Here is a 134,043-nt window from a genome sequence, read left to right on the forward strand (position 1 = left end):
CATTGTATCATTTTTAGGGAGAGTGGACACTCTGTTGTCCACAAATGTCCCACCTATCATGGTGACAATGTGTGCTAAAATGAGACAGGCATGTGAGCAGAGGCAGAGTCCAGTGAAGCTGTGAGTGTGGCACCCTGCTCACCACTACACAAACCCCAGCACCCTATATTTACATGAATCAAATCCAGCTCAGTTAGGGGAACGCTGTCCCGTAAACATGGGGTTCCTTCATCATTGGCATTATTATTACACCGTTACTACAGTTAAGGAAACAACAAGTTCAGTGATACAGAGATACATGTAAATGGTCTATCAGTCATTAAAAGTTTGGTAGTGGCTCTTATTTGACCTTAGGGCGACTATATCATCACTCCCTGCACTTTATTGAGACAAGCCCCTCAAACTTTACACACACACACACACACACACACACGCACGCACACACACACACACACACACACACACGCTTGTATCTGCAGGTTAAGAGAATGATAGATATCTTCATGGGTGTGAAAGGGGGGTTCATTTGCAAGGGAAATGAGGAAAATGTAGCCTTTATTAGTTAATGTCTGCCTCTTCGCCACAGGAGGCCTCCTAATTGCTGCCTGAGACATACAGCAATTTCCACCCAGTTTATTCCTGGCAGGCATGGTGTAGGGTATTCTTGCTGCATGCCCACAGCCCCAGATATTACACTTAGCCGATTGGGCTGTCACTATACAATGTACATTCCCATTAAACCTTGTTGATTGGCGTCAGGAACGGAGACATAGGAGCCACAACGGATCCCACTTTCTTAATTATGAATGAAAAAAAAAAATGAAAACACTTTAATGCTCCACTGCCCTGACAGGCAACTTATGTGTCAACTTTGGCTGTGTTTGGCCCTCTGTGTGTTGTGTGTGTGTGTGTGTGTGTGTGTGTGTGTGTGCGTGTGGTTGGGGGGGGTAGGACCAAGCAGAGAGAGAGAGAAACCCAGACACATTCAGAGAAACATGGAGACAGAGTGATGGAGATAGCAGGTCAGAGAGAGTTTAAAATGAGGCGTTTCTAGTATGTAGCTGTCCTCTCTGTCTCCAAGGTGACAACACATTTATTGTACTGTAGTCATGGACACCACATCTATCACCTTGCGCGTTACATTCACTGACTTGCAAATCAAAGAGGCACTGCCTGCGACGATGGCAGACAAACTCAACTATGTCTTTCACAAAACACAGCACTGTAATACATCTCAACAACTCTAACATAAAAAGAGAGTGTGTAGGATCCTGCTCTATCAGTCTGATGTCCCTAGGAGGCCACTGGGTGTGCAGAGTGGCGTGAGGTGAATGACAAGCATGTCCCTTGGCGTGATGGTATGATATCCCCAGCCAGGCCATCACAGTCACTCCTCGTCCTATAGCAGCTGACTTTGTGTTATTGAGCTGGGGCCCTCCGGCTGTTTAGACTGCCACATCTCAAGTAATTGAGTCGTGGGATGCAAGAGTGAAGCGAGGAGTGTGTGCGTGTGCGTGCGCACATGTATGTGTGTGTGAGTGGTTTGCATATATGTGTGTGTGTGGGTGTGTGCACGTGTGCGTGTGAGTGAGGGAGCATGCGCGTGTGTGTATAATAGATGTTTTGACTGACATTGAGTCGTAGCTGAGAGAGAGTGAACTTGCCCAGCTGTCAGTCTCATATAAGCTGAATCCATCACAATGCAGCATGCCCTATAACCCACTGAGAGACAAATGTGTGTGTGTGTGTGTGTGTGTGTGTGTGTGTCTGTGTGTGTGTGCGTGCACACCTTGCATTCACGTCGATAAATATTGTAACTCCTTCCACCCAGGGCCACTGCATTCTGTGTTTCCTCCCATCCGAAGCCACAATCAGAATCTTTTCATTCTTGTTGATTATATTTCTTTCCCGGCAATGAGTGCTCTCTACAGTAGAGTTTGAATAATGAATGGCACTTGAAAATTGGAGATAATCTTAAATTCAGCTTGTTCACAGTACTGCAACAATATACCTCTTCATGCAAGTCTGGATTATTTAGTTCAATGACATCTTTCTCATCCCTTCAGAGATGGTTTGCCAGGTGAATTCTTACATAAAACATGGAGTGCAGTGGCATGTTTTACCCACATAAATGAAAAACGACTGACCTGAAAACTCTCTATGCACATGAGTCACGCCGCTATGTCTTGTTCCTTGTTATGATACAAACAACAGTGCAATGAGGTCCCTGGGCTGGGCCAGGTTATCAGCTGTCACCCCAGAATGACAAGGGCTCAGGGGTTTGGGCTCAATGTCAGCAATGTCAAAATTCAACTAAACACCGACAGGCATGCCTACACATCAAATCCAGTTTTGACTGGTAGATTGTCTGTAAGGCTTTCAGGCAGTAGTGTGATCATAGTATACAGATTATACCCACATCTTTCTCTGGGGATAACAGAGTTTACCCACCTATATGGTAATTAGCATATGCATATATTGGATGGCGGGGTCACATTGTAACCACCTCCTTCAAACTCCCCCTCACCAAGCACCATGCCACTGCTTTCTGTCTCAGTGACAATTATACACATTAACCTAACTGTATTTGAATCTTTTACTTTTACGTACGTTTTACTCACGCCTCCTTACAGTAACTGAATTCTTTTACTGCACACAGCTCATGTTACAACAGAAGAGAACACCATGCCCCATTTAAAGGTTTTGATGCTGACTTCAACACCACAGAATCAAATCAACCAAGCTCAAGGACAGAGCTGAGTGGCCAACAGCTGTGCTGGTCTGCACATAATCTGTCTGTCTCCTCCAAGGTCACACTGAGTGGGAGCAAGATGTTAAATACAGCAATGCCACAAAGGCTACCTGGGAAGAGGGGAAAACCTCAACACACGATTAGCTACATATTTAAATGTGTATTATTAATCATATGTCTTTAGCGATCTATTCTTCCTGTCATGTTTTTCTCTGATTGCTTCGGTATATTTTAAGTAGATCATCATTTGAATGCTAATACATTCATCGTCACGGTTGGTAAGTACAATCAAATCAACCAGGTCAAATTCTCTGTTGTTTTGCTTCAGTTCCCTTTTTGTTGAGGTAACCATGTAAAAGCAATCGTCAGAGTCTAGGTCGAGTTATTCTTCTAAATAAACAGGAAGAGGGGTGAGTGTTGTGTGCACTGTGCAGATCGACTTGCTTCCTTCCCCGCCTGTTCTTTCATTGCCAAGGTCACAGGGTCATTTCTGTTGGTACACTGCATGTCAACAGCACAGAGCGTTGTGGCTCTTACATCCACAATATGACCCAGTTTTGTAGCTTCTGAGACACGTCAATTCTGACTGCAGCAAACACACAGGACTACTGACAGAACACGCTGATGTGCTCATCTGTGTGCTCATGATCTGCTTGCTGTATGTTTCTCCCTCCATAAATCACAGGCATGTCTGTCTGTGTGTGTGTGTGTGTGTGTGTACTTGTGACAAACTGTTTGAGTTCTGGGCAGGAGACTTTTGGGGGAAGTTTTGCTGCTGTCCATGTTGGAAAGCCACTGAGGTTAGAGATTAGGTTAGGATTACAATGAGGGTTTGATTATTGTTAGGGTATGGGTTAAGGTTAAGCACATAGTATCAATAACATCCTGTCAGGTTAGGATCAGGGGTTAGGGAATGAATGAATGAATGAATGTGTTTGCAATAGTCTTTACTTCTGATTTGAGCAATGTTACTTCTCAGGGACTTGTTTCGGTCGTTTTGTACTATTACTACAACACTAAGCACATAAAAAACTCTTCCTATGTACATACAGTACATGTATGTACAAGTATGTTATGACTTCATATCACCATGCAGCATAACATGATAGTAGGTGCATTAAGAATCCCATGGGAGTCTTATATTGTCTTTATATCAGTAACTTTTATTATGGATTTTACTTACCCTGTAAAATTAACGTCCAGGTGGTGAGTCTTGTGGATTAATGTTCATTCTGAGAGCAGCACCTGGTGGGCAATAATAGAAAAGCACATGCAGTTGTCAGTGGTGTTCATGTGCTGGACAGTAGATTAGACCGCTGTATTTATGAACGCCATGGATACTACGAATTACATAACATTATAAATATAAGGGATGTGGGGCGTTAGTGGTGCTGCCAGTTACCATGTCAGTGTGCTGCAACAGAATTGGAATGAATCTGTACGGAAAGTTATGTCCGGAACGTTGTTTTCTGTACCGAGCTCAAGACGGAACTTCTCACGGATACACCAACAATGCTAGCCAGCGAAGCAGCTAGCTTCGCCGGTTCTCGCTGACAGTCATACACCTTTCAGCTTGCATGCTCACCACTTAGCTAATTCTCTCTGTAATTCAGGTAATCGTTACAGAGCTGAATGACAGCGACGGAGTCATCTGTGTCACTGTTTTCTTTCTTTGCATGCAGCTGAAGCGCTAAAATGAGAGAAGGGTAAGTCTGTGGCTAGCTTGCTACCTATTGATGAGATAGCTGGCTTTAACGTTATGTCAGGGCGTATAGTACTAGCAGGCTAGTAGCAAAGGCTAGTTTGATAGCTAGCGTAGCTAGCCGCCTGTTTCTGAGCTGACCCACAACTAACGTCAAATATAAGTGGGTTTAGTTCGGTTTTATTGGTAACAATTGCTTCTTTGGCAGCAAGATAGCTTAGCCATAACTGTTTCGACAGCTTGTTTTGACTGTATACGTCGATTGCTGGTTCTTACGCAAGGTAAAGCATCCCTAGCCCACTGTGCTTTGCTTTAGGCTAGCAAATACTAACGTTAGTTGGCACTATCATTTCCTTGTGGGTGGGGTCAAGACATGTTTCTATCCAGTGTTACTTATGAAGTCTTCCTTATTTCGTGCACAGCAATAGGCTACTTAGACTTGGGCATGGCTTGCTACCTTGCACACTGGACACGCTTCTTGCTAGCCAGTTTGGCATTACAAAGTCACACAGTGATACTCGATTGTGCAATTTGTACCCTTCACGTACTCAGAGACAGTATTGTGTAGTGTTTCGTCCTAATCTGTTTAATGGACGGATAGATTAAGGCCCAAGTCTGGCATAACACAGGATGGAAATGGAAGCGCCTTTTTCTAGTAGCTGAACGGCTTGAGGGCTAGAACTAAGACTAGTACCAGTAAAGGCCTGTTCGGTTAGACTGCAAACGCAGAGTAATAACTAACTTTGAGTAGCGTTTGGTTCAAGCCTGAATGAGGATGTTTAAAGATTTATGGCTGTCAAGGGTCAAGAGTTGCAAGTTTTTAAAGGCCATTATGTAAGGGCTGCCGCTCTAAAGGGATAATTTATGTTTTTCATAAATCTGTTTTGCATAATTGTAGTTGGCAGCCACGTTTATTGCGTGCTTTTTTTTTTTGTGTGTGTTTTTAAGCCCCGTGTGCACACCAAATTTCCCTTGTGGTACAATTAAATTGGCACTGAGTTGAAATTGTAAGTAGTACTATCTTTTTATTGTTCGACTTGTATCACATTCGATAATATATGGTCCTGGATAGAGGTGCAGATGCCCCATTTTTTATTTTATTTTTTATTTTACTTTTATTTTACTAGGCAGGTCACTTGAGAACAAAGTCTTATTTATATGATAGCCTGGCAAGAGATTAGCCTCTCGGGGGGAAAGGGGAGGGGATAAAAAGCCATTGTGTGAACTAAATGTAACTCATACTCTGTTTGGTGGTGGGTGAGCTCACATTCACCATTCATTAACAAACTTCTTCAAGTGATGCAAGTACTATCTGCCAAAGTCGACCAAATTTCATGACATTTAGCCCTGAGATATAGACAAAAATGTGTTGGTATTCCCCGCAGTCTTTTCGTTTATTTAAAAAGGTCTAATTTCAGTGTCTCCTCTCCACCAACATGTTGTTAAACCAGGGTTATTAAAACCACTGAAACTGGTTGGTGCAGAAAATTATTTTGAAGAAATGGGATTCAATGTTTTATTTCAACAAATAACTTATTCTCTTGGTGTTATGAATGTTTTCAGTTATGCAGCATAATGGTCAAATGTTCTGTCTGCCATGGATACAATTTTTGTTGCTAAAACTGCATTGACGTCCATTCTCCACCACCCTTCTCTTTTCTTCCTTGTACTCTGTATATTTCCTGTCCTTCCTACAGAGTGTGTGTGGTGTGATTCAGCTCTCGGTGTGTATCCATGGAGAAACCCTGGAGGCTGTGGGGGGCAGTGGAGCGCTGCACCCTGGCTCTGGCCTCCTGGTCCTGGGGTGCCTGTCGCATCTCCCTCCTGGCCCTCATCCTCACCTTCCATCTCTATGGAGGATTCTTTCTCCTGGCTCTCATCCTGGCCTCCGTGGCGGGCATCCTCTACAAGTTCCAGGATGTGCTCCTCTACTTCCCAGACCAACCCTCCTCCTCTCGCCTCTATGTTCCCATGCCAACAGGAATCCCACATGAGAATGTGTACATTCGCACCAAGGATGGTGTGAAACTCAACCTCATCTTGCTTCGCTACACAGGAGGGGACAACCCTCCTGGAGTCACCCCCGGCAATCAAACCAGCCCCACCTCCTCTGCTCCACCCACTATTCTTTATTTCCATGGTAATGCAGGTAATATTGGGCACAGGGTGCCCAACGCCCTGCTGATGCTAGTCAACCTGAAAGCCAACGTGGTGCTGGTGGACTACCGTGGCTATGGGAAGAGTGAGGGTGAGCCTAGTGAGGATGGGCTGTACCTGGATGCGGAGGCCACACTGGACTATGTTATGACCCGTCCTGATCTGGACAAGACCAAGGTGGTGCTATTTGGCCGCTCACTAGGTGGAGCTGTGGCAGTGCGGTTGGCATCAGCCAACCCTCACCGCGTAGCGGCCATTATCGTAGAAAACACCTTCCTCAGCATCCCTCACATGGCATCCACGCTCTTCTCCTTCCTGCCCATGCGCCTGCTGCCCTTGTGGTGCTACAGGAACCAGTTCCTGTCCTACCGGCAGGTGGCGCTGTGCCGCATGCCCTCTCTGTTTGTGTCTGGTCTGTCAGACCAGCTCATCCCACCAGTAATGATGAAACAACTGTATGAGCTATCTCCTGCACGGACTAAACGCCTGGCCATCTTCCCAGAGGGCACACACAACGACACCTGGCAGTGTCAGGGCTACTTCGCTGCCCTGGAGCAGTTTATTAAAGACCTGCTGAAGAGCCACGCCCGCGAGGAGAGTGTCCAGTCCTCTGCCAGCGTCACCATTATCTAAGAAAGAGTCAGGGAAATAATTCTCTTGACTAGGTTATGGGCTGGAAAGAGTGAAGGCTGTCAGTGACATTAATTGGATGGACTTAATTGAGTTTGGACAGAATGTAAATTTTTTAAGCTTTTGTCTGGGTTTGTATTTTATTTCACTGTTTTTACCTTTCTGTAAATTTATCATATTGAACAAAAAGGACAGATTTAATGGAGTATTTATGAGGTTTTGAGAGAGGGTATTGAGAGGGTATGGAGAGGGTAACATTGCCTTCATTGGTTTTTTGTGTTGCAGCTATGAATGCATGTATCTATGGCCTTTTATGAATGATGCAGGAGCATACAGTACACGCTCACACTGTAAGAGACACCACAACCACAAAAGAATCTGCTGTAGAAGGTTTACTGAAAGTAATTAAAATCATTAAAACATTTGCTCATGTAATGTGGACCTGCAGTATTTCAATGAAAGCAGTACTTGTCCGATAAAAAGATGAAAATCAAAGACTGATGTCTGATAACTGATATTTTTTTTTATGCATTGCACTATATTGTGTTCAGGTTCACTTAAGTGTTGAGTCATGTAGGCTAAGATATTTGAGCTATGCTTAGAAGAGCATCAGATGTTTCAGGTTTTTTTCAGGGGGGGGCAGTGATATTGAGTACCTGCAACAGCTTGGCATGTCTTGACAATGTAGTGATTTCTATTTATACCCTAGCAAATTTTATTTGTTCTAGACCGTTTGAAATTGGGTTATGACAAATCATATAAAGTTTTGTCTTGAGTTCTTCTTATCCTATCAGCCTTTTATTCTCTATACTATTGGAATGAACTACAGAGTTACTCTCCCAAGTACCATCTTCTGACAAAACACAGTTAGCCAACCAGCTGGTCTTAACTCTTGCCATGGGCTGGAGTTGCTTTTGAGCAGATTCACCTCCCCCAATGAATTTGGCATGGAGCACTTGCACTGTGTGTGGTTTGTAGTTAAGGATTTATATGTGAGCTGTTTTTTCGAAATGCTAGGATTATTTGTTAACTATTATCATCAGCATCATAATTGTTAAGTCAATGATGCTAGGTTCTCGTCTCACCCCATGCTTATGTGGCAAAATGGCTTTACTCACTTGGAGGGCTTTTAACGAGCTAATTAACCTTTCCTGCATGTCTTCCAGGGGGTGGAGCAGAGCTAGAGGAACAAAACACTGTTATCTGCTCTCGCTCTCCAAATGCAGCACACTGCACTGCAGTGGTCTCAAAGCCATTCAAACACACTCAACAGAGATTTGCTTAGCATCAGCAGCCATATTTGATACTGTATGCTAAACAAAATACAACAAACACTTAAAGACCAAATTCAGTTTTGTCAATGTGATAGCAACTTAAACTACAGTCTAAAGGCTACTACATGAATGTACAGTGTGGGTATAAATTAACCAGTGTGCTTTATGAGAAATTATGTATAGATTGTCTTTTTTCCCTTTCTCCTGTGACTTTTTATTCACTGGTGGCACAGTTTTTCAGTCTATAGTCTGAGCCAACAGCAACTTGAGCAGTTTCAGGCTTTTATGTATGATATCAAATGCATTAGCAGAGTAGATCATACATTACATTTTCTTGGTTTTCCACCCTCCCATACGTTGGTAGTGCCCATTGTACAGTCTGAAACTGACCATGTGAGTGTATGCGGCTTTCAAACTTTTGCACGTTTTGTTTTACACACTCTTATCTTCTGACATTAGCTTGCATTGCACCATCTCTCTGTTACTGAAAGGATGGAGGGACTAGACATCATTCACTTGATGCATTGTTTGGGTGGCCGACCTAAAAACAAAATTGATAATACTTTCCTGATAGAATACTGGATTTTTGTCATAGCCATATGCATTGTTAATCTTCTAGGCCCTGTTGTAGAAAAAATGGGGCCGAACTGAATGTGTCTTGCTTGTTCTATTTTTCATAAAGAAAATCATTTTGCTAGTTATGGTGCAAATGAACCATGGCACATATATTTATTTGTTCACGTTTGTGAATGGAGTGGAATGAATGCTGTTAAGAACTAGGGGCTGGAGTGTGATGACATGATTTGCATTTTGTAAGTTGCATTTGCAAGGTGGCATGTAATCATGTTGGGAGTCACATTACTATAATGATCCCCTACAGTGTTGACATAATGCGTGTACATCTACAGTGACTTGTCAGTCCATTTTGAAACACTGTCCAGAGCTTGATAGCAATATGTCATGACGAATCAGATAATGGGATGAGAACTCGCACTCCACACTGAAGACTTACTGGAAATGTAGATGGGATTTCTAACATCTGAATGGTCAATCGTTATCTTCTTCAGTATGAAGCAATCAGTTTAAGTAATTTTCCATATGTCAGAGTTGATGTGTTTCTTTTCTATTTCAAAACAATGTCAACAACTTCTTTTCTAAGCACACATTTTCACTTTCTATTTTCTGTACAGTAACATGCAATAAATTAATACATTAAATTCAGCTATCTTGTTTGTTGTTTTATTTATTTATTTTTTTACAAAAAAGCTTATTTTATGTACCATTTGTCTAGTTCCAAAAATTTGAGTCATGTAGTGCTAAATTTGATCATTACCACCACTTCACTTTTTATATTCTGGTAATTTTCTGTTTGTTTTGCTTTGTTATGTCGCTCTTGACATTTGGTAATTTTTGCACTTCCTTTTTTTCAGTATGCCTTGGCTTCTCTAGCTGTCTAATTCAAATGCAGCGGTTTCATTAATATTGTCTATTTCTCCTTCAGTGTGAAATCTCGCCCCGTACTTCTCTTTGAGAATGCCACTTTCATATCGTTGGTTGGTGTTATTGTGTAGCCTCTGTCTCTACTGTACCCACTGTGACTTTGGTTTAACTATTGCATGGTTTTTGAAGGAGCAAGATTAGAAGGAGAGAGAGGCTTGTCTGGGCCGCCGGTCAAGCAGGAAACTGTGTGTGCGGTTAGCTGAGCGGAACATTAGAGGGGAAGCTGCTTTGCCCTTTTATGTACTGTATTCTGTGTGCGCAGTCATTTTGACTAAACTGTGGAACAGGGCACAGAAAGACAAAAACGAAAGTTAAGGAAATTAGTGGAGGTTAAAGACAGGAATTAAGGTAAAACTGGAGGATCTACGAAAAAGTAGGCTCGGTCATGCTGTCAGTGTGAGTTCTCGGGAGATTGCATGGGCCCTGCGATGGCAATGTTGGCAGGTGTGGAGCCTGGGACTGGACAAAAGCCAGGTGAAGGGAGGCTGTCGTGGCTAGTGTTGCTGCTGACCCTGGCTGCTGTCACCTCCTCCTCCCTTTCAGCCCTGTCCCTGTACCAACTGCTGGCTCTCAGGGCTGAGGTGGAGGGGCTCAAATCAGACGTCTGTCGCAGGAGAGAGGAGCGACAAGAGGCCAGGCACGAAGGCCAGGTGAGGCACAACTAGCCCCTGGGGACATAACAACAAACACCACACCTGCATTTACTAGCACAGGACTTACAATACATTTTATAACACATGCACCAGCAGGTAGTGTTTTATTTATTTATTTTTTTCTGAGGACTGTGTTCTGCTTGTCCAGACTTTGGAGCAGATGAGAAGCAGGAGAAGCAGCCCAGATCCCCCGGACCGACCGGAGTCTCAGACTGCCATTCCTCTGATGAGGAAGAGGAGAGTGGTATCTGGAACAGAGAGGTTAGGTAAGAAACAGTGCAGCAGTTATTAGCTTGCTATAGTCTGCCTGGAGTAAGATTGGTTGCACTCTTAGGGCAATACGATTGTTTCCATTGCGACAAGACTGAATAATCCCAACAAAATGATTGATTCCATTTTAAACAGTGTGACTAAGGTCTCATAACCCATTTCCTCTTGCTATTATGTTTCTCATACCACTGTACCCAGCTGTAACGAAGAACCAAGAATGAAAGTTTCTTCAGCTGCGGTGATAACTAAATCATTATGTCAGAGGCTATGTTTAATTTGTCTGGGTTTATTTGCCGACGGCTGTTTGACGTGTTCAGATGGTGTGGTAAGATAATACTACAGTACAGTGCATGAGTGCTCCATGTTAACGCTGCTGTTTTTAGCTGGATCTGATGGTGTGAAGATGCACACCATCAGAACAACAACAGTCATCTTAGCAATGCTTGGGGTGTTCAGGGACCAATATTCATATTCCTGCTGACAGCTTCCATGTAATCATACAGAAAGGGAAAGTCGGAGGAGAAGGAGTCAGAAGAAGCCATGGAATGAACAAAAGTCACATTGTAAAGAACCTTGGAGAACTGCTGGCCGATCTTTCAACACCTCTAAACTTTTCTGTTATTTTGTCCCAGTATCTCAGCCTTGCCTGCAGATGTTGGCAAACAGCAGCGGGAAAACCTTCAACAAAGGTACAGTATCCATCACCATAATTGTTAAGTGATTTGCATTTCCATGTACATTTTACTTTGGTTTCAGACTATTTCAAATTAGTTTTCAGATGGATTTCATCACCCTTCATCAAAAATCCTCCATTCCTGCCCTTTTTCTGCTCCTAGAAAATCAGAATATATCCCACAGTCCCACATTAAGAACTTCTATTAACATGTGGCCAGAAACCCCAAGCAGCAACAAAGTGATTAGTTTAAAAAAAAAAAAAAATTAAAATAAAAAAACAGGCCAACTCTTGGGGCAGATGGTTGACTTTGGGTGCTTTAACTTGTTAGCTAATATAATGTAATGTCTTTGATTAGAACTTGACTCGCAGGAGTACACAGGCATCCCCTGGCAGGCAGGGCTGATGAGAGGCTCTGCACTGGAGGCAGAGGGAGACAGCATGCTAGTCAGAGAGGAGGGCTTCTACTTTGTCTACAGTCAGGTGGGTTCCTCTGCTGTCATTTCATGGTCTTTACACAGGGGGGAGCTGCTGGCTTGTGTGCCAATCACCAGACTTTTTACATAGGAGAGGAACATGTCTAAATACAGTGCAGTGCAGGGTGTGCTCTATCTATGCTTGCAGCCCGCTGACAGACCTTCAAATGATGTCAGATAAATAAAAGGTAAAATAGAGGTGATTCATGCATACGTATTGAATGAATATCACCCAACTGAACTGTATTTGATGCTAAACATGGTGTCCAGAGTATGTTAAAAGCCACGTCAGGGTCAGACCTCGATCATAGATGTTTCTGATGGCTGGGTCCCGTCTGTGCTCAGGTGTACTACACGGACAGCACCTTTGCCATGGGCCACGTGGTGATCTGGAGGAAGAGGAACGTGGTGGGGGGCGACCCTCCGAATGTTGTCCTGTTCCGCTGCATCCAGAGCATGAACCCTGTCTACCCTTTCAACACCTGCTACACAGGGGGTGAGCCCGTGTTATTGTGCATCTCCAACAATGTTCGCCCTTTTTACGACAGCTGCTACAGAAGGTCAATCTGCGTGTTTTCCCCTTTAGTCACACTCTAAAGTGTGTATGCCTGCCTGTGGTATAGTTGTATATGTCTGTGATGGGGTTTGTAAATGTCTTTCTCTAATGTATGACAGTAAAAAAATGCCAGTTCAAGGTCTCAAGTGTTGTTGCATCCCCCCCTGCAGGTATTGTAAAGCTGGAGGTCGGGGACCGCCTGGAGCTGCTGATCCCCCGCTCCACAGCCAACGTGTTCCTAGGAGGAGACGCCACCTTCCTGGGGGCTGTCAAGCTGGCTTGAACTGTGTCACCTCACCTTGGACCCCGGGGGAGCTGGGCCGCTACTGTGGGGACGCTGTCGGGGTGGGAGAGAGGTGGCATTATGGGAAGGGTGCGAGGAAATAACAAGGCACAGTGCTGGTGATTCTGTCTGAATTTGCTTGCTGTTACAAGAATACAAGAAGCAGCCGTTTTAGCACTGGCTGCAAGATAGACTGTGTGACTATCGAACGTATTGGCGATGGTGGTTATTTAGGGGCCTTGGCTTGATCAGCATGGGGTGATATGTAGGGGAGTATGAGGGGATGGCATCGGCCTTGTTCATAGAAAATGCATACTTCTTGTTAGCTACAGCTTTTTATGTTCACTTCTACCACATATAACACAAAATATTGCTAAGCAGCTGCAAAGTCAAGTACTTTTGGTTTGAATAATCAAAGAAAAACCGTTCATATCGGAAGGCCTGCCTTGTAAGAGATGTGTGACTCGTGTGAAATCATTGTTGTACTCTTTTAAATGAACTTATCAATAATCAGTGGATATAGTGATGATTTCTTATTTCCTCCTGCATGTAGCAGCAGCATCAGTGTGTCATAGAATTATAAGGTCTATCCATTTCATATGCTTTATTTTATTTTGCTATTGGAACACAAATACGAGTGGCCTGGACTTATATTATCATCTGAATGCTAGTGTGATTTCAGTTTACCTGTATATTTCCTGCTGATATAAAAATTCAGATGCAATAAAGTGACAAATCCTGCACAAGAGATGACATCATCTCCAATCTAGGTGGAGGTCGTTGTTCCACTTGCAGCCGCTAGAGGGAGAGAGTTTGACAGAGCAGAAACCTCTCAGCCAGCAAGAGGGATTCAAGTTGTGTAAAGATGAGCAGGAACAGAGAGAAGCAGGTAAAAGCCACGGTTTTAGCATCGAGCCAGGATTAAGATTTATACACAGTATACGGTATCGTTGTCTGCAAAATAAAGGGAATAGTAGACTGAATGCGTAATGCTTGAGGACGTTTGGGGAAACAGAAATATCCTCGCTGGATAATTCTTCTTAGATTATATTCAGTGTTAGAGGCGGTTAAGCTAGGCTACACCTGGGGATTCTGTTTACAGACACACCGTGGCAGCACCTTTCTCAAACATCCTTCCTTCCCAAACATCCTCCAAGCCCGTTAAGCTTTAGAATTCATATTTTTCTTTTGCCTAAGAGAACAACATGCTCCAGGCCTGTAGCCACAAACAGTATTTGTACAAATGTGTCGAGCAAACACCAGCTTGCAGTTGAGACACTTCTCAAAAAATTGGCTACCGAGTAAAACGCAGCAAATTGTATGTTGAGCATGATATATTGATCATTCCCTTTTAATGTCTCTCTCAACTTTGTATTGATTTTGTGTGGCTACTTTTTTGCAGTGGAGTCTGAAGACACTGCTGAGCAAGACCTTGTAAAGTTTTACTTAGCCCTTTTACTCCTTAACTATATATCTTGTGACATTCATATTCATCTAAAACTGCCTTGGCCAAGCCAAGTGACCCAATTATTCCAATAAAATTGGGAATTAAGATGGAATAATTCAGTCTGATTGGCAGTGGTTGTAGGGTTGGCCACAGTGGCCCCAGTTGAAGGAGAGGGTTATTAGCAGTTGCTTCAACAGTAATTATGGTCACAAATTAGCATCCTGCTGACTTAACTTGATCTGTTCTCATGGCGGATTATAGAGAATATTGATTCATACAGGAACTGTTGCACTGGGTCAAGAGTGAAGAATGGACAGGTAGTCTCTGGATGTAACTAACAGCTGAGTCAGAGTAGCTCAAATACATGGGAAATCTTTGTAAATATACATCAAGATCCAGTCAAAAACAGTGGTAAAAACTGTCCAATGCACTCCGTCTCATTGCAAAACTTTCACATGGCAAGAATAGATTAAAATGCACCAATGTGTTGTGGTCTGGTCTTCATCAGGACTCAAGGATCTCTTGACATTTCTGCAGACACTAGAGAGGAGGGGGGCAGTGAGTGGAGCGACTTCCATTGTGTTTTGCTGATTTTCCTCAGATTTCTTGATTTGATTTGTAGTGGTGGGGGTGGGGGGGGTGGGGGGGGGGGGGATGACACTAAGTTTTTCTTTGGAACAGTACGGCCAGATCTGTAACAACTTGTTCAATTTGAAGGACTTCAAGGATATTCAAATATTTTGCACTGTGTAGAGCATGCAGTAGGTATGTATGAGGACAACTCCTTTTGTTTTCCCCTACCCGTCATACTCCAGACATGTTTGATCAGTTGGTCTGTCTGTCTGTCTGTCTGTCTCTCTCTCTCTCTCCAACTCACACTGAAACACGCACACAAACACACACATGCCTTCTGTTCGTTAGGGCACAGAGTGAGACAAAGCACAGTGGGTGGTCACTTCTTTGCTGGGCATTTTGCCCTTGGAGTCATGGCTCCATTTGACAGGGAGACAGGGAGAGAGAGGGGGGGAGGGAGCAAAAAGTCTTGGAGAAATAGAAGACTGAGGAAGAAAGATTTCAAATGGCCTAAATGGACGGCAGTAGCCATTAGTGGGAAGAGAGAGCGGATGAGAGCGAGGGAGAGAGAGGCCGTGAAGCTAAAACAGATTTAGAGAGCAGGCCAGGGCCGGGGAGCTACAACCATGGGAGTCGGGCAAGCTCTTTGATGATCTGGTAAACAGAGCAGGCGGCTGTACAAACACCAATCGAGAAAGAGAAGAAGGAGGAGGAGGAGGAGGAGGAGAAGGGTGGGAGAGGAGAGGCGAGCAGGGGACCGATCCCTCCTATAATGGGCGAATGTGTCAAGCATGATGCTCCCCCTCCCTCTGGGTCAGAAATGTCTTTGTGTGGTGCCATGGCGACGGCTGCTGTGTTGGCGGAAGCTGATGTCATTGTGGGCTCGGCTCTCAAAGAGAAACCAGCGTCTGACCGGGGGAAATCAGGAAATGAGACCTGCTGTGTACACATGCTGGCACTGTGTGTAGTTCACACACACACACACACACGCATGTTATGAGCGCACACACTCATATTGATGTAAAAACATACAAAAATGCATACACACATACATTACACACGGGTGACACACTAGCCTGGGAATCATCCCAGTCGCTCTGTGTCTCTCATGCTTTTCAAGTCGCATCACTACTTGTTTTGTTTTTTTCATGTGGACCCTTCCTTCTCTATGTCCCCATCTGTCTCTTTGCCCCCCCCCCCCCCCCCTGTTTGTTAGGACAGGTCTGACTGATGACGGGGGCTAAAGGTGATTCCTGAATCCTGATTATAAAACCCAGCATGCTCTGCCTCTGCCTCTGCAGCACACAATCACACACCAACACACTCACACATGCACACTATGGCTTTTGCAAACAGACATAGACTCTCTTGCACACACACACACACACATACAGTATATATAAATGCACACACATGCACCTTCACTGCCCTCCCCCAAACACTAACAAAATGCGCAGCACCCACGCCGTCTCACTATGTTGCAGTGTACTACACGGTTGTTCCATGTACTTCTCCAGTATTTGGGGATTACTTTGATCTGCTGCAGTCAGCCCAAAGTAATCAGGCTGATCCAGAGCCCTCCAGCTGAACTGGCAAGGGCACCGCATGGATTTCTCATTTAAGTGGGGATTTGGGCTCCAACAAACTGGCTTGCACCACGCGTTACTCTAAACACGTTTTCTGCTCGCCGTCCGGTAGATTTTGAATCGATTCATCTCGATAACTCGCTAATTGTCGTTGATGATCAGAAAAACGTGATGTGTGCAGTGGGATGCCAGGTTTATTTGTGAGCTGTTTTGTAGCATTACGTTACGTTTGATGGGGTTTAGTTTTTCTCCCCTGACAACAAACTACATGGGATCTGCTGGTGTATAAGCTGATCTATTATTCATATGGTTCTGCCTCTGCCGGGGATCAAACCATGGTGAAGCGACAGGCGTACAAGTTGCATGTGTGTCTGCGTGTGTGTGTGTGTGTGTATGTGTGTGTCAGAAAAGTAGGAGCAGATTTGAAAGTGGTCTCTGTCCCAGCTCATCTTGATAAATAATGCTTTTCTCTGGCCTTTTCCTCAAGGCATTTAGCCTATTACAGAGGAGAGGGAAAAAAAAAATCAAATGGATGAGAGGAGAGAAGGATTTTGGTTTGCCACAACTCTGCCCCCCCTCCCCTCCCCTTCCCTTCCCTCCCCATCTCCTGACTCCCACTCTCTGCTCTGCTTTATGGCTCCAAGATGGAGCATTGGCAGACACACACACAGAGAGCCAGCAACATTTGTTTAGCTCTGTTTCTGTGTTGTGCTAAAATGCTTCCCCCGTTCTGGCGAGGTGCGGCGGGACTGAGTGTGGTGTTTGTATATATACTGTAAATATGAACTGTAAAGAAATGTATCTGTATGCTTATCCACTTGTTTGGCCATAGTTTACCCTTCTGTTTCAGTTCAGCCCAATTCAAAACGTTCTGTATTGGCATGGTGAAGTGCAATTAGACTGCCAACGCGTGAGGAAGACAACACACATATAAACATATTTAACCTATCACCGAAAAGCCAGATGAACAGATGTGATTCCTCTCTCGCTCTCTCTGTCTGTATGCCTCTCTCTCTCTCTCTCTCTCTCTCTCTCTCTCTCTCTCTCTCTCTCCTCTCCCTCCACACACCAGGACGAGCAGCCAGCCTTTGTTATGCTGATGAGGAGCAGAGGAGAACAGCACCAACTGAGAGGAGGAGAAACACACACGGCTCTTAAAAAAGGGGAGTGGGGAGGATGAAAGAAGGAGTTTGGGGAGACAGCAGGAAGGAGGAGAGAACGCTCGGCGATAGGAGAGTTCCTCTGGCTCTGCGCCTCCACTCCGCACCGCTTTTTTTTGTCCTCCCTTTTTGACTGGGTTTCACTTTCAGTCGGTTGTTTGAGCTTGCCTCTGTTCGGTTCTTCCAGTGTGTCAAGACGGCAGATCAGAGACACCATATTAATGACAGCCCCTCAGCAACCCCAACACACACACACACACACACACACACGCACGCACACACAACTCTAGCACAACGTTCGCATGTGCATGCACAGCAACACATGCACAACACAGCGTAGTATGTTTGGAAGTCCTGTGTCACTCATTCCCACCAGCTGCTTATGGGCTTGTGTTAAGCAGTTGTAATTAGAGATTTAGACTCCCTCATCTCTCTCTCTCTCTCTCTCTCTCTCTCTCTCTCTCTCTCTCTCTCTCTCTCTCTCTCTCTCACCAACACAACACACTCCCTCCCACTTTTAAATCTCTCTCTTGCTCTCTCTCTCTCTCACTGACTCACTCACACTCTCTCTCCCCTGCGACTTACCCCCCCCTTTATTCACCCAAACCCGCACTTCCCTCTCTCTATCTCTCTCTCTCTCTCTCTCTCTCTCTCTCTCCCTCTCTCTCTCTCTCTCTCTCTAGAGCGAGGGACTCTGATGGGTTGTTAGTGGAGGATCTTAGCCTATGGGTGTAGATGTAGAGATAGCTGTTACTGAGGGAGTTGCTTTCTCTCTCTCTCTCTTTATCGTTCTCTCCCTTACCCTCTCTCTCTCTCTCTCTCTCTCTCTCTCTGAGAAGAGCGTTTCAGATCTTTGCAGCTGAGACCAGATTGTCTCTGGATTTTATTTCCCACCTGGAAAGAAAGCATCAAGAAGTACAGGCATATGTTACCATGAGGTATGGTACCACTTATCTCCTATGTGTGTGTGTTCTCTGTCTGTCTGTGTGTGTGTTTCTCTGTTTGTGTGTACCAATCAAGCAAGGCCTGAAGGCAGAGTGTTAGGCCACTGGCCATTCAATTCCACTGTGAGTTTGAATGCTTTAGCCTCTGCATGACTGTGTTTCCATAACTGAACATAAATCTCACATAGAGTCAAATATCTGCCGCTGTCACTGAGCTGGTTTGCTTTAGACTGCACTGAATCGATTTGTTCTAATTTTCCCAGAATAGACAATTTCGTCCTCTTAAATGGCCATTGTCTTTGTCTAGCGTAGGCCGGGCTTTTCTTTTTTTTTTTCGTTTTTGTTCTCGTGTGCTCATGTTTGCTCTGAGATGTTGCCCGTGTGCCGGCTGGCAGAGCAGAAAAAGGGAAACAGGTTTGTTGGCATGCACGTTGCACACACAAACACACACGCCTCCAAAAGCCTTTGGGGTGCTGGATGGCAGTTGGGAATCGTCCCAGTTTCAGAGGACCTTGGGCGGCTTTCACCCAGATGCTGTGTGGCTGTGTGATGTGATTTGTGTGTGTGTGCGCGTGTGTGTGTGAGAGAGAGAGAAAGACAGGAGAGCGATAAAGAGAGCGAGAGAAAGAGTGAGGGAGGGAGACAGAGAGGCAGCGACAGAGAAAGAGATAGGCAGAAACATAGTGGTAGGCAGACAGAAAAGAGGAGTGAGGAGACGGAGAGGAGGACACACTGTACTGTCTGTAGAGCTTTATCTGCTGTGTGTGACAGAATGTAGCGGAGTAACAGAGTCGACCATAACTCTGGCTGTGTCACCCCACAAAACTCTGCCTTTGTTTCACAGGAGCTCACAGATGGGCTCTTTCAGATGGTCGAGGGCCTACACACCCTGGTTTGTTTGTGTGTGTGTGTGTGTGTTGGGGTTGTTGGTGGTAAACCCCATGGTAATGGAGGATATGATGCGGGGTTGTGACTGTTAAAGACTGTGTAACAAATCAATCATGGTAACCTGATTTAGGAGGAGGACCAGCCATTTCAGTCACAGCCCCTTTTCAACAGGGTGTGTTTTTGTATGTGTGTGTGTGTGTGAGACGGAGAGACTGTGTGTGTGGGTGTGTGTCTGTGTGTGTGTGTGCTACACCCATCTGTCCACTTGCTCAGCCCAGACTGTGGGCCTCCGTGTCTGGCAGCCCAGCATGGAGGCATCACCCTCTTTCTCTCTCTCTTTCCCTCTCTCTGTCTCTCTCTCTCTCTCTCTCTCTCTCTCTCTCTCTCTCTCTGCTGTGTGTCCCTCTTCATCTTACAAGGTTGTCTGACAGATTCCATACCTCCACCATATTTTCCCTAAATGCCGTGTTCTAGTACACGCATCCCGGTTTCTCTCCTCCTTCTGCCATGCTGTCATTGATCATGGCCGGTGTGTTGCGCTGGTCTGTGGGTGTAGCCGGCATGAAGCTAATGGCTGAAAGCCGCAGTCTGTCGGTCTGAGTCAGGACGCAGCCCAGTCCCCTGTGCTGCGGTCAGCTGTTGAGCCACATGTTCTCAGGACTTAGTCACAACCCTCCATGATAATTATGGATAGAGGATAGGACGAGGAGGAGCAGGAGGAGTGAGATCAGGATGGTTGCTTGATGAGTTTCCCCCCCCTGAGAAAGGTCCTTGATGGATCTGCTGCTGTCAGAGCTCCGGAGGTTTTCAAGGAAAGTCGTCTCCCCCCCCCTGTAGAGACACTCATGTAAAGTAGCCCCCCCCCCCCCCCGCTGTGTCGGGATGCTGACGTCCCGTGGTTAACGCTGGATTTAAATGAGACCTTTTATGCATGATTAAAGAGGTGAGCATTTGTTCTTCACAGAGGTCTAGGGTCTGTTAGGAAGTGTGGTGTTTATGACTGTCATGGCTGCGTAAGACTGAGAGAGGAAGAACTAGCAAAGACAATCTTCATCATCTGGTCGCTGGAGTATTTCTGTCCGCTGTCTGTCAGTCAAGTCCAGATGGAGAAATTCCTGTCGGCTCACGCCTCTGATTGTAGGCCTCTTGTCGGTCAAAAGCCTTTGTCTACCTTTTTGAAGTCTAACCTTTGGTCTGTCTACCAGCGGGTCTATTCTTAGACTGGACTGGCCGGGTTACCACGCTTACTGGATTTCCTGTTCAACTCCTCTGAGGGACAGCACCCCCCACCCCCCACCCCCTCCTCTTCAGAAAAATGCACATGCACACACACACACGCACGCACGGACACGAAGAGATGGATCCATTACATGTGCCTGACGTCAGAAGGCAGACAGCTGACAGGGCAGACAGAAGAGGGAGTTGGTGTGGGGGGATAAAGAGGGGTACTGTTCATCTGGGGATGCCATAGATTTATAGAACTGTCTCCCAAACAAATTTGATGACCGCAAGTCGGAATCCACAGCAGTACATGTTATTTATAATTGTTGAACTAGGTGTGGGCTCTGTGCCAGTATCCTACTGTGCATCATCTGTAAAAGGTGTGATGGGTGTCATGGGTGTAGAACTGAGCCAACTGTAATTTGTACAGCACATGCTGCATTTCAAAATAAAAAGAGAGATTTTGATAGTTGCAGTTAAAGGAATAGTTCACCCAAAGATGAAAATTCTGTCAATATCTACTCACCCTCATCCAGCTGAAACACAGGTGAAGTTTGTTTCTCCATATAACACACAGGAAGGTTGCCAGCACAACTCTGTAGCAGCCTTCTCCAAAACAACTGAAGTCAGTGGGGACTAGTTCTTTAGAGTTCCAAAAAGAGCAAAAAATGACCATAAAAATACCCCATACAGCTCGTGCAGCATAATCCAACTCTTCTGAAGCCAAATGATTGCACTGTGAGTGGAAAAGACCTATATTTACTCCATTATTTAGTTTTAATTTTCACTACAGCTTTCGTGCATCAACATTCGTGCTTGCGTGCACTCAGACCTCGCGCATTCACATGAATCATCCCCACTTCCGTGTTTACCCTCCTACGCATAGGTCTAATTGACCAAGTCCAGTGCAGGAAACCAAAACATGTGCTTCCTGAAGCTGTTGTAATTTATAAATCAGAGGCACGTCCACAGCTTTTCTCGGCTTTGCTCTTTTTCTTTAATTCATGTGTATGTACAAGTTGAAAAACGATTTAAAGTTGAAAGTGGATGAAATACAAGATCATTCTCGGAAGTGCAGCCCCTGGGACTGGGTAGTTGGCCTATTCCAACAGAAGCTAAAGCTATTGACAGGTGGTGGGGAGCACGGCTGGCAGCAGCAGCAACATGTTATTTGGGAGTGGAACACTTCCAGGAGGCCAAGATTAAATCCAAGCCTTTGGTCTAAGGCTTTTTTCCCTCTGTTGAGTACAATATCATCAAAGCAGAGCGGTCTGGGTCCAATACTAAACAGGTACACCCACTGACATAAAAGCTGACCAAGCCCTACATGACAGTGGTCTTTGTTCCCTATGTAACCTCAGTGATCTATAGAAGACTTCCTCGTTTTTGATGTTGGCATTCTGCCGCTGGCATGTGACTGGTGGCCTTGCAGTCTGTTTCCTTTCCTGGGCTGTTATTGGATACTATGTCAATTGGGGGCATCAGTGTCAGGGTCAATGTCTGGGCTAGCCAGGACTTGCTCCTGCTGCATTTGTGTGTTTGTGTGTGTGTGTGTGTGTGTGTGTGTGTGTGTGCTTGCATGTCTTTCTGCTCACCTGTTTATACTCCCAGGACCACTGGAATTTGAACTGGAATGGGAGAGGTGGGCTGAGCTCCATTTTATGCCTGTGTGGAGAGGTGAGAATTAAGCCTAAGATATTGTAGAACAGGCAGCGCTGGATTTTGTGTGTGTGTGTGTGTGTGTGGAGTGAATGAGAGGACTCGCGAAATACTCGAATGTTGTGAAAGTGGTTTAGCGTTTGGGAGGGGGTGTTGAAACGACTAGACTGTGTGACATGGCGGGGATGGTGATAGGGGTGCCAGGAGTGTTTGTTGTGGAGAAGAGAGAGAGAGAGAGAGTGTGAGAGAGAGAGATGGTGCTCATGAAGCAGCTGGTTCTCTCCCTATTCTGGAATGTGTGTGAGGGCAGGTGCACCAAATGTACCCGCTTCACTGCTCCCATCGCAAGCAAGACTGTTGCACACACACACACTCACACACACAACACACATGCCCTCCCTGTCCCTTACACACAAACACTTGTCCACCCACCAGGTTCTTAATATTGGCTCTGGCCTGCATCTAAACAGTGTATATTAGAGTGCTGAGTACGAGCCCGGCTGCAGAGCCATGTTAATGATTTGAACAGGAGCGGTTAAGCATTCCCTTTAAAAGTGCTGCTTTGATCTATCCGAGGAGCCGTGGGGGGAGTTTATGCTGAGATGAAAGATAACGTCTGGCTGTGATGTTTTTGCGCATGATTTCAAACATGTCATCTCTCACATTCGACCCTAATCAAATTAGGTCAGTGCTTAATGGGGCATGATCCCCCCCTCCGACAATGCTATGATACCCTCCCACGTACTGTCATGATAAACTCCCATAGTTCCCTGTTAAACTGTTGTCTACAACAGAGAGAATAAGAGAGATGGAGGGTGACTGGAAGAGGAAAAGAGTGGGAGGCAGCAAAAGAGAGGGTGTTGAGAGAGAGTTGGTCGATGAGGATTTTTTTTTTTTAAGAGAGGACTTTAATGGAAAGGATAGACGGAGTGATGATGGAACATTGTAGCAGCGAGGGAGGAAGGGAGGGATGGAAAAGGGGGGAAGCGTGAGAGGAAAAGAGGGTGTGGATGAAAGGGCGATAAAGGGCTGTCTATCCTCTCAAGGTATTCTCTGCTTATTTCTGGAAGTGCAGATAAGAGTTCTGAGGAGAGAGATAATCTCTAGGTGAAGCAACACCTCAGACCGCGCTCTGGAGGGAATTGCTTCTGTTAGCGTTGGATTAGAGGTCCCCTGCTCTCTATGTTTGTGTGTGTGTGTGTGTGTGTTTACTACTATGTATGTGTGTGTGTGTGTGTGTCTGTGTACGATTTGAACCACGTCCAGTAATTTCATGCCTCTGATGGACCTCCATTCCAAGGTTAAATATCCACTCAGCCCTGAACCTCCCTCACCTCTCTCTCCTCTCTCCTCTACTCTCTTTGTCTCCTCCTCCCAACTCCATCCCTCCCTCTTACCTTTGCCAGTTGGCTTCCTACCGCTGCAGGGTGAGTTAGCATCAACTTCTACACCACATGCTTATAACTCATTGTAACACAGGGCTGATATATCTTGAGAGCAGATAAGTGTGATAAGTCTAAGATTAGTTTGTCTGTGCTCTTGGCATCACTGAAGTCTTAGTGAGTCTTCATGCGAAAGCGCTGCCGGGGTTAAAGGAAGCTGTAAGCCCAACTGCGATACATCAGGAGTAAGCGATCACACATAATCTGTCACAGACAGATTGATTAATGGTGGTTGGGGAAGATGGAAAAGCTAGACGAGAGAAAACACAAAGAGTAAGAGAGAGAGAGACATCGAGAGAGAGAGAGAGATGTGGGGGAGTGTAGAGATTGGTACAGACAGATGGAGGGATTTTCGAGATGGAAGCAAAGCAAGAGAAGCTAATTAAAAAAAAGACAAAGTGCGATGAGACGTGACAGACTGAGAGGAGATCCCTCTCTTTTTCAGAGATCCCCCCTCTCTCTCTTCCTCCAGTGCTTCTTTATTTAGCTGGTGGTGTCTTCCTTACCTCTCCCTACTCCCACCCTCTCTTTCTCTCCGTCTCCTTGTCCTTTGTCCCACTCCAGGCTGTAGCCTCCTCAATAATTGTCTGACAAGTGGATGTTTTGTTTCCACCCTCCTATCTGTGTCTCTCTGCCCCTTTTTTCTATCTCTGCTCCTCTTCCTCCGTTTGATTGAATACCCTTCATTGGAACTGCTCAGGCCTACAAGCGAAAGTGAGAGGAGGAAGGAGGGGAGATGAGGAAAGGGGGAAGCAAAGGCAGAGAAGAGGTGGCCTGCGATTTAAAATATGAAGACAGCAGGGCGGCGTGTGGTAGGTGTGTGTGAGGTGAGGTGGGTGGGGTGTGTAGATGGAAGGTAACGCTGAACATCATAGAGGAGTGGAGGGTGGGGACTGGGAGAGGGCTGGGGAAGGAAGGGGGGAAGGGGGAAGAGCGCGGCTCCTAATTGAATAAAGGGGGAGGCTTCAGACAGGGCGGCGGTGTGTGTAAGTATTTGTCTGCGAGTGTGTATGTGTGTGTGTCTTTGTTTGATTTGTCTCTCAATAACCGGGTTTCCCTCCCCTTTCCCAAGGTCAACATGGGGATTATTAACAGGGAAGCAGAGTAGTAATGATGGCGGTGGTCATTAACTATTCATTACTTGGACTGGACTGACCTGCCGTTCTAATCACACTACGCTGCAGGGCCTCTATTTATGTGTGGGTGGGTGTGTTTGCAGGTTTGGGTGTCTTGCTGGGTATGCTTGCACACTTTCAAGTGTTTGTGCTTGTGTGTGTATGTGTATGTGTGTGTGTGTGTTGGGGGGGGGGGGGGGGGGGTTGTGTTACATACAAACATTGCGGTGCGTCTGTGTGCAGATGAGACAGCTGGCTCCCATCTAAACAAGGGATTTCCAGACATACAGTACCTATTCAGTCTCTGTTGTGTCTGCCTTGTCTGCCTGTTCTCTTTGTCTGCCCTACTGTCTTTATGAACCAGCATAATAAAAGTATGCCGATTTGACCTCAAACTCTTCTGGGTGTGCACGCTACATGAGGTGAAGCGAGGCGCCTCCCCTTTCTCTGTTCCCTATCCTTTTTTTTTTTATTTATTTATTTTTTTAAACGCCTTCTCCGGGACAGGACAGAAGTGTCAAGAAGAGGGGGTCGGATGCCTCTGGGGCTGGGGGGATGTAACTGTACCCCTCAGATGGAGTAAGTGGGCTGGGATATCTGGGGTCAGGAGAGGGGGAGGGACGTAGAAAGAGACGGAGAGAGAGAGAGATGCAAAAGAATGAAGCGCTCCAAGCGGCGGAGTTGCCATGGCTACGGGGAAACGAATGAATGAATGACATCACAGTGGCGGGGAGGTGAGAGAGTGTGAAATTGATTTGGTGGAGGAGCACGGGGAGGCGGCGCTCGTTGGGGTTTCGTCGGGCAGACACGTTTCTCTCCCCGCTCCGTCCCCTGTTCCCCCCCGTGGACGGGCTCTCACCGGTAAGGCTCTGCGTTTTCTCTCTTCCTCGTTTCTTTTTCTTTTTTTTTTTTTAAGGTAAAGGTTTTGCGGCTTGGATCAGGCATGGTGACTGGTGTAGGTGTGATTTTCTCTCTCTCTCTCTCTCTCCCGAGTCTTCCCAGGTCTTTGACAACATGCGAGGCGAGCGAGACCGCGTAGGAGAGAGGACATGTGTGTTAGTGTGTTAATGTGCATGGAAGTCATGTAGCGCTCCCGGCCAGCCACAGGGAATGAAAGGAAAAGGCAGATGTGCTGTGCAGTTGTCAAGAGTCTAAATATACCATGAAATGCTTAGTGTGGGATGCATGTGTCTCTGCGCGCACATGTGTGTGTGTGTGTGTGTGTGTGCATAGCAGGGAATGTCCAACTGATTGTGTAAGAATGATTTCAGTACAATGAATGTGGAAAGAATACTGCTTTTACCCTCCTTGTAACATGAATTATGAGAGTTCAGGTCGTCACACTTAACATGAATACGTTGTGATTGTGTGTGTGTGAGGGAGACACGGAGACTGGCTGTCTAGTTGGCGTGTTGTCTAACAGCAACTCGGTCTCCTGCTGCTTTCAATAATAATGTAATACTTTATTGATCCCCGCAGGGAAAAAAGCACATGAAAACACATGGTGTCAGCTATTGAACAGCACTCTTGGAGAGCTGGTAGGGGTTCAGTGTCTTGCTCAAGGACACTTCAGTGGAGCTTGAACCTGGGTCCTCCGACTGCATGGTGGTCTCCCTGCTGTGAGTTCACTGGCAGAGACGCTGCCATTCATCTGGGCTGATTAATGATAGAATTGACCTGCATTGACCCCTTAGGGACAGACAGTCAGAGTTGGAGGCTAGGGGCTAGAGGTCATGGCAAAGCCAATCAAAATCCTCAGCTCAGTCTCTTCCCTTTAGCCAGCGTCCTGAATGGGGAAACAGATTACGCTAGGGATCAAAGGATCAACATTTAGGCTAGATATGGAAAGCATTATCCAATACTATGATTGCCCATTGGTTTAAAGATCTGTTTTGTCTGTCATGTTTCACAGTGCGGTTGGAATTTTGCATTGTGGCTGGTATCACATCTCGCTCGGTGGCCACCATCACCGCCAAAGTGGCCTTGAGCAAGGCACTGAGGTCCTAACTGCTTCAAAGGCACTGCACTGCAGGCAGCGCTGTGTTCTGGCCTTCAAAGACAGGCATATGTGAAGAATGCTGTGTGTTTGTGTCTAGGGAAGATATGCAAAGAGACACATTTACATTTACATTTGCATTTAACCATTTAGCTGACGTTCTTCATTCGGAGTGACTTACAAAGCATTTCATAGTATTATAAGCTTAAATGCCCAGATCACAGACATTATAAGCAACCAATTAACGAGTGCAATGCCCTGACATATAACACATATTCCTGTACTAGAGGAGGAAGATATGCGAAAGGGGAGATATAAATTCAATTACTTTGTGTAAAATGATCAGGTAGGTACACTTAATATCCCTCAGTGCTGTGCTTTAGACTTCTTTATTCCCCAAGGTCGGGCTGTGTTGTTATTGTGAGGCGGAGTCTAGAGGAGCAGCCTTGGTGCGGTGAAGGTGTCTTTGGGACGGAGTGAGATGACAGAGGCCAATCTGTCCGGCCTCAGCCTGGTCCCAAGGCTCAGGGCATCAATTATAAATAGGGAATGGATGAATATACATGAGGCCATTTCAGACAGTTTAATTTGAAGCTGAAGGAGAATGTCCCTGCCAATGATAGGTAGGTGTGTGTGTGTTTCTGTGTTGTATGTCTATGTGTACACACACACACACACACACACACAAACAAACCTGTTTGCATGCTGCATGCAAATCAGGGTGGAGGTTAAATGGATCCAGTACAGACGATGTAGAGCCGGGCTCATGTGTCTTTAAGTCAGTAAAAAAAGCTTGACGGAGTGAGTAAGTGTAAGTCTGTCAGCTTATTGGATGGCATGGTTGGGGGCACAAATGGGTCAGTAGTGTAGTGGTATGCCAGGTCCAATCTCTCTCTCTCTCTCTCTCTCTCTCTCTCTCTCTCTCTCTGTGCAGCCTGTCTCAGCTCTGTTCACTGAGAGCAGAACCGCTCTGTAGCTCGACGCGCAACTCTGCACAGTGGATTTTCAGCGGAGCCGCAAAGTTGTAAGTAAATGATTTGAATCCAAGCCATTTCACTCTGGGCCTCTCTTCTCCTTTTAGCTTTTTACTATTTTTACGCCTGTTTTCATTAGTACATTCTTGCTTATTTGCGCCGCAACATAATTAGGCTTTTTTTTTTCTTTCTCTCTCTTTCTCTCTTCACTCTCTCCCTCTCTTGTCCTCTCTCCAAGTCTACTGGAAAGAAGGAGGCGTTTCAAGGAGGTTGCTTAGCGACCTGATGAGTTGTGTTTACACCATGCTGAAGTCAGCTGGAAGGGCTTTTGTGTGTGTGTGTGTGTGTGTGTGTGTGTGTGTGTGCAGTCTGTCCTCCCTCCTGGTGGAGTCAGCTGGTTGGCAAGGCTGTGGTCAGATGGGTCAGCTGGACTTCGCCTGCACACAGACACTCACACACATTTATACACACATGCCCACACACACACACACACACACTGTAGGTCTACCTTATGGGATATGTGAAGTGGTATTGTATGGTCATGGGAGAAAATAAGTTAGGTTTTATCAATCAATGGCACTTCTACTGTGGTTTACTGTATGTACTTTTAGTGTGGCTTTACATGTGTGTGTGTGTGTGTGTGTGTGTGAGGGAGGTGTGTGGACACTAAGTGTTAAGCAGAGTAAAGCTGCAGGTTGTTATGCTGTGGAATAACATGGTAGCTGTGGCTCGACTACTTGGCCACACTGTGAATTATTAGATCAGCGGCCTGGACAATCCTCTACTGATCTACAGGATCAGCAGACTATCTCTCTCACTCTGTCTCTCTCTCTCTCTGTTTCATCTCTTAATCTCTTTCGCGCACCTTTTCTCTGTTTATCTCTCTTAGAGTCTCTCTCACCATCGCTCTTCTCTTCTAACTCTCTTACTCTCGTCTCGTGGCACTTTCTCTCTCTTAACCTCTCAATTTTTCTCTCGGTCTTTCTCTCTGGGTCCATCTCTTTTTCACTCTCTTGTCTAATCATATGTAACGATTTTAGTTCCACAGTCAGTAATCGTTGAATATTGGCATACCGTCTCAATATTTAATTTAATGTAGAATGCCCACTGTAGTTGAAAATAGTTACCATGTTATGTACGCTAGAAGTGGTGCAGAAAAATTGTTTTTTTCCTTTAAATCATTCAAACGTTTTAATCATTTAATTATCATTACAGCCATATTCATGCAGTCCAGTCGTTCTCTTCCTCTCTCTGTCCTGGTTGCTCTTCCTCCTCCTCTCTTTCACTTCTCTCTCTCTTCACATCCCTCACTCAATCTGCCGTTTTGCACCACTCCCTATCTGTGCTGCGGTGAGTTCAGTTTTCCAGGCCTTGCCCAGGGCAGAACAGCTGAGGGTGTGTGTATCTATATGTTCATGAGTGTGTGTGTGTGTGTGTGTGTGTGTGTATGTATGTGTGTGTGCTTCACATACACTGGGGTCAGGAGGTAGCTTAGGGAATTCAGGGACAGCTGTCAGTGTGGCCTGATAACATAAGCAGCATGGTCTGCCTGCTTGTCTGTGTGTCTAAGTATGAGACTTTAGGGATGTGGGTTAGTAGTTAGCTCCAACTGTGCTTCAGTCTTTTAGCTTGTTGTGAGTCACCGAGTGTGTGTGTGTGCGTTTTTGTGTGTTTGTGCATATGTCAGGCAGCAGTCATGGTTTTCAGTCCTAGTCAGTCGGGAACAGAACAAGGTAAGAGGAGGACGCTGCCTCTGTATTGAGTGCTGCTCCACCGAGGGGCTACGCTGGGGCTTGTTGGACTGCGCTGTTCTTTTGTGTGTCTGGTTATTGATTGTCTCGGGCTGAAGCTTCCAGGCGTCCTTTATTTCCATTGTGCCAGCTGCTTGGAGCTGGAAGCTGGGAGAGAGAGAGTGGTAAAGGGTAGACAAAGGCAGAGAGAGATAGACTTGTTGATGGTTTGGGGATAGTGGAGAAGAGAGGAGAACGAAAGGGGAGAGAGAGATTTTAGCGGGAGAAGAAAAACGATAATTGTAGGGAGAAGGCAGACAGAGGAGGAACGCGTGAGAGGAGAGAAACTGACTGGCTCATAAGTTATTAATTGTTATAGCACTCCTCCTCTCCGCCTTTGTCACATACTAATTTTCTCCATTTGTCTTTAAAATTCTCCTGACTCCGACTGAATATTCACTTTACTCCCCCTCTCTCATCACTCCTCTCTCTCCCATCTCTCTCCCCCAACCTGTCTGTTTCTTCCTCCCCCTGGCCAACAGTCATAATGAGCTGAATCAGTCGCCCACCCTGCCATTTGCTGCAATCTCCCCACTGGAAGACGCTACAGATGGTCTATCTCTCTCCTCCTTCCTAGCATAGACTGTTATAAGGGCGACTCTGAAATTACAGGAATTAGACTTTGACAGGTGCCGCTGTATGCCACAATCTGGGAGAGATACTGCACTGTACCTCGGGCTTATTGTCAGTGGATGCTTCACAGTTATTTCTAGAGACGTACCACAGCCAGTAAATAATTTACACACATACTGTAGATATCTGACTTGAATCAGGCTGCCAATTAATGACTGACTCCCAGTTAGGATCATATCCCCTCCCCACTTCCTCTGTCCTCCTTACTAAACTTCCACTCAGCGCTGCCATCTCTAGTTGATCACTGCTCTTCTGTTTCTTCTGGTCCTTCCATCTCTTTGCTAATAGTGAGGCTTTATCAAACATTCAGTGGCAGTCCAGCCTGTCTGTCTCCATTGGCCCCCTTAGGCCCTGTCTTCCCTGACATGCAGATCACATCTAATTGGTTCCTGTGATGTTCCATTGAGGCGTGGGCAATCAGGAGAGAGGTACACTGAAACCCTCTGGAGCTCTGAGTGTGTGTGCGTGTGTGTGTGTGTGTGTGTTTGCCGAGCAGCTGACTGATTTGCCTTGTGCTTGTGCTTGCTAGTGCTTGTTGCTGTGAGCACACGCATGTGCGGCATAGCTGTAGTTGAATGTCAAACTGAAAGGGGATTTGTGAGGGGGAACTGCTTCACTCTGTAGCCTTTTCCATCAGCGCCTGTGTGCCGTTCAAAGTGCCACTTGGCTTTTTAACCACTGTGGTTTAAGTATGTGATTGAGCTACTGTGGTAAGAGTACGGTATCTCCTCTGTATTGAAGGACAGTGTCACTGCTTTAACAGAATAATGCTTAAACAGAATAAAACAAGAATAAAATAATAGAATAAAACAAGAAAAATTGTGTCGCACACTCTAGCTCCATAGAAAATACTATATACTTCATTAGATGACGTTTCGGCCTGGCCTTGTATGCCATTCTTGCCTTGATCATTGTTGTTCGTCATCTTTTTGCAGTAGTGTGATATTTGACACGGATTCAACACTGCAACAGTCTTCTGTGTATATCTGAAATTGTACTTTAATGTCCTTAAAACCCATGCAAATGACATTAGATGAATACTTCATGCTAACCTCTGAGATGTCAATGAGGGCGGCATTAGACTAGAGGTTAGTGAAGAGGGCTTTGTGACCGGGTGGCCACTGATTTGGACCCTGGACTGGCTCCCTCAGCAACTACTGTACCATCAAGAAGCCCTTGAGCACGGCACTGGGAGCTTACTGTGCAGCTCCCAGATGTGAATGTGTACGAATGTGAAGGGCACTGATAAAAAAAGAACATGCATGCTCAATTAACATTCAGTGGATAAATAATGGTTAGAGAAACCTTGGACCAAAGAAAACCTTCAAATTAGATAGCAGTTGTCATAAAAGTTTCTTGCCACTGCAGCATCATGCAGAGAAACGTTTAATTCCTCCCATTGCTGGCAAAGATCCATCTTGGAAATGCACCAGTATTCCAACACCATTACTAGGCTATTAACTAGTATTATGGATATTATATATTAATGCCTGCTGTTCAGTGTAACCCTGTGCTGAGCTGGTGTTTTGGAGGAGAAGATGGTAGGATTACAGTATAATCCAGCCTACAGGGTGATACTCTGATTAAAGCAGGTTTCATACGTACAAATGGAGATCTGTGGATTTAAAGGAAAACACTGGTGTAATAGTGTTTTGCATTTATCTCTATATAATTTCCCCACTTCCTAGACCCACCTTGACTGTTGCTCAGTACATCAGAACAGTCACATAGCCTTCCACTGCTCATAGGATTGCATTCAGCTTAAAATTTAATAAAAAATCTCTCTGACAAACATCCTGGTGAATTCAAAGCCATAGTCCATCATTGCAAATTCATTGATGCTGTATGCAGTCTTTGCAGGGAAAGAGCCAAGAATTTATTTTAGAATTTAATTTATATTTCCTGAACCCGGTCAGAAAAATATAATTTGCTTTCATCTGACGGCTCTAAACATTTTCCGCTCATACTGAAGGATGCGTGTGTTTTCATATGTGATGCTTATTTCTGTCGTGCTCCTGCTCACCTCTATTAAAGGGGACCTGTTCCAATTCATAACAACAAAGCCATGCAGTGGGAAATAGCCTATGGGTATGGTAAAAATAGGTGCGCCATGATGGAAATGAGCCAAAAAGTTTAAATCATCAGTGCATCCCTTTAAAGTTTGTGTGTGTGTGCATGCCTGTGCCTGTGTGTACGTGTGTTTGTACTGGTACATGAAAGCTTGTGTTTGTACATGTTGCCTTCGATTAGGCTGAATCCTTCCCTAGTCAATAGTGTTGCTAGTTTGTGCTCTGCTAGATTGCTTTCTGAGAGCAGAGCAAATGGAGGAAGCTGCTGTGTTTTTTTTTAAATTAATTTATTTATTTTTTTGCTGTGCTCTGGAGCGTTGTACACTTTGATATAAAAACTCACTCTCCCTCATCTGAGCCTAGGAGAAAATATCAATCCTTTAGCAGAGCTCCCATCCTCATACCCCAAGCAAAACACATAGAAAGGAGTGTACTAAACAGTGCACCGATATTCCAACACACACATACGCATGTACAAACACGCACACACACACACACATGCACAAACACACACTCATACACACACAAGTGCTTGTATAATGCTATCTAGGAAGAGGGAGGGAAGCAACACTCAATTAGCCTTCTAATCCTGTGTAACAAACAGGCGTGGAACAGCAGGGTCCCAGTGGCGGATGACATCAGCGCGTCACTCCCATAACCTCAGCAGCATGTTGTCCAGAAAACCATCATGACATCAGCACCATGCAGCGGTCAGAGGGCCAGCCTGGCTGTGTTTAACACACGGACACGGCTAAATAAAATACACGGTACACTTGGGCAGATTGGGGCACGCGTCACCATTGAGGCATGTTGAGCCGGGATGCCGCAAAATCTAACAGCCGTTGAGCAGTTTAACTGGACACAGCTTTAGATAAACCACCTTCTACATCTTGTGTTCCCAGGTTGTTGCCGTTTGTGTTGCTGAAGGATATTTGTTGTCGTTTTACCGTTTCAGTTGCATTTGGTCATTTCATACACACACACTCCATCCACCAGAGTATTAGTCATGAAGTGTAGGCTGTCTGCATCTCAAAGCCCTTATTATTAGATGACTGCTCACACAATCAAACCTAGTAATTTAGTTTTCCTAACATCTGCTTTAACTAACTCCTCCAAGAATGACTCATGTCAAGTACATTGAAAGTGCAGTTAAACAAATGACATAGTCTCCATATTTAGATGTAAAGAGCCTTTTTGTGTGAGTTTGTGTGTGTGTGTGTGAGTGATGCTATGCTACCTGGAGGCACAGGCCACAGTGTCAGTGACAGTGCTTGTAAAGCTGAAAATACTGACAGCATGAGATTACAGATCAGTGGACAAATCGATGCCTCTGGAAAATAACTATAAGAAGTTCAAATGACCTTCACCATGCAGGTGTAGAGAAAGAGGGGGAGGCACAGAGAGACACAGAGAGGCTTGGAAGATAACGTGTAATCCACTGAATAAAAAGGCACTGGATTAACGTGGATGGTGTGTGTGTGTGTGTGCTTAGAGTTTCTCATTAACAAGAGATTGTAATCAGACAGTCCAGTGGCCCGTTGGGACATGTGTGGGATTCTAGTTTCTGGTTTGTGTGGCCTATGTTCGCTTGCCTAGGAAGCTTGCGTGTGTGTGTGTGTGCATACTTGTGTGCATGTGTGTGTGCATGTGTCCAATGCACGAAGCAATGCAGGGCAGACAGACCGTTCCACCATAATTTCCTCCCAAGCAAACTGTGAAGAAACAACTCTATGGGCTGAATAACATCGGAGGATCTCAAAGCCAGCTAGTCTTCAGGGTCTTTATTTGCTCGTCAACATTAAGTCATACATAATATATGCTAATATTATGCAAAATTTAAAATTTGGCTAGTAAAATAAATAAATATTTATTAGTGTAAATATATCACATAAGATGAATAATTAATCCATAGAGATCTCGTCTCATATTTAATGCATCGCCCCCAAACTTTCCTAGGGCCTTTGGCTTTGCAGTAATTGGGAACATTTCCTGCATCAGACATCCTGCTGTATTCAGCGTTAGTTAAACAGATCACACCCGAGCACACACATACGCACACTCAATAGTAGTAACGCTGTCGCAGAATCGATTGACACCTGAGGGTGTCAATGGCAGATTGACAATTGTGTCAAATAGAATAACATTTGTCATATCCTGTGGGACTTAAGCTGTTACTATGTCAGTTCGTCACTGCTGTGTAGAAGCAGGGAAGCACACACTCCAAACACTCAAATATGTGCTCTGAGCAGTAATGCATTACATCTCTTCTAATACTGTATGCAAACATGCACAGACATACTGTTGCACACATCCAGACTTTGGAGCAAACACATTGAGAAATGCGTGTGGAATTTTAACAAACTGGAATATGTTTCAGTGGCATTTCAAATCCTATATTTCCTTGTGATATCATGGAAAAAAAATGTCTTTCCCAGTGCTTTATTAATACACTTATTTTACCGGTAATGACTACATCTCTTTCTCAGTTCAGTTCAAAGATGCTTTACTGACATTTACTAACAATCTTGTTAAAACCGATTAAAATACATTGCAAGAGATCCTATCGAAGCATGGGAGAGAAATGATTAGACTAATTGTAGTATAACCGACAACGGTTGATAATGATTAGAATTCTAAGAGTATTTTATATGAGCTGAGAATAATTCAGTCATGTTACTGTTCCTGTCCCCCCGGCTATGGCACGCTGACACATACTAAGCGGCTAGGCCTGCAGTGTTTCCTTGCCCGAGGAGAATTTGGATTTTCTCCCTCTCTCTTAACGGGGAGAAATCGGGGATTTTTTTGGTCATGTATATTTAAACATGTATATCTGTGGTATATCATAAAGCCTATCTCTCTTGTGTATCTCTGTTTCCTTCACTCTATCATTATCTCTCTGTGTACCTCGCTGTTTCAGTGCTTGACCTAATTGCAGCTGCAGAGAGCTCGACATTATTAGAACGTGACTCAAAGTCGTTATCTCGTAGCTGTGTCTGCGCAGCGCCAGAGATGAGTTGACTTGCCTTCTAGCGAGGTGCTTTAAATTGAGACCTTGTGTCACCATTTGTCCCGTGTTCCACTGTGTCACCGTTCGTTCCCTGAAATGGCATGTTACATGGCTATCGCTGCTGGGCAGAGGAGGCAAGATGCTGCATGAGCCAGTAATGCCTCACGACGTTCAGATGGAAAAGCAAGACATTTTCTTGTCAGATCTACCGCTGTGAGGTCTGTATGTGACTGGTAAAGTGCTAATGTGGGAGTCAGTGTGTTAGCCTTGACCTAAAAACACTACCCTACCCAGCAGTGTGAGGACAGCAGAGGTGTGTGTGTGTGTGTGTGTGTGTGTGTGTGTGTATGTGTGTTTTGTGCGTGTGTGCACATGTGACAACTTTCACAAGTTTAAGCATTCACACACAGGCAAGTCATGGCTGGTATTAAGCTATGTGACTTAGTAGGTATTGATTGTAACACCTTTGCAAGCACTCACACAGACACACACACCTACACACACACACACACACACACACACACACACACGCATAGACACACACCAAATGACCTCTCCAGCACAGTGTTGATAGGAAAAAGGAAAGAACATCTTAAGGAGTCTTGACACAATTATTTTCTGGCAAACACGCACATTTGCACACACACATGCACACACACACACACTGAGCTGATGTGTTATATTATCCAGGTGGATGTTGGAAGAGGCATTTCTGGCTGCGTGTTGCAGCAGAGGCAGAGAGTTGTTTTTGTGACCTGATTTCCTATGACAGGATTTACTCGAGCATCCATCTCCCGGTTTCTGTCTTCCTCTCGCTCTCCCTTTCAAGCTCTCTCTCTCTCCTGCTCTTCTCCTTTCAGTGTCGTCACTAAGTCATCCTCACCTGCCTCTCACGTTCTTTTACCCCCCCCCCCCTTCCCTCCAATCCCCATGCTCATCCTCTAGTGCTGTAGATATGGGTGAGAAGTGAATCCACTGACAGCAAAGATAGATATAATAGCACAAAATCTCCCATAGGAAATGCAGCTTGCTATGATTTTAACCTGCAGATGTGCGAGCACCGTGGCACAGATTTGAAATGTGTGTCAAAACCCTGCTTTAGTCACACTCTGCACACCCTGTTAAGCTGTTTCACACTCATCCACGTTGTGTGTGTGTGTGTGTGTGCTAGTCTTTTTTGTTCTCTCTCACTCTCTCTCTGTATCTTTCTGTCTCTTTCTCTTTAGCCTGCTGTTTCTCTCTTCTTTTGCCTCTCCCTCTCTCTTTCTCTCTCTGTAATTTTCCCTCTCATTCACTCACACACACACAATGTCACCATCCTTCTGCAAATCCTCTTTTTAATGCCAGGCTTAGGTATTCATATATGCAAATCAGCCTTAAAGCACAAAGTCAGCAGCGAGTGCCCTACAGACACACTGAGGCTACAAGCACATACACACTAGGTGTCACTCATCTATGTGTGTGTGTGTTTGTGTTTGTGTGTGTGTGTGTGTGTTTTTGTGTGTGCACATGTGTGCATGTGTGTTGGTCTTATGTTCTACCATTCCAGTGAACCAGTCTTATCTGCAGTTAATTTGTGGCCAGTTTAAGACTCGGTGAGCACTTAACCTGTCACCGCACCAAGAGCCGCACTGCAGCAGCTTAACTCTCTCTCTCTCTCTCTCTCTCTCTCTCTCTCTCTCTCTCTCTCTCTCTCTCTCTCTCTCTCTCTCTCTCTCTCTCTCCTCTCTCCCTCTCTCTCTCTCTCTCTCTCTCTCTCTCTCCCTCTCTCTCTCTCTCTCTCTCTCTTTGGCTGCCCTCTTCCTATCCAATTTAATGCTCCCCCCTCCCTCTCTCTACTCATCTCTTGCTTATTTTTCCTTCTCTTGCTCCCCCTGCTGTAGCTATCTGTGTTTCCTTCCATTTTTCCATTCCTATCTCTCTCCAGTGACCCCCCCCCTTCTCTCTCTCTCTCTCTCTCTCTCTCTCTCTCTCTCTTTCTCTCCCTCTGTCTCTCTCTCTCCCTCTCCCTCTCACCGGCACATCTCCGGCATGAGGAGGCACAATTAATTCCACCCCCTTTTTCTTCTTTCAGCTCAGGAGGAAGAGGGTAGTAGAAAGAAGTGTGAATCTGTGTGAGTCAGTGTATCTGTGTGTGTGTGTGTGTGTGTGTGTGTGTGTGTGTATGTATGTGATGGAGAGAAGGAGAGAGGCAGGGAGGAAGGGGGTGTGTAAGGAGGTGAGGAGCATTGCGTCAGCGGGGGTGTGTTGCGCGGGGGGGCGGGCTGAGCCGGCTGTCAGTCAGTGACGTGAGCGGAGCACGTGCGTCGGTCATGGCTGGGAAGACGTTGTGTGGCGCTTATCTGGCTGTGGGCGAGGAGAGCTAGGAGCAGCCGCAGCTCTTTCTCGCCGTCGGCGTGTGTGTGACTGACCGAGGGAGTGTGTGTGCGCGCGTGTGTCTGGGTCTGTGTGCGTGTGTGTGTGTGTAGGTGCTGCATGGGCTGCAACCGGAGCTGCCGCTGCCGCTGCTGCTGCTGGTGCCGGTGCTGGTGAATAATGCAGACGGGGGAGCGGAGCGTGGATAGCGTGTGGGGAGCCAGATGAATAATGCATCCTGCCGGGTTACTAGCTCTAGCGCCGCGTTAGTTAGTTTAGCTGGAACCTGTAGCTGCCTCCTGTCTGCCTGCCTGACTTACTGACTCCCTCCCTGCCTGCCTGCTTGCCTGCCAGCCTGATTGACTGGCTGACTGGCTGATTAACTCACACAGCCAGAAAATGTCTCACTACCATTTCATCAAATGCTGTAAGTAGCCAATCAGCATCTCTTTATTTGTCTTTCTATGATGGCAGGTGTGTGTGCGTATGTGCATCATGTGTATTTGTGCATGCCTCAGCCATGGGTGTGTGCCCATTGTATTACCTCATGCATCTGCAGGGTGTCATATACTGTATGAGTTTTACATGCTCTCTCAGTGTGTTTCACTGGATTCTGGTCTGCTGCTCCGGACCGTCAATTACATGCACAGGAATAATAAACTTGTTCCTGACTGCAATCTGAACTCATCTTCATGGTAGCCAGTTTGTGTATAGGTATGTGTGTATGCTTGCACGTATATGTGTGTGTGTGTGTGTGTGTGTGTGTGTAAGTGCAGTGAGTGGGTGTGTGCGCTTGCTGCAGAGAGCTGCTGCAGATGTGTGAAGTTGACCGGTGAATGCGGCAGGTAGCGGCAGAGAGAAGAACGGGAGAAAGATGCGGCTCTCATGAGAGTCTGTCATATTCAGAACACACTGACAGACTGAGTCTTAAGTAATTCAGAGAGAGAGAAGGACAGCGGGAGAGAGAAACTGAGGGTGATTTAGAGGAGGGATGGAAAGAGAGAAGGAACAGTAGGATTGGTAAACGGGAAGGAGGAGAGGATGGGATGAGTGACATATGAAGAGAGAGAGACCGAGTGGAGCGGAGAGTGATGGACAAACCCAGGGAGGAATGAGTGAGAGTGACGGACGCTGCATGTTGAAGAGGTTAGGAAGGGGGAGGAGGGAGCTACCACCCTCCTAAAAGATAGAGGGCGAATGGGTGATAACTACGATAGAGGTGCTAAAGGCTGTCATAGAGTCGGAGAGGATGTCTCTCTCTCCCTGCCTCTCTCTCTTTCTCTCTGTCTCGCTCTCCCTCCTTGTCTTTCGCTTATTCCCTGTCTCTCTCTCTCTCTCTCCCTGTCTCTCATTGGGTCTGTAACTCACCATCTCAGTGTCTCTCTCTTTCTCTCACTCTCAAGCAGTTACCACAAGCATATATCTATATCATATGAATATATATGCAGTTTGCAGCAAGTGTGTGTGCGTGTGTGTGTGTTTGTCTGTGTGTGTACGTGTGTGTCTGTTTGCTATCTTCTAATTTATAAGCTGCTGCAGTGCCGTCAGTGTTATTAGCTGGAGCCTACATGGGATATTCCACATTCAATCAATACCTGACAGCCTGGAGATGGGAAGGCAGGACAAGACAGCTACCTCTCCCCATCCTGTCTTTCTCTTTCTCTCTCTTTCTGTCTCTCTCTCTCTTTCTCTCTCTCTCTCTCTCTCTCTCTCTCTCTCTCTGCTCCCTCCATCTCTCCTCAGACTCATTCAGCCCTGTTGCCCTTCATTCTCAATCCCACCATGCTTTCTCTCTCTTATTCACTTCCCATCTATCCATTCACAGCAAGTCATCACCCTCCTCTAGCATCCTCTGGTTTACACGGTCTAATTTATTTTTATGGCTGTTTAAGAGCCCAGAGCAGATGTTGCGCTATTAGGTACGTTTGCATCCAACTGTCAAGCAAATTGTATGTAAACTTTTAAATTGTCGCAAACAAATGCAATAGGAATTAGGTTTTCCTCAGCTGGGTTGAAGCGAATTCACACATCCATGTGAAAAATGGAAAGTCTGTCAAGAATTGATTAGTATTAGGTAAATTGCGGTTGTTTTTTTACTGCATGCCGAGCCTACGTCATTGTTTTTAATTTAAATACATATCCATCACTATTTATAGTGTAATTTCTTTATGAACAAAAATAAATTCTGCTTAAAGTGAGCATAAGAAACTTTTTTGTGACAGTGAGGAAATTTTTATTGAATTTTGCCATTTCCATTCAGCTCTTCTAATTTGACACATAATTCGTAAAGAAAAAAAACACCTTCGATTGAAACCCGGCTACTGTCATAGACTCCTTAACCCTCAGTCTGTCTTGTGGGTGACACGTGTCGGCACCAACATGCCATGTTGTGTGACGTCTGTCGTGTGCTGTAATACTCTGAGAGTTGATGGGTAGGAAGATGTGTCAGTGGCCCTGACTGCATGTTTAATATCTGATTCACAAGGCTCACAGAGAGAGTGTGAGAGAGGGTGTGTGTGTTGGGGGGTGGGGGGTGGGCGGGCAGATGAATGAGAAATCTGTTTTGTGTATCTCCCACATAAATCCAGTTATGAGCACTTCCCCTGTTCTTTATGATGCAGCTATAACAACTGGTAACATGCTGAGGAGAGGAGAGGAGAGGATGCATGGAGAATATATATCTATATCTATATCTATCATATAAAATAGAAGACTGAATGTTGAGTGAATGAGGAGACACAAATGGAAAAAGATGACCAAACCAAGAAAGAGATGAAGAAAGGCAGCTTGACATGGGTTTGTAGTCAAAGACTCAAGGATCAAAGGTATACATAGAGGGATGAATACAGAGTGAAAGGATAGAGAGAGTTTATTTTTTAGTTCATAGTTCATTGTCCTTAGATGCTATATATCTCTTATTCATGCCAATAAAGCATGTTGAATTGAAATTAGAGAGAGAGAGAGACAGAGAGAGAGAGGCAGAGAGAGAGACAGAGAGAGAGAGGCAGAGAGAGAGAGAGAGAGAGAGAGAGAGAGAGAGAGAGAGAGAGAGAGAGAGATCTGGGTGCAGTGTGAGTTCACCACTGGTTCATACATCCTCATTCTGTGTGATGTACAGTCACTCAAACACACACACTGTATTCACTGAGCGTATGATACTTCTTATTCCGTCACCTACTGTTGCTTTCTTGTGTCTATTCTCTGAACATTGTCATTGTCTCTGCCTGAAACAAATTCCTATACACACACACACACACACACACACACACTCTCACACACACTTGCCTGGAGGTGAAACTGACAGTGCTCGTATGCTTTATCATCTGAGCTTTGTACTACCAGCGACGAATCAAACGGCATTTGAATAAAAACTATGGTCTGCAGTGATTTCACTTGTTCGCCCAAATCTGTCTCTCTTCCCCGCTCTTACAAGTGCACTCTTACAATTTGCCATCATTTTTATGCCATCATATTTGCTTCCATTGAAGCAAAACCAGAAGTATGTGACAGTGCCCCATCCCTCTGCAGTCACTCTTGCCGGTGCCAGTGTGAGCTGGTTCCCTGCAGTGAGGACTCTTTGTTGTTCCTTAGCTGTATCCCTGGCCCGCTCTCTGTGTAAGGCACTTCGACACACTTACCCAGCCTGCTGCTCACGATACATCCATCTCTGGCCAACAGGCCGACATTCTGGGCATTGTGTGTGTGTGTGTGTGTGTGTCTGTCTGTTCTTGTACTATCATTGTGAGAACCTTTTTGAGTTTTAGGACATTTGAGGACATTTTTGTCAAGTGAGGTCATTTTGGCTCTTCTTCAAGAGGCTAGTTTAGCGTTAGGACTTGGGTTTAGGTTAGGATTAGGTTTAGGTTTATGTTAGGGTAAGAGTTACAGTGAGGCATGTGATGGTGAGTTAATGTTAGGGTTAGTGAGGAAATGAATGTAATTATTGGAAGGTCCTCATAAGGATAGAAGTACAAGCAATATGCAGTATGATGTGTGTGTGTGTGTGTGTGTGTGTGTGCCTGTCTACGCACAGAAAAATAAAGGTGTGAACTGGAACCGAAAATGGTTCTTCGGAGTGATGCCATGTTTTTGTTTTTCTGCCCTTGTATAGCCTCATTTGCAATTGCACAATATATATTATGGAGGGGTTTAGTTATGGTTATATGGTTCTTTGGGATATTAAAAGGTTCTTGAAAGGTTCTTTGTGGAACCAGAAATGGTTCTTCTACGGCATCTCTCCAAAAAACCATTTTCAGTTCTAGTATGCACCTTTATTTTCATGTAATGCTCCAGGAGTGGTTAGGAGATCTGCTTCTTGATGGAATGTATTATGGCCCTGCAGTGAGCAGTATTCGGTGTGTGTGCTCTCCCCCGCAGGCTGTGGGTCGGTACATACTCGGATCAGAGTGGGCTGCCGCACAGTTACGCCTCAGACTGACAGGCTTCTTTGACTGGAGAGCAGAGCAGCTTAGTTCACTGCACCCACTCTAAAAGGTGTCTAATCTGGACTCAGACTTAGCACACATCTCAGCCACTGAGTCACACGGCAGAGAGGCTGAGCGGAGGAGAGGATGAGGAGGACAAATCTGCAACAGGAGAAGGAGAATGGTGGCGAGAACAGGGAACTGAAAGGGCGAGGAAAGCTGCAGTATGGAGAGATGGAGTAACAAAAGATTGGACAAGGCAGTAGGTTGAGGGTGTTTGTGTGTGTGTGTGTGTGTGTGTGTGTGTGTGTGTGTGTGTTTGTTCAGCCCTGAAGCCAAGTTCCCAAACTGAAATACAGTTGAAGCAGACACCTGGCGTGAACAGGATAATAATGACCTCTCTTGTCTGGAACCTGAACACAAAAGAACCTTTTTTACATGTGCAAGCCAAGCAGATGGCACTGGTGTATTGTGCAGGGGGTGGAGGGGTGGGGGTGGAGGAGGGGCAGGTGTTTGAATGAATGTGTAGATGCCTATCGAACGCAAAAAGCACGTAGAGACACAGCAGCTTCATTCATCAGCCCGCAGCACGGCTTTGTTTCTACCCGATAAGGATCTAGTCAAAACACACATTGGCCCCTGCAGATGGGAAACGGCTATATTTAAAGTGGACACGATACATCAACAGCAACAGCACAGCCATGTCTGTTGGAGGACTGTTGAAAAGCACGTGTGTGTGTGCTTTTATGGTGTTTTTTCTTTTTTGTTTGTTTTTCACTGTGGGGTTGTGAGCGCTGTTCAAAGAGTTTTGCGTTTCGTTCTCTGGGTATGCAAAGAGATTAAAGGGCGACACAGGCGCACAAGCGCTCTCATCTCCATGTCTGCACGACAAACAGAGCGCAAGTTACTTCTTCTTGAGAAAGTATTACAGGGAGAGAGAGAAAGAGAGGGGTGAGGGTGATGGGGGAAGAAGCTGTGGGACTTCAAAGGCGTCCCACTGACTAGCAGACTGATATAGCGCTGTGCTGAGTCACCCGCAACACACAGAGGGAGAGGAGATAGGAGGCAGACATAGAGAGCCACTGAGAGAGAGAGAGAGAGACCGAGAAAGATGGAGAGCATCCTTTCAGGCAGATCAAGGGAGAGACGGGAATGCTGAGGGGAGAGGAGAAATAAAAGACAGAATGGTCAAAAGAGGACAAGACGAGGTGGAAACAAGGGAACGACAGAGTTGAGTTTGATAAAAGAGTACATGTGAGAAGGAGACAGGAGGGCCGAGGAGGGGGAGGAGCGGGTGAGTCAGAAAGAGAAGCAAAAAAAAGACACTGTGTCTTATTTATCTGCAAAGGCATCCTCTCCAGCCCTCCTTTTCCCTCTCCTGTGGGCTAGCTGTGACCTGAATTAGTCAAATAATCGCTGTCGTCTTGCACTGCACACTCATTGCAGAACACGCACACATACACACAAACTGCCTCGAAGCTCTGGCTCTGATTAAAAACCTTTTTTTCCAAAACGTACCTTGTGTAATACGTTGTTTTTTCCTAATGTGGGTGTGGATTTTTTTTTTTTACCTGAGCACACTCAATGAGTCTCAGCCTGGGCCCACGACTGCAGAAGGAGTCGCTAACCACCCCAGCAGACCGTAATAAGGTTGGCTGCTGCTTAGCAATGAGATCTGTTTGGCTGAGTTCCACTGAGAGGCAGAGCTATTATGCAGAGTCAGGAGAATCACTGCGCACTGTTGGGACGGGGGAGACAACACACAAAACACACCGACGCTTTCCTCAACTCGCCCCGGGGTTAAACAGACACAGCAAATATACTTCACTGTAAATATGCCAAATGCTAAATGCTTACACATACACACACACACACACACAGTTGGGCAAACATGCACCCACACACGGCCACACAAACACACATGCACGGCACTTACACAAAAGGAAGCCCATGTATACACACACACACACACACACACACACACACAGAGTCCTGCCTGGAGGTGAAGCTGACAGCGCTAGTGTGCTTTATCATCTGAGCCTCGTTTTGCCAGCTGAGTATCAAACAGTATTAGAATAAGCACTATGGTCCGCAGTGGCTTCTCTTGTATAAGCGAATCTGTTTCTCTCTCTCACTCTTACCAACACATGGACAATTTGCCACCAGACCTTCAATAGGAACAGATATGGCAACAAAACAAAACAAAAAACAAAATTATACGATGTGTATAATAATATGTGAGCAGACTAAATATCAATTCCATATCTTTAACCCTTAAATCCTCCTCTCTCCCTGTGCCTCCAGGTTGTTTCCAGCTATGTAACGTCTTTCGTCAGAACATGGAGATAGACCAGTGTCTGCTGGAGTCTCTCCCCATTGGCCAGCGCCAGCGGCTGGTCAGGAGGATGCGCTGCGACCAAATAAGAGCGTACTACGAGAGAGAGAAGAGCCTCCAGCGCCAGCAGGGTGGAGTCAAGGCCCGAGCGCTGCCCAGCCACCGCAAGAAGCACCGCATCCGCTTCAGCCTCGCTAATGTCATACAGGACGCCATCATTCGCCATGACGACAAAGAAGGTGTGCGTGTGTGTGGGTGTATGGGTATGTGCATATCTGATAAACAGATGTCAAAGGAGAAATTGATCTGGTGAGGTTCAGGACTGACAATTTGGTTTGCAGTATCATTCTTCACACTGATTATAGGTCAGTCAGGATGAGCATGCTCACATACGCAATCACACACACACACATACACACACACACACACACATACAGAAGTCAAAAGCTGGTATTCAGAGAGAGATTGAACAGTTAAGAGACAGAAGTAATGCAATGAAAAAGAGACATGAAGGGCCGTCTATTTCTGCCTTTGTGACGGTTGAGTTATTGCAACTGTTCTCAGGAGAGATGGTGAGCATGGAGAAAATTGTGTGTGTGTCTGTGTCTGTGTCTGTGTCCATATCTATGTCTGAGAATGTCTCTGTGTCTGTCAGTGTATGTGTGTGCATGTTTGTACTCTTGTCCATTGTCAGATTCCATTCCAAAGAGTGACTCTTCATTAGGGATTCAGTGGTGGCTCTTCCAGAAGGACTGAGAGAGCTTTTCTCAGGCAGACAGTGAATCATATCTGCCCTCGGGCCGGGATCTGAGCAGGGCCACAGCCTGGCTCCCGATAAAGACACCCTCAAACTGTTTTTTCATGAGATCAGATAGTCAATGAGCTCACAGGACATAGAGGACTTCAAGTTCTACTCTGAAGGGCCATTGATCTTCCCCCAAGTCCACCGTCTCTCGTCTCACCTATGCACTTGCCAGTCGTTTACCCAGCTGTCCAAGTGTATCTGTGTCACCCTACCAGCAGACATTGCAGGTCACTTTGCTAATCTCTGCTCCCTAGCTGCCAATGAGGTTCAGCTGGGGGTTTTGGGAGCAGCTGGTGTGCCATTGCAACTGCCAGACTGAAACCAGGGTTCCTTGGCTGGGCATGAATCAGCTCTGCTACCCCTCCGCCTAATGCCCAATTACCACCCAGGCTCCACCATGGCACCGGACTGGCACCACACTGGCACCAGGCTACCATTGGCTTTTGCAATGGGAAAGCCTACTGACCATTCAGCGGTGCGCAACGCAAAACCTGGAGCTAGACCAAACAAAATAGCAGACTCAGACACAGTAGACTGCTACGAAGGATGAATTCCCTGCTGACAGTCTCACTGTGTCAAGGTACTGTTGGAAAGCTTTATGATCTATTAACCTCGTGTTGGCTTGTCTTTTTCGTCTGACTGCCTCGTAGAGTGTATCCCTCACCGAGGGCACGTGGGTCCATCTTCGCCACTTTGAAGTAATGCTAGGTTGGATAGATCAGCATGTGCTACTTCCTGACAGCGGTTGTTTGAGCATCCCTTAGTGTTACTGCGGTGCTGTGAAATTACAGTGCACAGTTTCTCACACCATGTTGCTGTCTTGAGCCCGCTCCCCTCTCCATTTGTACGGAGTGAAAATGTTTGCCTCAGGCTTGTACCCTCCCGAGAGTAATGTGGGAACATTTCTGGATTTTTTTTTTTACCCCACCACAGAATCATTATAAGCGCAGAGGAAATGTGTAAACGTGCTCGTTGCAGTGAAGGCCTAGGGGTTAATCTGGTGGAGAGGGGTAATGGAGTAATTGGGGGAGAGGGATTTGGATTTGTGGTTGCCTCGTTGGCTTTGCCAAGCTAACCAAATCTCTTGCCTGGAAAACTGGCCTCAACGGAAATCCTGAAAACAGAGGAGGATGTTTGAGTGCTCATTCCTCTCCCCAGGGATCCCTGCTGTGTTATAAATGATGCAATCAGCTTCTCTATATCAGATATGATCAGCAGAAAAACTCTGCTTGATGAATTGTTGATTATTTTCTGCTCTCATTTGTCTCATTAAGCCTATAGCTCGTGGATCTCCCTTGAAGTGTGAAACCATGAAATGGGAGTGATAGACTGTGTCCAAACAGCGTATGGGGCCAACAAAGATGAACGCCTCTTAGCTGATGGACACTGATAGGTTTAAAATTGCTGTTATCTCAAATTAACTGCATGCATTCTTCTCATCTTGATCTTCAATTAATTAGTTTTCTTTTCAATTTTCAGCATCATGGCCCTCAGATGGTAATGATTACTGAAAAAATAGATTGAAAAGACATTTTATCTTGGTAACTCATTATTGTTTTTAAGAACAGCGTGCTTGTATGTATATATATATATATATATATATATATATATATATATATACAGAGAGAGAGAGAGAAAGAGAGAGCACAGAGGCAGAGAGAAAGAGACAGATGGCAGGAGAGAAAGAAAGAGACAGCAAGAGAAGGAAAGAGAGAAGCAAAGTTTGTGTGTGAGAGAGAGAGAGAGATAGAGGAAGCCTTTCTCAGTATGTCCTAATTAAAGCCTTTTTTTCGGGAGCCGGCTCCAGGATCTGATTCAGAGATAAAGTAGAAATTCACTCTGCTGACGAGGCAGCCAGGTAATCAGAGATATCACATACACACACACACACACACGCTCATGCACACAAGTATTTTCTCTCTTATCGGTTGTCGTGGGCAGGAAATCAGATTGAGGAGAAGGAAATAAAGAGAAACAGGATGGAGAAACGAGGAGGCGTTGAAAGAGGTGAGAAGATGGAAAACCTGAAAGCTAAAGAAATTGAAAAGCGGTGTGAAAGAAGCAGCGGGTCAGGGAGGAAATGAAAGGGTTAAGGTGGAAGAATACCAATAGAACCCTATAGAAAGAGAGACACGCACCATACCTCATCTCCCTTCTCCGTTCCTATCTGTCATATGTAAACATGTGGCTCACTTGCGTTGTGACATTTGGTGAAATTGCTTTTCCCAAACTCATCTCTTAACTTCATCAAAGCGAGACACAAGTGGAACAGCAGCAGCTGTTGCCCTTGAGAGCCATGGAACCCACAATCAATTCCCATCATGTCTTCCCTTACAACAGGATAATGGTATGGAATATTGCATCCAGGGTTCTGTGGTTCTCACTGAGGTGCTGGTTCCTGGCAAACACAATTTGAGTGATGGTTTTGAGTCCATTTGAATATTGTGCTATGACCAACAATTATCTTATTATCTTCTTATCTTATGCCTACCATACATTAGAAGACATTTAGTCTGACACATTCTCACATTTAACAACAATCTGTCTCAAGTTATGAGTTTTTAGTCTAGTTTAAGATTCTGTTTAGACTGAGAATCATGCAGCATCACATATTAAAAGACTCCAGCAGGATTTTGCAGAGATTTGGTAGTAGTTCCTTGCTTGCATCATGCAGGTTTTCAGTGCATGTGAAGGATTATACAGGCTCAAAACACTGATAAAGGACTATGATGTTTGAATGTGAATGAAGCTACAACATCCCCCTCCTCCACCATCTACATACACACACCCACATACAACAAAGCACACATGCACAACACGCAGAGAGAGAGATAAACTCTCGTTCTCTCCACAGCTCCACCAGTTTTGTCCTCCAGTCCAATGGAACCGGGACTTGCCGGGACTTGGCATCGCCATGTTTACTCCTCTGTCTGTCTGTAGAGCCTTGTCACCTGTCACTACAAGTGCGGATGTCAGCCAAAGATAGCGCACCTATTGGCTGTTGACAGTGTAGCGTTAGAAATTGCATTGTTGACATCACAAACCTTTTGAGCCAAGAATTGTGAAGTCGCTTCAAATATCGTCTCTAGTGTAAGGCCAGCATTAAACGCTTATCTAAACAGGTTCGCAAAATGCTCTAAAGTCAACTATTATCACTATCATCACATCACCATTATTATCATGTAGTATTATCATGTCATACCACCTGTATGAGCCCATCTTGTAACCCAGATTTTACTGGTTAGTTCCCCGCAAGGTCCAATGTGTCCATCCCTGACCAAGTATCCTTGAGCAAGACACTGAACATCTACCTGCTCCAAGTTTGCTGGACGGCTGGGTCTGAATCTCATATCTATCACTTTTAACATTGATAAACAGAGAGTTCATCGTAAACCAAAAAAATGCCATACTAGCTTAGCTTTAGCAATATGATGTGTGTGTGTGTCTGTGTGCGTGCATGCATGCGTGTTCATGCATCACACTAATCACATCAGGAGACTGAGACATCCTGACACTTTAGAGGAGTGTAATTACATGTGGGACTGGTTGAGATGTCGGCCCCTATCTGTATAGGAGAAAACCCTCCCTCCCCACATACACACACACACACACACACACTCCTCTGAATTTCCACCCACCCTTATTGATCAGCGCGTATAGATCCAGGCTGCAGGCTCACCACAAAGACTCACAGGCTCTAATCAGTTCTCTGTAGTGAAGGCAGAAGAAGTTATAATAGCCTAGTAATAGCCTCCACTCTCATGCGTGGTTTTCTGTCTTAGACATAATTCACTTACAAGATTGTGGAAAATTGAATCATACTACGGATGAGATACTCACGCACATGCTAAACGGTTGCTCCCCCTTGTATTGTGTGACATATGTTTTTCTAAGTAAATGGTATCCCAGCGTGTATCGACATTGGCTCATCAGAGGACACCTGTTGTGGTTGTGAGACAAAGCATTAGGTGTTTGTTGGACATCAAACGGCTGCTGCAGAGTAGTGGTGATGTCCTGTAGGAGTGGACCCTCCGGACATTTAGCTGTCTTTCATTTATCAGTCAGGGAACAGAGCTGGCCGTCTCTGCCCCACATCGATCCAGCAGCCAGGGGCGCTTTGCGGTGGAGAAAACATGTCACACTGCGACACCTGGCCAAATCCCCCCAGATGATAAAACACAAACCAGACAGAGAGAGGGAGAGAGAGAGACGGGTGAGAGGAGAGAAGGAGAAACAGGGGGATAGGGAGAAGAAGACAGTGATATTTCTCTGCAACAGAGCATGCTGGGATTAAAGGCGTGTCAGACACCTGTCGTGTTTTTTGACAGAACGGGGCCTAGACCCAGGCAGGTGGTGGAGGAAGATGTCATGATAGCTTTCTACTGGAACCCAATTTAGAACCTTACATCACTCGCTCTGATACAGTAGGGAGCTCTTTATGTTGACTGCATCATCATGCAGCATATTGAAAATCATTTTCATTGGCAGTGTGGATTTCTACTGTTAAGCTTTAATGTTTCTGCATTAAAGCCTTCTTTGGTTTGCATTGATTAGTGAGTCATTATACTTCCTTTAGACTTTATGGGTTAATATAAGAAGGAGCAGAGGATGTAAGAGCAATAAAGAACAAAAGTACATTTGTGAACTCATTTTCTCTCAGAGGTCCACAGTGCTCAATTTTAAGTTGAAATTCAATTTAGATATTTTCTGTCTATGTTTGAGTTTTCCAATTAAGATTAAGACACCCAGGGGAATTTTAAAGAGAAGTGTGTAATGACGCTGATTCCCCAAATCTGGCTGGCCCAGAAAGTGGATTAAAACACATCCACTTGTCCGCAGTCCTTGGAGTCTTTTCTCCACTACTGATCACAAATGAACAATTACAAGTTGTTCCTCAGTCCTTGGGCTGGATAACTTGAGGAGACTACTCAAGTAGTCATCAGCAAAACATCAGAATAAGGAGTGTATTTCAAGAGTTTCATTCTAAAAATCAGATATCCACTCTCTTACTTAATGATGGCATGAAAGTAAAACACATTATGGGTTACTAATTATGTTATGATTCATCATACGACCTTTGCTTACAAAATAGTTGTGTTTTGGAGGATAGAATATTTTCTTCAAAACTGAATTTCTCTGCAATTTATTTCCAAAATAGATATACAGTATTTGGAATGAAACCCCTTCATTTTCGTGTTGATATGTCATCAACTATAGTGAAAAGTGGTGAATGAGCTTTTCTGGAGGGAATTCACAGGTTAGTCCTTACCTTGGTTCCTTCAAATAGCATGGCAGATGCTCTCTGTGACATTCTACAGTACAAATGGCAAACCAATGCATGAATACTCTACTGCAAATGCATGAGAGAGTGTTATACCTGAAATACACCAAATCCCTTCCTCTCTGGAGAAGGGGGCATGAGAAGTCATCTTCCATCTTACAGAACACATCATATGGTAATCAGCATTCAGAGTTTGGTATTATTGGAGACCAGTACAGGTCCTTTTGTTCTTCAAGGATAGAAACAAAGGAGAAAAATTCAAAGCTCATTTCAGAAACATGGGGCAGTGAGGTGAGATGGTATCTCTTGTGACTATGAATGTGTGATAAGGACCCAAGAGACAGAAGCATTTACAAGGGTAAGGGATTTGAACAGAATCTCATATTGGGCCGTTGGGGAATAATGCTTTATACGGGGAAGAATGTGGCTTGTAGCTGGATGAAGAAAATGACAATACTCCTGTAAGTGTCATATTATGGAAAATGCATTATAGGGATTTGATCAAAGTCGAGGAATATAATGATCCACTGAGATGAAGGAGAGGTGGAGAAGCGAAATGGGATGGTTGAAGAAAAGTACATTGGATCTTGCACTGATGTGCCCATTCAGTGTGTGCATTATATTATATCTACTTTGTTCAAGTTCAGCAACTTCAGTGCAACAGTGAACGTAAATGCAGTAGTTAAAGTGCAAAATGAAGAAGAAGAAGAAGAAGAAGAGAAAAGACTGTAATGTAAAAACAATGTCCTCATGTCACTTGCATGTTTCGATTTGAAAGGTAATGAGATCGTCTCTTAGTGTAGGAAAGAAATATTTGTGTCTTTGTTCAGCAGTGAAATAGCGCTAATGTTTTTGGTGTAACTGTCAAGTGCACTCGGTAATTATCTCCTTATGCAAGAGACCCTGAAGTGGCTTTTTCAGGTATTAACTCTCCATGTCTGAATCAAAGCTTAGGTTTGGAGGCCAACAGTTTGAGTCATCAGGAGTCTGAGAGTTTGGTAATAGACTGTTTTGTAACATGGTTTTTGGTGTTTCTCTCTGGCTGCAGTTTGGCTGTGGATACGGGCCTTGGGTAATATTATGTGGTCATCTTTTGACAAGCTGTAATGTGTTGTGAAGGGAATGATGTCATTGTTTCAGGACTGGGGGGGCTGGTGAAGTGTTTTAGGGTGGGGGACGGAGTGGGCATCTAGTTAGGAAGTCCTTGGTTCTTGATGAAGTCTAGTCCCTCAATCTACCCTTGCTTGTCTTGCTTCTCTCTCTCTCTCTCTCTCTCTCTATCCTTCCTACTCTCTCTACCAGCTCCTATCTGGTTGCCATGGAAACTCCACATATGTCTGACAGCTGTTTCGCAATTTTCCACAAAATGACAGCCGACTGTGCTTCTCGCCCACTCTCCCCTTCCCTCCTGATAAAGAGCTAACAAACACACACACACACAGTCGCAAGATTGAGATCAACCACCACTATAATCAAACACCTACTGACAATTTAGTGATGTATCATAGAGAGAAAATTACCACTGTTGCTGTGGGACAAACCTATAGGTAAATCAGTATTGCTTCCTCAGCAGCATAGTTCTTACTTTCGCTAGAACAAGGAGAGAAACATTATCAAACACATTAAATGTAATGCCTAATTTAGATGCTTTCTTTCAGCCCTTCATGTATTTTCTTGAGCAATATTACTTTTTCTAGTTTACCACTGAATAAAATGCAATTGTAAGTTTAATGGCAGTCATTTGACTTTGGGTAATAAGTCTACTGTTCAACCAATTTTCAATTTTCAAAACTTTTCAGAAGTCTTATCTTGATCAACAAGTCATATAACCAGGGGCAAGCCAAGAACTGTGCCATCAGGTCTGTCTGTGTGAGTGAGATATGGGCAGTGTTGCCAACTCTCTTCCAAGGAAAGTAGCTATTGGCTGCTCAAAGAGTCACTAGAAGTCACCAGATGATATCATACGCTACTTTGCATATCAGTATACAGTATTTGCTACAGCCCCTGCTCTGATTGCATGCTGTGATCGTATGATCTCTTTGGATTAGACAAGCAAGTAGTGCAAATCGGCATCAGCCATACAAATTTGTTGCCAAATGCTTTGGAAGTCAACACATTAACATTGTTCCCTATGGTTGGAAAAAGTTGCTAGATTTGTTACTAGTCGCTTTTAGTCTAGTTGCAACAAAGTTGCCATTTGACAGCAGTTGATATAGGCCAACTAGGAAATCTTTTTACAAAGGGCTGTTATAACAGCAAGTGAAAACTAGCTTGGTGCTATTTACATAGTTGCTAGCTGTAAGTGTCTTGCCAAATAATGTATTAAAATCAAATCCATTAATACTTCACAAGTATATCTTAACAACTTAATGTTACCCTAACATACACTTTACAAAGGCCTTTTACTCTAATGTTGCTTCCTCTACAAAGGATTAAGCCCACTTAAGAGGTCCAACAAACAACATGCAAAACCTAAATCAAACAATCTAATGTTGTAAAATGACATGACTTGGATTAACAGGAAACCAGGGAACTTTAATTGAATCTTCTTCCAGCAAAACCCCACAAGCAATTTGAAGTGTAGAGAAATGTGAAATGGAAAAAACAATCTTCCAGTGAAACTACAAATGAACATCAGGTGGCCTATAAAGGCTTCTACTACAGGCACTTCAGACATGGACGTTCAACAAGGACTTAATGAAATGTCTCTGAGAGACATCAGCACATGTGCTACTTCTCCCATTACCAAAAGGAAACATGTTTGATCCCTACAACACCCAGAGCCTCAGTCAATTGCCTAAAATGTAGTTGTAAACACTGCAATAGTTACTGAAAGCTTAATATGAAAACAGATTATGCTGTACAGATTCTACCTGGGATGGTATTCTTGATTTAGATTATGTTTACAACGGTGATGCAAAAGGTACAAGGCACCACTGAGCTAACTAGCCCCCTTGTGACCACCAGAGTAGCAGCCTATCCTTGCTTTATTGATTTAACATTACAGCAGGAATGTGTCATGTCTTTGACCAATCAGATTGTTTGGCTGACACGTTTAAAACACTGCTTTGCAATTAAGATTCAACTCCAGCAGCTTTTTTAGACCTGTACCAAGACAAGATGGCTGCCAATTGGTTCCGTTCTGGAATTGGCTTGTCACGATTTGAAATTATTGGAAGAACTGATTTACATTGTCAAGCTACGTACATTACATGTACACAGTTAATGTACACTAATCTTCAAAGAAAATAATTGACAATGTATACCTGATGTTGCTGATACATTCACCATTTATGCAAGGACCTTGTTGATACATGTGCCTGATACTGAGACTGGAAACATGGTGGTGAGTGACGCATCCGCCAATAGTACAACAGTGCTATTGATTACTTCTGGCCATACTGCCAGGCACACGTCTTTGTTTTTTATTGCCCTGAGGGTCAATAAGTTGCTCTTGACCCTTGACCTCTCTTTAGACACGCTCAATAATGTCCCATAAAACACAGGCAAGTTGTTCTGTCTCCATCAAAGAGGCAGTAACGAGGGCTAACAGATGGGAGGCCTTACAGACCAGAGACCGTCCTGAGTCCTGACTGCTGACTACTGCGTGGAAGGATTTGACTCCTCAAACTCTAAATCTGTTACTGTTTACTGCAGTTTCATCTAGTGGCAAATCTGATGATACTTATAATGATGATACTTGCCTCCTTAAAAATCGCTGATTCACATTCACTAATTGAGCAGCCATAAGATATTGTGTTGGATAGACAGGAAAATGAGTGCATTATCTATTCCCTGGTAGCTAGTTTAGCTCTAGATGAGCCCTAATTGCTGGTTTGCTCCTTCTGTATGTTGTGAAGTAGAGAGATAATTGTGTTGACTGACTCTGAGGTTGGCCGGTTTGTTTCTCCTCAACCATTTAAAGGCCATTAAGTACTGAGGGCCATTACAAGAATGGGAAAGTGTGTGTGTGTGTGTGTGTGTGTGTGTATGTGTGAGTGAGTGCGTGAGTGAGTGAGATGAGTGCATACCTATATGTATATACACACATTTATGCTCATGCTCGTGTGCCCATGGATGATTAAAGAGTTGTGGCTTCAGGTAAAAGGAGAGAGTTTGATATTTGACCTGTAGGGAAATGAATGAATCAGTCTAACAGCTACTGTAGCTTGTTAATGATGGTTAACCAGTGACATTAGAGAGCTAATGCTAACACTGCTGATCATGTTGGTGGCTAGTATAGTATATACACTTCACGTCACTTTGTTAAGAAAAGTGCTATTCAAGTATATTTGTTGTTAATATTATTTGTTGTATGAACAGACAAGTGCAGGACTAAGAAAACATGCCATTCCAGCTGCCCTATGCATGTGTGTGTGTGTGTGTGTGTGTGTGTGTGTGTGTGTGTGTGTGTGTGTCTTACCAAGTGTAGCAAGTGTGTGCGTGTGTGTGTGTGTTGGGTGGGGTCATTAAACACGTCTATCTAGATAATGACCACTTAAGTCAAATGACCTCATGGGGGTCATCAACAGGATTCACGAGATGAAATTATCACCATGGTAATTACCACGGTTACTGTCTTTGGAGCCGTTGTCTTTGCTCAAAGACTCCAATGTGTGTGTGTGTGTGTGTGTGTGTGTGTGTGTGTGTGTTTATCTTGGGTTTGCGTGACAGTGGTGGCTGTTTTGCTGGCATAAACCCTTCCTGGGTTTACTCACTATCCATCTAGTGCTGTCAGTGTCAGCGAGATCACATATACTGTATATCCAAACCACTCTGCTCGTCCTCCCTCGTCTGTCCATCTCGCTCTATTTATCTCTCACTATCACTCTCTTTCACACACTCCAGTGCCCTCTCTCTCTCTCTCTCTCTCTCTCTCTCTCTCTTTCCCATTATTCATTTTGGATACATTACAGATTTTAAATAAATAGTTTTATTGGTATAATAAGATACTTGTATCTGAATATAACAGTGACCTCATGTAGCCTACAACTATCTGTCCTCATCTGTATATGGCTGACTGAGTCTCCTTCTCTGTAATGGTTTGTGTTTTCTTCAGCAGATCTGTGTCAGTGTGTGAGTGGGTTGTGCAGCTGACTGGGGCTGATGTGATGTGAACTGAGTGGAACGTGTGTAACCCACGGGCTTTCAGACCTGCCACTGCAACACACACACACACACAGACACACACACACACACACACACATACATACATACATGCACACATACATGCACACTGCACACACACACTTACACTGATCCACATTGACTCTTCAAGGGCACTCAGAGGACACACCGCAATAGTGGGTTTAATACTGAGTGGCAGAGATCAAAGGCTGTGTGTGTGTGTGCATGCCTTCTGTACATGCCCTAAGCACCCTATCTGTCCTCACATACAGCAGGTGTTAACATATGGATGGGGGTAAATTACAGCCATGTGTGACTTCTTGTGTTGTGTTGCAGTGCTGCGTCTCCTGAAGGAGGGAGCGGACCCCAACACTCCCATTTCCTCTGGAGGATCCTTGCTACACTTGGTAAGACACACACACACAAACACACACACACACACACACACACATATGCACATATGCACAAATGCACAATCAATGAAATGCCACAGTGCTGGAATATTGGCAAGATATTGGCAAGAAAATGCCTATTTCTTTTGCATTGGAAGGGTGTTCAAACTGTATTATAAAAGGGCAAGAAGGAACAGGAAGGAAGAGTCATTAATGTTATAGTCTCCAACATGGCGGTGCGTCTGTAACAGGCCACTATTGATTTTTTTACATGCATGTATCATCAGCATTACATTCGTAGTTCTTGCACATTCTTGCACAAGTTACCCCCATGGCAATATAAGAATTTAATCACAGGAGCTATACAGTATATTTTTCTCATACATTCAATTATTATGTCATGCTCACTGAACCACAGATCTACACTGTTTGTGCTAAGCAACGCCTGGGGAAAATGAAATTGTGTAAAAACAATCAGCAAGCTGTGTAATAAAATAGCTACCAGAGGAAAACGACTGTCTTTGCATCCCGCAGTGTGCTCGCCATGACAACGTGTTTGCGGCGGAGCTTCTGATTGAGCGAGGCCTAAATGTCAACCTGCAGGACGAGGACCTGTGGACGGCGCTGCACGTAGCATGTGTGTGTGACCATGCAGACGTGGTGCTTCTGCTGCTGCTGGTGAGAAACACACATGCAAACATGTACGGGAGGAAAAGAGTATCATTATACACACACACACACACACACACACACACACACAGACAGACACTGGCATGCACATACACACATATTGAGTGCAGTTGTTGGAATTTCCTGGTTGATCCCTGCAGTTCCAAGCATGTCAGCTACAAATTAGATTAGTGCAGAGTGTTTTGGAATGGGTTCTCATGCAGGCTTCACGTTTCGATTTAGCTTTGAACCAGGGACTGTATTCATTTTAGTCATCCAAAATTTTCACTAAGTGGAATGTCTTCCATTCACGAGGGTTTTGGATTACCGGGGTTCTGGTGCACAGTATTCATCCACATCACACGACTCACACATTCTGTCACAAACCCAGCTGAATCATTGAAAATGAGAATATCCAGAAATTCAGCATTAGCCTGATATCAAAGAGAGAGCCTGTTCTGTGGAGAGCGCTCCCAGCTCTTGTCAGGTCCGTCTGCGGAGCGCCGAGTGAGTCCTGCGGTTGTGCTGATTAGGTCCAGAGCGCGAGCAGGGCCAGCTGCAGGGGAGGGCATGCACATCCAGCCCAGTCACTCGCTGGGCTGTGGGCCGGGCCTGCTGTGGTTCTGTTGATTAGACCCAGAGAGGGTTGACTGGAGTCTGGAGCTTGGGAGTCCTGTCTGGGCCGGTTCCGCTGATTGGGTCCTGAGTGATTGCTGGCTGCCTGTCTGTGGGGCGGGCAGTAGATGTTCCCGAGAGGAATGGGGATATGTTTGAAGAGCTGCCAGGGAAAGAGCGTGCGTGTGTGTGTGTGTGTGTGTGTGTGTATATGTGTGTTTGTCAGCTTGTGTGATTGTGTGTTCATGTGAGCGTGAGTGTTCGTGGGTTTGTGTATTTGTGTGCATTTAATTTCCCCCGAAGCAGAGATCCATGCAGGCTGCCTAGTCAGTACAGCAGGGTGTGATATAGATATGCCAAACACAATTTATCCAGAGCGTTCTGCTTGCATGCTAGGCAATATATTTGCAGGGAGAAGGAGAGTGAGAGAGACAGTGAAAGAGAGATGGAGAGAGAGAGATTTAATACTGCTCCCTGGAAGGCAGTAACTAAATGTCTCCCATTCACTGCCAAGACAGACCCAGTTTCTAGCTAATGAGGTCACATTTACACACACAGACCTCAGCCCCGTTGGAAGGAGGGAGGAGGGTAGGAAGGAGTGAAGAAAGAGGAGAGGGCGAGGAGTGCGATTCAACAGTGTGAAAAGTTCAAACATTTTTCCAGCTTACTCCAACAACATGAAAAAAACATCTTCCCTCTAGTAAAATGCAAAACAGGACGGCTTGAATGTCCTTTGATAGTAAGTGCTTATCTATTAGAGTGCATATACTTTTGCTGGTGTGTGTGTGTGTGTGTGTGTGTGTGTGTGTGTGTGTGTGTGTGTGCGCTTGTGCGTGCTTCTGTGAGTGTGACTAGCTAAGTAAGCTAGGATAGTTAAAATAACATGTTTTCCAAGTGGGGCATGTCTGCATGGAGTGAATTTTTTTTCTTTAGGGCAAAATATACATACATGAGCTGCTTTTCCCGGCATTATCAGCGGAGAGGATGGGTTTCTGAAAGGGGAGCTCAAGGCACTGCCTGCTTGCCAGGGTAAAAATAGCTTCAGTGAAGCCATGTTTCCGATAGAGACGCAATATCCTTTTTCTTCTATTCATTCATTTTGACACCCATCTCCTCTACCACAGAGCCTGCCAATGCCCAGTCACTCTGCTCTGTTCTCAAGCTGCTCCCTTATCATGGCTGTAAGTGGGAGATTTTCCCTCAGAATGTGCTGGGTTTACATTTTAATGAGAAGTCGAACAGGGTGTCTCGCCAGAGCTTGACTGGCAGTCTTATCTTTGATTGGCACAGGAAGGAATATTGCTGTTAATATGCACTAATCTATTGTTTCCTCCCCCTCCGTCTCCTCTCTCCATTCCCCTCCTCTCATCCTCTACATCTCTGTCCTTGATTTCCTGTCCCCAGTCCCTATACAGAGAAGTGGAGGGTTTTTTTGCTGACAGAGACGTTACCAAGCTTGTCTTGTGGGGAAAGTAGGGGGTTGATGAGGGGCTGGGTGCATTGTTGCTCTGTGTCCGGGCCAGCAGCAATGCTAATTCTCTTATCTCCTGCCTGCAAGCAGCGGGAGAGGGAGTAAGCCATCTCTAAACACTCCCATTCCCGACCCCATCTCCAAACCCACTCCTAAAGCTATTCCTTGCTCCAGCTCTGCTTAATGTTCCTCATCATGCCCCTGGCAGGATTAACAGGATATAAGCGGTGGACTCTGGTCAGAGACTCAGCGGACTCTCATTTAGCAAATGAAAACATGACAGGGTTTGTAGTCTTTTCATGAATGATACCAGAAAAAAATTACACCTTAAAGGAAGCGTTGGTGGAAAAGGTTTGATTGTTAATAGAATAACACAATGGAACAGAATTCACCCTTTTCATATTGGTTTCAACGTAAGATGACCAAAGCCAAAAACAATATTAGATAGTTATAATTAGGCCTGGCTAATACATGCATAAAGCTGCCTCACCAGATGTTCTCGATAGCCATAATCTCCATGTGTGACATTTTAGCTGGCTTTCTATTCAAAGCCACACTCCGCTAAACAGTTATCACATCTGATTTCTTCTAAGCAGGCCAATTATGTCTTCTTATTGGCCTTTCTTGTGAAAGCCAGGCAAAGATGTGGTAAGTGATTAGAGTTAATTGCAGATTTGCCCTGATTCTCCTCCAGTGTCTCCCAGAGAGAGCTTCCATTTCTTTTTTCTGTTTTCCTGACAAACTGTTGAATGTGGGTACTGTAAGAATGCAAAGAAGATTAAATCATGTACCCACCACCAAGTGCACTTCAACTGAACTCTGTTTTAAAAACCTTGGATGGAGCCCTACATTTTTAGTGTGTGCTCTGTTTTTTTGTTTTAGTATTTGATGCTCAGTCATATTGCCGTTCCCCATGAGATATTGACCCTCAATCTCTAAGCTCTCGCTGTGGAAGATGTAGGTTTGTGATAACGTGATCCCCGGGAGACGAGCTCTGTTCCAAAACATTATTTCCCATCTTACAGTTCAAATCCCAGTGGGGATACAGTTGTGGATTGACCCACTTTCAGCGCTTGTAAATGATGAACTTGAAACTTCCGAACTCCAAGCCCTTTGAAGTCAAGTGATTAACAGCGAGCCCCGGGATGCACTCAACTCCACTTCACTCCGCACACTAGTTGAATCCATTTTTGGTCTAGCTGCTGATACTGGAGCCCTCACTCCTTCATACAAGACAATGGTTCAACAGGCAAGTGTTGCACATTCCTATAGAGTGTAGTCTGCTCCCACACAGGTTTGGAATGTCTGATAATATATGGAAAATTAGTTTGACAATTTCCAGGTCATGCAAAGTTTGGGAATTGCACAAAATTCTGGTTAAGTATAGCAAAATATTGTTGTTCCCAACACACATATGAGTATATATTTTATGTTGTGGTGAAGAACTGCCTTCAGTAGAGTGGTATGTTATTATATGTTACACTTATATTGCCCAGCCACTATCAGCTTGTGTCGAATCCTGACCAACAATAATTATATTCAATGAAAAAATGTGGATATTAGTTGGGGAATGGCCAGAATATTGTAGTATTTTGTTCTTATTCTATTTAGACAGTGGCAAAGCAGCAAGGGAGACAAAGTAGGTGAGACTTTGGGATGATTTGAACCTTAGGCACATATGTGGCTCCAGAGGCTTGGGACTTAAATAATGACTATCTCTGAATACAAGAGTATAGATCCTTGAAATGGAAAACGTGTGGGAACCCTCTTCTAAGCTCATTCATCTAGCTTTGGGAAGATGTCCGCTGTGCTGTGACAGCTCTCCCCTCCAGAGTGCTCCAGCCCAGCGGTGACCGCCTTAGGGAAAACCTTCCTCACACGTCTCCTGGCCGTCGTCATTGTTATTGATTCCTCAGCGGTCACTGCGCCCAACAACACCTATTATGAACCGCAGGCAGGGCGGTGTTAACAGATTGCTGTCGCCAGGACGACCGAGGCGGATTCATCATATTGTGGTGGGGAGCGTGTCGGGGTCAGAGGTCGGCTTGTTAACCCCTCGCAGCGTGCGTGGCTGCCGGCGGGCGTCAACTCGTTTATATCTGTCAGCGTTTATCATGTGCACTCAGACACATGATTAATGTCTCTTGATCGATGGCCCACGCTAACACATCATGCTTTCTGTGCCGTAATCTGTGTCTCTTGGTCTTTGAGATCTGTGCATAACAGCAATCGTACATCATATACTTGTAAATGCTTTAAATGTAAGGTGGCTATTACTTCACTCAGGGGGGCAAGTATAGCATTTTCTATCTTTTATTAACTTTTTTTACAGTGTTTTTTATGTAGTTGACTGTGCCTCAGGTTTGTTTCTACCCTGACAATTGAATTCCCTCTGGGGTAAATATCATAACTATCTATTTCACTACAGCAACTATCAGGCTCATCTTATTCTGTAGAATTTTAAATTTGACTTTCTTTATATTTCACATTTTTACAATACAGTTTTACAAGCACTAATTACCTGTGCATGACTCTTCATTTCAAGGCTTTTACCACTGTTTTGACATGTGACAGCTAAGTGAGGGTTGGTCAGTGGTGAGGCAGAGCAGGATATATCTGTCTGTCAGCTGATAACTTCATCCAACCAGACTCCTATTGACTTTTACTGGACCTTGTCTGGGTTAGCACACCCCCTTACTATCCACTTTGCAGTATACACACACACATGTGCACGCTCAAACACACCCACACAAATATTAACAGAAACGCACTGAGAGTGGCTATCAGATTTATGGGTGAGTTGATTACTGTCTGGGGGCCAAGCTCAGGTCTAGGGTACATAGGACCATTACATTTGGCCGTTTTCAGTTGGGGGTGGGGGGATAGAAAGAGGCACTATCTCTGTCTGCCGGTGAGTCACCCATCATCTCTTTATGTATCTCTTGGTCTTCAAGCACTCCTCCTCGTTGTGATAAGGGTTTTGTTTTCTCATGAATAGTCACGAAGCAGCAGCTGATAGTTAATATTAATTAATCCCCTTTATTAACCCCTAACTAACCCTGAAAAGTGAGTGACAACAGCTCCCAATAGACAACACAGATGGGTGCACACTACACCCCACAGTACAATGTTTGACCAAAACTGCAAACCTCACCCAGACAGCTTCTCTGATAATTGGAAATGACAGCATTGTTCTGTCTTTATCACCCTTTAATTGCTTGCCATTGAAGGATGAAAGGTGTTTCCTCTAAATATCTGCAAAACATTTTGCTGAATTGACCAAAAAAATGCAATTGTCTAATTTATAAAACGATAATGAAGTTCAAGGGATTTTTTTTAGAAGTAGTAAGGTTTTAGCCTCAGCGTCCTTGTGGTTTTGCTGATTAGTTTTCAGAGCGCCATGTTTTTCATGCTGCTATGTCAGCTGGCTCCCTCTCGCAGTTTTCAGCCTTCTTCCTCCCATTTCTCGCCCTCCCCGCCTCTTCCCTCTCTCCGTCTGCCTGAGGACTAGGCCATAAATCTCCTTGGCGCACCGCAACTGGGTCGTTAGAATTCTATTAGCTGTAAATATTCAATAAGGATCCTCACTTAAAGTCCCCTGTCCCCGTTATCAGACCTGGTCCAGCTACGATCGTTACACCGGCTTGTCTTTTATGGTTTAGTCAAACAACAGGCGGCGATTTATGGTTGGATGTTGACATTCGCCACTTGAAAGGATGTGTGTTACTTTTAGCACCTAACCCTAAAGGGGGGCTGATAAAATGAAAGGGACAAAGGCAACACATAGGTAAATGAGATATATTTCCCAGAGCTTGTGTACATTTCTGCTCTGCTGGTGAAGCATTGCAGGGTTCTTACAAATACTGACTGCAGTGGAGTTCCTGCGAAGAGAAGCAATCAATCATAACCATATTGTGACCAGCTACTGTGCTGTTGTCAGAGTAAAAGTCATTAAAAGAGCCTGGGGGAAGGTCTCCCATGTTATCTCACACCATAACAGAAGACTGCTGTGGCAGGGTCCTTGGTGAGTAAACACACATTAATCTTGTCACACACACGCACATACACACACACGCACATACACACACACGCGCACACGCTCACGCTCACGCGCTCACCCCGATGATCCCCAGGTCGCATTAACCGACACCCTCGTTCTACAGTGCTCCCCCTAGGCCGTTATTTAATGAGTTCTTTAATTCACTCTATTGTCTGTTAATGTCTCCATGGTTCTACTCAGGTATACGCTGCTGGGAGGCCCTGATAATTGGGCCCACTTTATCATCGATTCCAGTCTGATGAATGGCCCTGGCTAAAACTCAATTTGTTTGTGTCTCCTCTGCTTTCTTTGCCGTGCGTCTGATAGGCCGGGGTTAACGTCCTGCTGCAGGATGTCAATGGGAACATTCCTCTCGACTACGCCTCCGAGGGAACTGAGACCAGCTACATCCTCCGAAAACACCTGGAGGAAAACGGTAAAGCAGCACACCTCTCATTTGGGTAGGGATGGGTTTGGATGGGTTGAGTTAGGTCATAGTATTTTGGGTTGAGTTGTTGGGTGGTACAAAGCATGTTTTTTTTGTTGATTTCATTGGAGAGGCTCCTGAAAAGGCTGAAAGGGAACTTGCATGGCAGAGAGAGCGAGAAAGAGAGTTGAGTTTGACATTTTACATTCCATTCTCCATAAACTCAATTGACTGTGCCTCAGTGAAATGTGCTGCCCATTTACATATTATCACAGCCCTTCCAGAGGGAGAAAAATTATGCTAAATGAGTGAAAGCACATTTTCCATTTGCCCCATTTAGGAGATATTGGGATAATGTGAGAATATGACAGTGAACGGTTAATAAGTCATGTCCACATGCAGTTACATCATGAGGGGGAGCCTGGGGGGGGGGGCGCATAATTATAGGAAATTGTGCCATGGATGGTTAGCAATCTTATTCTGGTTCAGGGAAAATATCTTATTAAAAAGTACAGTCCAGGCCATGGCAACTTTGCTCTATCTAGTACAGGTCGACTCATCCCATAGCATTAAATTTCATTTTGTTGTAGTGCACTCCAGTTCAGCCCGACTCATTTCAGCCCAGGCTAGTCCAGTCCAATCCATTCCAGGCTAGTCCAGGAGTTCTGCTATCCGTCCCTTGTCCTACTCTTGTCCTGTCTTTCCCTCCCTCAATCCTTATCACATAAGCAGCATTAAACAGAGATAATATATCATCAGTGTGGAGAGTTCCACTGACTCTCATCCATCCCACCCACCCAGCTTAGCCACCATCAACCTAACTGCTAGCCTCACTCTGCCAATGAGCAGGTGGTCTCAATGTGTTCAATGTATTCAAACACGTATACCGTTTGTTACACATTCTGTCCCTGTTGAGTTTAACCATTACAGTATGAGGCTGTTAGAGCTGTGATATACCATTGTATGCTAAACAAGATTACTCATGTAATTGTTGTTTCTATTACCTAATCATTCTGACCCAGTTTCATATCCAAAAGAGCTGTGATCATCACTCGCCCAGTGAGGCATCTGTGTGTGTGAGTGTGCGTGTGTGCATGAAGGTGAAGTACACCTGCAGGCTGAACAATGGTGCACTAGATTGGGGTGCCACACTCCCGCAGAGAAAGGAGAAGGTCAGCACAGAAACAGGGAATGAAAGAGAGAGAAAGGACAGGAGACGTGAGAGAGAGAGAAAAAGATAGAGATACAAAGAGAGAGTGACAGAATGTGACAGAGGGAGAGAGAACAAGAGTGTGAGAGAGAGCAACACAGAGAGACAGAGAGAGAAAGGGGAATGGTGATGACAAAGCTGGACAGAGACAGATATAGACAATGATGGAGGGCCTTCCCTTATCCATCTGTCATTGGCCACACATGAGCCTACACAGGATCACATGACAGATGCGAGCTTCTGACTGCAGACAGCTAGCTTATCACAGCTCAGACCACCCCATAACACACACACACACACACATACACACATGCATGCACATACATGCGCGCACACACACACACACACACACACACACACACACACACACACACCAACCCACCAGCCATTGAAATTGTAAGACTATTCTTTGCTTCCCCCTGCCAGCCCCCACGGTGATCTCTCCCCTCCTGCCTTCCTCCAGCTCCCCTGATACCCCCGTCACACTGAGCTGTGCCACCATGAAACACACTCTTTACTCGCATAGTCTCACTGGGTCTCTGTTGCTATAGCAACATGGCGACATGCTCTCATCCCCATCAAGTCTGTGTGGTTGCGGGGAAAAGACAGACTGTCCATGTGTCTCTACATCGCTCCCTTTCTGGAGAGAGAGAGAGAGAAAAAGAAAGAAAAGGTTGTGTTACTGGAGAATTTTTCTTTCCCTTGTGGCACTTTACTACCCCAAATACAGAAACTAACTCCTCTAGCTAGCCAAGTCAATCATGTTTTATATAATACAGGATTGTTACTGGTTCCGGCACCACAGACAACAAGGACTCCCTTCTGCCAGGGTAATGCACCTATGGGCATGTCTGACATAGCTACAAACCCCCAGGCTCTCATTTGTTTGCAAAGACAAACTCATTGATTAGCTGTTCCAACCAATCTATTTGGAAAAGTCCCATTAGTTAGCGCCCTACAGCTAATCAGAGTGAAACGTAGATTGATCTATAATCAATTCATGTCGTTACAGCAACCTAAACTCATGTCCACTGTGTGTATGTGAGTACGGAGCAGAGCATTGATCTTCATAGTGCAGGATAGACTGGCTGTGTGGACCCCTCTCCACCTGTGTCGGCCCAGGAGACAACCTGGGATCGTTCAGGTCAGAGACAGGGGCGCTGTATTGAATGACTCTCTGAATTTTTACAGAGACATCGTCAATATTAAGATGGCTGGTGGCCATGCATTTGATCTTCTAGGCTTAGGTTTTAAGCGTGGGATGCTTTCCCATGGCCACATGTCATTATACATCAGGCTGTAGGAGTTTTCACTGTGGGTGCTGTACACATAGTCAATGTGCTGCTGAAATCACATTCCCAAATTTTTCTGTAATTCAGCACTTTGCGACATTGTGCGCGCTGAGTGATATGGCCTTTTCATGCTGCTCAGCCACTATCAGCATACACCATACTGAACACCAACCAAATCCTGTCAAGAAATTTTGAAGTGGAAAGTGTGCAGGAACGATGTACTTAACCATTACTCATACCTATTGTATCACTGACATACCCATAATCATACTGCATAGTGCCCTCTCAACTATTATTACTATAATCAATATATTAACCAGTTTGTCTTAATTCCAGAACAGTTGAATCGGAGATGGAAGGTTTCAGCAGGACACTGTGTCAGCTGTTGTGTGTGCACAGCACTCACAGTGTGCCTGTGTGTGTTCTCTAGGTGTGGATGTGTCCTCCATGCACACCATGAGGACTCAGAGGCCCAGCACCATGCTGTCTGACGTCAGGCAGCTGATAGCCACCAGGGGAAGCCTCAACCAGCCCAATGATGATGGGGTCACTCTGGTACGTAAGGCACAGCATCTTTACTATCATACTACTGTGTGTGTGTGTGTGTGTTGTCTCTGTTCTCTCTGTTGACTCTGTTCCCCCCTAATAACAACCTTTCTCTGTTTTGTCATCTTTACTCTTGCTTTGCTCTCTTCTTCTCTCTTCTCTCTTCTCTCTCTCTCTCTCTGTCTCTCTCTCTCTCTCTCTCTCTCTTTCTCTCTCTCTGTCTCTCTAGCTCCACATAGCGTGTGCCAGTGGCTACAGAGAGGTGGTGTGTGTGTTGCTGGAGAGTGGGGCGGACCCCCAGCCCTCTGACAACAGCTTTTGGACCCCTCTGCACCTGGCTGCCAAATATGGACAGGTAACTGTCACTGCACAACCGCACAACAGTCAAATTGTTGACATTAATTAAGTAGTCGACTAATCCCAGACCATCTAGCTGCATTGATCCAATGTGATTTCAGCCTTTAATGAAAGTTGTTGAAATAATGAGGAAACTATTGATAGGAGGATAGTTACCCTAAGGGACTGGCCTCCAGCTACCCTCCCCACTTTCTGATAAACTGCCCTTTTTGGGCCTATTGATTAGTCAGAATCAAAGTGCTGCCACAGAGCAGCACTGCATATGCATTCATTACTGCATTTTAGATTAGCAGTTTAATGGTCTCTCTTAGAGGAGGGGAGATTGATTTCCAGATGGGGCTGAGTTGGGGCGGGGAGCGATGGGGTCTGCTGGGATGGGAGGGGTCCGGCTATGAAGGAAGGGAAGTGATCACGTTAAAATTTTGCTGACCCAACCAGATATTTAATTACATTTCTGGGGCTCTGTGCTTGACTGCTGACAAAGAGAATTTATTCATACGGTGTTTAGAATGGCTCTTTACTTCTTGGGTTCATCCTCCTTGAGGCCATGCTTCTTTTTTTTTTCCACTAGACTGTGTTTTAAAAATTCTCTCTTCCTCTCGGTTACCTTTCAACCTCTCTCTGTTTCATTCTTACCAAGATTCTTCCCAAGTCTGCTGTTTTGTTTTTTTTTTTCTCTTATCTTCCTTGATTCCTTCATCCAATTATTGTTGGCTGCCACCCTCTGACTTATGAATATATGTGTATGCTGACACACACACATGCTAGCATACAATCTTGCACACACACACACACACACACACACACACAGGTCTGCATGTAAAAATCCTCTGGACAGGAATCTTCTAAATGGAATGTCAGCCTACTTGCTCTGTGTCTCTCTCTCTTTCTCTGTGTTTCAGACTTTCTGCATAAGCAATGCCTATGCATACGTGTGTTTGTGTGTGTGGTATGTGTAAGTGCACCTAACTTAAGAGTGGCAGAGCGGAGGAGTGGCGAATCGATTAGGTTTCCTCTGCAGTGCTAAATCACCTTAGCCCTCAACACTTTACTCCCTGCTTACTTCAGAGGTGCCAGTGCTTTGCTGCCTGCATACCAACTAGACACTGAGGCACAGCCTTTCTTACCACCGGCTCCCTCTCACCACTCCCTCACGGCCAGCCTGACAATCACATGTCAGTAACACCAGGCATTATGGGCTCAAATCGTGTCTTTGTATGTAGCCATGTAAATCACTGGTCCCAATAATGAGAGGTTTTACTGTCACGAGGCAGAAGCCCACTGTTGCCTGGAAACACTGGCTGGGTAACTGTAACACTAACTGGTACGTTAAACCTAGAGTAAGGCTAGTGTTTCACAGGAATACGTAATAGACTGACCCTTTAAGAACATGTACGACCCTATTACTGTAGCTAATTAAGCTTCCCTTTCTCAATCCTCTGGCGAGTTAGACCCTGCCCTGTAGCTCCCTTGGCCTGAGCTAGTGCTTTTCAAATTTTGTTCTCTTGGGGGATGAATTTTGCATATTTTTATGTAGGATTTTCTAACAAAAATGACAGGGTCTTAAACTATAAAACTGCTCAGCTTAATTCAGTCCATTTTAAATTGAAGGTACTTGACAGGATGTGACAACATAGCAACCAGCAGCCTCATATGAAATTTAAATTTGCCAAACAAAAAGCCCTTTAATGTTAATCCTAAGAATAATTTGGAGGTTTATTAAGTATTATTAAATGTGACCCACATTTGGGTCCTGACCATACTTCGGAAAATAACACCCTTTTTATGTCGCAGCAATAAAACGGGGATCGAATCTACTTCTTACTGCCTCTTTGCTGACTGGCGACCTTTCGCTGGTCCTCATGCGAACTTTGACCCATCCAAGGGTTCATAGCTTGTAGCGCTAGTGACGTGTTGTCAGTATTTATAGGGTGTGAGTGCAACTGACCGTGTGTGTGGCCGGTGGACATGCTTTTCACTATAGTCTAACAGCTGCTGGCGTGGGCCAGAGCCAGTTAGCTGAATGTGCTGAGTCACTCTCTTCTGTACTGTAGAAGATGCCCTCATTACTCCACTACAAAGAAGCTCTGCTAACATACATTCCTCCAAAGCTGTTTGATCTCTTTGAGCTCTCACGAAAGAGTCTGGTGGTTATTTATACATGTCAATAAATATTTTTACTGGAGCCACTTTGATGCAGCAGACTATTAGGAATCAGTAATGACGACATTGATTTTGTTCAGTTGATATTCAGCTTCAGAAGGACTGGACAGTTAGCGTTGCTTGCAGTCAAATTACAGTCTTTACCACCCAATAAGTCCTACAGCTAAAACTTTGAAGAGAAAACATTTGGACTAAGTCATAAATGACATCCTTCCTTACTGCTAGACTTTGCAGGAGGATTAGTTTGCTAGACTGTTGGATATTGGCTAGAGGTATTGCATCTCAGCTAAATTTAGCAGTCTGAAAACAGTGTGAGGTGATAGTTTTAGTTTCTCACTTTCCCGGGATGGTTTGTTGTGGTTGGGTAGATTGTTGTGCACAATTCTCACTCATATTGATCTCACTTTAGTTTTGGGCATCTGGAAAGCAGGCCTTCATATTTATTGAGCTGCTAAGGCGGTTTCTGGGTCGTGCCTTCTGTCTTACCTCACCAAGCAGTGTGGAAGATCCTTTTTCCTTATCAACAAACTCAGTCACACTCCAGATACTTCAACACATCACACACACTCAGCATCACACACGTCAGCCTTCACAGATCACATAGTGCATCGCACCTCTCAGATCATACGCGACACAGGCGTTACTCCCTGAGAGAGACAAAGAGAGAGGTGGGAAAGAGGGTGTAGAGTAGAAGATGGAGGGGTAATGAGAAGGAAAGGAGCACTAGTCAGAGAATTCAGAGAATGAGAGCCTGTGGGACAGGGGAGATCAATGGGAAAAACCTAGGATGAATTCATTTGCGGTACAATATACATAGATGACAGCCATCACATGACATTGTGTGCCATAATGAGGATAGACGTCGATGGGGGTCCTCCACTGTGACATGTGATGGAGGATAGCTAGGCTGGTCATTAAAGAACCTCTCCTGTCAGCGATAGCAGCCCTATAGACCTATCATCTGTCACATACACTGTATGTACCTGCTGCTTTGAGCTTAAAGTCTGCCTCCGTGTCACTGTGTCACTGTACATCTTATCCACATGTGCATTCTAGCAATAAATATGGGAATAACCATCTCCTATGACCTATATCTGCTGATGTTCAAAAAGCGTTTAAAATCTGCCGTGAAAGGCTTTCTTCCCCCACCACCAATGGGGAAGAAAAAAATTGTTCTTTGTATTGATGGTTTGAGTTTTAGAGTGACCTAGATATGTTTGGATTTTTCTAGGATCTAATGAAAATGGGTGTGGGTGTTTCTCCCATCTCTTCCTGCAGACAAGCATCGTTAGCCAGCTCCTGAGGCACCGAGCAAACCCTACTCTCTTGAACTGCAACCAGGACAAACCCTCAGGTAACACATTTAGGCATTCACACACGCATGCACACACGCATGCACACACACACACACACACACACACACACACGCACACACACATTCACACCAAGCATGTGGTAATGAAGCAGAAAAATGGATTTTGACTTGCTCAGCTGAGCTTTTTCAACTGCATCAATAATCACTGTGATAATGTGAAATACACACACACAAACACTCACAAACACACACCCACATACACATACACACACACACACACACTCATACACAGTGAATAAGGCTCATTCATGACCACTGGCTCTGAAGAGTCTATCTGTGCACATCTGTGTGTATCTGTGAGCTTTAGCCTCCTGAGAGAAAACTCATTCATTAATGAAAGATAACACTAACACCTTACACATGCCCGTACACACATACCTGCACATGTGTACAGATTAAATTTGAGGTGTTAGCGATAATCATAAGGGGCTGATGTGATTAATTTCCTAATGGGCATGAAGGTAGAATATCATTAGCCAAGAGCATTATTGTTTCTTCATTTCAGGAAGCATACAAGACCACTAGAGCATGTCTGAGTTAACACAATGCGCCCCTAATTCATTACTTGTGGTGGGGTGGGTGTATGTGTACCAGAGGTTCCTGTTTTGGACTGGCATGAACCAGTTCAGTAAAGAGATCAATAAATAGATGAGATTATTTGCAAAATGATATATCCACCATGTGATAAAATGATGCCTGCTCTTTTAGAAGTGTTATTAGGATGATAGCAAAGCACATTATGCTGTATTATTGTAATTATGGGTCACCTTAAGACATGTGCTTACAGAACAGTTCTGTTTTTGAGGATATACTCCTCTGTGTTTTTGAAATATTAACTAGTGAATTGAAGGAGCAAAATCTTTCCATAATGGATGTGCTGTGTATTGGAATAAAGCCCTTCAAATCGTCGGTATTTTAGCAACACAATTCGAAAACCGAACCATGACAAAGCCTCCCCTGCAACCAATGTAGTGTGGAAGACTCCTGTTGAATGCTAAATAAGCACTGCATGATCATCATCGCAACTCTAAGCACTGTCTCTCGTCTGGCAGCAATGAAAGGTTTCATAGAGAAGGGCTTTGGCTGCTCCCTCCAGCCTCTCCACTGTGGAGTAGGATATGGTGGCTGCATCTCCCAAGCATCCGCTCCCATGGCTTGATCACACCTCTTGACTACCTCACTAATCAATAGCCCATTCTAGGATGTAGGTTTAACTCAGGGAAGACTGAGACTCCACCTAGAGACCGGGACAATCCCCCTCTTTTTCACTCAGAATCCCCCCCTTCAACAGGCGCATGAGGAGAGAAGCAGAGAGAGAGAGAGAGATGGGAGTCTGGGGGGTTGTCAGTCACATAGAAATAAAAGACAGGATAAAGCCATTCCCCTCCCCTGTGCCCTGTTAGACCTCATTACAGACAGGGGGGATCTTAACTCCCTGTGTCTCTTAAGTACAGTTGGATCGATCCACAGTGGGGTTCACATTCTGCCGGGCGTGGCTCATCCATACGGATTTTGAGGGGGGCTGACAGGGGCAATAGAAGGGAAAACAGAGGGTTGTATCTGGCTGTTTGAGAGTTCAGAGGCTTAGAGTATTATGCTTTGTAGCTAACAGCAGTATTGCCCTTTGACTGTCTTCTAATCAATATTTTTACACCTCACAGAGATAAAGGTGGGAATCTGCAGAGACTTCACAGTGTAACATCATTTTTAAGAACATTAATGCCTCCCAAACCCCCTAAATGCTTTGGTACCTGCCATGTGTGTTGGAGCTTGACTGATACCTCAGGCTCTAGGAATCATCTCACTCATGTATTTCTTCTTCTTCTTTTTTTGTTTTTGCTATGATACTGATATGTTACAGTGAGCTTGTAAAGACCGTGGCTTAGACAAGAATAGATTTTTAGAGAAGTCTAGAATAGACTTTAGACTTTAGAATTGGGAACACTCACTTTCAAGAGGTCTAATGCAATGCAATGCAATAATAGGATTACAGATGGAATTTTGTCCTTCAAATGTTGCCAGAAACACATTGGTGAATCAATTTTAGAGCTTCAAAATTTTATTTTGAATTGGGAGATATGTAATAACATTTTGAAGATTTGGTCTATGTAAAATTCAATTTTTGCTCTGTTAATTTCATTGGTCTGATTGGCCCCATCTTGTGTGTCATGTCACCAGACATTGCTGCTTCAGAGCCCATAGTTGACATGCTGCTGAAGGCAGAAGAAAGCTGGCTCCAGAGACTGAAGGACCCCTCCGCTCCTCTGCCCTCCACCGACCAGCGCTACGATGGGGGATCGCACGACCTCAACACCCCTGTCAAGAACCTGTGAGTGTAGAGTTTCTCAACTATTGTCTTATGGTTACTCCACTGAGAGCTTGTAAATCGCATTACCTCGTTCCACTTTCCTTGTCTATTCACTTCACCCTCCATCTCACCCAAATCTATTTCCCTTCCCTCCATCCCTCTCTCTTTTCCGACTCCTTGCCTCCCCCCACCGCCCGTACAGGAACCCCCTGGGTCTCCCCATCTCTAAGCGGGACAGTCTGCTGGAGAAGTGTGCTATGTTCCGAGATGCAGGTGGGGCACTGAGCCGACAGCCCTCCCAGGACAATGGCCTGGATGGGCCCTTCAGCTCTGGAGCCAGCAAACTGGAACAGGTAACTCCTCTGTCTACAATACCCACAGCACAAAGAATGCACTTCACAGATTTAGACAAGTGGGTTACACAAAAAAAGACAGATTTCACAGATGTCAGAGTTTCTATTTGGAATTTGGAATGCGATGAGAGGAGCAATCAAGTATGTACTTGGTACCAGCAAAATGTACTAGATCAGTGGTCTTTCCAACTAGAGAAATCAGCTGGTGAAGTGTTTAGTTGGAGTGAAAGCCTGCAGACTCCTGGCTGATGGCACATGGTTGGATGCCACTGTTCCAGACTGTAGTTCTAAATTTAACTCTCTTATAACATAAGCATCCACTTTTATTATGTAAAATACTCCCTGGGCCACAGTTGCAGAGAATGTTTCCGCAATAGTGTTCAATATTCTCTGTTGTAACTCTCATCCTGCAGGTGAAGCTGATGCCCCCGGCACCCAATGACGACCTGGCGTCCCTCAGCGAGCTGACCGACAGCAGCCTGCTCTACGAGATGCAGAAGCGCTTCGGCAACGATCAGATCTACGTAGGACTCCCCTATCCCCCCCCGCACCGCTTCAATATACAACCACGTCGTCCCACTCAACATTAAACATGCATTAGAACACACAGAGAAATACAAATACAAACACAAACACACATTCTCTCTCGGGCATATCTGGGTCACTCTGCTTGTTTACTCATAGTGTTGTTTATGGTCTGGGAATTGGGGTGTGATGTTGGGATCACATCACACATACTTTATACCCATGAGAGTCGACTGAGCTCAGCAGAGGAATTCCCTCCAACATACACATACTCTCTTTCTCACACACACATCACACACAACACACCGCACATACCTCCTCCTCTGTAGACTATCGTGAAGATTATATATCTGTGATTTCTGTTGCTGTTGCAGCCAACAGTCAGTGGCTAATAGTTCTTTTTGTGCAAGTAGTTAAGTCAGTGTGTGTTTTTTGGCATGGTACCTCATTCTAAGATCATTCCCCCACTCTTGGTGCTTTGTTCTGGGCCAGGAGCCGCAATGTGAGCCCAGGGCATGAGCCCAGGAGACTGTTGGCCAGGTCAGGAAGGAGAGTGAATTCACCCACACACACACACACGGGCACACAAACACACAAACTCGCACAGTCACTTACATGCCGAACGCTGGTGAAAATTTCCCTAAATTGCTAAATCAATACCATTTTGATCAATGGGAAAGAAAAATCCATAACTATATTCAGGAGTAAAATGCCTTCATCTCCAATGATTGGCCAGTTTTAAGTTCTTTTTATTTGCCCCTTTCCTCTAAATCTGCAGCCTGGTCTATACCTCTCCATGGGGACTGAGCTCTATGAAGACTGGAACCAGATCAATGTTGAGCTACCCGGTGCTTTCTCTTCTCTGTAGAGAGGCTCTAATAGTCTATTATTATGGAAGCCCAGATGGGCGACAGGCAGTACGGTTAGACACAGCAGGGGATGGAGATGAGGGGGACAAGGGGATGACAAGAAAGGGAAGTGTAGTGGATGAAAAAAGAGATACGATTAAATCCCACAATAATGAGGGCTGGATGCCGAGGAAGGTACGGTCCAGATGGAGAGGGGGAATGATGAGCAGGAAGTGGAGGAGGGAGAGGACAAAGCAAGTAAGGTGATGGTGGGAGCTTAGGAGGAGGCTTGCTCTGATTTGATTTAAGTGTCATAGACTGGAGGTGCTTGGCCTACATAGGCTTACAGGACACAGCCATACACTATGTTGCATTTTGTGTATAACATCATATTCCTAAACAGTCAGGTATCATGAAAAACAAACAACGTACATTGCTATTTTGCCTTGGCTTCAGAGATAAAGATTGCCACACTGAATCCACCTTTTCAAAAACCTATTTCAAGAATTCAATGATCATCTAACAAAAACAAATTACACAGCACACCTTTCAGCTCACCAAATAAAAGGTTATAAAATCAATTTCATTTTCAATTTCAAGAAGCAAAGAGAGTGAGTCTGAACCGTCTTGTTTCTAAAGCTAACGATAATGTACCTGACCGTACGGAGGCATAATACAGGACAGTATGAGAAAGAGGTGAGGAAAGCGGAGAGATGTGGAGAAAGAGAGGGACAGTAGTAGGGGGAGGACAAAGGCAGTGAATGGTCCATATGTTCCCAGCAGGGTGGTCAGGGACGGGGCTTTGATGAGTGGTCTGCTTCCTTCTGCCAGGATAGAAGGACCACTGCACCGCCAAACCCCCGAGGAGAGAGCAGCAAGGAACTGGGGAAGGATATGAGAGTCAGAAGGCATTGATGATGGCTGGACGGTTGGCAGCCATGCCACAGGATAAAACGGCAGACTCAGTGGCGAAGTGGCTCACAGTTTTAGAGTTAAAGACACAGACGATGAAACTGATTTTCGCTCAGCGTTTACAGGCAATGGGAAGTTGTTCAAGTCATTAACCTTGAGCCAGGTCCTGAGGACGGAGCAGCATGTTGGAGAATGTTAGCACTGCCAGCACTCTCTCAGGGGACGCAGTGTTAGCTGTTAGCTTTCAAACAGCCTCCAGGACGCTGTGTGAGAGGGTTAGCAGTTCAGCTGAAAGGGTCAGACATTGGGGGTTGGTGGATATTATCTAAATGGCCTCAGGGTCTGTGTGTACACTATGTGGGAGTGCAGATTTGTTGCTTTTATTGGAAAAAAAGTTATTAGTCAGGTTATCATCTGATGTCCTCCCCTGACCTTTCTCTGCCATTTCATTAGCATACCCTTATGATAATAGTGATATTGATGTTGAGGAGAGAGTGGGGAAAAAACTGCTGTCTTCAGGTCAACGTTTGCCCTTGGTCTTCTTCTCTGGAGATGGTAGACTTAGTGGTAGCCCTTGGCAATCACTAGTTAATTATGGCCCAGCCCTCCTCATTCCTCCTTCAGTATGACTCCAATGTCAATGCAGTTAGATGGAGCTGGGCTCAGCACCCTCATACCCAAAAGAGAAACCTTTACCAGTAGTTGATTTATATCTTGGTCTCAGTGCTGAAAGAAATAACAGCGTTCAAGGCGTAAATAATTCAGGTGTGTTTTTCCCTCTTTTGTAGACCTATATTGGACACATCCTTCTGCTCGTCAATCCAAACAAAGAGCTGCCCATCTACTCCACTTTGGTAAGCATGCACTGTAACTATCTATATCTCACCTAGGCTTACAGGATATGCTCAGGACACCAGTTTATCTTTTCGAATGTTGAATTTGAATACGGTTTTCAGGTCGTTGTATACTATAATACATGCTTCAAAGTGTGTCTTGGCATTGTATTCGCTATGTACTGTGTACATGCAAAATTATACTACATGAGAGGCAGGTTAGCTGTATAATTAGCAGGGCATGAATGGATGAAATGGACCTTGATGTGGTTGATAAATAATGCAGAGTCTTCCTGTCACAGCATAAGGCTGACTCTGCACCAGCCAGGGAAGAGAGGGATCCAGTTTAGCTAGCCCCGAATACACACACACACACACACACACACACACACACAAACACTCTCTCCCTCTCACACACATACAGTTTTATATAAACACAAAGTATCTACCTCACCACTTTGCTGTATATGAATAATTCATTTCAAAAATGCACTATATATCAATTTTGGGTAAAAAAATAAAATCATTACCTGGAGTTCATTATTTAATATCTCTAAAATTTAGAGGAGCCTGTCTGCAGTTACTTCCTATCCTTCAAAAATCACCATAATTTGTTTCAGTGTTGTGATACCTGTCGTTTAGTGAGAGTATCACTAGGCATCACTCTTTTTTTCAGATGGTGGATATCTCTTCATACATGTCCTCAGTCCCTATTATAGCTAACATCAAAGGAGCTCAATCACGCTGTGTGCACTGTGTAAAGAAATAGGAGGTGACAATGTGTCTGTCACACAGCCCAGTGCCTTAATGCCAGCTGAAGGTTTGCCCATGTGGGCCCAGGAGGGGTTGGCCCGGCTAGGAGGAGACGTCTCCCGCTGCCATAGACAGAGGGAAGCCAAGCCCCCTCTGGCCGTCCCATTCCTGCCTGTGGCTGGATTCACTCCAGGCATCAGTACCCATCTGAGAGAGTGTGTGGAGGAGCAGGGAGGAGCCGGAGTGAGAAGGACATATGTCACAACATGTGTGATCTGTTGGCCGTCTGTCACCCCCTCTGGTCTGGGGGTCCACACTCCCACCCTCTCCCCCTCCTCTTTGGCTCTTCCATCTCCAAAAACCCAGTACTGGCACACATCTGCTGGACTGGTTGCAAAGGTTGAGGCAGAGGGATGCTTGTTATTTTTTATGTTACAATGGCACCAATGGCATGGAATTAAACCATGGCGAATGGACTGGCTTCTGGGTTGTTATTTAAAAGTAAACCAGCCACTTTGAGTTAGATTTCTTAGGGTTATGTTTTGACGTGTGTGTGTGTGTTTAAACAGATGGACACAAAGCTTGACAGGTTCCAATTAACACCTAATCGATCTCTTAGTCACTCTGGGTTGGATTTCGTTGTTATAGTGAGTGGTAAACCACACCTTGTTAGTGAGCTGGACACACGCTCACACAGGTATGCAATGATATACCCAGCGTGGTTTCACTTTGTAGCCGAAACTCCATCCTTTGCACTCCCGGCTCAGGTTTGTGTCCATGTTACATAAGGTTGTAATCCAATGTTGTCAACTGTCTCTCTCTCTCTCTCTCTCTCTCTCTCTCTCTCTCTCTCTCTCTCTCTCTCTCTCTCTCTCTCACTCTCTCTCTCTCTCTCTCTCTCAGGTCAGCCAGTTGTACCTGAGCTCCACAGGTCGTCTGTGCTCCTCTCTGCCCCCCCACATCTTCTCCTCAGCAGAGAGAGCTTACCACATGATGCTGCAGGAGAGACGGCCGCAATGTTTCATCCTCAGGTACACCCACCTGCCCCGCCCCTCCACCCCAGACACACACACATCCACACACAAACACTGAACTCTGTGCCTCAGTATTGCAGAACAAAATGTCAACAGAGTGGAGTAATTCAGTAAATGTGAATGGCAGAGTTAGGCCAGCCACCTGGTTTGTCCACGCCCTCCTCCCACAGGCCTGTTAAACACTCCCTGAGAGATTAATAGCGCTCAGCCTGAGCTGGGCTCTAGACCTGTTCAACGCTCACAGGGAGATGGATGTGCTCTGGGAGCGTTGCAGCGTCCTGCTCTTTGTCCTCGGCTGGACGGAGGCAGCTCCCTGATTGCAATTAAATCCCGTTCCGGCTTTCCAGCGACATTCCCGCTGAGTTGCAACCAATCTGGCAGAGAGTTAATGCACCCTGGCCGCAGGCTATCCATCACACACACACACACACACACACACACACACACAAGCATGCACACAGCTTCGGCATTACATACCACGCCTCTGTGCTCCAATGGGCTGGAGGCAGTCAAAATGTTCAGCTCCCTCAAGGACAATGTACGTTCTCACACACACTCTTTCTCTTTCTCTTTCTCTTTCTCTTTCTCTTTCTTTTTCTCTTTCTCTTTCTCTTTCTCTTTCTCTTTTTCTCTCACTCTGACACTTTCCTCACTTTCTCTTTCTCTCATTTTTTCTCCTTTTTTTCTTTCTGGCTCTGTATGACGCTCTTTCTTCTTTATTTTTCTCTCATTCTTTCTATTTCACTTACACTCTCTCTCTCTCTCTCTCTCCTCTGTCTGACAGACACACACACACGCGTACATACGCGTGCACGCTCATACACACACTCCTGCACGTTTACAGGCAATCAGTGGCCATGATCCCCGGAGGCTAGTGCACTAACAAAATGCCCTTGAAATCTAATAAAAAACTGGTAAATGAAAAGAGAGGGGAAAGGCCTCTGGACTTCACACTCAGCGGAGTTGTTAGTAGGAAATATAAAACACACATACACACACAAACAGCGCACCACAGTACATTGCGGTCATTAGTAAGGGCTTATGACCTTCTGAAGCCATCTGCTGGGTGTTACTCTGCTGGTCTCAACTCTCTGCATGTCGGTGTGTGTCAGAGCATGTACTGTAGAGGTACCTTATGTCAAGTCCCATATCCACTAGATGCCAAATTAGAAACACGCCTCTGGTGCCAGATAAGTTGTGGCAGTAACAGTGTATGGAAAGTGGTGGTGGATGGAGCGATGTTAGTGTTAGTAGGAAGGAGGAATAGATGATGGGTTTAAAGGGAGGGAGTCCCTGAAGGGGTGATGTCAGGTGGGTGGAGGCGTGTGACTGAGGTGACAGATGTAAGAAACACCCTCATGACTAACACCTCACACCCACTCATCTGAGACACATACAGGGGAAGGTGATGCACATGCAGGCACACAAATATTATTATTTATATTCATTATTTCATTACATTTGCTTTTTACTCTTGAAGTTAAGCTCCACCCAACAGCAACCTTTCTATTGTATCTTTGTTACTCTCTCCTTTTTCTCTTGTCTCTCCTTTCTCTCTCAGTTCATTTGATGTTTTGCTGAAAGCAAGATAAAAAGAACAGTAAAAACTAAAAAATAATAACTAAAAATAATGATTATAAAAGAAACAGAAATTGATGAAAATCTGCACATATGTTAACATGTATTACTCAGCTAATATACAGCATTAACTGAGAAATACATATATTATTATTATAGTATATACTAACTCCCTCTCTGTGTCTCTCTGTGTCTCTCTCTAGTGGTGAGAGTGGTTCTGGGAAAACAGAGGCCTGTAAGCACATAGTGAGACACCTGACCGCTCGCTCCAGCCCCAAAGGCTTTGCTCTGGAACCCAGAATGAAACACGTAAGTCTGGACCGTCTCCCCTGAATATATCCGACAAGATCATTTACAATTCAAGTCATCTGGTGGGGCGTCCTGGCGGCTCGGTTGGCGGGCGCATGCCGTGTAACCGCAATGTCCTGCGTTCAAATCTGGCTTGGGACCTTTTTCATATGTCACCCCGTTGTCTCTCACAAGTGTCTCCTGTCTCTTTACTTTGAGCTACGTAATAAAGTGCCAAAAAAAAGAATCTTAAAAAAACAAAGTCATCTGCTCTATTGCTTTATTTTAAACTCCATGCCTTCCCACCATCAACAAGCTTGTGAATGTTCTGTTTGTTCTTCAAGGCAAGGCACTGACAGCAGCTTACTTCCTTTCCCCCCCTGCTTGTGTTTATTGCTCCTTCCCCCTGTCGTCTCTGTGATCAAATAAATCCAATAGCAGACAATGTAGACAAGCAGGGTTCTTAGCTCTGTGAATGTCTCCCACTGTTCTTCTGTGTTGCTGTGGTGGGGGAGAGAATAGATATATGGATTAGCACGCCACAGTATGGGGCCCTCGCTCGGTACAGGCTAGCAGTCTTCTGTGCTTGATAGCTTTTCATTGGTCTGAGACATCATTTCAGCATTCGGACATTGTGTTTGATTGTATCATTATATTTTCCAGATAGCTGACCCTTTCTGTATGATGCCAATTCCAGAACCATTTGCAGAGAAATGGTTTGAGTGTTATTCTTAGAGGGGGGTGCATGCTCAAGAAATATCTATAACTCATCCATAGCTCATTTACCAGCGAACGATGAGACGCTACAATCATGAAACATTTTGAGAGAATAGGTAACGACCAGCAATCACTGTAAAAGAACCACATAACTTACAGCTCTTTATGAAAGAAAAAATAAATTCTGGCTTTAGCAAGGTGCATGAGAATTTTGTATCCTCCTTTGTACTCTACTCAAGAGAGGAAGAAAAAAGTAGCTGGCATTTAAGTTAGCGCTGAAATCATTGATCCTGATCTTGTTGTATTCCCTATTCCCAGCTGTTTGGAATATGACTGGCTCTGCGGTGCTTGACAGATGATTCTCTGGCTCTCTCCCCAGTCTTCCAGTTGGGTAACAGAGCAGAGTGTGTAGCCTGGGAGTAGAAGTGCTGTGTTCTGATGAAGTCATCGTTATGTAGTCAATATCTGGGTCAGCTCGCTCTCTGATCACTCCGGGACAGGAATAATGTGGGGTACCCAGATAACGGAGGCATGTTGACATCTAGTGGAGAGAGTTGGAATGATAGCAGGACTCCTATTGCACCCATTTCTTGAGTATACTAGTAGATTAATTTTTTATTGCCACTCATTTTATATGGGCCAAAACAGAGAGATATTTCCAGAGAACCACAAACAGGACAACCACGATCTTGTGAAGGGCTTTGGTTCCTGTTTCTTTAAAAGCTATCTTTTTATTTGAGACTGTCATTGTTTTGGAAAAGCAAGGTACACCTGTGGTAAGAGTAATTCTAAAACATATTAAGTGTTTTCATTTCTGTCATTTTTTTATGTGATATACAGGTGAACTGCATTCTGGAGGCCTTTGGTCATGCCAAGACCCCAAGGAACAACAACTCCAGCCGCTTCATCAAGCTGCTCAGCCTGCAGTACTGTGAGAAGAGGAGGACACTGCTCAGAGGTAACCTGCACTTTTCTCACTGTAGCACTGGACCTGGACTGGTTGTTTGATAATACAACTTTTATTTTCATACAGTTGAGGGCTGAGAAAAAAGTGTAAAAAAGTGTGTTTCCATTGCACTTAATTAAGTGCCAGGAAATATCCTGGCTTAGGTTTTACGATATTTGGGATATTATGTTTCTATCCCACACATGATTATCCCTGTATATAAGAGTAAACATAATATAAGTATTATCATGACAACTGAGCATATGCAGTCTGTATAAAATCAATATTAAACTGGAGAAGGTGTATACATGCCTTAGTGGTACATTCCAGGTGTCTGATTCTTGTTTCTTGTCATTAGGAAACACTGTATCTGGGTCACTGAAAATTTGATATGATGATAAATGAGCCATTGAAGGTGCAATACTAGAATTTCCTGACTAATAGGATGTTGTTTTCCATGAGAACACATCAGGTTCAGGATCAGGTTTACATCACTGTATCACCAGCAGGGGGCACTAAGACTCCATCTGTGTATTATCACAGTTTGTCTCCTTGTGCTCCATTTTAACAGCTCCACTGATGCTCACCTCATTTTACCCCAACGAATTAGACTATCAATGACTGTATTGTATTGTATGGATTGACAACTATAGTCAGTGTTGGTGAAATGTTACTAACATGCTGCTAACATATTTGCTGTTTAAGCCCGTGTGTACACCTACATGCTGGAGAAGTCTCGTCTGGTCCGCCTGCCTCATCACCAACACAGCTTCAACATCTTCTATCTGATGGCTGAGGGCCTGTCGCCTGAGGAGAAGAGTGCACTTTACCTCAACAACGTCCTGGCTCATAGGTACGTGGCTCACGGGTGCAGTGAGCATATTGATAGTTCACTAAATTACTGGTGAGCTGTAGACGATGGGTGGTGGTGGGTGACCTGGCCCATAGGAGCTGCATGGGTTCCAGTGGAGAGTTTGACAGTCACATTTTCACACATCATTTCAGAGGTCTTTCCACCTCACAAGGAAAAAAATTCTGGAAGAAACACTGACTCACATGCAGTACATGCACAGTTTAGACCTCAAATAGCCTAACTAGATCACAGAAATCTATACAATTCAACCCAGGTCAGCGATCATGTACATTTTTGATATCCTCCTCATATATTTCAACCCCATCATAGTTCACTACTGCAGACCTCAAGCAATAAACACACCTCATTTTCTGTTAACACAGAGAGATCCTGTGTTTGTCTGGCTAATGTTGTAAGAAATAGGCTAAATAAGTCCCAGTGGAGAATAGAGCGGCTTATTTAAGTCGAACCCCCCTTTTTTAAACCTAAACATAGCCTATGTTTTCAAATATTCACTCAGTTACATCATGCCTTCTTAACCCCAGCAAGATCCACAATTTTACACAATCAGCATGAGAAAGTATAGTTGCTATACATGTTCCCACTTGTGTGTATATGGATGAGCATTTCTATGCTGGTATCTGTTTTTGTCTGTCTGTGTGTTTGTGAGTGGCAGTGTTTGCACATTCCTGCTTGTGCGTGCTCTTACTTGTAAAGTGACAGTGTGACTGCGTGTTACTGTTGCATCAACAATCCTTTGTACGCCGATGGGATAACCGCTGACCTGAATTGGAACTGTTTTGGAGCCTGAGAAGCACGCTAGTCACTCTGGCAGGATACTAACCCATCATTGCCCCCTGTCTCACTGCTGGGTGTGCGTGATCCAGTTCCCCTGATTTAAACCCCCGTCCTCCCTTTCCCCTCTCCCCCGAATTGCTCTCTCACCACTTCCTCATCACAATCTCATTTTCATTCTAGTGGATGAATGTGACTGTGGCTGTATGTCACTCTGCATAAAAGCACCTCATAAATCTTTGGACTTTGCGTCTCTCTCATCCAAGGAAATGCACATAAATTCCCGCTGAGCACATGGCTACATATTTTGAACAGGTGGACCTGTCTATTTACTCTGATCATAGGACCAGGATTCCCCTAGTCCTCTATTTTAATTTCATGTGTTTTTGCGGTTGAAGTATCGTTCTGTAGTCCCAGTTTCTCTGTCTTTGCTCCAGGTATCTGAGTGGAGGACTTCCCGGGGAAAACCCTCCCGTGGCTACAGCCTCTACCCAGAGCAGGGAGCGCCTCACTGCCCTCAAACAAGCCCTGCGAGCCCTGGGCTTCAACAAGCAGGTACTGAATGGCACAGCATAGAGTTTCTGATGAACCTGTTTGTTCCAAGGTGCCTTACAGCAGGGGTTCTCGAAAGTTTTCATGTCACAGACCCCCAGATAGACACAAATTAGACCATTTGATAAGATTTTGTCCCAGAGAGCCCTATATGGGAAGATTTTTGTAGGTATTGACTCATTATTGAATTGATTAAATGTTCCCTATGAATGTGGGGAGATAATAGTAGTAAGAGGGAAATCTGTGATTAAAATAGTCATTCTTATACATTCTCTAATTGGGATAATTCCTAGTGAATTATAATTAAATTAAATTAAACTATTACTCATTTTGAAACCCTCTGGAGCTGCCTGGACCCAACCATTGCCTTACAGTACAGGGAATGCCTACATTTATATTGTTTTTTTAGCACGAGTGGCCCCAGTGGGAATCGAACCCCTATCCCCGACAGTGTTAATACTCCACTCTACCTGTTACGCTATACACAGGCCCAGCTACGCAGTTATACGCCTCCAGAGACACAAACACTTAACACCTAACTGTAACACTCTCTTAGTCTTTGAATTATGCATCCTAAGACGCACTGAGCCATTATGTGAAGTGTGAGCGAATGCGAAGGACGACGGGGCTGATTTAGCCGTGCGCGACAGTATAGTACAGCCCGTCCTATACTGCGCCTCGTATGTACAGTGCAAGTGTGTTCCCAGCACATTATCGCTTTCTATTCTTAGATTCCCAGTCAGCATCTGTCAGCAGTGAGTGACCACCATCTCACCTTTTAATCCAGAAGCAGTCAATACACGCAGGCGAGGGGGAGGGGGGGGAGGGGAGGGAGGTGTCTCTCTCTCTTCTCTAGCACTTCCTGAGAGGATAGAGACGGAGGGATAGGCCGATAGATACAAGTATTATCAGAGGGCACGAGTGTCCACTGGACAAGAGAGGGGAAAAAGAGAGGGAAAGAAGGAGGGGAGGAGAGGGGGGGTGTGGAAGTGATAGACCACCCATTGGTCTCTGTCTAAGCTTCTCATCAGGGGACGACTCCCAGCCCAGACCCAAAGGTCAATCGTCATTAACGCTCCCTATCGCTCCTTTTCTCTCCCTCGCTCCCTTTCTTCTCCTCGCTGAGCGGGGGGGACTCTCTCTATGTATAGAGTGTCAGACAGAGACTAATGCATGTGTTTATCTCCCAGATATCAGCTCCAATATCCTGCCCTCAGAGTGTGCACGCACAGACACACACACACACACACACACACACTCAAACATCCCCCTCCCAGAGATTCAGTAGGTCTGTGTAATGGGTAATAGGGGATTCCATTAAGCGTCCTCTACTCAAGGACAGAGAGGAAAGGAAGAGGAGGAGGAAGGGAGAGTGGGAGAGAGGGAGGGAGATGTGTGGTAACTGTAGGAATGGAGGGATGAGGGTTGAGTTAACGGAGAGAGTTGAAAAGAGGAAAGGATAAGGAATGCTCACGTAACATTTGTCACAAAAAAAACCTATCTCCAAGGAATCAACTTCTGTTTTGAGGAAAAAAGCGTTGCATTTTCTAAATGACGTCCATGCATTTTTGACATTTTGCAATCCATTATCAGTGGTTTGGCTTGGTTCCAGAATAATGAAAGATTTTCTATGCATGAAAGTGTAATGTAACTTGGCATTGAAAATACAGGTTTTTGATTACACAAAGATTTTTCTCATCTCCAATTGCTAATAGTAAACATTCTCATCCTCGTTCTCTCTCTGTCTTTCGCTGTCTCTCTCTCTCTGCTAGGAAGTGGACTCAATGTTTACGTTGCTGTCCGCTGTGCTCCATGTCGGGGACCTGCGTTTCACCGCGTTGACAGACGCCGATACAGCCTTCCCTTCCGACCTGCAGCTCCTGGAGAGAGGTCAGCACCCCTGTCACATGACCAGGGTCACTTCTCCACCCTGCATGGGGGTGGGACGGGGGGAGGGAGGGACTGTCAAGGGTGGTTGGGAGAAACCGTGTCACTCCCCATCCTCTTGTTTACCTCAGCCTCATTGCTCCTCCTCCCGTGTATGCTCTCTGTTTCCCTGTTCTCTCTCTCCCTTGGACTTGTGCTTGGCAGCTTGCCAGCCCTAGCTAAAGGCCAGTCAGTCACCTGTTTGGTAAGCCCCATTTTTGGCCAGAGCGTAACCATGGTGAGGAGAGATCCCTGCCGTTCTCCACACACTCACACACACGCTTTCTCTATATTGAGGTCAGTGTTTCCTCTCTCTCCGTCTCTCTCTCTCTCTCTCTCTCTCATTATGCAACCACACATGTGCTCCTGTGACCCCTGACCTTAGTGCGATGGTAAACAAATGACATCAGCGCTGGAGCAGGACAGAGCAACTTGTTGTCAGGGAGACGTGATGTCATCGCTAGTGATGTCAGCAGAGGGATTCTGGGTTTCTATCACCTTCTGCTGCTTGTTTATGGATTCTGCCCAGAAATCCACGGATGACTAACTGCTGCCAGCAACACTGATCAATTAAGCAGCGATGAGCTGTAGCGGAGCTCAGCTTGTCGTGCTGGCAGTGTGATATCATCGTCAGGCAGGTTGAATCAGACTGGGGGTCTAGGATGTTATCAACACTCATTTACTGAGGCTCATATCCCAGTGTTTTATTGTGTTATTTTGTTATTTTCACCTCTCCTCAACCTTTCTGTGTCTTTCACTCTGCCTGTCTCTCATTTCATCTCTGTCTCTGTCTCTCTGTCTCTCTCTCTCTCTCTCTCTCTCTCTCTCTCTCTCTGTGTCCCCAGTTTCTGGAATGTTGCAGGTGTGTTCAGATGACCTAAGCTCCGCCCTCACCTCTGATGTTCAGTACTTCAAAGGTAACCTCTCACCGGCCTTTTCTTGGCCCTCCGCAGTTCCCCACACATAAGCAGATTTACTATGTCACAATGCTGATCAACTGGTCAAACTTAAACAAACATAAATGTAGAGGAAAATCCTCAACTGTTGTCTGATTTCTTTTTTTAACTTGCTGGTGACTATAGGCTTGAAACTGGCAATCCTGCTCGTTGGCTTTGGAAACAAATCAAAAACATGTACCACTCACCATGAACTGAGTTTTCAAGTGTCCCAAATTGCCGTATCCCCTTTGTGTCAGGTGATGTGATCACTCGGCGCCACACAGTGGAGATGTCAGAGCAGTACAGGGATCAGCTGGCCAAGGCCCTCTATGGCCGCCTCTTCAGCTATCTGGTCAACAGCATCAACGACTATCTACAGGGACAGGACGACAGCATTGGGTATGGCTATCCGTGTGTGTTTGTGTTTTCAGTGTAAACTGACTGAAGAATTTCTTTGGAAGCGCACAGTGTTGATAAGTGTTATCACAAGCAGTACCAATGTAGTATATCTGTCATCGCAGATGAGTGGTAGCACACTCACGGCCCTGGGAGCGGCAACACTGATACTATCAGCCATAACACATAGTTTAGAGTGGGCGTTTGGAATAGTTTACATTGCATGACATGCACAAATAAACACACACACTGAAGGTTAATATGGAAAGTACGTCTGGGTTGAGATGGAGGACATACACACATGCACACGCACACACAAAGTTAATGTGGAGCACGGGCACACATAAACACAGCTGGATTGATGTGGAGGACACACACACACACATACACATACACACATCCAGGTGGAGGCCAGGGGATCCTTGGTCTTGTTGACGCTGTTGAGTTGTTATCACATTCAGTCAGATAACCAGAGCCCTATCTTCTGGAATGTGTTTGTGTTTTGCCCTGCACACGCATCAACCACAGAATGCAATAAATGCCTCAACCAACACATTCCCTCTATCACTCATGCCACACCCCCCTTCAAATATATGTTGTTGCAGGCACATACACACACACACACACGCACACTGCACACAAACATGATAATTCTTGTCAGAGTCATGCGAGCAAGCAAAACAAGTTCTTGCATAAAATTGATCCTGGAATAAATGTGTTGTAATGGGATACATACTGCAACCAGTATACTGTGTGATGGGTGTGCTTGTGCGTGTGTGTGTGTGTGTGTGTGTGTGTATGTGTGTGTATGTGTGTGTATGTGTGTGTATGTATGTGTGTGTGTGTGTGTGTGTGTGCAGTACTCTGACCCCTCTCCTCCTGTCTGTTCATCTCTTCCAGTGATCCTGCCCTAGAGATTGGGATCCTGGACATCTTTGGATTTGAAGAATTTCAGAGGAATGGATTTGAGCAGGTGTGAAATTGCTGGTTTTTATTACATTATGGGCAGTCATTGCATTATGTGCTGCCACACTCTCTCACAGTAAACATGTCAAGGTGTTTTTCCTCTTCCCTTCAATCTGGCTGTTTCTATCGTTCCTCCTATCAAAGGCAAAGATATTTGTAGCATTCGGTGATTAACGTCATTGACTTACAAGGCTGTCCTGGGCCATTGAAATCTTTGTGGATAGCATGTGAGTATGCAATGTGGTTTTAAACAGAGCTTGATCAAATTGTTAACATTTTAGGAGTTGTTTGTCTATTTGGGCCTTAACATTCTTGTGTGTAATTGTAATGAATGAGGTGAGGTGTGTGGCGGGCGGTTCACTGTGGCGTGATGTCCGGCTGTCCCCAACTGAACCGACAGCTGACACAATGACTGCCTGTGTGCCAGCAGTTAGAGTAATGGGCAGCTTGAACCCCGCGTGTGTGTCTGTGTGTGTGTGTGTGTGTGTGTGTGTGTACATGCATGGATCTGTGCGTCTAAGATGTTTGTCTGTTGTCAGTATGTCAGTGATTTGTGTGTGTGTGTGATTACATTGTTTGAACTCTTCATAGAGCAGAGGGTACATCAGGCTCAGCTCTATGTTGTTTCCCTTCCATGGGCCGTAAATCTGCCATGTACTAATCAAGCCTGCACCATTGATAGACTAGTCCACTGTAAGAACAGCAGGGATCAGTGAGACAAGTCTGTATATCACTCTGTGCGTGTGTGTGTGTGTGTGTGTGTTTGTGATCTGCGGGTGTAAATCAGAGCATTGGAGGTGTTCAAGGAGATAAGTGCTTACTCCTGCTGCTCGGAGCTTACCTGTCCTCCCCCCTGGGAACTCCCAGTCTCTTTCCAGCTCTTATTGATGTCAGTCTGTGTGTCTTTGCCTTTTGTGTGTGTTTGTGCGTGACTGTGCCTTTCGTGTGTATGCGGCGCTAAGATGTCAATGGCTTTGCCCTTCCTCAGGATGTTCTCTAATCTGAGCAGAAGAGAGGGATTGAGTGACCTTTCCTCCAGAGGTCATGGAGAGAGCAAGAGCAAGCACCAGAGGAGAAGAGAGGGGAGGGGGCTAACTGAAGAAAAAAGAGAGAGAAATTATCTTCAGTGGCAGGCATTATAGCTGAAGTGATTAAAAATGTCCCTTAATCCCTCTACTCTCCTCTCCTCCCCTCCCTCCCTCCCTCCTCTCCACCATGTCTCCTCCGTCGTTGGGTGCTGCGTTTGAGAGCCGCCTGTTAATGACAACCTGCTCTAATCACTAAATCACACTCATTACACACTGGAGAGGAGAGGAGGGGAGGAGCAAGCGCTGGATAAACAAACATGATGATCACTTACAGTAGACGTGGCACAGCAGTGACAAACAAGCCCTCACACTCTGAAGTACACACACACAAACACGCACACAAGCTCACTTCACATGCGCAGCGTGATCAGGGTCATTAGTGTGGCCCAGTCTTGTTAATTAGAGCTGTGTTTGTTAGGGGTGTGTTGTACCTGCTCAGCGCTTTGCTAATGAGCTAACTCAATCAACCACCTGCTGGGACTAAGCTTTTAATGGACTAGACTAGCTAGAAGACAAAGAATAGACAGACACTGATGGAAGAAAAATAGCACCGTGGCCGTCTGCACCGCAGAACAACACACCTCTAGATCAGCATTTCTCAAGCAGTGGGCTGTGAGCCAAAAGTGGGTCATGGAACCGTTCTGACAGGATCACAGGACGGTGCCCAAAGGGAAAAGCTCCTGGAGGGTTTTAATCAGTAATAGGCACCAGCATCCAACCCTGTTTATTTGTGATTTCAGGGCCTAGAGTCAATGAATATCCAGTCTTTTCAGTCATAGGATCCCTGAGGTCATTGGAGATCTTGTAAACAACCTTGTCAGGTTTTCATGTTATGGAGCTGTTTTGGAGGCTTGAATTTTTTTTGTTTTGTTTTTTTTCTAATTTCAATTTCATCAAACCTACATGATTTCTTTTTCTAATACAAAACAGTTACAAAGCAGGTGGATATCTTGCTTGATAAACCCAGACATCCAAGCCCTGTTTCTACGTAGGTGCTCAAAATTGGATAGTTGCGTCAGATTCTGCTTTGCAACTTCATGAATGCAGTCACATTTGAATCTCCATGCAAATCTAGTCGAGGGCCACCGCTGTGTGTGATAAGTGCATTCCTAAACCACAACATGCTTTTTTTCCCCCTTCAAGTCTTTTTTCATGGAACACTTGGTGTAAGAAGCTTTTGTTAGAAAGCTTTTGTCCCGCTGCCTGACGTTTTTAGCTGTGCATTTACAGTGCGGTGCAATATTTGAGTGGGTTCAGGCCAAGTGTAAGTGTACTGCTGCTGCGGTTTGCTGCCCCGGGTTCGCCCATTGTTCCATTTCATGTTGTACTGTTCCTACTCATTACATCAATGTGACAAGTCTCACTTTAGCCCCCCCCACGGCCATACGCACACACCAGACTAAGACGTCTGATTGGACAATGGACTCCTCCCTGTGCTGTGATTGGTTGACTGCTGGGTGAAGAAGAGGTCATGTATCTCAGCAGGAATAGTGTCCATATTATAGTGGAATAGTGGAAGGGTCCGGGCCCCGGAGAGGAACCTCTATTACTGTGGAGTGTCCCTGTAAAGAGTTCTCATAATGTCGGGGTCAAGTGTATTACATGAGTGGCTGTTCAGTTATGCCCCATTTACTTCCCTGTCGGTGTCACAGCTGTTTGCAGGTTGTTTGTGTTTGAGTTTGTATTTGTGTGTGTGTGTTTGTGTGCTTTAAAAACAAGCATGTAAGCGCTGTGTCTCTGAGGCACTTTGCCATGTGCATTGAAGTGTGTGTTTATAGGTTGATGTGTGAGTGAAAGTCTGTTTGTTGTGTGTGTGTTCCAGCTGTGCGTGAACATGACCAACGAGCGGCTGAGGCAGTACGTCTCTGAGGTGCTGTTTCAGCAGGAGCAGGCCGAGTGTCTGCAGGAGGGCGTCGCCATGGAGACACTGCGCTCCCCCAGCAACCAGCCGGCCGTTCTGGACTTCTTTCTCCAGGTACAGTGCTGGTTCAGACCGGTCCAGTGCACTCTGGTGAGACTGTCCCTCCTGATGTAATGCACACAGCTTTGGAAAATGCTTAGAAATCACAGGGCTGGGTTCAGTTCACAGACAATTTAATCACTGCAGGAGGTGGATGCTGTCAACATTCAAATGTTGGTGAAACTTTTAGCATGAGAAATGGTTTTGGCAAATGAAGTGGTGTTTGTATTTGGATTTTGAACTGAAGAGTTTCAATTGAAAATGAGATACATACCATTTGAAAAAATGTGACACCCACTTTTAAAAAATGATTGCTGACATGGAAATATAACTCAATATGGAATATGTTTGAAGTTATTTGCTATCTGAAGGGCTTTGCATGCAAGCTAGTAACATTGATGAAAATGTAATCATCTGATTACAGCATTTACTGCTTTTGGAATAATAATATACCAATAATATACTAATTGACTTAAATGAGAGTAAATTGAACCCAGCTCTGTATGATCCAGTTCAATCTAAAGTTGTGAACACAAAGAAGTCTCTGTCAAAGCTGGACATACGAGAGCCAAGGCTGTAATATGTGATGCCATTAAGAGATATATTTTGGAGCTGCTCCACTGAAAATGAATAGGAGACGGACTTTGTGAACTAATATAATTTATGTATGTTTGCTTTTAAATCCAAATGAGCTTCATTTCCTGGTAATGCTAATAGTTCTGAACCATAAATATACCTGTATTCCTGGAAAGTTACAGTAGGTTTTCACATTGTCAGTTAAACTCTATAAATCTAATGTTTTGACTGTATAAGCTTATTATACTAATTTTGTTCAGGATCAATTTTTGTTGTAATTATATTTGGAAGCTACAGCACATCATTTGGGCAGCAGGGTTGCATAATGAGTAGTAATAGTTAGGCCCAGGTTAAGCCCTGTGACAGCATGCATCAGCCTTGCTAAAGTGTCCTTGAGCGAGACACTAACCCTTGTGCTCTAACCTCCCTGTGGAGTGGGCAAACTGAAAGAGCATTTCTCCTTTGGGGGTATCACAAAACAATACTTCGCTGCTATTTATTTTCAAGGACGCTCAGTAAACATGACACATCATGACACGTGAGTGTGTGTCTGTCTCACCCCCCAGAAGCCTCAGGGACTGCTGTGTGTGGTAGATGAGGAGAGCCAGAGCCTGCGGCCGGCAGAGCAGACCCTGTACAAGAGGCTGTCGGCCCAGCTGGACTCCGCCCCGACTCACGGCCTCTCTCTCACCACCAAGGATGGCAACGGAAACCCCCCGCCCAAAGACCAGGGCCCAGCCTTCACTGTCAGCCACTATGCGGGACAGGTCCGTCTATACCAGCGGTTTACTGTATATCTTGAGGTTTATATTTGGAGATTATTTCGCCATGTTGTCACTGTTTCAAGTCAATATAGTCAATAAAACCATCAGATTTTTGAACAATCCCGTTTCTCCACACCCCTCCCATCAAATAAAATTGCCTTTCTCTGAGTATAACTCAGCATAGCTACAATGCATGAGACTCTGAGCTGCTGTGTCTTAACCATGGCAGAGGTTTTATTTCACCATGCATTCCAGTGGCTATTATGTTGAATATTTGAGTTTTTCTAATTTCCATAACAACATAATCAAAATTCTATGGCAATTATCTCATGCGTGCCAAAGGAGATTACTTTGATAGTACCCTTTCTATCCATTTCTATAGTCTGTACACCCACACAGATATAGGTCAGTGTAAATAGATGGGTATTCATGAATATTTCATGCTACATACTATACAAGTATAAGTGAATGTCCATGTCTGATTTGTTTCCCGCTAGATTTCTTATGACCTCACGGGATCGCTCACAAGAAACAAGGACTCCCTCCCTCAGAATCTGTTGTTTACTATGAAATGTAAGTACTCATCATTCACATGCGTAACACACATATGTGCACATTGTGGCATATGAACACACTAACTTGATCACACAGACATACTCTTGTCTAAACTAACGGCACAAAGAACCACTAACTAGCATGTGTGTGTGTGTGTTTCCATCCCATATGCGGCGGACAGCACCATCAGTGTGTATATTGTCTATAGAAGGTGCCAGATGTGGGGTGTTGTGGTTAGCAGGACACAGGCAGTCGTTGTGCGAGTGCCAGGCTAGCCTTGCGTCCAGCAGCCTAATTGCTATAATTTCCATGATGAGGCTAATCTTCTAAAGGCTAGCCCTTCACTCACACTTGGCTGCTGTCCCTCCGTCTGACTGACTCGATGCCTCACTCCCTTTCATCAGCACACGTGCCAAGGCGTCCTCCAGTTACCCCAAACATATGTGTGCATAAACACAAACAGAGGCACACAAGGTTAATAAAAACCCGTTTCACATAGTCATTGGCCAATGGATAATTGACACAGGCACAATGCGGTTTCTCCTTGTGGATCTCATCGCCTCCCCTCTCTAGGTTAAAGGTTGCTGGGCTGACAGGGGGCGTTTGAGGGAAGCAGAGGGATCTGTGTTGTTCTATATAGGTGATGGGAATGATTGCTTTAAATGAAAAGACAATTACCCCTGGAGCCGTGAGTAATTAAGCCCTAAAATGAGTCTAGGTCTCATGTTTGTTTTTCCTTGCTCAGTCCGCCTACCTGCCTTCCTGCCTCTTTCTTTCTCTCTCTCTCTCTCTCTCTCTTCCCCTCTCTCTCTCTCTCTCTCAGCATGTCAGAGGAGAGCCTGCATCTACCCACACACCCACATTCACACACATGTTGTTTGGCTCTTTGAATGAGCTCATTGTTGTTGCGGACCGCTCCACGTGTTGTCGAGTGGCGCGCTCTGCCCACTCCTGTGGATTGACTGATTGTTTACATGCAGCCTAACTCTTTCCCTCCCCCCCTCTCACTCCTCCTCCCGTGCGTCTTTCCTTCCTTCATTCCATCCTCCTCTCTGTTCGTCCCTCCATTCTTTCTTTCTTTCTGTCTATCCCAACTCTCTTTATCCTCCTCCACCCCCTTGTTTCCACCAATGCTGTTCCTCCTTTTCGCTCTTATTTTCCTCCCTCTGTGTGTGTGTGCATTGTCCCCGGCAGCCAGTGAGAGCGTGCTACTGCAGCAGCTCTTCCAGTCCAAGCTGACTCAGACTGGTTCTCTGGTGCCAGCAGCCCAGGGCCGCCTGGGGCTGAGGGGGCCTAAAGCTGCCTTGCTGCTCCACAGGATGCCATCAGCCCCCCCTGGCACCACCTGCACCACCCCTCGCCAGCCCCGGAGGTACCACGATCTCACCAAGGTACAGTACAGTGACCACAGTCCGGTGATAAAACAGTACTTTACATGAATCCATCCATCATGTGGGCAAGCTGAGCTGTAGCTGCAGTATATCCCACTACCTATTGAGTCCCACAACATATGAATATCAACCGATATTGAAGACCATGTTTGTTTTCTAGTCATTAAATATATTTTCATCATTTGGTCATATTTAGAGCCAAACATTTGGTTTTACATAGGCTAGTTCAATGGTTAAGGCAAATGTGATGCTCGAACCTTCTTTTCTTGTAAGGTGGCAGATTATAAAACCTACATTTGAACTGTGGGAAGTGGGGAGTGGTAGGAAAAATGGCGCATTTTGTGACACACTCAGTCAGAAGCTCGGTGTTCCAATTGGAAAACTGCCTGCTGTGCTGATCGATGGAAAAACAGGGAGAGTATATTTGGAAAAAAACAGTCCAATTTGGGCTACTTCCCACCATAGTGCTATATATAAACCTCTGGGAATTGGATTTGTTTGTCTGGCCCTGCCAAGAGATAAAAACCCATACACGTGCACACATACACAAACACAAAAACACACACACACACACACACACACATGTCATGACAGTGATTATACACTTTTCTCATGACATTTGATCATAAAAAACACAAAACACAAACCACACACTTCGTGATGAAAACATTGTGTCCCACAATGGAGAGATTTCATAACTTTCACTGGTACCTCCCCCTTTCTCTATATTCAGTCTCTCCCTCTCCCTGCCTCACTCCCCCCCCCTCCCCCCCCTCTTTCTCTCTCTCTGTCTCCCTCTCTCTCCCCATTCTACCTGCTGTATGTTTTGGAAAGCCTAATGTACTGCTGTGTGTGTGTGTGTGTGTGATGTCTTGGTTGTGTAAGCTCCTGGGGGGTGCTGCCCCCCGTCTCTGTGGCTCATTAGCCATCTAGAGCGGAGGCTTACGTAAGACCCCCCCTCACCTCCCCACCTCCCCCCATCTGTTCCAGCAGCCTCATAACGTAACGTGAGGCAACATTGCAGAGTATTACAGTAGACCGGAAACAGCATGGGCGGAGTTAGCATTACCATTTAGCATCTTATGAAACACGTTAATTGGGACTGATACAGAAATGGCCCGATGGGACTGTTCAGTGTGCATCGCAAACAACCTACACTGCAGCAAAGACAAAAAGATTTTTAATTATCACACTTTGATCACCAGTCAAAGCCATATGGCCTCGTTTGATACTAATTGGTGATGATTATGTGATAATGATTCCATATTCCTTAGTGGCCTTTTGCAATATGCTAGATGTGCAGATGTCTAATGTTTCCTCTTGGTTCTTTTGTTCCCTCGTTAGATCCTGAAGAAGAAGGGAGTGAACTCCTTCATCCAGCGGCTGGAGAGGTGCGGTCCCATCACAGTGGCCATCCAGTTGAGGGTGAGAACCGCTCCCCACCACCCACCAGACGCCTCGTATACCAAGATGTTCAGCTCTTTTTTTCATAATTATCCGTAATGCATTTTGTATAAGCTCTCAATAAGCTCTCAGCAATGTGTGTCTGAATTCTTGCAAAGGTACAACAGCAGCAGCACTAGACCGTTATGGGAGAGGCAGGCTGTGTAAAAAGATGTTATTTACAGCATTAATGACAATCAGATAAAACCAAACATTCTTTTCACTCATTTCTTAGTGAAGCCTCAGGGAATGTGTAAAATCGGTAATTTTGTGGCTACTGTTTGTGACATGAGTTTCCAGCTCAGGCAGGCGCTGTAGTTCACCGAACCGCACACGCCCCCTCCCTTAAGCCAGTCCTCATAAAACGAAACACTATTCTCATTCAGGCAGCCTTGACAACAATGCTGCCCCGAGACCTATTGAGAATAGACCGTGGTGAATTCATAACTATACAAAGAAACAATAATATTCATTTATGGAAGATTTCCTCTCTCAGTGAAAGTGCGAAGGCAGTCGGGAACATGCGCCAGCAGCCTCACCGCAGAGCAGTTTGATGTGTGCTGGTGACGTAAGGAGGCTGAAGTGCAGCTCACAGCGGCGGTAGCATTGGCTTGAATGAAGCCAGTGTGTTGCAGCATCGGAGCTGTGGGCCTGTGGTCGGAGGGTCCCTCAGGGAATGGCAGGGAAGGAGAGAGAGTGGGCTGAAGAATGATGCTGTACCAATCCAAGCATAAAGCGCTGTACATGAATGAATGGACAATGAACAACAGCCACTGTGTGCCGTGCACATGTGCCTGTGTGTGTGTGTGTGCGTGTTTGGGGGGGCCTGAATGCTGGGATACTGTAAGCGGCTGACGTTAAGAGGCAAGGTGTTGCGCATTGTACTTACGGGCGTGCAGAGCATAGAATGACGTCAGTTTAAGGAGTGGTGAGGAACACAGATGGAAGTGTTTACGTGAATGCGTGTGCAGTGGTGTGTGTCTGTGTAGCATGGTCGCGGAGCATCTGTGAATTCAGTGTTTCGGTGAAGAAAAGCTCTCTCACACTCACACACCCTTTGAGCGAGCAAAGAGCTCTTTGTGTTTTTGCTCCCTCCAGAGCCAACACACACCCCAAAAAATCAGACCACTTTGTCACACACACGACGTGATCTCACTCTGGTCTCCATGCCTCGCCGACCACGTTAGTAACCACATCAAAAGCAAGGCGCCACAGCACCTACAGCCTTCCTTTCTTCCTAGAGCGCGAGGTCTTTGCATGCACAGTAGCAAGACCGGCCAAATGGCTTAGTCCAACCCTAAATCTAACAATGGTTCTTGATCTGAGCAATCTCTCCATTCTGTTTATGCACTTAAAAGTAACAGGGAGTAATGCCTTTGACTCTCTCTCCTCTCCCTTTCCCCTTCCCCTCCCTCCTGCAGAACTCTCTGTCAGAGGTGATCAGTAAGCTGCAGGCTTGCACTCCCCACTTTGTGGAGTGCGTGCGCCCCAACGCCACTGGTCAGCCGGACAGCTTCGACAGCTTCCATGTGTCGACCCAGCTGCAGTACATTGGGGTGCTGGAGATGGTGCGCATGATCCGCTACGGCTACCCCGTCCGCCTGCCCTTCCCCGGCTTCCTCAGCAGGTCAGTGCCGTAAGAAAGAGCGCCGCAGCCATCGTAACTCGCCCTCTGATGTCGTTGCTCTAACCCCTACTTCACTCTGGACTCAGTCGTTCACTATACACACACTGCAAACCTCTTCTTTAAAGGAGAGGCCTTAAAGATGATAGATGGCCCTGCTTCTCTCTCTCTGTCTCCACTTCTCTCAGTTGTTCAGGTACAGTCCGCCCCCAGCAGGTCACTGTGATCTGTGTCAGTTTTCACATGACAATGCGAACAGGTCACAGTGAACTGAGAGCTGCAGTGTGAAGGTGAAGTTGACACACACTCACATACACACATACACATAAGCATCAACGGGTCACAGTGATCCTTAATGTTATAAGTCCAAAGTGAGCTTGAACAGCTTTTTTAGAGTGTGATGGAGGTCCATTCTGCCTGATGAAAGCTACTATCATATTTCACAGGTCAGCCTGACACACACAGACACACACACATACCATTTGAGTGGTAGGTCTCCATGTCCCACACTTTAATGTTCATCATTATCCCTCCCTGTCACCTCTATTCCCCTCTCTCTTACTGTGTTCCCGGCTTTTCTCCAAAGAGTTAGATCCCTGTTCCCTCCTTTCATCTCCTCTTGACTCACTCTCACAGCACTAGCCTCTTTTTGCTCTGAGACAAACTTGTTTTTCCCATTTTTTTGGAAAAGGGGAAGAATGATGTGTTCCTGTCACACCTCCTCTCCTCTTTTTCTCTCTCACTCTCTCTTTCCCTCTCTTTGTGTCTCTCTCTGTCTCTCCATCCTTCTCTATTTTTCTGATTCTGAGAACCACTGCATAATACTGAGAGGATTTAGCTCTAGGTCTCTCTCTCTCTCTCTCTCTCTCTCTCTCTCTCTCTCTCTCTCTCTCTCTCTTTCCCTCTCTCTCGGAGGATAAAGGGATTAACATGAACATTCCTGCCAGATAATGAGAGAGGACACAACTGGTCACATGACCTCCCAAAAGTTTCCACTACCCTGCAGTAAACATTACCATGTTTTTAGAGGTCCCTCCAGTTCAGGACACACACACACTCACACACACACAAGCACACAAGCACACAACTCCTTACATCCAGTTTTGAGTGCGGTCTCTAGAAAACCACACCACTACACAAAACTGCTGTCCTACACTTTATTTAAGAAAGAGTCAATGGCATCAATCAAGTTTCTGTCTATTGACCTAAGTGTTTTATTATCTCATCCTATTGTCACTAATGCTAAGTCTTTTGTGTGTTGGGTTGTCTAATTGTCACGGTCAAATCAGAGGCAATGATGCATCTTAATGCTAACAAAAACAATGGCTGTGCTTCATGCTCCACGGATAACTCAGAATCCTGGTCCTGAATTCCTGAACACTTCACACCAACAGAGATGCAAAATAAAGAAATCTGCAGATAGAAAGCATCGTGCCAGTGGCTGGTGTCAGAAACAGTGTGAGTGTGATGTATTTACCGGAGTGAAAATCCTACACTTAACTAAGAGTAAAGCAGTCACTCACAAAATAGATTTGCATGAGGGATATGTTCTAAACCTCAGCAGGGAATTGAATCTGGAGGACCAGGAGCATGTCGAATGATGAAGTGAATCCAATATAGATCGTAGTGTAGTCAGTCTGTAAGCTGCTGCTGGCTCCTTTGTGTTCCTGATGGATGTACCTTGTAGAGCCAGCACTCTCATTGTCCAAGCTGTAATTGAAAGATTCCTGGTGGGGGTTTCGTGATTGCTGTTTGTTAAGCCAATGTGTATGTGAGTGTGTGTGTGTGTGTCTGTGTGTGTGTGTCAGAGAGACAGAATGAGAGAGAGAGAGAGTATTTATTTATTATTATTATTTATTTAGTCGTGCGTATCCTTTTATGCACATATAAGTGCATATGTATAATATAGTTTTAGGCATCTGTGTGGCGTATGATGTTTTCTGGGTCTTCGTGGGTCTGGCCAGCAGATCAGTTAGCATCACAATGGGCAGTTGGTCACCAAGAGAGGGGGACTTGACTGCTGTTGGGCTGGGCATAAACCATAGTGTGAGGGGGCGAAAGGGTGTGTGCGTGTGTGTGTGTGTATGGTTCAGGGAATTGGTCAGACATGGGCTGAGGTGATTGTGATGGTAATACCACCCTCTGGCAGCTTGTCTGAGATCCCAGGCCCATTTGCATGACTTTTGTTGTACATCCCCATAGTAAAGTTAATATTATTCATCGCTCTGGACGACTCAGGTAGAGAGAGAGGGAGAGGATGAGAGCGCTGTATTTATGTGATAAGGAGGCCATTACCATACGCTGTCATATCACTCATTGACACTCAAAATGAACATGTTCTCGTCATCGGAACCTATTCAAAGCTAAAGCACCAAAATGTGGGCCCTCTTCCATCTGTGTTTGGCCAGTGAACAGTACATAGCCACATCAAATGCAACACAATGAAATGCAGAAACTGCCTCTGTTTTGTGTGATTCAGTACATGTGTGTATGTGTGTGTGTGTGTGTGTGTGTGTGTTTTGCGCACATGGACCTTTGTGTGCGTCTTTGACTGACACGTGTGTGTGTGTGTGTGTGTGTGTGTTCCACTGTTTATACGTCAAGGCCATATTTACTTTAACATAGAGAGAGAGAAAGCTACCAGTCACAAAGAGTCCATTCAGCCCAGCCCAAGTGCCATTCATATCTCTCCCTCTCCTCCTCGGGTCTCAACACAGACCGGGCCAGTGAATGAACACAGCCTTGGCCATGGAGGGAGCCGCTGCAGAGTGGGGGTGGGCTGCAGCGCTGTCTTCACAGAGCTCTTTCTCACTAGGCTTCTCACTCATTCTTTCCCTCGCCTCCTCACTCCTCTTCACCACCGTTTTCCGCTATGCATCCTCTCACCCTCCCGCCTCTTCTTATTTCTTCCTGATCTTTACATGCTCACTCCTCGCTTTCTTTCTCAGTCACTTCATTTCAGTGTCTGTCTTTCCTGCGCTCTCTCTCTCTCTCTCTCTCTCTCTCTCTCTCTCTCTCTCTCTCTCTCTCTCTCTCTCTCGCATTATCTCGATCCGTTCTCTTTTTCATTTTCCGCTTTCCCTCTCCATTTCTCACTCTTTCAAAAAAGGCCCTGGCCCTTGACTAATCAAAATGACAGGCCTATAAATCAACCCTTGATCTTGAGGTTGCTATATCGCCATAAACACAAACACACAAGGCACATACACACATACACACACACACACACACACACACACACACACTTGCTCTGAAGCCATGCAAGCCACTACACTAAGTCATAGTGACCGCCTGAAGCCAATTACATTAGTGTAGCCTGGTCACCGGAGTGATTTATGAGGAAATCTATTTTATAGTTGCTTTTATTTGTCTTTTATGATACAGTATGTGTTTTGTGGCCAGGTTTATTTTCTACCAATGTGTAAGGTCAAATAATACCACTTGAACCTTGCTTTTGTAAATCCGACCCCTCCATGGGCACCGCTTCCCTTTCTTCTTCCATTGTTGATAGGAAGTGGATAAGGAAGTGGCGGCAGCGCTCGTTTAGCACGTAACAAACACACTTCAGTAGCTCATGGATCTTTTTTTTTAATACGGGCAGTTCCAAGTGTGTCCCTTTTTGCTTCCACTGATAGATAAACACACACATTGGTAGACTATAAAGTTACCTGAGGAAGAATATCTATCATTTCAAACTAGTGGAATGACTTAACAAAGCCAGTGGGCTTTGAGATGAGCCATCAGGAGCTTTGGAGAGGAAGAGAGCGGTTTGAGTTCCAGCCACACTGCCTTTATTGCCTTTGTGATGCTCGGTGATAGTGGTCACTGATGGCCCTTTGGTCACGTACAACCACGTTAGCGCTCATAGTCTCCCATAGCCCTCCATTTAAACTCTTATCAAAGGGGCTATTTCACCTCTTTGACTCCACATGGAGCCCCCTTGGGTCTTGTAAAAGCGGGGACCATCGATGGTTTTCATATCCTCATAGGAGAGGTCACGGGTTTACAGAGTTCCTTTGTGTTTTATGGGCCCAGGGGGACAGCGTGTGCTGTCTGCAGGACTGGCATTACCATACAGAGAGAGGGTTAGGGAGAGTTCAGCCAGGGTCCACTCCTGTAAATCAAACACATCCCTCATTCATACACAAACACATACACACAAACACACACATTCTCTAGTGACGACACAAGTAGTTTATGCTTCCAGCCATCTGCTTGTTATACTTGCCTCAGTTATCAGAGATGTGACATCATCACCTGGCTCTGCCTCTCATTGATAACAGAACAGAGCGCTGACCGGCAGAATGCACCGGCCAACTCATGTAGACCATTTTTTGTATCGGTATGCCATTATTGATACTTAAGTTGCTAAATTTTCAATTGATGATTTATCTGCTGATATAATTACATAAATTGTAAAGTAAGTTTATTTCCTCACATCGCTCACATCCCTAAATATAGCTTTTACAGATGATGTGTAATTCTAAAGATGTTGTTATATTGAGTGTTTTTTTTATTTATACAGGAAAAGTTGACTGAGCACACTTTCTCATTCACACAGTCCCACACATGGCAGCTGCCCAGTACAACCACTTTCTTCCACTGTTGGCCACTGAGCATTCGGGGGGGTTGATGCTCAAGGGCACCTCAGCAATTGTTGTTGAGGGAGAGAGGAGCGTTGTTTTCCCCACCCACATTTTCCCATCCAGCGCATGAATTTGAACCAGCAAGCCTCCAGTCACAATCCATCTTCTCTAACCTCTAGACCACTGCTGCCGACCACCCAATTAGAACATCACAACTTCCTTTCTTCTATATCGAATACATAAATATTGCTTCAAGAGTCTATTACAATCTACAGACCCCAAAAATGTATGTAGATACTTCCCAGTGTTGCTATTAGGTGACATAAATTGTAGGCAAATATCAAGTGTCTTAATGCATCTGTCTGTCCCTACCCAATAGCCTTAAAGGTGCATTAAGTAAAATATTTACTGTCCCATAGCACAAAATGACCGTAATATATCTGTGGGGGTTTGGTAAGTTTGTCGATCAATACCAATGACTCAACAATTACTTCACCAAGTTCTGAGAGTTCATTTCCATATTTTTTGTACCATATGTACACCATATATCTAACATCTACAATTATGTAAAGAGCTGTATATGTCTCTCCATGAAGTCTGCATCAAATTTTCTGCTGTTCTGTCTTTTTCTCTCTTTCTCTTGCTCGCTCGCTCTCTCTTTCTCCCCCTCCTTCCCATACACAGTCAAAACAAACCACTTTCTCCGTCCAGCTGACCACTCGTAGCAACGGTTGCCCAGGGCAACACCAATAGAACAGATGCTGTTTGGCTGGTCCGCCTTATGACCCCAGTGACCTTTGAACCCATTGTTTCTAAAAGGAGGAGGAGGGGGCGGGGCTACTAGATGTGTCTAAGTAACACATTTGAATGTTTAAATTCAGTGTTTCAAGATATTTGTCTCCTCTGCTCTGATGTGTACCATTTTTCTGTGTGTGTGTGTCTCAGGTACAAAGACCTGGTGGACACCACTCTGGGAGACAAGAAGAAACTGTCACCGGAGGAGAAATGTCGCTCTGTTCTGCAGCAGTCCAAACTCCAAGGATGGCAGGTGTGTGTGTGTGTGTGTATATATATATGCTTCTCCAGAATCTCTGTCTCTTGCCGCTCTTTCTGTCTCTATCAATAACAAAAGATATGCCAAAGACTTAATCCCTGACCCTCTATCTTGAAGATCCCATGGAATCTTAGTCAACTCGTTCCAGCTGTCCCTCCTCATCATCATTCCTCTCACACATGCACACACACACACACACACACAGCAGCCTGGACCCCTCCACCCCTCTCTATCCCGTCTACCAGACTGCTGTTGTGTCTGAGAGTGTGTGACCTCAGAGGTCGCATCAGCTCCCGCCTCACACACGCATACATGCTCCTTCACAATGCCCTGCAGACACTTTCTCACACAGCCCCGGGTTCCACACACACACACACACACACACTACTCTTACAAGTGGCGTGTATAGGAATGAATAGTGTCTGTCTGTGGCAGCATGTCAGCCTCATGGCCCTGTGCACCTGGGACAGCGTGACCTCTGTCAGCCCCCAAACGCCCTCAATTTAGGAAGTGAAAGCCGTGTCAACATGCAAACCCACAGCCTGCACACACTCCACACCCTCCCATTATCATACATCATTGCTACATCACTGCTTTCACATCTCTCAACTAGTAAGTCACACTCTTCTGAGATTTCTGTCGGGGAAACAGCCTCATCAGGTCTGCCGGCTGCTCCCTGGAATTGATGGATGAGTAGGATGACGGTGGTGATGATGAAGAGTAGGATGATTATGATGATTACCTTAGCTTGAAAGAAGGGAGGATGAAAAAGTAGATAGAAACAAATATAAACATAGAAAGGAATGTAGTAAGAATCAATGCTTTTGTTTACAGATTTGGTCATTTGTGTCTTTGTGTGTGTGTGTGTGTGTGTGTGTGTGTGTAGATGGGCAGCAGTAAAGTGTTCCTGAGGTACTGGCAGGCTGACCAGCTCAACGACCGCTGCTACCAGCTCCATAAAAAGATCATCACCTGTCAGAAAGGTAATATCCTCCGCAGCAAACAAATGTCCCTTTACCATACGATTGGTATGTGTGAGTGGGCAAGTCTGGGTGTTAGGGTTCATCTGTCTCTCTCTCTCTCTCTCTCTCTCTCTCTCTCTCTCTCTCTCTCTCTCCCTCCCCTGTCTTCAGTGGTGCGTGGCTGGCTGGCCAGGCGGCGTGTTCATCACAGGCTGTCCTTGCAGCAGACAGAGGAGTGCAGTGTGCAGCGTTTCCTGCAGGGGGCAGAGGACATGGGGCTGCGAACCTACGACCAGCTGGTCATCCAGAATGCCTCCGACATCGCCCGCGAGAGCGACCGCCTGCGCTGCCATGGCAACAGCCTTGGCAGCAGCCCGCCCCTTGGTGAGAGGCCTGAACCAGTGGGCAAGGAGGAGGATCAGCCTGCCAGGAGGTAAGTGACTGAAGACCTCCACACGTCCCTACATACAGTTCTGAAGGCCATGATACATGGGCAGTATTTTCAAGCAATGTAGGTGGGCAATTCTGCAGATAGAGTTTCCATTTTGGAAGAACATCATTACCCGAAGTTCAGTGTATTTGAAATACAGTGGCTCCATTCTGCAAAACTGTTCTTATTTTGCCAACCAAGGACTTGAGTTGCCTACCACCCATGGGAAAGCACCATACATTATTATTATGATATCAATGGTTTTGTAAGAGTCACCATATATCTACCATTTAATCCAAGATATCTACCATTTTTTCAAATGGCGGATATCTCATTTTGAAACAAAAACTCTATTCTAGCCAACTGTAATTTCTCATCCTATATTGGTGTGTTATAGCCCTTTATGTCATCCTTATTGATTTTGTCCCAGTAATCAACGGCACACAACTCATTCCTGGTGTCATTTGTCCCCATGCCTGCTAAAAATATTGTTAGTTAACTTCAATAGCAAAAAGTTCCACTGTAGTTTGGATGATGGACTGCTGTTTCCACTGTACTGCTGATAATGGCGCACTAATGCAGCCAATCCAGACCTAAGCCTGACTGAAATAGTATACCACAGTATAATGGATAATTTTAAATGTGATGGCCTTCTTTGTGACTGTAACATTACTCAGACTGGAAAATAACAAACAATCAGCAGTTAGTGTCATTCACAGGATTTACGACTGCATGAAAGAATCATTGCCTTCATAAGTGTGTGTGTGTGTGTGTGTATATGTGTAAGTGTGTGTGTGTGTATCTGTGTAAGTGCGTGTGTGTGTGTGTGTGCGCGCATGTGCGATTGTGCATATGACTGTGCGGCATGTGATTTGTGATTAATGATGTCATTGTATCCATGTGGGCCGGAGGCTTTTAATTGCAACTATCATGATGGATAGTGAGATAATGAGCTGAGCTATCAGATTGTATTAGTATTGTGTTGCGCCTATGGAATGGTATCCTTATCTCCGCTTCACCTCATTCCAATGCAACATATAATGCTTTCAGAAAATTGCAATAGACTGGAGCCCTGAATTAGGAGGGGTAAGAAAAGGCTAGAGGAAGCTCATTAGAGGGGGTGCTGAATGAAAGAAAAAAAAAAGGCACTTTTGCTAATGTTTGAGAAATGAAGGCCTTCTTTTTGGTGGCATACTACCAATAATGTTTAAAAAAGAGCACACTTGTGCATTTCAGCACTAATAAAACTGTAAAAGTCCTGGTCCTTGTCAGTGTGCGAGCATAATAAATGCATTTTAATTTTTCATAGCGTCTTTCCTCCTATATAGGATTACATAGGATATTGTGCCATTTGTGTTTGTGTTGATTATTGCCATGGTAGCAATGACTTTCTATTCAGGCGTGTAATGCTTGGTGACAGATGTGTTAAAGCCCCACTGCAGATTTTTTTTTTGGCCCTAATAGGTTTATGTATACTAGACATTGATTTTTGAAGATTGTACATGGAAAATAAGCTTTTGTGCAACTTTCATAATGTAGTTTTCATACTGTAAGTCAAAATACAGATGTTTTACTTCAAAGCATGGCAACTTAAACCTTTTGCAGCTATAATGGATAAGAAAATGCTCATGTTTTGCTGACACATACTGCCAGTCCCTGTAAAGTGAAAGCAATGACTACATTCCAATGAATCATTTAATAAACAATGTCAATAGTAGTGCCAGTGTTTTGACAAAAAAAAAAAAGAGACACCACACCATTCAATTCAATTTAATTATCAATTCATGTTATTTAATTTTTTTTCTTTGAGAGATGCAGTTTAACATTGGAAAGAAAGCACTCTCTGCTGAAAGATGAAAAGAAGAAACACACACACACACACCATTCTGGTATCCTCTATGTGTCCTTGTGTGACATATGCTGCTGGGACAGGAGACAGGAGCACAGGGGGGCTTTGAACAGGAGGAGGGGCATCGGTAGGAGGACTGGGAGAGGAATCATGGTGGCTATATTGTAGAGGAGATTTGTAGGCGTGTGCACGCACACACACACACACACACCTCATTTCTCAGCAAGTAGTTAAAATACCTTCCCCCATCAACTACACACACACTCGCACACACTCGGCCAGCCCCCCGCCTACATCAGTGGAACCAACAGATGGCTTGGCCAGATTAGGGAAGGAAATATCAAACTGGAGATATCATGTTATCAAATTACTGCAAGGAGATTAGACTTCACTTAATGGCAGGCATAATCCATTGGTTTTTGGTCTTTATCCTCTGATTGGCCTCTTTAGCACACATTTGCAGCTTGACAGATGATGCAGGCATACATTCAAGTCAAGCGTACTGATGATCTGAATGATATAATTAAGTTAATCTGGATCAGATGATTATTTGATGGAAAATAATTACACCAATGGCTTTAGCTTGTACGCTTCTTTTTTATAAAAGCACGGTTGAAACCATGCGCTCCATAAGTAGACAGGAATAAGAATGTGTTGGGGGGGGTTTTTTCTTTTTTTTTTAAGAATAAAAATAAAACTGAAAATGAAAATAATGCAATAATCTATGGAGAGAGGATTGGGACTAACATAATTTAAATGGTCAAATACAGAAAGGAATCTGAATAGTGATTTTTTTCTTTTCTATCTAGACATGTATTTCTATCTGTCCCACCCTCATTTCTAGGGTTGTGGAGAAAAGTGGAAAAGCCCATGAGGGCCCTGTCAGTGGGGGAAGCCGGATTATTCGCCACTTTCGTTCTAGCTCGGTACCCATCCCCCTCGCCATGGAGAACATGGTCCATTCCGCTGCCAGTCCATCCATCAAACCCGCCCTGCAGCAGGCAGCCTATACCACAGAGGACGGGGCAGGCGGGGGAGGTCTCTCCTCTCCTCGAAAGCAGCCTCCTCCCAAACCAAAGAGGGACCCCAACACTCGTCTGAGTGCATCGTATGAAGCAGTCAGCGCGGGGCTGACACTGGGGCCCAAAGAGAGCCCGACTCCAGAGGGCTACGGTTCCCCTGCTGGAAGCCCCCCCAAAACCCAGCTGTCCCCCACAGACCCTGCAGGTATATACAGTAATGGCCTTTAGAAGATTTAGATTCCCTAGTTGATGGTGGTGTTATGGTATCTCAACACTGGTACATGTTGATTTGAGAGTGTCTTTATCTTACTGTTGCCGTTTGTCATTTCCTCAGCCTTGTCCAAGCCCCGCCCCCACAGTGATGACTACACCACCATGAGGAAGGTGCCGCCCCCCAAACCTAAGCGCAGCCCCAACACCAAGCTGACAGGCTCATACGAGGAGATCAACGCCGCAGCCCCCCACCTCCACCAGCTGCGCCCCGCTGACGTCAAGCTGGCCCTGCTGTCTCGGGCCGGGGGGCTGGGGGGGCTCGGTGGCCTGATGCAGAAAGCAGCCTCTGTCGACGCTCCACAGGGGGCAGCGCTGAGCCTGTTCCAGGGCCAAGACGAGGAGGACGTGTACATAGAGATGCTGGGCTCCCAGCCCCGGGCTCGGAGCCTCCAGGAGCCCCCTGACAGCCCAGAGCAGGCTGACTCAGAAGCCGTCTATGAGGAGATGAAGTATTTCCTTCCTGAGGACGGCGGGCTTCCTGCCACGGTGGTTACCAAGGCAGCCAAACTTGAGGCTCTGGGGTTGGGCCTGGTGGGGTTGGTGGCCTCTCCTCCTCTGGGTGGGGAGACCAAACGGGTGGCGGCTGGGGTGACCGCCGCCATGGACATCCCCCACTCCCAGAACGCCACCACTACTCAGCATGGGAAAGATGGAGGCTGTGACATCCCCGCCCCCTTCCCCAACCTGCTCCCCCACCGCCCACCTCTCCTAGTGTTCCCCCCCTCCCCCGTCACCTGCTCCCCAGCCTCGGACGAGTCGCCCCTCACCCCCCTGGAGGTGAAGAAGCTGCCAGTGTTTGAGACCAACCTGAACTACGCCGCCGGGCCAGACAGCCCCCTCTCCCCGCAGTACGCCCGCCAGAGGGCCGACTCTTCCCCTAGCCTCACCATCCTCATGCCAGAAAAGTCCACACCGCCGCTCACGCCGCCACCTCCTCCCCCCCCCCCCAATGCCCCGCCTCCCCCCTACAGGCCCCCTTCCCACTTCCCTTTCCCTCCTGAGGCCAACTTCCTGACTCTGACGCGAGCGGCGTCCGTCACGGGCGGCTCGGACTCTCCCAAACCCTCATCTTCACATAGGGCAGGTGGAGAGCCGCTGGGGAAGCCCCCTCCGTACTCTCCGGTGAAGACGTCCCGTCCTGAGCCTCGGAGAGCCCACTCGTGCTCCTCCTCGCCCCTGCTGTTCAACCCAGCCAACGGGAGACCCCTTACCAGCCCCCTGGATGAGCTCAACACCCTGTTCAGCTCCGGACGCAGCCTGCTGAGGAAGTCCACCTCTGGCCGCAAGATGAGAGACGGAGGTCAGTGTTACATGCTCACACACACACACACACACACACACAGAGTCACACATTCACACAAACACAGACACAGTAAGGAGCACATGTACTGCTTGTCCCACATCACACCAGAGGCTAAAACTGCCTTTTTCCTCGTTCCTTCTTTCCCCTTTCCCCTAAACATTGTTTTTAATTAAAGTTGCTTTGGTGTGTGCTTGGTCCATCACTAGGATTTATTAACACAGTGGGGATAAGCCTGGCCACGCCCGGCCACACCACCGTTGTGTGAGCCTGTTAGTGTGTGGGTGTGTGTGTAGTGGGTGGGGAGTTAACCTTTGCTTTGCTGTAATTTCTCACACACCGTCCCATACAATCCACCTGATCTAGTTTGTGTGTGTGTGTGTGTGTGTGCAGGCACACTCTGAGCCCCATTACGTGTTCTATCTACTGTGATGAGTTCATGATCAAAGTCTCGGCCAGGTCTGTGCCAGATGATTTATTGGGTATTGGGTGATTACCTTCTATCGGACAGAAGGAGTATAGGGCTGTAAGTAAGTAATATCCCACTGTTTCTGGGCGTGTGGGTGCGGATGTGTGTGCATGTGGGTTTGCACAGATGATCTGAGTTTGACCGGGGGGTGGGGAGATGCAGAAGCACCCACCGACCTCTCTCATAAATCCCCATTCTTTACACCTAGAAACTTCTGTCATTAATATAGCTCTTGTAGCCAGCCACCCTCTTTGGCCCACTTGAGGCAGCCCATTCGTTACAGTCTCCTGTGTGGTGCCCTTTGGCTACTGCAGCTGCCTTCTAACATGTTAGCTAATGAGCTAGCTGGCGTAGCCCACTTATCGTCACACTGCACTGTAAGTATGATCTAGCTGTGTTGGTGTGTATCCCCAGTGCGCTGCATGCACAGCACATACAGACTCTGTGACTTTGATGCAAAGGTTGACCTTTGCAAAAGGAGGGCAAGGGTATTTATCACACATAGTGGATGAGTTAGGAGGGTCTTAGGTCAGAGGTCTCCAGTGCACAGAGAGATTACTCTAGCACATTGTGAGGCTTTTAGGAAAGTGTTTAATGTTCAAATTTTCCATTGACAATTCAGCTTGGCAAAGCACAGGCACATCAGGAGCAGGTAGAAACCGTGTTGTCCCACTGTGTTTTCCTCTGTCTAACTCTCTGTTTCCTCGAAGTCTATTAGTAGTGGCTGGGTTAATAATACATGAGCAGTAGAATGATGAGGATGAGTATGAAATATTTAACAGCTTGCTCATGTTCTACAGAAGACAATGAGACTGCCCAGCAGAGCTCACCAGGCTACACCGGACAATCACAGGAGACAAGTTAGAGATCTAGGAAGCATTATGATCAAGTGAATGTATTTGCTCTTTGCTCTTCCCACAGGTTCGTATTAATGTGGTCCTGATAGTTTTGTATTGGACACAGTTGTGTCATGCAGCTATAACGGGGACAGGGTCAAGGGGCAAGAGGGTGAACTCCTTATAAGCGAGGGTATGGGAGCAAATGCACACTTGCTGACGCATCTGCCTCACGTGACCTCTTGCGGTCGACTCTTCGTCAGCACCCCTACCTGCGCAGGAAAAGCGCTGGCGTCATGGAAACAGTGCGTGTGACAGGGGGAACTCGGCACTGGGGTTAGCAACCTCGCTGTTATTTTGAGTGGGCAAGGCGAGGCGGTGCGCTGAGATCAGAGCGCCGGGGGATGCCGATGGGCTTAACGGGATGGTCTACTTCCGTTCCCTCTCGGCTGTTAAATGACTGTGTGTGATACCTGACGCTGTGGGGGTGGCCAGGGGTTACAATTGCTATCCCAGTCATCTCTGTGAAGAGCAGCTGCCTCTCCCTCCTCCTCCTCCTCTTCCTCCTCCTCAGGGAACGGGAAAACCACAGGAACGCCAGGGGAAGAGGGCAGGTGGTCTTGGCAGGCTTCGAGAAATCGCCGCCACAAGACACCTCTAACCGCCACATCAGCACGCAAATGCGCTGGCCAATCTTTCCTCGTTGCAGTTTTAATTCTACACATCCGAATACTCACTGTCACTCATCTCTTCTCAAGCATACAATCCTCGCATTGACTCTCTCCCACTAGCAGGCCTTTTCTCTCTTACAAGCACCCACCTACCCCGTGGGACCTGTAGTAGAGGGTGGTACGGCTATATTTAGGTTTCTTGTGACCATGGGGGGACCAGGAGTCACACATTCTCGACATGGGATGGCAGCTGAAGAATTCCCATCCACACACCCACGCACACATGCACCCACAAGCATGCGCGCACATAAACACACTCGCTCATCCTGTGTGAGAGCTATGTGAGCCCTGAGGGGTAACTGCAGGGGTAGAGGCAGGTCATGTGGAGATGCCTTCTTACCAAACAGGGCTGAATGAATTCTGCATAACACCAGGCTTGGATAGATGCACAGGGAGAGGTGGGACTAAGTGGGGAAAAAATATAGGAAAAAGCACAGTAGTAGGGTACACATGTTCCCCTTCATGTATTCCCACCCATACATATTGGTGTACCAAACCTAAATGTCTGTTTGGCATTTTTGGTTTGACTTTCTCTACTGTAAAGCTGTGAAATAGCAACAATTAATTATTTTGTAATATTAATAACAGGCATAACCAGTGACTGGTAGCATCGCTATTGAGTTAGCTATACCCTGCAAGTAGTGTAATCACACTGATAGTTCAGAGGGTATATCCTTTATTCAATGTACAGTAGGTCTACTGTGTGTGATGTATACTCATCAGTATGTCTACTGTATATCATATATGCACTGACGAGTAATGTGTTTTCTTCTTCTCCCCAGGGTTCAATTCTAATATCAACCTGCCAGGGCGGGAAGACTGTGGCTCCACCCCCACCTCCCCATCTCCCCAGCTACAGGACAAGAACGCCAACAACCACTCGCCCCACTCCCCGAGCCCCGCCCCCGTAGAGAACGGCAACCAGATCTCCAACGGTAACACAGCGTGTATTCTACATTTAGAATCACAATCTGAATCACTTTTTTTTTTTTTTATAACGTCTCCCACTATGTTGTCACATAAGGTGAACATAGACAATGCATGCCATACCAAAAAATGAACTGTTAAAGGGGAAAAAAGTGAAAGAATGATGGATGTCAGGCTTTTTATAATGTACCTGAAAGGAACCAAGAGGCAGTGTGCTTGTGAATATAGAATGGGATGTTGTTGTAGTCAATGGGGAGGTCCTACAAAGAGGCTTAGACCACTGACCCTAACTCTGGAGGCAAGAGAGTAGGTCTGCCAGGCCCGGCCAAGCTGTTCTTCCCCCTTTATCTCCTTTGCCCATGTCAGAATAGCTTGGCCAGGAGGAGGAAGGTACCACTCCCTACTAGAGATGGGACGATATGTTTATCTCACGATACAATGCATGATATGGGGGTATGATTGTGCAGAATTGTGTTTATTTCTGAGCCACAAATCTTTCTAGCAATGTTATTGGCTTGCTAGAATGTAAACAACAATTTAAGAATGTCATTACAAAGTGTAAATAATATAATTTCAATGGAGAGCTTGTGAAATTGTCTCAATTGTGATTACTACTCGCGATTCATTTTCCTGCCCCATGATACGTATCGTGACCTTGTTGTATTGCGATATATAGAATTTCGATATATCGTCCCATCGCTACTCCCTACCCGGGTTCAACCCAGCTCCATAGCCACATGATCACTCAAATTCAGCTTGGAGAAGCCTGATCTAACAGCACTGCACAGACAGGGCAAGATAGGCAGGAGGGAGGGGAGGAGGGCGTACAGAGAGATATCATAAAAGTAGATCCTGAAGCTTTCAGCTGCAACGAGAGAGTGATTACAGTGTTCCTGTAAAAGCTCGGAGAGATTGACAACCAGCCTACAGTATCTATCATTTATGTTTCCCTCTGCACATGACAAATGATTTTTCAACCCCCCTCCGCATTGCGTTTGAGTGCTTGAAGAGAGAAATATCCTTCAGTCTATACGTGTCTTGTGTGTGGGAAGGCCTCCAGTCAGATGCTCTTGCTTTTTATTTTTTTATTTTTTTTGTATGCTGTTATTGTGTGTTCAGGGTCGTTGGAGGATGAGAGTCACAGCAAGTCAAACTCCTCCAGCTCCACCTCTCTGCACAGACACATGGACAGCCATCATACTCAGGTAAACACACACATGCAGACACTTTAACTCACACGCACACTGACAGCCGCATGCACATACACACACACACACACACATTCCCCATAAGTAATATTAGTGCAGTAATCATTTCAATAGAAGATTGAAATGTCAGATGCACTGTACTGATGGCAGTACGCGCCCTTTCCCTTTGCCTTGTGTAACTTTACTTTCTAACACCTTATGTAACTTCCCCCTCAGAGAGAGAGAGAGAGAGAGAGAGAGAGAGAGAGAGAGTGAGAGAGAGGGGTGGGGGTGAGACAGAGTGAGAGAGAGATGGCGGGGAGGGGGGGAGAGAGAAAGGGCAGGTAATCACAAGGACCTTCTCTGTGAATGTACTGGCATTTCAATGTTGCCCTCCTTTCTGTGAAAAGTGAAACTGACCTGTCAGCTCTTCTAAATCCTGTGTCTCATTTCACGTGCGCGCTCACACACACACACACACACACACACACTGAAAGCAGAACATATATACGGCCTGTATTTTGTTTTGGGTTTTGTTGTCATTTTTGAGTAGGCCGGAAAGTGGCCTCCATTGAACAAAATGTATCACTCATGACATGTGAGCTTTCCCTGGCTCTGAAGACAGGTCTATGGTTACAGGATTGAATTTAATGTCCTGCGCACACACACACACACATACACACACACACACACACGCGTGCACACACACTTGTGTAGCCCCATAGCTACATCATGTGAGATTGATAAAAGTCTGATGGCCAAGTGGAATCCATCTTGAGTGTCTTGACGAACAAAGAGGGCCTTTTTGAAAAATTAAGACACACACATGCACACACACACAAACTAATAAACACACACCTGCGTTAGAAAACGTAAATAATTTAGACCTGTTATTAATTATTCAGTGGGACAGAATCACCCCTCACTGCGAGAGATGATCTCAACACAAATAACACCTTGACAGCAAACTAGTCACAACTGCTCAGTCTCCCGTAAGTGTTTGCATTTCTAATTCTCTCCTTAAGACACACACATACACACACAGACAAACACATTCACACGTTTCCAGTGGAAGCACTTCCGTAGCAGCACACACACACACTCCGGTGAATTAATTTCTCCTTCTCAGCGTAGATCCCTGTCTCCTGTAGCCAAGATCAAGTCTACAGACTTAGCACTGAACTCATGAACCCTGACAACAGGAAATGACTGTTTAATACGGGGGTCAGCGGTCATAGCAATGACTGATCTCCATCTACAGATGTAGCCAATGTGGTTTTTGTGCTGCTGCTGCACTGTTGCTCCACCCCTAAAATTATTTAGCCTGGAAATCATTCAATAGCTGCCACGGTGCAACTGATTCCCCCAATATCCCCCGTCTCAGGGTTCATGGTCAGGATATTCCAGGATACAGCCTGTCCTCATCGGTCCACTCACACCAAAAAGAAAACCTCACCATGTGGAATTCATCACTGATTAGATCGGTCTTGCATTTTATAGTGATTGAGTGGCAATGTCTGCGATGCACAGAGCACAAGAACAAGCAAGTACGTGGTGATCCAGTTTCAGAGCAGCTCAGGACACGGCATTCACAGGATATTCCCACAAGAGATGAGAAGGCACGCTGCCTTCCCGCTCCCCGGGTTTGCTAATGGAGTATCCCCGCTTTCACCATTACAGTGAGATAGAGAGAGAGAGAGGGGGGGAGATTTTTCTTGAAAATGTTCTCTGAGTTTAGTGTACAATGGAGAGACAGCTGGGTTTAGCTCACTGTATGGATCTTTGAAGCGCCTCTCAGTGTGCGGTGTGAAAGACTGATGTGCTAGTACACCCTGTTCAAGACCAGCCTCGTTTTTCTTACATTCTTTGATGAAGTACATTCCTGGTACCGACATAATAGGCTGGTCTTCCAAGGTTTTTCTCAGAATATGTAAACCTCGATTTTGTGGCTGTTTCTTTTCTGACTCTTTCATGGTTTTTTATTTCTTTTAGCACTTCACACTGCAAAGCATAAGGGCATATGTCAAGCTATTAAGCTCTTCTCTTTCACCTAAATGTGAGTTACACTGCTCCCTGTCTCTCTCTCTCTCTCACTCTCTCTCTCTCTCTCTCTGATTCTATTGAGTTGGGCTATTGCTTTCACTGCCTGTCTTATCTTCCAGAGGGGTCATCTCAACTTCTCTCCGTTCGGTGCGGGGGCTGCCCTCTAAAACAGCAGGGGGTGGGGGGTCGCTGGAAGCCCCCTTCACATGTGGGGATGTGGTGAGTGTGTCCCATGCCTCGCTGCTCTCCACCCTCAACGGCAGTGTTTTTCAGAGACTGGGACGGGACCCAATGTTAGGTCATAGGAATATTGAACCAGGTCCCTAGTTTATGCTAGGCAACTGATGGTTTCTAACACAAGTTAGAATTTGTGTATAAAGCTAGGTTATATCACCATCGTAGTCCAAAATCATTGCATTGTCAGACAGGTTGAATGAAATTGCTCTGTCTGGTAAATTAATAGCCTAAAAATAAGGTGAATTCTGTTCTGTGAGCCTCCATACTAGCCTGCAAAATCAGTTTTGGTCCCAAGATACAAATCTGAAAATGTGGGTCCCTGGAGAAAAGCTTGAAAACCACTGCTTTCTCAGCACATCGTCTCACCTTTACCTGCTCCCCTTGTTGCTCCCCTGTGCTTGCTGTCTTTTTAAACACTGGTCTGGAATCAGATTAGATATCCGCCGTCACTCCTCGTTTTGTCAGAGTGACGGAAAAAGTCTGATCCTGGAATCAGTGACATTAGATAACTTTCAACCTTCTTTTGTTTCCCTCATTTCTTGGTTGAAAACTGCAGCTCTTGGGTTGAGCTTGACTCTCTTCTTCTTTTAGGCTCTCAGGATCAGTTGCTATTCATTAACTTGATTCCTTAGATGCTGATAGGCTTCAGTGGATTCAGTGTATCTCCATGCAGGGAAGTGGGTTCTTGTGAGATAAGAGTTGATCAGTGAGAGTTTGCGGTCGAGCACTGTGACCCTAGGTTAACCCCAGTGTAAGAGGCTTAGCCAGAGTGGAGAAGGGGTGTCTAATCACAGGCTCCACTCCAAGGCAGGCATGTTTGGGTAATGTTAATCGCATGTTTGGGTGGACAGTGGACATCCTTATTGATTAGGCCGGATTTCCAACCTTATTGTAAGATGTCCTTGGACACTGCCTTTGGATTAACACAGCTTAACACACAGGTACATGCGTGCAGATACCATATGAATGTTTGCGCTAATGGACACTCCCGAAAACAACACTCTCACTCACTAACAGAGTGCTGGAAGTTGGGGTGAACCTTTTCAACACAGGAGAGCTGCAGTTTTTAATGCTGTTTATTCATCTGCTGGGATTTTATGTTGCTGAATCCATCACACAATCCCCTTTTTAAACCTTCCTCAGACCTTTTTTTTTTTTGCCAATATCTTTGTCGTTCCTGTTACTATGCCTGACTGAAATTATTGTTCAACGATTAAATTAGTCTTTCCACATCCTCAAAACTTACCTCCAGCATCTATTACACTCTATCACTCCATTACCATGAGTTCATTGAAGAGATGGGAACAAATCTGCGACCCAGAATGCCATTCAATTAGCTGCATTCCAAACTGTGTTGATGTAGGATTAGCAGATCTAAGGGGATAGACGAAAAGGGAAGGATGAATGAAGAAGAGGGGGATGGATAGCTCAGTTAGGAATGAATGGACTGGCTTGTTTTGGTATCTGTAGACATTAGTCAACGGCAGTCTAGACTAATCATATGAAGAATAGATGGGCTGTCTGTTTGCACTTTCCCACTGTTTGGTTTGATGGTGCAGCAGTTATTTTTATCCCTTGTGATAGAGACTAGTCCAGGCTTGGTTGTGGGTTGGTGGATGACATTTTAGGTGGGGGAGGGACAGGGGACAATGCTACATGTATGCTACTCAGAATAATTACAACCTTAGCAGAGAGAGAGAGAGAGTGTGTGTGTGTGTGTGTGTGTGTGTTTTTGTGTGTCTATGCCTTAGTGTCTATGCGTGAATCTCCCCTGTTCTCACTGCCAGGGTTGAAGTGTATGTGGGAATGAGAGTATTATGCTGGTTTCTCTGAAATCTCCCCATGTCACTAAGCTTTTCCTGTGAAACGGCCGGGGAAGCTGCTCATCCAGGTCATCAATAGCCCTCCCGGCCCCCACACACACACATACACACTGTCTCTTTTCCTCTCTTTCTCTCCTCCCATCCACCTGTGTGTGTAAAATGGTCCTTATGATTTTCAACATTCTATACTATATTTGTCTGTTTCCTTCCCCTACAGCGTTTCTCCTTGGTGTGAAATGAACCAGGCCTTGTCCTCCACAGTTTGGACTTCATGCAAAAGAACTTTGAGCCTACGCCCTTCTATTTCATGACATACTACCCTAACCAGGAGTAGTAATGAACTATCCTACAGTGGGCTTAGACACTAAATACATGCTATTTCGAGCCCTTTCTGTCTCAGCATCTTTGAGGATGACCTAGGACAGGGTTATTGATTTTTTTCCTGTGTTAGTATTTGTGTAAATGAGATGGAGATTGGGCGTCTAGTTTACCAGGGGGGACTGATATGCTGTAATTTAGTTATGTATACTGAGGTATGTGACGTGCATGTGCTGATGGATAGGATCAATCAGGAAACCAAATGTTTCACCCATCTGACATTTGTCAATCTGTGTGTGTGCGTGCAAGCGTGTGTGTAGTTGTTGGGGGTTGGAAGGTGTGTTTGTGTGTGTGTGTATGTGTTGTGTGGAGAAGCTCAGAGGTCGTCTTACTGTACAGCCTCAGGTCACCCCTAGTATCTGAGTGACCGTTTGGAATGACCACTAGTCATCCTAGATTATCGTGGCATTACCATAACATTACCATAGCATTAACATATTGATTTTGATATCGGCTCTTCCCCAGGGAGGAGGCATTTAAGAGTCCTGGTTATTGCCTTTGTGGTCGTGCATATGAGTGTGTGTGTAAGTGTGTGTGTGTGCGTTCATACATCTCTTGTTGTTTTCAATCTTGGCACGCTTGGTGTCACGTGTGTGTGTGTGTGTGTGTGTGTGTGTGTGTGTGTGAATTAAACTGCTTGATGTTTCTCATTTGAATTGCTAAAGAGAAAAGTCACTTTATATTCCATCAACAGTGTGTGCTGATTGAAGACAGGTGAAGGAGTAAATAAGTGACATCATCATAGTCCAGAGTTGAGATGTGGGTGATGTCACTGTTGAGTGAGAAAGACACTTCATCCGCCGGACAGAAAGGCCTTAGCATCTGTCTTCAGGTACAGCTGTGACTCAGAATTCTTCAGAGTATTATTATTTTAAAAAATTGCTAAACACGGTAATACCTCGACCTTCCCTCACAATATTGTGCTGATACTTTCAAGACTTTAAGTTAAGCCCACAAAATATGAATCAGATGATGTTACTGAAAATGAAACCAAAACACTGATTGAGTGCTTTAAAGTTTGAAGGGCCTTGAATTTCACATTTACTGGAGAATAAGTTATATTATTTCAGCTTTATCCTGCCTTCAATAGAAGTATCCAATACTTACTGGAGTGCAAAACATCGAGAATCACAATGTTATTGTTGCAAAAGTATTGTGGCAATATTGTATCTGGCACTCACTTGCTGTTACGTGTGTGTGTGTGTGTGTGTGTGTGTGTGTGTGTGTGTGTGTGTGTGTGTGTGTGTGTGAGTGTGTGTGTAGGCATGCACGTGCATGCACTGCAGAAGGACACAGTGTTCCTGCATGTCTGCTGTTCCAGTAGCTGGTGTTCCTGGCTGGCGTCAGTGCAGAGAATAGCCTGGCAGGGAGGTGTAAATTATGGATTAGGTCGCTGAGCATTGTGCTTGTACAGGCAATCAATCTATGTGTGTGTGTGTGTGTCTGTGTGTGTGTGTGTGTGTGTGTGGGTGGGTGGGTGGGGGTGTGTGTGGGTGGGTGGGTGCGCACTCACATGTGTGCTCTTGCCCATATGTGTGCACGCAAGCCAGTCTGTATGTGTGTGTGTGTCTATGTATGTAATGTGTGCATGCATAGGTGTATGTGTGTGTGTGTGTGTGTGTGTGCGCAGCTGGCTGGCTGCGTTAGCAGTGTGTATATTTGTCTGTGTGACTGGCTGTGTGTGTGCATGTGACTATGTGGCAGTGTCTGTGTGACTGTGTGGCCTGGATTCCTGGAATGCATCACTAAGTGTACTGTATGCTTGGCAATATGCAGGGAAAATGTTGCAGTATGAGTCCCGCTGGCTTTATTTAGCTCTGTGCTCCAACTCCAACAGAGATGGAAAACAGAGGAGGGAAACACCATCAACTCGCAACCAGTGTGTGTGTTTGTGTGAGAGTGTGTGTGTGTCTGTGTGGACGTGTGGGTGGTTTGCAGGGGTTTACACCGACTTTTATGGTTGGAATGTTCCACTGAAAAAACAATTGTTGCAGAAAAGGAATGATGAAAATAAAATCCTGCCCCGTATCCTAAATTGAGTTTTAATCCCCGTTCATGATGATGTTAAAAACCATCTCTGAGCATGAGGGAAGAGACCCTGTGCTCTTTAGCAGCCCATCATCCCCCACCATTTAAACCTCCAGCTCATAATCTGGTGTGGTTCACCAGGCTCAGTCCCATCACTGGCATTACTGGCTGAGGGAGATTGGAATTCCTGTCTGATTGATTTGCCCGGGTATTGACTGGTGGATGACTGATGACATCCCCTACACAGACTGACGTGCGTGTGCATGCGTGCGTGTGTGTGTATGCGTGTGTGTGTGTGTATGCGTGTAAATGAGTGTATATCTGCCCTCGGTGTCTGTGAGAGAGCGAGAGAGTCCTCCCTACATGGAAGTGTTAGATCCGCTCCCTAATTCACAAACACATTTGCCCTCTCCTCTCCTGCCCTTCTTAGAGTTGATATATGGAGGGTTTGGAGACAGAATATGGAAATGAGGTATCGTTAAAGCTGCCAGTCAGGGAAGGGATTCCCCTCGCTGGTTCCTGCTGTCCCCAGTGTCTCATGGGACAGCTCAGCGCTGGCCCCAGATTCATCTCCTCTCCTTCCATTAGAATGATGCAGGAGAGAAACTGGCCCACCGAGAGGAGAGAAACTCAGCCCAATGATTATTGCTTCTTTCAAGATGATGGATCAGGCAGAAACGTGGCCTATTTTTCTTGCACCGCTGGTGTCAAGCTCTAATGCAGACAGATAATGATCGGAATATATTTCAACTCTGTTCGCCTCTTTTTAGGGTGTGCTTGCAAAGCCGATGAGATCAGATTGACTTGAAATTATTTTGTGAATTATTTTGATATTGTTCCCGCCTCCGTGCATAAAACCACTGCTTGCCATCCAAACACCCCTCTCCCAATCACCTCCAATCATTGCCTGGACATTTCAGCTCTCTGCCGCCTTCTTGTTGGTCTATCCAGGAGAAAATGATTATCCAGTGAGTGATTTGAATGTGAACACTCTATAATCTTTCCTCTCAATTTTCTCTCCCCCTCTCCTGGCTGGCCCTCCGTCTCTGCCCCAGGTGCTCCAGCGGCTACGTGTGTGTGGCGGGGATGAGAGCGCCGCCCTGGGGCAGCTGCTCCGATGGCGGCGAGCGCAGTGTGAGGGGCGGGGTGACTGGAAGCACCGCCCGCCTCAGTCCCCACCCCTGCCCCCCACGCTGCTCTGGACCAACAGGAAGGCCTCTCCATGACCGAGGTTCCGGACGGAAGGATGTGTCGTCCAGTCTTTAAAGTTCCTCCCTCGTTCCCCTCAACCACACTCTCAAACGCTTTTTTTTTTAAACACAATCAAAGTGGACCAAGTAACTTGAAAGCCCAGGGGCTAGGCCCAAGCTCCAGTCCCCAGAGCGTGAGCCTGATCCCTGGGCTGCATGTCCTGCCTGTCCGCCTTTGCCCTGGGCTGTGAAGGACGTCCTCCACAAACCTATTCCAAAGCCCCAACCTATACAATAGGGGCTTACAGACCTACCACCATGTGACATTGACAACCATTATCCACGAAGAATGAGTGGAAGGCGGACACAGTAGAGGCCCGTGGGGAGCTGTTGTTGATGGTGGATTAATGAGCAGAGTAGTAGTCTTTCCATGGTAGCCAGGTATGAAGTGGCTTTCTTAGTCTCTCTGTATCCTCGCCTATCATGTTGTATTACTGTGCACAAATGAGCTCCGCCCCAAAACATGGTGCTGATTATACTTTGCGTGCTGTTCTGTGATGTTCCCATGAGTGCTCGTGTGTGCCCCGCGTCTCAGACCTCTCTGAAGTTTACAAGTCAACCAACGCCTTTGTACACCTCCTGTCTTTAGCGTCAATGTTCTGGCTTGGTCATGGGACCCTTTCAGGTATACAGCCCCCACTCAGCCTCTCACTGCTGGGCTCCAAGTGCTACTGTAGCCCTGGCAACAAGGGGCCAGGGGTCAGGGTAACCTCAGAAATATCCCAAGGTGCACTTCTATTCCCCACTGCTTGCTACCACCAGCCTTTCAGTTCAGCACAAAGACACAGCATGGACAAACCCCTCTGGGCAAATGCACACTACTGCACTTACCTTTACCACGAGATGGGGATCCAACCAAACCTGCTTCGGGTTGTACTGTAAAGACAAAGCTTAAAACAGCTTCAGCCGACAGGTATAAAGCTCATGTTCTGAACATGAAACACTGTGCCAAAGTGACACAATGTCAGTAAGACACGGCTAAACCTAACATGTATAGTTATCCAAACATATTGATGTATACAGTAGTTCCCATATACTCCCATATATACAGACTGAACAATATAAATGACCAAATCATAGTTATTGCTATGGTTCAGCGGTGATCCATTGAACCCTTTCTAAATAGATTAAACAAAAGAACATCTTGTTGAAGAAAAAACATTTTAAAGATAACGGCTCAACTGTCATTGTGTCTCATCGACACCTTAAACAGTGTCATGTGTTCAGTGTTTAGGAGACTGTGCAGAGCTCAGGAGGAACCAAACTCACGCACAGATGAACTCAATTATTGTACAGATTTCACCGCCATATGTACGTCCTCAGATACACCCTATAGCTTCCATGTCTGCACTCTCCTCCCCTCCCCACTTCTCCCTGCTTAACCCCAACACCCCACCCCTTTCCCCACTTGCCCTTCCACCCTTCCCCCTTTTCCCAATGGACAAGACCGGCTCTACGGGTGTTTCCATGGTAACCACCCTGTAAATAGTGACCAGCGTTGTATGTTTTAACTTTTACTATGACAGAAAAGCACAGAGATTGAAAGACGAAGAAGAGCGTAGATAATATTGTCTATGATGGTGAAGCAAAAGAGATTTACGAATGTCTTGGGTTAGATGCAATGACTAAGGCAAAGAGAAGAGGTTTATTTTATAATGTGAATATCTTTTTTTCCAGAATGATTGTCTATGGATATGGAATTCTTTATACTCTATTTAACATTATTTGTTTTTCCCCACTGGGCCCCATATGTAGGTCTGCTACTGTTCTGTTCCTATGATGCAAGGCAGATGTTTTCACTGTATATGGGATGGTTTGTGGATTTTACATTGCACAATGTTGATATGTGGTGTGGTGTTGACTTCTGTAATGGGCTGGGTGTGTCTCGACAAGCTGTTTGATCTTAAGATTGGTCTGAATTGTAACAGCCACAAAGTATCAATAGCTCTGATTGATTTCTCATTCCCACTGATCACCCACTATATGTCTGATTGATCCGGCCTTAGGAATTAGCAGCACCATCACAGCATCGACCTTAGTTGCTGATGGTGCCTGGAGGAGCACTACAATCAACAGGAGTAAGAAGGGAGGCCAGTGAAATGCACAACAGAGACAGCAAATCAGCTGAGCTGCATATTGGACTAACTGGCTGAATGACTGTGAATGTATAAATGCAAATGTCAAACAAATTTATTTCACTGCCTGCACACATCAATGGAAACCCTGTGTAGCTTATTACTGCAACATGCGCCTGTATCTAAACAGTGTACCTGACTGCTTACTCTGATTATTGTCTGTAAAAGTTATGTATGCGGTCTATCATTTTTATCAAGCAAGCTAATGACAATAATTAATAATTAATTAATTAATAAAATAATTACTAATTACATTTCTGATAAGGTAATGTTTTGGTCAATGCATCGCACCTTGCGCTGTGACTGGGGTTGCATGAGTACTGTTGCAATGCAGAGCTGTCAAACGTTTTTGTCATGGTATGGTTCAGCTCATTCACACAAGGATTTAAAACGCAGTTATCCAACTGCAGGGTGCGTTATGATCAAATACGTAGACAGGAACCAACATCAAGCCACTCATCTTTCCCAGTGTCACAGAGTTTATACCCCGTCTATTGGTCCTTCTATCAAAACAGGGTTCTGGTTAACCATGTGTGTTGCTATCGTTTGCTTATTTATCACATGTTTACTTAAGTCATGAAAAGAGATTATTCGTTTTTATTGTGTTTTAAAGAGGATGTCAGTGCTTTTTACCCTGCATGACCATACGTTGGGTCTGGCCCTTTATAAACTGCTCATGCTCAGAAGATATAAAAGGCTTTCTAATGTGAAGAACTGCTTCCCACTGCACTGTGAATCACTGCACTGTCCCCCACTGCCATCTCTCATCTAAATGCTTGTCATCCTTACACATCCACCTTTTACTGGACCGGCCCTTGCACATTTGCGCACCAACTCGTTCGCACACACACCCTGATGACCTAGCCCCAGTGTGTTACAGGAACTCCGGCAAACAAATTACTGCCAGTCATCATTGTTAGTCAGGAATCTATCAATCTTCTGTTCTGAGATCAGCTCTCTGGTGCTACAGCCAGTGCAGAATGGGCATTTTACTGTTCCCAGTCCATGTATAGTAGTCCAGTGAGACACTGAATATTTTAGCACCTAAAACATGGGTCTCTCACTGCCTTTCATAGTTGTTGTTGTTTTTTATTGTATTCTTTCTTTTGTACATGACATACAGTATATTTTACCTGCATACATATGTGTTTGTGGAAAGAAAAAAAGATTGTATGTGTTGTTTCATAATTATTATGTTCCCAATGTTTTATAAGTACCTGTACAGCAATAAAGCACAATTGTGTCAATGCCAGTCTTCTGGTGTGGGGTGTGTGGGTGTGTGTGTGTATGTGCCAATGCCAGGACCGTGGTGTAATAATAACACTGTGTGTAACACTTTGTGTCTCTGCGTATTTGCTAACAGAGACATTATGCACAAAGCCTTTCTAATGAAGAGAACATTGTACATTGTTATGAGCAGAATGGAGCCGAGTGAGAGACAGAAGTCATGGTCCATCATGCTTCACAGCCGGAGACTCGGAGGGAGATTAGCATGCTGGGACATGGCAGCACAGGCGGTATGTGGTTTTTCGGGTTGTCTGGGGTAACGTCTTCAGGGGCACAGGCTGCCATCTCTCGTCATGTCAAATCAAGTAGCACTTCATTGCTTCACGGGAACTTAAGCCTCTGTTTCAATCCATTCAATCAACATCAAAGGCTGCAGAAAATCACACACCCACAGTATTATCATAGGGTTGATGACACTGTATGAAGTACAGTTAGGTTGTGTAAGGTCAGGTCCTTATTGGGCCAGAGTAGCAACAGCAGCTGGGAGAGTAAACAGGCCTTTATGCCTAATGTTCTATGCCCAGGTAGAGAATGCCTGGAAGACAAGAGTGGTGAAGAGGCAAATGGGAAAAACAAATGCCTCCTGACTGCTTGAGCAGTCAGGAGGCATTTGGTTTCATTGGTCACCTATGAGCAATTGGGTGTGCAAACAAACACACATACAGACAATGGAAGGCAGTGGTTGCTACACACACACACATATTAAGTTGCATTTCTGTGTAGAGTCTGTGTTGAGGTGTTGCTCTATGGTCGCAGGGCCCGATACTGTCAGCCAGGGTGATGTGACATTTCTCAGGATAAGAGGGTGCCCTGCCAGGTATTTCACCTGCGGTGGTTTCTGTTCCAGAATCAGCTAAAGGCAGCTGTGAGTCACATGTCAACTGGAGCAATCGCACCGCGTCTTCCCACATTAACAGCACTAGTGCAGTGCCCGTGGCAAACTGCACAAAGCTCTGTTCGCCCCGCCCCGCTGCTGCACAGAGCGCTGTTCGCTTGTTTATTCAAAGTTTATTGATATTGAACGTGTCGCGTGTCCAAATTGCACCAAATCCGACACTGCACGTCCTTGGGTCCCCAGCAATACACCCGCCAAGTGTGAAGTAGATCGGACGAACGGTTCTCGAGATATGCGAAGGACACACATACAGATAGAGATTCCTTGCTTTATAGTATGATGATGACTTCAGATCCTATTCACAAACCATCAACAATAGTAAATTAGAGGAACGTTTCCCGCAGGCAGTAGTCATCGGAGTGCTTCACCTCAGAATGTGGGAGTCTGTTTGAGGTTTCTGTGTGAGTGTGTGTCATTGTAAGCAGTTGCTTCCAAAGGGTGCTGACTAATACGCACCCAGGTGTTTAGCTCCAGGAATCACAGACCTGAGAGAAGAGACGCTGGAAAAGAGGGAGTTAAGTGGTCAGGTTAAGAGGTTTGGAGGATGATTTATTTGATATACTCTGGAGAGAGAAAAAGAGAGAAGGAGATGGAGAAGAGGTTGAAGATTCAGGTGAACTATGTGGACAAGTGGGCAAGGGTGAACAAGCAGGAAGTCCCTGGACAAATCAATAAACCTTTTTTGCTCTTTTCTCTCTTCAGCCCACTGCTAGGAAAACAAACGTGTATGTGCATGCACGCATAAAGTGCACAATAACAGTGAATCACATGTCCAACCACTTACTATATACATCTCAGTCAGTCAGTAGCAGCAGACACAGGCATTGAAGCAGAAAGGGGAAACACAAGCCCATATCTAATAAAAACTGACTGGTTTTGTCCCCTCACCTGTACTTAACCACAATACTGCCATTCAACACAGCTGTTTGACGTTCTGTTCCCAATAAGGCAATACCAAGCTTTGACGATCAGCCTATTAGTTAAAAAAATCCCTTTTCTAAAGATCCACACAGACACTGAAGTGCCCCCTGCCAGTGTTGACCATTGCTCTAAACTCAAGCCACCACTGTAGGGGGGCGGTTTCCTGATTTACCCCCAGTATCATAAGTGGCAGTGGGGCCATGCTGTCATTTAGTCAAGGTTGACAGGTCCACCATTACGCAGAAAGGGCTGGAAAGAGAAGGTAGACGACCAGGGGGGTAATTTGCCTCAAACTGCCCCCTGATTCTGAGCCAATAAGTCCTGAATCACACACACACAACCTCTTTCTTTCATTTTCCCATTCTGGGCATTGGATGGTGGTCACCTTTGCCATATATCCTCCCTATCTCTTGATTCTCTTCAGTCTCCATCACTCCCTCAGGGCTACTTTAGGGAGCCGTTTGCGCCCAAGCATGTATCTATATATATTTGTGTGTGTGTGTTTAGGATAGATGGTCCAGAAGCAAGCCATTTTGGCTCATGAACGAGGTTGAAGACGATGATGGAGGTGGTGACAGGCCTGGTGACATGACACCACTCAGCGTAATGGCAGAGAACAGCGAGGAACATTCCTTGAATCATTGGGTGTCACAACTGGGTCATGTGTTCCACTTACAGAGGACCACCTGCAGGTGATGGTGAGCCCATGTGAGCACAGGGCGAAAAACTTCACCTTGTTTGTCCTTACGCCGTTACACCACATGCTGTTTAAATATCCAAACTATATTCTCTGGTGTATTTGCTCCTGGAGGGAAGTTTCCGTGTACCAACAGCAGCAGGTGTTGTTTGGGTGTACCTAAGGGTGACCAGTCTGCCGAGTGGAACACAAAGTTCCCATTAGCCGCATTCAGGAGCCTCTGCCATTCTGGTAAACAGGGGAGCCTGGGGCATTCACACTATTTGCATAAAACGTTTGCATCCTCTCACGCTGGATCAAACCAGATTGTCATTACTTCTAGGGAGCATTGGATTGGAATGGAAAGGTTGCTCAAAAGGGCGGGGGGGGGGGGGGGGGGGGGGGGGGGACGCACAATGAGAGGCAAGAGATAGAGGCGAGATATTGATCGTTGTGTGCTTGTTTTGGTCTACAAACCACCTTTACTAGCTCACCAGAGACCAAATGACATACAGTACTGTTTGTGTGTGTGTCTGCATGTTTGTGTTTCTGTGTGTGTTTGAGAGAGAGAGAGAGAGAGAGAGAGAGAGAGAGAGAGAAAGAGGGAGAGTATGAGTCCCTGCGTGTGAGACATTTCAAAGGCCATGAAACGCAGGAGTAAACATGTTTCCCACCTCTATTGATTACTGGTGCACTGGTTGGAGGGTTTATGGGTTTATGTTGACTTATAAGCAGCCTGGGAACTGGTTTGCTCCGGTCTGATCGATGCTGTGAAGAAAAGACACAGGCCAGAAAGGATGTTCCCTCAGATGTGAGCATCCGCTGGCTTTATGACAGCCAAAGGTTTAGGGTTAGACTCTTAACGTGTACGAGGCCACAAAGGGTTGGTCGGCAGCTCAGACCGACTGTCTTTCCCCAGCCCATCATCTACCTTTATAGAGGCACCATAATGTCCACCTCTCAACCCCACTTTACTGCCTGGTCTGCTGCCTGCCCCAGCCTCATCAACCTCCTCTCTCCTCCTCTGGCCTCCTCCGCTGTTCCTCCTCCCCCATGCTGCACTCTCTGTCCTCCGCTGACCCCGCTCTTGTTCCCTCTCCTCCCATTTCCCGCAACGGCACGGGCTTCCATGCATTGCTGGGGAGAGTGTGAAAATCAATAATATCATCTCAACACTGTCTCAATTTTCAATTAAAGACTTTGAGGGCTGTCTCTCCAGACAGATCCATCACATCAGATCAGACTGCAAAACACCCGCTTAGACACAAACTCACACAAGCAGAGACACATGCACTCACACCGCCACCCCCCCCCTCCACCATCCTCCAAAGCCATGCACAAACACTGCTCACATCCTCCCCCTCACAGAGGCATGTATCTTGCAATACTCCCTGTCAATAGCTCAACAAACACAAGCGCGCTCTCCCAACATACACCCCCATGGAAATACTTTCCCCCCTATCAGAACAGGATAAGCATCCAGAGTACTATCTGGTGATCCCCATAATCTTGATGCAGTACCACATCGATGTAGTGTTCTTGTGCTTTTAGGAAAGGAAAACAAAGTGATAAATCATTGACAGCAGATGGGTAACAGATGATGAAGCCTCTCTGCTCCACCCTCCCTAAGCTCAGACAGTAGCCACAGAAATAGTCCTGCTTCCCATTCCTCCTCCACCCAGCAGTCAGCAGATCTGCAGACACAGAGGTTGTCTTTGATGATGAAGCTAATTAACGTGGCAATTAACAAGACTCTATACTGCTGACGAGGTCAGACAGACAGAGACACACTTTCGCGCACATAGAAAGGATGCACACATAAATACGTCTGTCTGTCAGGTGAGTAACCCAGTGGGGCTGATGGGGAACTAGTAATTAGCTGTAATTGTGTTTTTTTGATACAGACACATAGACCCGTGTGTTGCAGATTTCACTGATCTGTCAGACAGATATAGAAAGAAAATATGAAAAAATGAATAATTGAGAAACAGACCTCTACTCTCAACCAAGAGCTTTTCATTCGCTGCCATATGTCATGCTGCATGACAGAACATAATGTCCACAGGGCGGATATAGTGTCAGGTGCTTTTGCTTCCTGCTGCTCTTCCATAGAGGCATCAAGGAAATATGACAATATTATGCAAAAGTAGGATCCCTAGGAACTCTCTGAAATGATGTCAATAACCTCTGTATTGTTTCCTTGGCAACGGGAGGCCTAGTCAGTGCAGTGTAACCATTGTACTGCAATGCTGGTTTTCTCCCCTGGGGCGATCCTCCCCAAGGACCTCTCTTTGCTGTATGTCATGTTTACATTAACAGCCCACACCGCTTCCACCAGCAAACATATGGCACTCTGTTCCGTGGCCTGTACGCCTGTAAAGAGAAGTCTGCAAGGAAATTCCACAAGCCATTCCAGCTCACACATATACTCAGTGGGGGTTTGTGAAAATAGCGATTGACTCCACGGACCTGTACGTTTGGAAGTATGATTAATCATGCATGCCATGCATTTAGCAGAGGGATATTTGTTCAATACAATCTCAGGAATATGGAAATGCTCCGCAAGCAAAACAGCTTGGTCAAGAGGGGAAACGCTCAGATATTTCTCAGCTCCGTCCCTCGGGCCTCGCCTTTGTGTGGTGGCCAAGCTTTCTTCCTTCATTTGTCTCTGCTGTCAGCGGCAAAATGAAAGATTAGAGAAAACCCCATTCCATTTGTACACTACACATTTGACGGAGACACAGTGACAAATGTAGAGAGGAACACACCCTATAATTTTCTTTCAATCTTACATACACACATAACCCTGCGCTTCCTTCATGCCAAAGCAAAGGCCTGCCCCTCCCCCAAGCCCTCTGAGCACATAAGACATTCAGCTCCACACAATGCCTTAATGCTTTTTTAATCAAGCATTGGTTAACCACCTTAATCAAGCATTCGCTAACTAATTAAATCTCATAATTGCCCCAGTTAAGAGGTATAAATGATTTAATTAGCATGGCCGGGGTCCTCGAAATGGGCGAAAGATGAGCGACTGAATGGTGCTGCAAGGATCTGCCTGGTCCCACCTCATCTACCTCCGATTCGCCCACAAGGCTACCTGTGTTCAACCTCTGTCAGGAAAATAGAGGGTTAAGACCCGGCACACACACACACACACACACACATACAAAAAAGGATTGTGTGTGTGTGTGTGTGTGTGTGAGAGAGAGATACCCTATATGTATTTGTAGGTTATATGTATATGTATATGTATATATGTATATGTATATTATATGTATGTGTATATATGTACAGTAACAGTATAGGTATATGTGTTTGCGAACATATTTGCTGTCTTCGTGTGTGTTTGAGCTGGAGTAGCAGTAGTGACAGTGTGTATATGTCCAGACACATCTTCTCACTAAGGAGAGTATCAGCCTCTCCATCAGCTATTGGAAATCATTAACACCATTAATGCCACCGTAACGCTATCACTGTGGAAACTCACACATGTACACACACGTGCACACACACACACAGATACATACACCAGACCGACAGTGGTAGCCAACATAGCTGTGCGTCATACACAACATACGCAGTGGCAGCCAGCATGACGGGTCCACTATATTGTTTTCAAAAGGCAGCAGTAGCATAGCAGGCATGCTGTAAAAAGTGTGACTTGTACGTTGGCTCCATCCACACAGGAAGGAAATCAAATACTCAAATTCTCAATGGAGCAAAATCTTCCCTCAAGAATCAAAGTATTACTGCAGTGTGGTGTTCTTTTTCAACCGTTCAGTACTGGACAGCCTCGATAATGCCTCTTTTTCTCTGTGTGTGTGTGTGTGTGTAGTGTGCAGTAGTAGTGGAGTGTGTGTAGTGGACACAGGGGATCGGTAGTGTCTGGGAAGGTACCATTCCTCCCAGTCCAGGGTGCTTATCTCCCCGCGCTATCAGAATGGTCTGGTCCTAATCGGCACATCCCCACTAGATCTGTGCATTTGTATGCAGCAGGCGTAGCACAAGGCTCTTCTGTTACAAACAGGCAGGTGACGCACTGTCTGCCGGGCACACACACACACACACACACACACACACACACACAGGCTCTACACTGTCTGTCACATTCTGCCTCCTGCTCTTCAGGCTATTGCTAAGGGGAAAGGATTTGGGGATTCAATACATGTGTTGGCTTTGCTGTATATCTACATTTAAATATCATTCTAAAACATAACAGAATGCTCAAATTTCCAGCATTGGCTCTTAACGTGGAGTTTGCAACCCACCTGGTGGGGTTGGAGATGATTTTGGAGGGTCGTGAGATTAATTAGAGCAAGTGAAAAACATACATATTTCAAATCTAAACATGTAATCATTGCTTTCTGCCTCGTGAAATACTGAATATTTGCAGCCTGTAGGCTTTCTCCAATAATAAATGGTGTGAAACAGCCTGCAAAGGGAAAATAAAATCATTGTTTAACATCACAGTTTGCAGGGCTCATGCTCACTTGCACTGGCAGTTAGTGTGAAAGTGTCCCTTTGTTTTTAGACATCTCAAGTCAGACATTTTGACAACCAAAGTTCTACAGTAAGCCTGCTTGGACTGGTCTATTTCTATGTTTTGCCTTGGTCGTCACCCCAGCGGAGTGTTGAGTGCTATGGAGAGTACCGTCATGTCAGTGGTGTAATGTTTACACGGAACACAAAAGGGAGGCATAAGAATGCCGGGAGTGATGGTACCAAAGACGGACTTGTGCAAACAGGCAAGTGGTGACACTTTAAGTGATTACACTGTTCCTGTTCTCAAACAAGAGCCTCCTGTCCTATGGTCCATTACGATTTACCATGTATAGATAATGGAATGGAGGAAAGGTTGCCTTGGCAGCGCAGACTGGTAGTAAACATTCTATATATAATCAATCCAGCTATGGGATTTTATCTTAAAGTACTACTACTGTGCCTTGTAACTGGATAGCACACTTGATCAATGAAGCCATTCATTTGTGGCTCTGTGTACAGTAGCTTCCCAACTTTCGCAATAGAGATGGAAACCAGTAGTATGGGTATTGCTGTTTACACGGCACTCATTTGTCAGTGAATTACATGAATGAGTAAATAAACCACTCCCCCTTTCAGAGTTGACAGCTTGAATGGCCAGTATGGAGGGAGAGAGAGAGAGAGAGAGAGAGAGAGACAGAGAGAGAGAGTAGGGTAGGGAGGGTAGGGCACTCACCAAGTGTTTGCTGACTCCTGACTGACTCCAGTGAAGTGTGTACACAGTGCTAACAGAGGCTGTCCTCACCCAGGAGAGCCCCACCGGTTCATACACCTCCACCAATTGCATAAGTAACTTTGGTGTAGTAATAATGGGCTCAAGTCTGATGCGCTCTAAAAACATTCTCTGGTTAGTTTTTGTGCCCATAGCCACGTACCTGAAAGCTCGATGTGTTTGCATGCAGTGTTCTCCGTCTTTCTGTCTCTATTTCTGTCTCTGTTTCTTTGTTTCTCTGTGTGTATCTCTATCTCTCTCTGACCCCTCTGACCCTCTTAACAGCATGAATCAGGAAGTTTCTTCCTGGGTGGTAACACACAAGTTAGATAAATACCCATAGCATTCACGAACAGGTGGTTACCTCTTAAGCGCTACATTTTTCTGTTAAAAGAGTGGAAGCCGGATACTCTCTCCTCGGTAAGAGTTTTCCTGCTGTGGAAATGGCTGACAGGGACAACGTTAGGTCACCTTGCTCTGCTTGGACAAGGTGTTGAGAAGCACTCAAACTTATTTTTGCACTCCCCTGTCCTCAGACAAAGAACATGTTGGCAACTGTGTGAGTGGGCTCATCGTTCCCCGGTTGGGAACAGAACGTTATGCAGCTGAGACTGGGTCTAATTTGGAGCGCCTTCAAGGGGGCCTGCCCCGCACCCAGCATTCCTCCAGGCTGTCAACGAAACACGAAGAACTGTCGGCTGAAGTACACATAAGGAGCCATTCACATACACACAGAAACGTGCGCACTCACACATGCACAGACAGATTAAACATAGAGCAAGACAGAGTGTTCCTCCCTAAGAACAAATACATAATCCATCGTTGAGAGAAAGTTCTTACTGATTAGTGAAGGGCTGCTATTTTTTATACACGTTGACTTATTCTACTTACCTATTTAAAGAGGTGGATGTGTGCTTATGATAAGTTTAATAAGTTCAATTCACTATACGCGTATGAATGTCAATGTTTGTTTAAATAGCCCTCCTTTCATGCAGCCAGTGACGCCGCCGTTGTACACACATACGTACAGGCACGCATGAGTACCAATAATCACACACACACACACACGCACACACACACACACACATGTGCACGCACAAGCGCATGCAACCACACACATATACCGCACGTACTGCCATGAGACTCGTGTGCTTTCCACAGCCTAAGATAGCGATAACACACAACTTTACCTGTAACCATGACAACACGCACAGGATCCACTGTGGGCCCTGTGACGCTTGTTCTGAATAGGAGCGACATAGTGTCGTGAGTGGTGTTTAGATAGGATCAGGACCCTGCCTCAGTGGGAAAACTGGCGAGATAGCAGAACTGTTGATAATTCAGGAGATTACGGGTCAAAATCCCGCGAGGTTTTTGGGCATTTCATGTCCCGGTGACTTTGGGCGCTCCGTGGCGCTCACACTGACCTCAATGAGTATGCACATTTGAAAGGCGAAAATACCAAAAGGTGGCCACTGGAATATGTCACTGAGATGAGGAGCTGCATGAACGATATTCAGAGAAACATATCAGAAACCCCTATGACATTCATGCTAATCTGCCGTCTAGACTGATAGAGGAAGTATGTGATGCACCTACAATGAGACGCTGGCTGACTGATGGGAATCAATAGTAGTCTTTATCCAACAAGCGACTGTTTGGACCCAAAACAGAGTGCTCTTTATTTGAGTTAACCATAACAATAGGCCAGTGCCCCCCCCCCACCACCACCACCACCATACTCACACACATACACACACACCCGCCTCCTCACCCTCCGCTGTCCTCCACAGACAGAAAGGTCAGGCTGGGAGCGCCATAAAGAGGAGTAGAGGAAGGTCATTGAGTTCCTCTAAAGTTCAATCAGATTCAACAGCACCCCCACCTCGCTCCCCCCGTCTCTCCTGCGCTCCTCTGTCTTTCTGTATGTTTGTATCTGTGTGTGTGTGTGTGTGTGTGTGTGTGTGTGTGTGTGTGTGTGTGTGTGCGTGTGTGAGAGAGAGAGAGACAGAGAGATTGTGAGATTGTGTTTAATAAGCAGGAGGCTACGTTGACCCTGAGGCAGACTGACCTCCGGGTCAAAACAACAGGAAGGAAGTCACATGCCTCATTCAAACTCACAGAGAGTGAGAGGGAGAGAGAGAGAGTAAACATCGACATCAATTCAGGCTAAGACAAATGACTAGAGTAAAAAAAAAAAAAGATGGGCAAACTAAAAACAAGGCTACCCACAGAGAGGGGGGGGGAGAGAGAGA

The 134,043-nt window shown here is 45.4% G+C and overlaps 3 protein-coding genes across 3 annotated transcripts; all 3 read left to right on the forward strand.

Annotated features, from left to right (window-relative positions):
• The first annotated feature begins 4,289 nt into the window (after nt 1-4,289).
• Nucleotides 4,290-9,736, forward strand: abhd13 (abhydrolase domain containing 13). The gene is made up of 2 exons (XM_071905251.2): nt 4,290-4,458; nt 6,152-9,736. Exon 2 carries the CDS (start codon nt 6,189-6,191, stop codon nt 7,242-7,244), a length of 1,056 nt encoding a protein of 351 aa, XP_071761352.1. The 5' UTR covers nt 4,290-4,458; nt 6,152-6,188; the 3' UTR covers nt 7,245-9,736.
• Nucleotides 9,737-10,194: 458 nt separating this feature from the next.
• On the forward strand, nt 10,195-13,439 carry tnfsf13b (TNF superfamily member 13b). The gene is made up of 6 exons (XM_071905252.2): nt 10,195-10,665; nt 10,817-10,934; nt 11,571-11,627; nt 11,970-12,094; nt 12,433-12,583; nt 12,814-13,439. Exons 1-6 carry the CDS (start codon nt 10,432-10,434, stop codon nt 12,924-12,926), a joined length of 798 nt encoding a protein of 265 aa, XP_071761353.1. The 5' UTR covers nt 10,195-10,431; the 3' UTR covers nt 12,927-13,439.
• A 24,745-nt stretch (nt 13,440-38,184) lies between these two features.
• myo16 (myosin XVI) lies at nt 38,185-120,920 on the forward strand. Its single transcript, XM_071905248.2, has 35 exons — nt 38,185-38,212; nt 44,514-44,783; nt 56,094-56,164; nt 56,684-56,827; nt 63,271-63,379; nt 66,303-66,427; nt 66,648-66,773; nt 70,217-70,292; nt 72,492-72,642; nt 72,824-72,974; nt 73,388-73,498; nt 76,048-76,113; nt 77,749-77,876; nt 79,661-79,766; nt 81,303-81,420; nt 82,114-82,261; nt 83,494-83,611; nt 85,381-85,498; nt 86,380-86,451; nt 86,730-86,871; nt 87,769-87,841; nt 90,745-90,897; nt 92,025-92,225; nt 92,720-92,795; nt 93,972-94,168; nt 95,513-95,593; nt 97,033-97,238; nt 102,767-102,869; nt 103,762-103,858; nt 104,009-104,270; nt 106,961-107,343; nt 107,473-108,711; nt 111,530-111,682; nt 112,794-112,879; nt 120,426-120,920. Exons 1-35 carry the CDS (start codon nt 38,185-38,187, stop codon nt 120,594-120,596), a joined length of 5,859 nt encoding a protein of 1,952 aa, XP_071761349.2. The 3' UTR covers nt 120,597-120,920.
• The last annotated feature ends 13,123 nt before the right edge of the window (nt 120,921-134,043 follow it).

The sequence above is a fragment of the Centroberyx gerrardi genome, chromosome 10 (genome assembly GCF_048128805.1).
Source record: "Centroberyx gerrardi isolate f3 chromosome 10, fCenGer3.hap1.cur.20231027, whole genome shotgun sequence".
Classification (NCBI taxonomy): domain Eukaryota; kingdom Metazoa; phylum Chordata; class Actinopteri; order Beryciformes; family Berycidae; genus Centroberyx; species Centroberyx gerrardi.

Coding starts and splice junctions, on each gene's coding strand:
- myo16 (XM_071905248.2), top strand. CDS start 38,185: ATGTCTCACTACCATTTCATCAAATGCT. Junction 63,380..66,302: donor AAAACACCTGGAGGAAAACG/GTAAAGCAGCAC, acceptor TGTGTTCTCTAG/GTGTGGATGTGTCCTCCATG. Junction 72,643..72,823: donor AACACCCCTGTCAAGAACCT/GTGAGTGTAGAG, acceptor CCGCCCGTACAG/GAACCCCCTGGGTCTCCCCA.
- tnfsf13b (XM_071905252.2), top strand. CDS start 10,432: ATGGGCCCTGCGATGGCAATGTTGGCAGGTGTGGAGCCTGGGACTGGA. Junction 11,628..11,969: donor CGGGAAAACCTTCAACAAAG/GTACAGTATCCA, acceptor GTCTTTGATTAG/AACTTGACTCGCAGGAGTAC. Junction 12,584..12,813: donor CAACACCTGCTACACAGGGG/GTGAGCCCGTGT, acceptor CCCCCCCTGCAG/GTATTGTAAAGCTGGAGGTC.
- abhd13 (XM_071905251.2), top strand. CDS start 6,189: ATGGAGAAACCCTGGAGGCTGTGGGGGGCAGTGGAGCGCTGCACCCTG.